Source organism: Scyliorhinus torazame, chromosome 6 (assembly GCF_047496885.1).
Source record: "Scyliorhinus torazame isolate Kashiwa2021f chromosome 6, sScyTor2.1, whole genome shotgun sequence".
Taxonomy (NCBI): Eukaryota; Metazoa; Chordata; class Chondrichthyes; order Carcharhiniformes; family Scyliorhinidae; genus Scyliorhinus; species Scyliorhinus torazame.
In genome coordinates, this window is record NC_092712.1 from 86,714,632 (window position 1) to 86,836,527 (window position 121,896).

General features: G+C 46.7%; 1 protein-coding gene and 1 long non-coding RNA gene across 3 annotated transcripts; one reads left to right on the forward strand and one right to left on the reverse strand.

Annotated features, from left to right (window-relative positions):
- Positions 1-24,778: 24,778 nt before the first annotated feature.
- Positions 24,779-72,447, forward strand: LOC140424878 (uncharacterized). The gene is made up of 3 exons (XR_011947714.1): positions 24,779-24,894; positions 37,886-37,988; positions 72,012-72,447. It is a non-coding gene; the product is annotated as an uncharacterized lncRNA (long non-coding RNA).
- Positions 38,464-121,563, reverse strand: LOC140424876 (ATP-dependent zinc metalloprotease YME1L1-like). Of its 2 annotated transcripts, none has more exons than XM_072508415.1 (19): positions 121,387-121,563; positions 104,098-104,226; positions 87,403-87,574; positions 81,931-82,032; positions 81,732-81,841; positions 81,498-81,648; positions 73,948-74,031; positions 72,622-72,704; positions 72,445-72,535; positions 70,326-70,478; positions 70,096-70,228; positions 69,090-69,152; positions 67,670-67,782; positions 67,426-67,581; positions 58,499-58,650; positions 50,169-50,295; positions 42,817-42,890; positions 40,604-40,690; positions 38,464-38,995 (listed from the first exon to the last, which is right to left on the reverse strand). In XM_072508415.1, the coding sequence occupies exons 1-19, from the start codon at positions 121,414-121,416 to the stop codon at positions 38,852-38,854; spliced, it is 2,154 nt and encodes a 717-aa protein (XP_072364516.1). In that variant the 5' UTR covers positions 121,417-121,563; the 3' UTR covers positions 38,464-38,851. The 2 variants fall into 2 exon arrangements, with proteins under 2 accessions (XP_072364516.1, XP_072364517.1); XM_072508416.1 differs by lacking the exon at positions 121,387-121,563 and adding an exon at positions 87,927-88,020.
- Positions 121,564-121,896: the final 333 nt, after the last annotated feature.

Below are 121,896 nucleotides of genomic sequence, written 5' to 3' on the forward strand. Positions count from 1 at the left end.
TGATATCCACATCAGCATATCATGGTGCAATCACACACACATTGATGGACAGGCAGTTGGACCAACCAGCACACACATAACATCGCAGCCAATCACCAGTGAGAGCACACGCACTACAAAACAGGGAACACCACAGTTCCCGCGCATTCTACCAGGAGCTAGCTCAGAGCACAGAGCTCACAGCGTGCCACTCAGACATAGTCCATGTGCTGAGTGCCTCACTAAGATAGTGATAGGGCTGGGTCCACAGGTTAGCTGGTGAAGCACGTAACCAAACCAGCAGTTAGTTGTAACCATTGTTAAGATAATAAAACAGAGTTGTACCATCTACAGCCGTGTTGGATCATTTGTGCAGCAGAACACCCAACACGACACACCCATGCATGGTTACGTTTTGAAATTGTCAAGCCAGACAGGGCATCCCTACTTGGCGCGCATGCCTGCAAGCAGCTGAACCTCGTGCAGCGGGTTTACACAACGACATCCTCCAATGTGGATCTTCAGGCCGGCATTGACAACATCCTCGCTCAGTATCCGGATGTGTTCGACGGGATGGGCACGCTGCCATATCGATACAAGATTCTGCTACAACCTGATGCCAAGCCAGTGGTCCACGCACCACGCTGGGTCACGGCTCCGCTGAGGGAGCGCCTGAAGGCACAGCTCAAAGATCTTCAGCAACAGGGCATAATTTCCAAGGTAACCGAACCGACTGACTGGGGTCAGCTCGATGGTCTGTGTTAGAAAGCCTTCGGGAGACCTGCGCATCTGCATTGATCCCAAGGATTTCAATAACAATATAATGTGTGAACACTACCCCATCCCGAAGCGGGAGGAACTCACCAGTGAGATGGCTCACGCACGTTTTTTCACCAAGTTAGATGCGTCACGTGGAATTTGGCAAATACAGCTGGATGAGTCCAGCAGAAGGCTCTGCACCTTCAACACACCGTTTGGCAGATACTGCTATAATCGCATGCGTTTGGCATTGTCTCAGCATTGGAGATCTTCCATCGCATCATGGAGCAGATGATGGAGGGCATTGAAGGGGTTTGTGTGTACATGGACGACATCACCATATGGTCCACGACCCCTGAAGAGCACGTTCCCCGTCTCCAGCAGATCTTCCGCTGCGTCCAGGCCAATGGCCTGAAGCTGAACAGGTCCAAATGTTGCTTTGGCATGTCGACAATCAAGTTCCTACGTGACCAGATCTCTCAGCAGGGCGTGCGCCTGGACACAGACAAGGTCAAGGCCATCAAAGCCATGAAGGTCCCTGAAGACAAGAAGGTGGTGTTGTGCTTCCTGGGCATGGTCAATTTTCTGAGCAAGTTCATCCCAAACCTGGCCACACACACCACAGCCCTACGAAACCTGGTGAAAAAGTCCACTGCCTTTGAGTGGAAGGCAGCACATCAGGCAGAGTGGTTGGAGCTGAAAGCCAAGCTCACCACTGCGCCCGTCTTGGCATTTTTCGACCCAGACAGGGAGGCGAAGGTCTCGATAGATGCGAGCCAGGATGGCATCGGTGCGGTGCTGCTTCAACGCGATGACACTTCATCCTGGGCACCGGTAGCCTACGCATCGAGGGCCATGACACCCACTGAAACAAGGTATGTGCAAATAGAGAAGGAAAATGCCTGGGTCTTCTCATTGGCATTCTCAAGTTTCACGACTATGTCTACGGCCTGCCGATATTCACTGTCGAGACGGATCACAGGCCCCTGGTCCACATTATCCACAAGGACCTGAACAACATGACGCCTCAATTGCAGCGCATCCTCCTCAAACTCAGAAGGTACGACTTTGACTTAGCGTACAGCCTAGCAAGGAGCTCATCATCACTGATGCATTGTCCCGCTCCATCACATTGCCTAGTGAACCGCTGGAACTCATCCGGCAGATTGAATCACAGGTGCAGCTGTGTGCTAGCACCCTCCCGGTGTCTGATGAGAAGGTGGTTCGTATCCGCGAGAAGACAGCCAAATACCCCCTCTTGCAGCGTGTCATGCACCACCTTGCGCTGCTTGCGTACAGGGCGACCCCACTGTCCACTGGCATGTCGCCGGCTCAGCTCCTGATGAACAGGGACCTGCGGACGACACTTCCAGCCATACACTTGCCCAACCTGGATCACCTCCCGGTGCTGCAGAAGGTGCAGCAGCTCCGAAACCAGCAAAAGCAGGGCTATGATGCTCATGCCACCGATTTGCCCGTGTTATCCCCGGCAGACACTGTCAGAATCAAGATACCGGATGGTGGCTGGTCTGCTCCAGCTGTCGTTGTTCGACAGGCTGCGCCCCGCTCGTATGTTGTACGTTTGGCTGATGTTTCTGTTGTGCGATGAAGCAGACGGGCACTGCGCAAAGTTGCCTGCCCGCAACAACTTTCTTCTCCGTTTCCGTCCATTGTTTTGCCACGTCCTGATACCTCGAACTACGAGGCCACAAGTCAGGCTTCCATCCCGCCTGTCAAGTCGCCGTCATCCCCATCACCACCTCTCCGGCGGTCGACAAGTACCAGACGCAAGCCCCAGAGACTGGACTTATGAACATTTGTTTTGTTTGCTATGTTCTATTTTCTCACATTAGACAGCTGTCTTCACATGTAAATACGTTCACATATGCCACTGCTTGTAAATATGTTAATATATGCCACCACATGTAAGTATGTTCCCAAGTGCCAACAAAACATTTTTTTAAAAGGGGAGATGTCATGATATGCAGATAATGATATACAGACAGGCACAGACAGGCAGCTAATGAACACAGAGAACAGGACATGACCAATGAGCAGGCAGGACACTCTGGGGCGGTATCTCACTATAAAAGGCACGAGGCACTCACATGCCACCTCTTTCCATTGATGAACATCTATAGATTGAGTCAGGGTGTATGTACAGTATCACACCTCCAGCACTTGGCAAGATCTAGTCTGGTTCAGTCAGACAGAGTAATCACACTTAGGTTAGTGGAGAGTCGAACTCATAGAGAACTGTGCTAACTGGTTCAATAAATCAGATTGAACTAACTTCAAGGTCTGGAATATCTTTTGGTTAAAGTTGCATCCAGTTGCAGCCTGTGTTATCCCAGAGTACATAATACATCACCCACCTGCCTCTCTCTCTGTAAGACCCCCTTCTGTATCCGAGGCGTCACACCACCCCCCCCCCCCCCCCCCCGCCCCCCCATACCCCTGTTATAAGCCTCTCCAGCACCCAGGAAAAGCTTTAGGCAGGTAGACCGGAAGGCACTGAAACAACACCAAGAATCCTGGCAAGATATTCATCTTAATCACCTGCACCCGGCTCGCCAGAGACAATGGAAGGCTGTCCCGCCTCTGCAAATCTGCCTTCACCCTATTCGCCAAACTAGTGTAGTTCAGCTTGTGAGGCCACGCCGAGTCCTGCACCACCTGGACCCCCAGATAGCGAAAGCTAGTCCCAACACAGTGAAAAGGCAACCCCTTCACCTCAGCTCCCCCCTCAAGTGACCAACTACAAAATACTCACTCTTCCCAACATTCAACTTTTACCCCGAAAAAGAACTGAACCTCTCCAATATCCCCATAATATCCCCCATCACTGTTGCCAGGTCCCTTATACACAAGAGACCGTTGGCATACAAAGACACCCTGTGCTCTATTCCCCCCTCACAATCCCACTCCAGTTGTCTGAGGTCCCTCAATGTAATTGCCAATAGCGCAATACCAACACGAACACCAACGGGGACATAGGACAACTCTGCCTCGTCCCTCTCTACAACCTAAAGGGCCCCAAACTCGTGATGTTAGTTCGCACACTAACCAACAGTGCTGCATACAACAGCCGCAACCACGACACAAACCCAGGGCCCAACCCAAACGTTCCCAGAACCGTAAACAAGTAGCCCCATTCAACCCTATCAAAGGCCTATTCTGTGTCCAACGACACAATTATCTCTGGCTCTGGCCCCACCACTGGTGCCAGAACCATGTTGAGTGGCCGCCTCAAATTAGACGACAGCTTCCTTCCCTTTCCAAAGCCCGTCTGGTCCTCGCCTACAATCTTTGGCAGAGACAGCTCCAATGTTAACGCCAAACCTTCACGAGGAGTTTTGCATGCACATTAAGCAGAGAAATTAGACGATGCGGCCTGCACTCCATGGGAACCCTGGGGGGAATTCTCCCCCCCCCCCACGCCGGGTGGGGGAATCGCCCGGGCGCCGCGTGAGTCCCGCCACGCCGCCCCGACGCCCGCACGCGATTCACCCACCCCCCCGCCCAAACCGGCGCGAATTGCGGCTGGCCGCTGGGAGAATCGCCGCTTGCCGTTGGTAATGGGCCTGGATGGGTTCATGACAGGTTCCCGCCGGCGCCATCCACACCTGGTCGCTGCCGACGGGAACAGCGTGGGAACGCTGGGGGGCCGGCCTGTGGGCGGGCGAGGGGGTTTCCTGCACCGGGGGGGAGCTCAAAAGGCACCGATCGTCGGGCCGGCCTCTCAGAAGGATGACCTCCTTTCCTCCGCTGGCCCGCAAGATCCATCTGCCATCTTCTTGCGGGGCAGCCACGGGGAGGACGGCAACCGCGCATGCGCGGGTGACGTCATTTACGCGGCGGCGGTCGCATCATTTACGCGGCGCCACTTTTACGCAGCGCCAAGGCCCGGCACGCGTAAATGACGCGGCGCCGCTCCTAGCCCCCCCCCCCCGGGGGCGGGAGAATAGGGGGCTGGTAATGGCCTCCGACGCCGGAGTGAAACACTCCGGATTTCATTCCGGCGTCGGGACTTAGTCTCCCGATGGGAGAATTGCACCCCTTATCCTTCTTTAGAAGGAGGGAGATAGAAGCCTGGCCCAATGTCTCCAGAAGGGAACCCCATACCAGTGAATCATTAACAACATTGATGCTCGATCAATAACTCCTGAGACGAGATTGGAGACAATTGAAGGCTTTATTGCACTAGATGTTTCCCCCAGCAGCGCATGAACAGAATGCAGCTGCTGGGGAGACTCAGGCTCTTATACTCCACCTTACTGGGCGGAACCAGCAGGCAGGTTTCACCAATGAAAATAGCAGTCTCAGGTACCTCCCACACCAATGGCCTTACAGCATTATTCAGGGTACCATAATACCCCTAATACCGACTACCACATTCACCCCCTGTTAAAAAAAGAGTCCGGCGGGGGTGGTGGTCTCGCGTTATACAGTAGTAGAGGTTGAGGTTATGGTGGTACCCGGTATACATTAGCACAGTGGAAGGGCCGATCCAACTGGGAAGGGGGCGGCTGTGGGGTGCGCCGGTGGGAGGGAGGATGGGGTCGGTAGTGGAGGTGTGGGCGGCGATCCAGCAGGCGCCTGGTCCCGTAGGGAGACAGTATCCTGTCGGCCGTCGGGGTACGCAACGTAGGCATATTGAGGGTTAGCGTGCAGGAGGTGGACCCTCTCGACCAATGGGTCCGACTTGTGTGCCCGCACGTGTTTGTGGAGCAGGATGGGTCCAGGTGCTGCCAGCCAGGTTGGGAGTGAGGTCCCGGAGGAGGACTTCCTAGGGAAGACAAAGAGACGTTCGTGAGGGGTTTGATTGGTCGTGGTACACAGCAGTGATCGTATGGAGTGGAGAGCATTCGGGAGGACCTCCTGCCAGCGGGAGACTGGGAGATTCCTGGACCATGGGGCCAGTAGGATGGTCTTCCAGACCATTCCGTTCTCCCTCTCCACCTGCCCGTTTCCCCGGGGGTTGTAACTGGTTGTCCTGTTCGAGGCAATGCCCTTGCTGAGCAGGAATTGACGCAGTTCGTCGCTCATGAAGGAGGACCCCCTATCGCTGTGTATGTAGGCGGGGAAACCAAACAGCGTGAAGATACTGTGGAGGGCTTTTATGACGGTGGCTGCGGTCATGTCGGGGCAGGGGATGGCGAATGGGAACCGGGAGTACTTGTCAATCACGTTCAGGAAGTACGTGTTGCAGTCGGTGGAGGGGAGGGGCCCTTTGAAGTCCATACTGAGACGTTCAAAGGGACGGGAAGCCTTTACCAGGTGCGCTTTCTCTGGCCTGTAGAAGTGTGACTTGCACTCCGTGCAGATTTGGCAATTCCTGGTGGCGGTCCTGACCTCTTCGATGGAGTAGGCGGTCCACTTGTGCGTCGGCACATGTGCCGCGGGATAGGGCATCAGGAGGCTCGTTTTGCTTCCCGGGACGATACACGATCTCATAGTTGTAGGTGGAGAGCTCGATCCTCCACCGTAAGATCTTATCGTTCTTTATCTTGCCCCGCTGTGCATTATCGAACAATGGGCGCCCATTGGTAGCACATTGCTGGGTCGGGAAAAAATGGCGGTGCGCACGTGGCCGAAGGGGGTCAAGATGGCGGCGCCCATTGGTAGCACATGGACCCGTGAGGAGAAGATGGCGGCTCCCAATGTGCGTCTGGCATGGGGGAGGGGGCGATAACGGGCAGGATTACAGCGACTGCGCGGGCCTGGCACACCGCCGCGAAGTGGCACTTTTTACTGCAGGCTTTACAAACTGCAGTGCGGGCCGGGCAGTGTTGGCGGGGGTGCTTCTGCTGACCGCAGAAGTAGCAGCGAGGACCCCCGGGGTGCGCGGATCGGCGTGCGGCGCAGGCGTTTTGGGAAGGCAGTGCCCTGGCTGAGGAGGTCGTCGGCGGGGTCCAGGAGGGGTAGGAAGGAGTAGAAGGGTGGGCAGCGCGGCGGGAGGGGTACGATTGTACGTTACGGGATGCGACCATCATGGAGAGCACCAAGGTTTTCGTCTTGCCAGTTCGAGCGTGGCCCCTTCCAGTAATCGTTCTCGGATGCGGTCCGACGCAATCCCCGTCACGGAGGCATCGCGCATGAGGAGATTCGCGTGTTCGGCGGCCGTGTCGGCCTGACAGTCACAGTCCCGGACGAGTGGAATTAGGGCCCGCCAGAAGTCTTCGATGGATTTACCAAGTAGTTGCGAGCGGGTGGCGAGCACATGCCTGGTGAAGAGCGTGTTCGCCTTCTGCGCGTAGTGTTCCTTAAGGAGTTCCATTACTTTTGTGTAATTCGTGGTGTCTTGGATCAACGGGAACACGCTGGAGCTCAGTCTGGAGTACAGGACGTTTATCTTCTGAGCCTCCGTTGGTGCGGGGTCCGCCGCGTTGATGTAGGCCTCAAAACATGCTAGCCAGTGAGCAAAGTCTTTCCTGGCGTCGGGCGAGTGCGGATCCAGCTGCAGGTGATCGGGCTTAATTCTGATATCCATTCTGTGGAAAATCTGACTGTAATAAATTGATGCATGATCAATTGCACAAAGACTAAAGTTGGGTACAACTGTGGCTTTATTACAGTCAGATGCGAGGCCTCCTGCTGCAGCTGGCGAAATGGCAGGGCACTGGAGGTCATGCATATTTATACAGTTCTCCCTGTGCGGAGCCAGTCGGCAGGAGCTACCGGAAAACCTGGAGTGCAGGTCCTACCTTACATCTCCAATTACAGTGGATCACCACAGGGTTCTTCTCTATTACGCGCAGTGGGTCCCAAACTATGCAGACAAGGCCTGCCCACTCATACAGTCCACTCATTTCCCCCTGACGGCCAAGGCCCAACAGGCTTTCGCCCGGATCAGAGCTGATATTGCCAAAGCTGTAGACGAAACACTTCCTTTCCAAGTAGAAAGCGACGCAACGGACTTCGCCCTTGCCACCACCCTCAACCAGGCAGGCAGGCCCGTGGCATTCTTTTCCTGCACCCTCCATGCCTCTGACATTCGGCACTCATCCGTCGAAAAAGAGGCCCAGGCTATCGTTGAGGCTGTGCGACATTGGAGGCATTACCTGGCCAGCAGGAGATTCACTCTTCTCACTGACCAACGGTCGGTAGCCTTCATGTTCAACAACACACAGCGGGACAAAATCAAAAATGATAAAATCTTGCGATGGAGAATCGAGCTCTCCACCTATAATTATGAAATTAAGTATCGCCCCGGCAAACTCAACGAGCCTCCAGACGCCCTATCCCGAGGTACATGTGTCAGCGCACAGGTAGACCGACTCCGGGCCCTGCACGACAGCCTTTGTTACCCAGGGGTCACTCGGTTATACCATTTCATTAAGGCGCAAAATTTGCCCTACTCCGTCGAGGAAGTAAGGACAATCACCAAGGACTGCCAGGTCTGTGTGGAATGCAAGCCGCACTTCTACCGACCGGACCGCGTGCCTGGTGAAGGCCTCCCGCCCCTTTGAACGCCTCAGCGTGGATTTCAAAGGCCCCCTCCCCTCCTCCGATCGACACACATATTTCCTCAGTGTGATCGATGAATACTCCCGGTTTCCCTTCGCCATCCCATGCCCCGACATGACGTCTGCCACCATCATTAAAGCCCTTAATTCTATCTTCATTCTGTTCGGCTTCCCCGCCTACATCCACAGTGACAGGGGATCCTCATTCATGAGTGATGAGCTACGTCAGTTCCTGCTCAGCAGGGGTATCGCCTCCAGCAGAACAACGAGCTACAACCCCCGGGGAAACGGACAGGTAGAAAGGGAGAATGGGACGGTATGGAGGGCCGTCCAGCTGGCCCTACGGTCCAGAAATCTCCCAGCCTCCCACTGGCAAGAGGTCCTCCCTGATGCACTGCATTCCATTCGTTCATTACTCTGCACTGCTACTAACAGTACACCACATAAACGCCTTTTTGCCTTCCCCAGGAAGTCCACATCCGGGGTATCGCTCCCAACTTGGCTCACAGCTCCGGGAACCGTGCTTCTCCGTAAACATGTGCGGCTCCACAAGGCGGATCCGTTGGTGGAAAGGGTGCACCTGCTCCACGCAAACCCACAGTACGCCTATGTGGCGTTCCCCGACGGCCGCCAGGATACCGTCTCCCTCAGGGACCTGGCACCAGCAGGTTCCACCCCCACACCACCCCCGGCGCCACCCTCCCCTCCCCCGCCGCCCCCATCACCCCCCCCCCCAGGACAATCCGTCCTCCCCCTGCCCACCCCCATTGATGAAGAGGATTTCGGCATGCTCCCGGAGTCAACTTCGACACGACAGCGCCGACACCGCCATCACCACTTCGTCGATCTCAAAGGACCATCAAGGCGCCGGACCGGCTGAACCTCTGACCGGCCCACCAGATGACCAGATACATTTTTTTTACTGCTCTGTAAATATAAAAAATTGCGAATTGTATATAGTTATCCATCATCCCTGCTGGACTCTATTTTAACGGGGGGTGAATGTGGTAAACCACTGTGTTCTGATATTAGAGGTTGTACGATAGAACCTGCAGTACAGGTTCACCTGTGGCCCTTGCACGCTAGCTCCGCCCAGGAGCTGGGTTATAAATATGCGTGGCCTCCAGCTCGCAGCCATTTCGTCAGCTGCTGTGGGAGGCCACACATCTGATACTAATAAAGCCTCAGTTTGGATTCAACTTCGTCTCCAGTCAAATTGATCGTGCCTCAGAGGGGGAGGGATTCGTCGATTGCGTGCATCGTGGCCTTTGCGATGTCCGCTTTGATGCGGCTGAAGGCCTGGCGAGTCTCTGCTGACAGGGGAAAAACTGTGGATTGAATTAGTGGGCAGGCCTTGTCCGCATAGTTGGGGACCCACTGGGCATAATACGAAAAAAATCCCAGGCAGCGTTTCAGGGCCTTGGAGCAGTGTGGGAGGGGGAACGCCATTAGGGGCGCATGCGTTCGGGATCTGGGCCTATAACTCCATCATGCACTACGTAGCCGAGGATGGCTAGACGGTCGGTGCTGAACATGCATTTGTCCTTGTTATTTGTTAGATTAATGATTTTTGCGGTATGGAGGAATTTCCGGAGATTGGTGTCGTGGTCCTGCTGGTCGTGGCCGCAGATGGTGACGTTATCGAGGTACGGAAACGTGGCCCGCAAACCGTACCGGTCAACTATTCGGTCCATCTCCTGTTGGAAGACCGAGACTCCATTTGTGACACCGAAGGGAATCCTTAGGAAGTGATAGAGCCGCCCATCTGCTTCGAATGCAGTGTATTTGCAGTCGCTAGGGCGGATGGGAAGCTGGTGGTAGGTGGATTTTAGATCCATCGTGGAAAAGGCCTTGTATTATGCAACCTGGTTGACCAGATCAGATATGCAGGGGAGAGGGTATGCATCGAGCTGCGTCTACCTGTTGATGGTCTGACTATAATCGATGACCATCCTATGCTTTTCCCCGGTCTTTACAACCACTACTTGAGCTCTCCAGGGACTGTTGCTAACCTCAATAATATCTTCCTTCAGGAACCGCTGGACTTCCGACCTAATGAAGGTCCGTTACTGGGCACTGTATCGTCTGCTCCTGGTGGCGACGGGTTTGCAATCCGGGGTGAGGTTCGCAAACAGGGAAGGCGGATCGACTTTGAGGGTCGCGAGGCTGCAGACAATAAGGGGTGGTACAGGGCAGCCAAATTTAAAAGTTAAGCTCTGGACGTTACATTGGAACTCTAACCCTAGGAGTGTGGCAGTGCAGAGATGAGGAAGGACGTAGAGCCGGTAATTTTTAACTCCCTTCCCTGGACCGTGAAGTTCGCTATGCAGAACCCTTTGATCTCTACCGAATGAGACCCGGAGGCCAGGGAGATTTTTTGGTTGACTGGGTGGATAGGAAGAGAACATCGCCTTACCGTATTGGGGTGTATGAAGCTCTCTGTGCTCCCGGAGTCGATCAGGCAGGATGTTTTATGCCCGTTGATGAGCACGGTCATCGTCGCAGTCGAGAGTGTTCGGGGCCGAGACTGGTCCAGGGTCACCGAGGCAAGTCGTAGCAAAATTTGGATGTTTTCCTCGGGCAGTGTTTGGTCATCCGAGTCGGGGTCCTGAGAGTCCAGCGAAGATGGCGACGCCCACTGGTCGCACATGGCTGGAGGTGTACAAGATGGCGGCGCCCATCCGTCGCACATTGTCCCCGGGGGACTAGATGGCAGCACTCGGAGGCCGCACGTGGCCCTGGAGAAGGAAGATGGCGGCGCCCGCTGGCCGCACGCAGTTCGTGGAGAGAATTGTGGTGGTGGTCCCGGTTCACCCCCGGAGACCGCGGCGATCGCCCGGGCCTGGCATACTGCCACGAAATGGCCCTTTTTGCCACACCCTTTGCAGATGGATGAGCGGGCCGGGCAGCGCTGCCGGGGGTGCTTGGCTTGCCCGTAAAAATAGCAGCGGGGGCCCCCGGGGTTGCCTGACAGTCTCGCAGCGCAAGCTTGTGGGGGGATGGGGGATGCATCAGAGTCGGCCGCGGGGGGGTTCCACGCTGCCCAAAGGGCTGCCGCGCGGTCAGGGACATAAGCACGAGCGTTTCGGGAGGTCACATCCAGGGAGCTAGCAAGGGCCCGTGCCTCCTTGAGGTCTAGTGTCTCTTTCTCCAGCAATCGCTGGCGGATTTGGGAGGACAGCATACCTGCAACAAAAGCGTCCCGGATCAAATGTTCTGTGTGGTCGCTGGCCGAAACTTGCGGGCAGTCACAGTTCCTCCCTAACACCAGGAGCGCACGGAAGAACTCCATGCAATTCCCCCGGGATTTGTTGCCTCGTCGCTAGCAGATGTCGGGAGTAGACCTGGTTTACTGGGCGAATATAGTGTCCTTTCATCAGGGTCACTGCGGACTCAAAATCGTCCGCATCCTCGATGAGGGTGTAGATCTCTGGGCTCATCCTCGAGTACAGAACTTGCAGTTTCTGGTCCTCCGTAGGTTCAGTCGTGGCCGTCCTGAGGTACCCTTTGAAGCACGCCAGCCAGTGTTTGAAGGTTGCCGCTGAGTTTGCCACGTGGGGGCTGAGTTGCAGACACTCCGGCTTGATTCGGAGCTCCATTCTTTAAAACCTAGTGCAATAAATTGATGCTCGATCAATAACTCCTGAGACGAAATTGGAGACAATTGAAGGCTTTATTGCACTAGATGTTTCCCCCAGCAGCGCAGGTACAGAATGCAGCTGCTGGGAGACACAGGCTCTTATACTCCACCTTACTGGGCGGAACCAGCAGGCAGGCTTCACCAATGAAAATAGCAGTCTCAGGTACCTCCCACACCAATGGTCTTACAGCATTATTCAGGGTGCCGTAATACCCCTAATACCGACTACCACAAACATGCATCATGCAAATGCCTGGAAGTATACCTTTCTGATACAAATAAAATATTACAGGGTAAAGGCAAAAAATGCAGGAAATTTTAGCAGGTCTAGAGGCAACTATGAAGCGAGAAACAGAATTAACATCTCAAGCCGGGATTTTCTGCTCCCATTCTTCTTGGGCGGGTTTGGTGATATGTTTACATTGGTAGGAAGCTTCGTCGCGATTGTCCCCATCCCCCACCAACATTCAATGTGGGAACCCCATTATAATAAATTAGCATGTTTCCCCCCCCATAGATAATCCATTGACGTTGGCATGAGGGCACGCTAGTGTGAATTACAACTGGTCTCCCATGACGTGCACCTGGTGGGCAGACCCACCAGAGGTGCTCAGGTGAGTGCATAAATCAGGGTAAATACCCGGTCACGACCTCCTGCTCCCTGAGTGATGCACTCACCTGAAGCCCTCCGGCAGGTCTGCCTGCCAGGTGCACGGGGCAGTGCACAAGCACTTCCTGAGTACTTCCTGGTCATGACCGTCTGCCCCTTGGGACGGCCCAGGCAGTGCCCAGTCAGTGCCCAGGCACTACCCCCTGGCACTTTTGTGTATTGGGCCAACCATTAAAAAATGATATCCCAATTTTCAAAAAAAGAAGTTGCTGGTGAGGTGGTTTAGTAAGAGCTCGCCCCATCAGCAAGATGTCGTGGGACCCACCCCTTCATGTTTTTTTAACTAAGCTCCGAGCAAAACAGCAGCGCAAGCCGCCCTTGGGGCTGGCGGCTTCAAAACCACATTTCCTGCCCGCTGCCACATTCTGCATGCAAAAGGGAAAATTCCTCCCAATAACCTTGCATCAGAAACATTGCAGAAACTACTCTCAGTTTAACACAACAGATTTTCAGCAAAATACATGTCACAAAAAACTACACCCTGAAAGCATTGATCAAGTCATAGATGCATTTGTTTCATTTCTCTATATTTCTTTCTACGTCTGCTGTACCTGTGGGTAGTTTCAGAAAGCACTTTTCTGCAGTGGGTTAAAAAGGTGGCTCACTACCAGCTTCTCAAGAGCAATTAGTGATGAGCAATAAACGCTGCTTTGCCAGATATGTTCACATCCTGTAAATTAAAAAATATCTTGAAAACAAATGAATCACAGAATCACATAATAATACAGCACAGAAAAGACACATGAAAAGCACCTAACCTGTCTACCTAATCTCATTTGCCAGGACCTGGCCCGTTGCCTTGAACGCTATGATGTACCAAGCCTTCATCCAGGTACTTTTAAAGGATGTGAGGCAGCCCACCTCTACCACCCTCCCAGGCAGTGCATTGCAAACCATCACCACCCTCTGGGTAAAACGTTTTTCCTCAAATCCCCCCTAAACCTCCTGCCCCTCACCTTGAACGTGAGTCCCCTCATGACTGACCCCTCAACAAAAGGGAACAGCTGCTTCCTATTCACCCTGTCCATGTCCCTCATTATCTTGTCACCTCGATCAGGTTGCCCCTCAGTCTTTTCTGCTCCAGCGAAAACAACCCAAGCCTATCCAACCTCTCTTCATATCTTAAATGTTTCATCCCAGACAACATTCTGCTGAATATCCACTACTCCCCCTCCAGCGCAATCACATCCTTCCTATAATGTGGCGATTAGAACCGCACACAGTATTCCATGCAGCCTCACCAAAGTTCTATACATCTTCAACATGACCTCCCTACTTTTTTAATCTATGCCTCGATTGATAAAGGCAAGTGTCCCATATTCCTTTTTCACCACCCTATTAACCTGCCCTCCCGCCTTCAAAGATCCATAGACAAATACGCCAAGGTCCCTTTCTTCCTCGGAACTTCCCAGTGTCATGCCGTAAATTGAATACTCCCTTATCAAATTACTCCTTCCAAAGTGTATCACCTCACACTTTTCAGGGTTAAATTCCATCTGCACTTATCTGCCCATTTGACCATCCCGTCTATATGTTCCTGTAAACCAAGACACTCAATCTATGCAAAAGTGAGACCCTACATTTTCTATGGGGGGATTTTCAGTTTGTCTCTGACCAGAGTTAAGCCAAGAGACCAGTGGAACCCTCGAGGAACTTCACAAACATTGTCTGAAGCCAAAAATTGCAAAAGTAAAACTAATTTAATTTTGCCAAAATCTTTTAAGAGCTCTCCAATCACAGAATTAACATCAGCTCAGTCTACTAGTTAATAAAACTGAACCAGCAAACAATTTAAAACCATTTGAACAATAAAACAGGTGAAAATCTGCTGTACTAATTACTAAACAGTCTTAAAAACAAAGAATGGAGAAAATTCCTGTAATAACCTGCACTGGACAAATCCAGCTGGGGTTGATTGTTCCCCATGCTCAATTGGACTGAATTAACCCAGCACTAGTATCGAAGGGCGGCAGCTGTAGAGCCAGCTAAAAAGGAACAAGGACCCAGTGAAAGGTAATCAGACCCTGTGCATGTATAATGCTGTTGCTGAAATAAAGGACTTTTAAGAAGCTCGTTGGACTCCCCTGGCTTTATCACATTGGCGACGATGATAAATTGGAGCTGTTGGCGTGCTGCTTGTTCGGCAGAGCTACCTCCCCGGAATAGTTTTTTAACATGTGGACCACGGTACAGAGTTTTTTTGTTGTGGCTTTTTTCGGAGCCTGTAATGTCATGGAAGGCGAGCACCAGATCGAGTTTTTGCTGCTGGCTTGTGAAGTGTGTCCGCTGGGAATGATCTGGAGTCTGACGTGTCCCGCAGTACCGAATGCGGTATCTTCTGAGCGACTTCTGGTATTGGTCACGTAGCGTTTCCTCCGTCGCTGTCTTCCGTTGTTTCGCGATGCTGGCAGAGTGGTCCACTGGGGAACCCATTCTCGAGTTGCTGCCGCCCTTTTGGAACGTCATTCTGGCCGTGAGTGCGGAGTTGTGTTTGAAAGACTGTTCTGTGGCTGCTCGGACTGTGGGATTTGCAACAGTGATGTTTTTCCTGCGAGCTGACAATTTTGTATGACTGCAGGTTTTGTGCCTAGAGACTGTTGATGTTGAATTGACTTAGCATTCCATATGTGACTTCTGGTCCTTTGGCAGCTTGCGCGGAGCCCTGCTGTTATTTTTTATTTGTGCTGTGGGTTTATTTGCCTGTGTCGAGGTACTGTAAGAATGTCGGGGCGACAGTTCCCTGGGTATTTTGATAAGTGCTTTAATTTTACGTAGACTTTAGAGTGCCTGATTTTTTTTTAAATTAAGGTGTGTTACGGGACGTTGTCCAATGCCCCCCCCCCCCCCCCCCCCCCCCCCCCCCCACCAGCTCTCTCTGTGGCTGGAAGGCATGCCATGCCGATTGGGCCTTGGGTTGATGGGTCTGATGCCGTGGCGCGCGCCGTGCCTGGGTTCGGCTGTTGGCAGCTTCGCCCCGTGTGACTGGTGAGGGTGTCGGGCCAGACAGCTGGCGATGTGATGCAACCATCAATTCAAACGAGATGATTAGTAGAAGTGAACAGTGGTTTTAATAAGCTAGATCTGTGCCTGCCTGCGACTGCTCTGTACTGAGTGCCGCCTACAGGCTGCAGATCTCTATACCACCCCCGAGGGGGCAGAGCCACAGGCGGAGTACACAAGGGCATCAACATAATACAATCCAATACAGTGGTGAATTGTAGCAGCAATACGTTCACCACATTCACCCCCTGTTAAAAAATTGAAGTCCAGCGGGGGTGATGTGCGCTCACAGATCCAGTCTGTCCGGTGCCTTAATTGTTCTCTGTGATCGCCTCAGCTCCTGCTTCGCTGCGGGCACGGGTGTTGGGCTTGTTTTCTCCAGGAGCGTGTCGTCTGGAGCTTCATCACGGTGGGTCGGCAATGGGGGGAGGGGGGGTGTAGGCCGTGTAGGGGTGAGGACGGTGTTCGGTGTAGGGGGGTGTAGGTGATGATCGCTGGGGAACCGGCAGGTCCCGGAGGGAGACTGTATCTTGTCCGCCGTCACGGTGCGCCACGTAGGTATACTGAGGGTTGGCATGTAGGAGCTGGGCCCTCTCAACCAGGGGGTCGGACTTATATCCTCTGCTTCCTGATTTGTTATGTTCCAGGTGTAACATAAGCGGCTTCCTTGTGGTGCACTTGACAAAGGAAGGTTCAGACGTGGAGATAACTTCAACACGTTTATTAAACTATTTACACTTCTATTACTGGGGTTCGACACTACTGCTAATCCTACTATAGCTACCCAGACTGACTAACCAGTTTGCTACAATCCACATGGTACTTCCGGAGGAGGACAGGCCCCGGTGTTGTCAGCCAGGATGGAAGCGAGACCCCGGAGGTGGATTTTCTGGGGAAGACAAATAGACGGTCGTGAGGGATCTCGTTCATGGCTGTGCAGAGGAGCGACCAAATGGAGTGGAGCGCGTCGGGGAGGACCTCCTGTCAGCGGGAAACCGGGAGACTTCTAGACTGTAAGGCCAGAAGGACGGCCTTCCATACCGTCGCGTTCTCCCTCTCCACCTGTCCGTTTCCCAGGGGGTTGTAACTGGTAATCCTGCTCGAGGCGATGCCCGTACCGAGCAGATACTGACGCAGCTCATCGCTCATAAACGAGGCGACCCGGTCACTGTGGATGTAAGTGGGGAAACTGAACAGGGTGAAGATGCTGTGTAGGGCCTTAATGACAGTGGCCGCGGTCATGTCAGGGCATGGGATGGCAAAGGGGAAACGGGAGTACTCGTCAATGACGTTGAGAAAATACACGTTGCGGTCAGTGAAGGGGAGGGGCCCTTTGAAATCGACGCTGAGGCGCTCAAAGGGGCGGGATGCTTTCACCAGGTGGGCCTTGTCTGGCCGATAGAAGTGCGGCTTGCACTCCGCGCAGACTTGGCAGTCCCTGGTTGAGGCACGATCAATTGGACAAAGACGATAGTTGAATCCAACTGAGGCTTTATTTCTATCAGATGTGTGGCCTCCCACAGCAGCTGGCGAAATGGCTGCTGGCTGGAGGACACGCATATTTATACCCCGCCTCCTGGGCGGAGCCAGCAGGCAGGGACTACTGGCGAACCTGTAGTACAGGTCCTACCGTACATCACCTAATACAGGTGCAACAGTGGTTTACCACATTCACTCCCTGTTAAAAATTGAGTCCGGCGGGGGTGGTGGAAAACTATATACAACAATGAGTTAATATTTACATGATTTGAGCAAACAAGTGTCCTTTGATGTCCGGTGGACCGGTCGGAGGTTTAGCCGGTCCGTGGCCTTAATGTTCCTCTGGTGGTTCCAGTGGTGTCGGCGATGTTGGTGCTGATCTGGTCGATGGTGACTCCGGGAGGGTGCCAAAATCCTCTTCATCGTCGGGCGTGGGCAGGGGGAGGATGGATGGTCCTGAGGGGTGTGCTGTTGGGAGCGATGGGGGAGGGAGGGTGGCGCCGGGGGGGGGGGGGGGGGGGGGGAGGGAACCTGCTGGTGCCAGGTCCCCGAGGGAGACAGTATCCTGGCGGCCGTCGGGGAACGCCACGCAAGCGTACTGGGGGTTTGCGTGGAGCAAGTGCACCCTCTTCACCAACGGGTCCGCCTTGTGGAGTCGGACGTGCTTACGGAGAAGCACTGTTCCCAGAGCTGCGAGCCAGGTCGGGAGCGACACCCCGAATGTGGACTTCCTGGGGAAGGCAAAAAGACGTTCATGGGGTGTTTTGTTAATGGCAGTGCAGAGTAATGAGCGAATGGAGTGGAGTGCATCAGGGAGGACCTCCTGCCAGCGGGAGGCCGAGAGGTTCCTGGACCATAGGGCCAGCTGGACGGCCCACCATACCGTCCCATTCTCCCTTTCTACCTGTCCGTTTCCCCGGGGGTTACAGCTTGTCGTTCTGCTGGAGGCGATACCCCTGCTGAGCAGGAACTGACGCAGCTCATCACTCATGAATGAGGATCCCCTGTCACTGTGGATGTAGGCAGGAAACCGAACAGAGCGAAGATTGTGTTGAGGGCTTTAATGACGATGGCAGACGTCATGTCGGGGCATGGGATGGCAAAGGGGAATCTGGAGTATTCGTCGATCACACTGAGAAAATATGTGTGACGGTCGGTGGAGGGGAGGGGGCCTTTGAAGTCCACGCTGAAACGTTCAAAGGGGCGGGAGGCCTTCACCAGGCGCGCGCGGTCCGGCCGGTAGAAGGGCGGCTTGCACTCCGCACAGACCTGGCAGTCCCTGGTGATTCTCCTTACTTCCTCGACGGAGTAGTGCAGATTTCGTGCCTTAATGAAGTGGTACAACCGTGTGACTCCTGGTCGTGCAGGGCCCGGAGTCGGTCTACCTGTGCGCTGGCACATGTACCTCGTGGTAGGGCGTCTGGGGGCTCGTTGAGTTTGCTGGGGCGATACATAATCTCGTAATTGTAGGTGGAGAGCTCGATCCTCCACCTCAAGATTTTATCGTTCTTGATCTCGCCCCGCTGTGTGTTGTTGAACATGAAGGCTACCGACCATTGGTCAGTGAGGAGAGTGAATCTCCTGCCGGCCAGGTAATGCCTCCAATGCCGCACAGCGATAGCTTGGGCCTCCTTTTCGACGGAATTTCTGAGGCATGGAGGGTGCGGGAAAAGAATGCCACGGGTCTGCCTGCCTGGTTGAGGGTTGCGGCAAGGGCGACGTCTGATGCGTCGCTTTCTACTTGGAAGGGCAGTGTTTCATCTACGGCGTGCATTGTGGCCTTGGCAATATCAGCTCTGATCCGGGTGAAGGCCTGTTGGGCCTCGGCCATCAGGGGAAACTGGGTGGACTGTATGAGTGGGCAGGCCTTGTCCGCATAGTTTGGGACCCACTGAGCGTAGTACAAAAAGAACCCCAGGCAGCGTTTGAGGGCCTTGGGACAGTGGGGGAGGTGGAGCTCCATGAGGGGGCGCATGCGGTCGGGTTCAGGCCCCAGAACTCCGTTCTGGACACATAGCCGAGGTTGGCTAAGCGGTTCATGCGGAACACGCACTTCTCCTTGTTGTAAGTGATGTTTAGGAGAGTAGCGGTGTGGAGAAATTTAGCAAGGTTGGCGTCGTGGTCCTGTTGATCATGGCCGCAGATGGTGACGCTGTCTAGGTACAGAAAGGTGGCCCGCAACCCGTACCGGTCAACCATTCGGTCCATCTCCCTTTGGAAGACCGAGATGGCGTTTGTGACGCCGAAGGGGATCCTAAGGAAGTAGTATAGACGGCCATCTGCCTCAAAGGCGGTGTATGGACGGTCTGATTTACGAATGGCGAGCTGGTGGTAGGCTGATTTCAGGTCGACCATTGAGAAGACCCGGTACTGCACAATCTGGTTAACCATGTCAGATATGCGTGGGGGGGGCGAGGGGGGGTATGCGTCGAGCTGCGTATACCGGTTGATGGTCTGGCTGTAGTCCACGACCATCCTGTGTTTCTCCCCAGTTTTAACTACTACCACTTGGGCTCTCCAGGGGCTGTTGCTGGCCTCGATGATGCCTTCCCGAAGCAGCCGCTGGACTTCGGACCTGATAAAGGTCTTGTCCTGGGTGCTGTACCGTCTGCCCCTGATGGCGATGGGTTTGCAATCTGGAGTTAGATTGGCAAAGAGGGAAGGTGGGTCAACCTTTAGGGTCGCGAGGCCGCACGCAGTAAGGGGTGGTAAGGGCCCGCCGAATTTCAGAGTTAGGCTCTGGAGGTTGCACTGGAAGTCCAGGCCGAGGATTAGTGCAGTGCAGAGGTTAGGGAGGAAGTAGAGGCGGAAGCCGCTGAATTCTACGCTCTGGACCGTGAGTGTGACCGTACAATACCCCCGGATCGCTACGCAATGGGATCCAGAGGCCAGGGAGATTTTTTGGTTGGCGGGGTGTATCGTGAGGGAGCAGCGCCTTACCGTATCCGGGTTTATGAAGCTTTCGGTGCTCCCAGAGTCCAGCAGGCTGGAGGTTACATGTCCGTCGACTTTCACGCTGGTGGATGCGTTGGTCAGGTTATGCGGACGAGACAGGTCGATTGACATGGAGGCGAGTCTTGGTTGGTCGTCGGATAATGGGGCGGCTAGTGAGCCTGGGTCCTGGAACGCTGGTGGTGCCCATGTGCTGAGGGGTAGACAGGATGGCGGCACCCGAAGATCTTGCGGGTTACAAAATGGCAGCGCCCATGGAACGCACGTTGCGGGGGTGGAACAAGATGGCGGCGCCCATGGAACGCACGTGTTGCATGGAGGGGAAGATGGCGTCGCCCACTGGCCGCACGTGGTCTGGGGGGTGGGGGGGCGGCGCCCATTGTCCGTGACCGAGGGGGGTGGGGGCGATAGTGGCCACTGAGTGGGCCTGGCACACCGCGGCGAAGTGGCCCTTCTTCCCCCAGGCTTTATGAAGGGCAGTGCGGGCCGGGCAGCGTTGGCGGGGGTGCTTCTGTTGGCCGCAAAAATGACATCGGGGGCCTCCGGGGTTCGCTGGCTGGCGTGCAACGCAGGCGTATTGGGTGGGCAGCGCCCCCGCTGGGGCAGCTGTCTGTGGGGTCCATGAAGTGTAGAAGGGGTGGGCCGTGTGGCTGGGGGTGTAGGACTGGACGTTGCGCAGGGCGACCGTCATGGAGAGCGCTAGCGTTTTAGTCTCTGCGAGGTCGCGCGTAGCCCTTTCTAGGAGTCGCTGGGGTATGAGATCTGACCCAATTCCAGTCACAAAAGCGTCCCGCATAAGGAGGTCTGAGTGTTCCGTGGCCGTAACGGCCTGACAGTCACAGTCCTGGACTAGTGGGATTAGGGCCCGCCAGAAGTCTTCTATGGACTCCCAGGGAGTTGAGAGCGAGTGGCGAGTGCGTGCCTGGTGAAGAGCCTGTTCACCTTGGTGCGTAGTTGTCCTTGAGTAGACTCATGGCTTCGGCGTAGTTCGGCGCGTCCTGGATTAACGGAAAGACTTTGGAGCTCAACCTGGAATATAAAATCTGAATCTTCTGAGCCTCTGGAACAGGGGTCGGCGCCGCATTGATATACGCCTCGAAGCAAGCTAGCCAGTGCTGGAAGTCCTTTCTGGTGTCGCTTGATTGCGGATCCAGCTGCAGGTGATCCAGTTTGATACGGAGGTCCATTCTTAGAAACTGATAGCAATAAATTGAGGCACGATCAATTGGACAAAGACGATAGTTGAATCCAACTGAGGCTTTATTGCTATCAGATGTGTGGCCTCCCACAGCAGCTGTCAAAATGGCTGCTGGCTGGAGGACATGCATATTTATACCCCACCTCCTGGGTGGAGCTAACAGGCAGGGACTACCGGCGAACCTGTATTACAGGTCCTACCATGCATCACCTAATACAGGTGCAACAGTGGTTTACCACATTGGTCATGGCCCTGACCTCCTCGGTTGTGTAGGGCAGGTTGCGGGCCTTGATGAAGTGGAGAAGCCGGGTGATCCCCAGGTGACAGAGGTCATTGTGGATGGCCCGATGTCGGTCATCTCGCGCCAGCGCGCACGTGCCACGGGACAGGGCATCTGGGGGCTCATTGAGCTTCCCAGGACAATACACAATATCGTTATTATAGGTGGAGAGTTTGATTCTCCACCTCAAGATTTTATGATTCTTGATCTTGCTCCGCTGTGTGTTGTTGAACATAAAGGCTTACCGACCGTTGGTCGGTGACGGGGGTGAATCTCCTACTTACCAGGTAGTGCCTCCAATGCCGCACAGCTTCCACAGTGGCTTGAGCTTCCTTTTCGACAGAGTAGTATCGAATCTCCGAGGCGTTGAGGGTCCGGGAAAAAAAGGCCACGGGCCTGCCTGCCTGGTTAAGGGTAGTGGCCAGGGCGACATCTGACACGTCGCTCTCCACCTGGAAGGGGATGAATTCATCCACCGCGTGCATCGCGGCCTTGGTAATGTCTGCCTTGATGCGGCTGAAGGCCAGGCGGGCCTCACTCGTCAGGGGGAAGATGGTGGCTATGATAAGTGGGCGGGCTTTGTCCGCATAGTTGGGAACCCACTGGGCATAATATGGGAAGAGCCCGAGGCATCTTTTCAGGGCCTTGGAGCAGTGGGGAAGGGGGAGTTGCAGGAGGGGGCGCATGCGGTTGGGGTCGGGCCCTAGGACTCTGTTTTCCACGACATAGCTGGGTTGTGTGGAAAACGCATTTCTCCTTGGTGTAGGTGAGATTGAGGGCTTGGGTTTGGTTTGAAGGGTGGTTTTGAGGAACTTCTGACGGTTAGCGTCGTGGTCCTGCTGATTGTGGCCGCAGATGGTGATGTTATTCAAGTACAGGAACGTGGCCCGCAGCCCGTACTGGTCAACCATTCGGTCCATCGTTCTTTGGAATACCGAGACCCCATTGGTGACGCCGAAGGGGACCCTGAGGAAGTAGAAGAGGTGGCCGTCTGCCTCAAAGGCAGTGTAGTGGCGGTCTTCCGGGCGGATCGGAAGCTGGTGGTATGCGGACTTCAGTTCTACCGTGGAGAAAACCCGGTAGTGTGCAATCTGATTCACCATGTCCGCTATCCGGGGAAGGGAGTTGCGTGTACCGATTTATGGTCTGGCTGTCGTCTACAACCATCCGGTTCTTTTCCCCGGTCCTGGCGACCACCACTTGGGCTCTCCAGGGGCTGTTACTGGCCTCGATGACGTTCGACTTGATAAAAGTCTTGTCCTGGGCAGTGTACCGCCTGCTCCTGGTGGCAACGGATTTACAGTTGGAGATGAGGTTCGCGAAGAGCGAGGGAGGGGCGACCTTAAGTGTCGCTAGGCTACATACGGTGAGAGGGGGTAGGGGTCCGCCGAACTTCAGGGTCAGGCTCCTGAGGTTGCACTGGAAATCCAGTCCTAACAAGAGAGGAGCGCAGAGATGGGGGAGGACATAGAGTTTAAAATCAGCATACTTGGCGCCCTGTATTGCGAGGTTTGTGACAGTGTACTGAATCTGCACTGAATGTGATCCAGAAGCAAGGGCGATTTTTGAAGTGGGGGAAATCTGGAGGGAACGTGTTGGGCGGTGTTGAAGATGGCGGCCAAGATGGCAGCCCCCGTCGGTCGCACGTGTCGGGTGGCGTTGAAGATGGCGGCCAAGATGGCGGCGCACATGAGTCGCCGTGGCCCCCACAGATAGCACGAGGCAGATGACGCATCAGAATGGGGCGTTACCGGCAGGCACGCAGCCACGCTGCGGGGTCTGCGGGCCTGAGTCTGTGAGTCGGGCCTGCGATTTTGGAACTTTGGGTCGGGCCAAGCAGAGTTTGGCAAAATGTCCTTTCTTGCCGCAGTCGCTGAAGGTCGCGTTCCGAGCTGGGCATCGCAGCCTGAGGTGCTGGTTCTGACCGCAGAAATAGCAAGGCGGCCCCCCGGGTTGGGCGGGCAGCCGCGCAGCACAGGCCTGGGACACCCTCGGGTCGGGTGATGGTCGCGCCTCCGCCGCCCACGAGGAAATTGCGTGGTCGGACGGGAAAGCATTTAGGCTCTGTAAGGCTACCTCTAATGAGGTGGATAGTTTTACCGTCTCTTCTAGGTCGAGGGCGCCCTTTTCGAGCAGGCGCTGTCTGGCATAGTTGGACCCGACCCCAGCCACATGGGTGTCCCGGATGGCGAGTTCCATGTGCTGCGAGGCCGTGACGTCCTTGTAATTGCAGTTTCGAGCGAGTATCCTCAGGTCGCGTAGATATTCCTCCAGCGATTACCCGGGGCATTGACGATGTGTGGTGAGGAGATGCCGCGCGAACACTTCGTTCACCGGCCTCACGTAATGTCTTTTCAGGATCGCAACCGCGTCTGCGTACGTGGTCCCGTCTTCGATTAGTACAGAGATTCTGTGGCTCACCCGGCCGTGGAGGAGACTCAGCTTCTGTGCCTCGGTGGAGGCGGGCGAGGTAGGCCTCAAAGCAGTGGAACCAGTGTGGAAAGATTCCTTTTGCTTCAACTGTCTGTGGGTCGAGTTCCAGTCGATCAGGTTTAAGGGCGGCTTCCATTGCGATATCTTAGCTGATTAAATTGATGCGACCATCAATTCACACGAGACGATTAGTAGATGTGAACAGTGGTTTTAATAAGCTAGATCTGTGTCTGCCTGCGACTGCTCTGCACTGAGTGCCGCCTACAGGCTGCAGATTTATATACCACCCCCGAGGGGGCAAAGCCACAGGCGGAGCCCACAAGGGCATCAACATAATACAATACAATACAGTGGTGAATTGTAGCAGCAATACATTCACCACAGGATGATTGTTCCCCTGCTCTATTGGACTGAGTTAACCCAGCAATAGCATAAAAGGCTGGCAGCTGTAGAGCCAGCTAAAAAGGAATGCGGACCCGGTGAAAGGTAACCAGGCCCTATGCTTGTGTGATGCTGTTGCTGAAATAAAGGACTTTTAAGAAGCTCGTTGGACTCCCCTGGCTTTATCACAGTTCGGTTAAATAGCATCTGAAAAGCACATGCTAAACAATCCAAACTCTAACATTTATTCTTCGGCAAATATTAATGAATTCAGAATTTGGACAGAACAAATTGAATCAGGGAATACTGTTACTAATCTTGTTCTGCCATCGTGTGGCCAGACAGGATAACAACAGAGCAAAATCAGAAAAGGCTGGAAATAAAAATCAGTGCGACTCTCTACTTTTGCGTGTTGTTCTCCCCCATTTGTTTGTTTAACCTATAAAGGGGTCACTTACCTTTTGGTTCTGACGACGTGCCGGGGCTTGCCCCCAGGTGTCCACCTCTGGTGATGTTGCTTGCACATAACCTGTTGCCATATAAGGTAACAGCGGGAACTCTGGGTGCCTGAGAGTCTAGCTCGATCTGGGCTACTGACAATAGAGCGGTGCACATTAATCGGGTGCGATGATCTCCTGATGGGTGATTGATGAGGTAAGTCCATGCAGGTTCTGACAGTTTGTCTGTTGGTTGTGTATTTGACTTTGGTCAAGACTGAATTCCCAACCGCTTGCCTGAGGCTTGACAGCAGTTTGATTTAATGTGCTCAATTCTTTAATTTAAAATATTCAATTTAATCGGGCTCAAAACTAGGCTCTGCCAAGTTACCACAGAGTCTGCACCCTCCCTCCAAAACGGCACCCTACCTCAGCCCACTCACCCTCCCTATCCCAGTAACCGCACCTACCATTTGAACACTGAGGAGCAATTTAGCATAGCCATTCCACCTCACTGCGGGAGGAAACCGAGCACCCGGAGGAAACCCACACAGACACAGGGAGAATGTGCAAACTTCACACAGACAGTCGCTGAAGGTCGGAATTGAACCCGGGTCCCTGGAGCTGTGAGGCAGCAGTGCTAAGTACTGTGCCACCCTAAGTATGTAAATAATCTTTATTGTCTCAAGTAGGCTTACATTAACACTGCAATGAAGTTACTGTGAAAAGCCCCTAGTCGCCACATTCCGGCGCCTGTTCAGGTACACAGAGGGAGAATTCAGAATTCTCAGCTGGAACGGGAATTGAACCCGCGCTGCTGGACTTGTTCTGCATTACAAACCAGCTGTCTAGCCCACTGAGCTAAACCAGCATCAAACTCCACACGGACAGTGACCCAGGGCCAGTATGTCCTGAAGACTGGCAGATCATATCAAACAGCATGTTCCAGCCACTGTTCGCAACCGACAAGATACAGACTATACCCAACCTGCCAGTGCTGTCCAACAATTTGATGTGATTCGCAGCATGCTAAGAATTATACTCACAACCGATTTAAGACTGTCACATGGGGTGGCATGGTGGCACAGTGGTTGGCACTGCTGCCACATCAGGCTGTGATGCAGCCAGATAGGATGCTTTCTATGGTGCATCTGTAAAAATTGGTGAGAGCCAGTGAGGACATGCCGAATTTCCTCAGTTTACTGAGGAAGTATAGGCGCTGTTGTGCTTTCTCAGTCGTGATGCGCACTCCTAGGAATTTGAAGCTCTCAACCATCTCCATCTCGGCCCCGTTGATGCTGACAGAGGTGTGTACAGTACTATACTCCCTGAAGTCAATGACCAGCTCTTTAGTTTTGCTGACATTGTGGGAGAGATTGTTATTGTTACATCACTCCGCTAGGTTCTCTATCTCCTTCCTCTATTCTGACTCATCATTGTTTGAGATCTGACCCACTACATTTGTGTCATCAGCAAACTTGTAGATGGAGTTGGAGCCAAATTTTGCCACACAGTCGTGTTTGTATAGGGAGTATAGTAGGGGACTAAGTACACAGCCTTGCAGGGCCCCAGTATTGAGGACTATCGTGAATTTGGATTTTGTTTATTGTCACATGTACTGAGGTGCAGTGAAAAGTATTTTTCTGCGAGCAGGTCATTAAGTACATGAAAAGAAAAGAAAATACATAATAGGGCAACACAAGATAACACAATGTAACTACATAAACACAGGACCCAACCCTGGGCAGCACGGTGGCACAGTGGTTAGCACTGCTGCCTCACCGCTTCAGGTACCTGGGTTCAACTCCAGCCTCGGGTGACTATTTGTGTGGAGTTTGCACTTTCTCTCCGTGTCTGCGTAGGTTCAGGTGCTCTGGTTTCCTCCCACCGTCGAAAGATGTGCGGGTTAGGTAGCCCCTTAGTGTCCAAAGGTGAGTGAGGTTACTGGGTTTATGGAGATAGGGTGGAGGCATGGGCGTGCTCTTTCAAGGGCCGGTGCAGACTCGATGGGCTAAATGGCCTCCTTATGCACTGTAAATTTTATGATTCTATGAACCCCGGTTCCATGGTTCCCTGGTGCACACCGAGATCCCCATGCAACAAAGAAGCAAATCCCAGCCTTTCAGATTGTCCCTAATATGTGCCTTCGAGAAGGGACATCACAAGCCCCCAGGGGCAACAGGATACCAGCCACAGCACTGGACCTGGCCTAGCCCAACACCAGAATCAATACCCCCAGGATCTCCAGCAGACCCAATAAACCTACACCCCTGCTGAACCTACACCTCTCCAACCATACCCAGAACATTGCACTTATACGAAGAAGGAAAAAGGATGATTACACCAACCCCACCCGGAGAGACTCCATCACCAAAGAGAAGAAGAATCGTCAAGACACCCACAATTGGACACCAAAGGGGGGGGGGGGCCGATTCCCTCCTCCGCGATACAATCAACTCCCCTCAGTGGCACCTTTATTCAAATCCTCTCATTCTAACAGCTACATAGAGATAAGAGGCCCAACGGAAAAACTACAACCTCAAGGGATAGTCAGAAGGAACCCAGTCATCTCCAGGATACATAATCTGCCGAGGCCATTGAAAGAAAAAGGCACAGATCTTTAAATTCAAATAGAAAAATAAACAAAATAAAAACCAGATATGGATAGCTCAATCTCAGTGAGGACTGAATTATAATAATAATTTTTATTGTCACAAGTAGGCTTACACGGCAATGAAGTTACTGTGAAAATCCCCTAGTCGCCACATTCCGGCGCCTGTTCGGGTACACCGAGGGAGAATTCAGAATGTCCAATTCACCGAACAAGCGGGTCTTTCGGGACTTTGTAGGAAGAAACTGGAGCACCCGGAGGAAACCCACGCAGACACTCGAAGAATGTGCAAACTCCGCACAGGCAGTGGCCCAAGCCGGGAATCAGACCCTGGTCCCTGGCGCTGTGAAGCAACAATGCTAACTCTACCATCCACCATCACCCGAACCATCCATCCTTTACCCCATCCTGACTCCACTCATCGTCATTACGAACAAGATAAGGCGTGAAAAAAGCACTCCCCTCCCCTAACCACAAGGATTATTACACATGATGTCAAAAAATGGTGGCACGGTGGTTAGCACTGCTGCCTCACAGCACCAAGGACAGGTTCAATTCTGACCTTGGGTGACTATGTGGAGTTTGCACATTCTCCCCGTCTGTGTATGGGCTTCCTCCGGGTGCTCCGTTTTCCTCCCGCAGTCCAAAAATGTGCAGGTTAAGGGGATTGGCCATGCTAAATTGCCCAAATGTTAGGTGGGATTATGGGGATAGGACAGGGGAGTGGGCCCAGGAAGGGTGCTCTTTCAGAGGGTCGGCAATGGGCCGAATGACTTCCTTCTCTACAATAAGGATTCTATGATTCTATAAAAAGGAGTAAAACTGCACAGATCACACTTCAAAGAATAAAGAACAATACAGCACAGGAACAGGCACTTCAGCCCTCCAAGCCTGTACCAGTCATGATACTAACCTTGCCAAAACACTCAGCACTTCCTTGTGCCGTATCCCTCTATACCCATCCGATCCATATATTTGTCAAGATGCCTTTTGAACGCCATTAATGTATCTGCTTCCATAACCTTTCCTGGCAACGCATTCCAGGCACTCACCACCCTCTGTGTAAAAAAGCCTGCCTCACACGTCTCCTCTAAACTTTGCCCCACAGACCTTAAACCTTCGCCCCCTGGTGACTGACCCCTCCACCCTGGGAAAAAGTGCCTGCCCATTCACTCTATCCATGCCCCTCATAATCTTGTAGACCTCTATCAGGTCACCTCTCAACCTCAGTCGTTCTAATGAAAACAGTCAGAGTCTATTCAGCCTCGCCGCATAGCTAAAACCCTCCAGACCAGGCAACATCCTGGTAAACCTCCTCTGTGCCCTCTCCAAAGCCTCCACATCCTTCTGGTAGTGTGGCGACCAGAATTGTGCACAATATTCCAAGTGCAGCCTTACCAAGGTTCTATACAACTGTAGCATGACTTGCCAGTTTTTATGCTCAATGCCCCATCCAATGAAGGCAAGCAATCCATATGCGTTCTTGACTACCTGGTCCACTTGTGTTGCCACCTTCAAAGGTTTGTGGACCTGCACACCCAGAACTCTCTGACTTTCTATATTCCTAAGAGTTTTGCCATTTACAGTATATTTCCCCTCTATGTTAGACCTCCCAAAATGCACTGCCTCACATTTGTCTGGAGCAAACTCCATTTGCCATTTCTCTGCCCGTCTCCAACCTATCTATGTCCTGCTGTATCCTCTGACAATCCTCAACACTATCTGCCACTCCACCAACCTTGGTGTCATCCGCAAACTTACTAATCAGACCAGCTACGTTTTCCTCCAAATTGTTTGGATACTACAAACAACAGAGGCCCCAGCACAGATCCGTGTGGAACAGCACTAGTCACAACCTTCCATTCAGAAAGACACCCTTCTACTGCTACCCTCTGCCTTCTGTGACCGAGTCAGTTCTGTATCCAGCTTACCACCTAACCTCTGATCCCGTGTGACTTCACCTTTTGTACCAGTCTGCCATGAGGCACCTTGTCAAAGTCTTTACTGAAGTCCATGTAAACAACATCCACCTCCTCGCCTCATCAATCACCTTTGTCACCTCCTCAAAAAATTCAATCAAGTTAGTGAGGCACGACCTCCCCTTCACAAAACCATGCTGTCTATCGCTAATGAGTCCATTTGTTTCCAAATGGGTATAAATCCTATCCCTGAGAATTCTCACCAATAATTTACCTACTACCGATGTGAGCCTCACTGGCCTATAGTTTCCAGGATTATCCCTGCTACCATTCTTAAGCAGCGGTACCACATTAGCTATTCTCCAGTCCTCTGGGATCCCACCTGTAGCCAATGAGGATACAAAGATGTCAATCAAGGTCCCAGCAATTTCTTCCCTTGCTGCCCTCAGTATTCTGGGATATATCCCACCTGGCCCAGGAGACTTATCCACCTTAATATATTTTAAAAGACCCAATACCTCCTCCTTTTCGATGTCAACATGATCCAGACTGTTTACACAACCTACCCAAGAATTATCTTCCACAAAAGTTATTTTCTTTGGTGAACACTGATGCAAAGTACTCATTTAGTACCTCACCCATTTCCTCTAGCTCAACTTAAAGATTACCCCACTGTCCTTAAGTGGTCCAATCCTGACAGACTTCCGGTGACAGCGGGCGGGAGGCGGCCGCACAATGGAGAGCCCCCGCTCGGGAACGGCAATTTCGGGCTTTAAGCCCGGTCCCAGGGTCCGCAGAGGCAGCAGAATAAGGGAGAAGGCACGGAGGAGGCACTGAGAAGACACAGGAGGGAAAATATACCCAAAGAAAAATGTCGAAGGTGAGCAGAAAAACGGCCGAAAAAAACCCAGCTGGAGGTCCGTTGAGGAGTGGAAAGGTCACCGCGGGGTCACCAGGAAAAATGGAGGCTGGAGCACCAGGGAAGGCTGCACTGCTTACGGCTGAAGAAATAACCAAGGTGATGGCTGCGGAATTTGAAAAGCAGTTGGCGCAGATTGCGAAATGCATGGAGACGGTGAGGAAGGAGATGAAGGAGGCTTTGTGTGTGCTGGTGGAGGAGGCGGTTTCCCCGGTGAGGACGGAGGTGGCGAGCGCAGTGGCGGAGGTGCGAGAGCAAGGGGAGGCGCTGAAGGAAGTGGAGGAGACGTTATTGCAGCACGGTGATCAACTTGCCTCGATGGGGAAAGAGATGCGGAAGGTGATGGATACTAACAAGGATCTGCGAGGAAAAATGGAAGACCTGGAAAATAGATCCAGGCGACAGAACTTGAGGATTGTGGGGCTGCCCGAAGGAGTTGAAGGACCGAAGCCAACTGAGTATTTTGCCGCGATGCTGGCAAAACTACTGGGGGAGGGGGAGGACCCCTCCCGATATGAACTGGATCGGGCTCATCGGTCGTGGAGGCCTGTACAAAAGGCGAGTGAGCCGCCAAGGGCAGTGACTCTGTGCTTCCGTAGGTACAGGGCGAAGGAGAGGGTCCTGAGCTGGGCCAAGCAGAAGCGGGTGGTGCAGTGGGCTGGAGCTGGTATACGTGTATACCAGGACTTTACGCTGGAGCTGGCAAGGAGGCGGGCTGCCTTCAACCGGGTGAAGAGGGCACTGTACATTAGCAAGGTGCGGTGCGGCATTGTATATCCAGCGAAGCTGAGGGTGACTTACAAGCTCAGGGACTTTTATTTTGGAACGGCGGAAGCAGCGGAGGAGTTTGCGAAAGCAGAAGGACTGTAGCAGAACTGACAAGCCGATGTGACTTCATGACTGTATTTTCTTCTTTTTTGTATCACTGCACGCGGGTGTAGAGATTAAAGGAGCCAAGGTGGCATATATTTGGACGAGGGAAGGGACGGGACTTTCACTCGAAATGAGAGTTCTTTGGGGTGTAGGTGGATAGGCGGGGATTGTGTGCTAAAAGGGGATCTTTGGGCTTTCCTGGGGCCGGGCAAGTGGGATAGGGACCTGGGCAGGGGCCTCCACGCTGGCCGGTGTCTGCCGGCCAGTGAACGGGAGTGACGTGTGGGGGGGGGGGGGGGGGGGGGGGGGGGGGGGGGGGAGGGGCTGCGGCCTTCGGAGCCTGGCAGAACAGGGTCCGAGTGGTCTAGCCGGGGTGGAAAGTTGGGGGGGGGAAGGAACCGAGGGTAGGGGGAGGAGTTTTACAAGAGGCAGTGGATGGGAGGAGCTGGAGACCTGGGGTGGGGGGGTGGGAACATGTTTAAGATTAAGGGTGACTACGGGTAATCCGATTTATTTTTGTCATTTGTTTATGTAAACATGCGGGTTGAGGTTTGGGGGTTGGTAGGTAGATGGGATCGTTGTTGTTAGTATGGGGACTGACATATCTTGCTGATTATTGTTTAGCGTTGATGGATGTAAATGTGGGAGAAAATGTGAAAATGGAGGAGAATTTTTAAAAATATTTCAAAGTGGTCCAATCCTTTCCCCGGTCACCCTCTTGCTTTTTACATATTAATAAAAAGCTTTGGGATTCACTTTAATCCTCCTTGCCAAGGACTTTTCATGACCCCTCCTAATTTCCCACTTAAATACTTTCCTTTCTTTATACTCCTCAAGGGTTTTAACTGCTCCCACCCTTCTAGACCATACAAAAGCCTCCTTTTTCTTTTTCACAAGGTTCACAATATCCCTCGTTATTCAATGCTCCCTAAACTTCCCATACTTATCCTTTGTTCTCTCAGGAACGTGATGTTCCTGAATCCTAATTAACTGTCCCACATGTCTGATGTTGATTTACCCTCCAACAGCCGCACCCAATACAAATTCTTCAATTCCTGTCTAATGTTATCGTAATTTGCCTTTTCTCAGTTTAACACCTTAACACGAGGATTACCCTCATCCCTATCCAAAAGTACCCCAAAACGTACGGAATTGTGGTCACTACTCCCAGCACGGTAGCATAGTGGATAGCACAATTGCTTCACAGCTCCAGGGTCCCAGGTTCGATTCCGGCTTGGGTCACTGTCTGTGCGGAGTCTGCACGTCCTCCCCGTGTGTGCGTGGGTTTCCTCCGGGTGCTCCGGTTTCCTCCCACAGTCCAAAGACGTGCAGGTTAGGTGGATTGGCCATGATAAATTGCCCGTAATGTCCAAAATTGCCCTTAGTGTTGGGTGAGGTTGCTGGGTTATGGGGATAGGGTGTGGAGGTGTTGACCTTGGGTAGGGTGCTCTTCTCCAAGAGCCGGTGCAGACTCGATGGGCCGAATGGCCTCCTTCTGCACTGTAAATTCTATGATACTATGATACTCCCAAAATGTTCCCCTACTGAAACCTCAACCACCTGTTCAGGCCCAATCCCCAATACCAGGTCCAGTACTGCCCCTTCCCTAGTTGGACTATCTACATATTGCATCAAGAAACCTTCCTAGATACACCTTATAAACTCTGCCCCCTGTTACTTATGCATCTATCTGAAATCTCTCTACCTATCTACTCCTCTATCTCTTGCTGTCAATATGATTTTTGCTGGGACAGGATAACAAATTACACTTGCCCTTGTATCTCGCACGCTGTTACAGGAGAAAAGACAACAATAAATAATCAACTACACAATCACAGGGGAGTAACTTCAGGATTATCGAAGAACTGTAGGATAGTAACACCATCTATGCTGTTTGAGAAGGCAGAGGCTAAGACAGGATCAGCGAACACTCCTCAGGATCTCTCAAGGATTGCAATGAACGAAGCACCATCACCGTGCTGTCGCTCCGATGCCCAGATGACCCATAACCTAGGCCCCAGCAGGGCGGTTTGACTCAACCTGCTCTAACCCCTCACACCGAGCATCAAGAATAGGATAATTTAGAGCCAGTGATCGGGGGACCTAACCGACCCTCGGCCTCGAAGACTAGATACATTGTGTTCCATCAAACTTGATGTACCCAGCCTCCAGATCAATACTACTAAAGCCAATCTTCAAACTCAATCAGGAACTTGCCACCCACTTCTTGCCAGGGACCGGTTTCATGATCACACCCTGCTCAACCGCTACCTCCCAAACCCATCCGGATAGATGGCACAACATGCAGCAGGATATCAATGACTCAAAGACAGACCCTTACCAGTAAAAGTTCTCTTTCGAATGCAAGAACTCTCTCATGCACCTCCACCATTCTCCTAAGGATACCTCACAAATCTTGAAAGAGAATTCTAAAGACCTGAACCGCATAGCCGAGATCCTCATACAAAACAACATTTTTAATGGTGGTGTCATCTGGATGCACACAGCACGCAGTCAAATTAAGAATTTTACGATTTATCTTGGCTCTTCTTTGCAAAACACCAATTGGGATCCTCCAGGGATATAGCACAAGCTATGTATCCCAAGAAAAGACAAATATGAAATGTGGACCCGAATAAAAGAAAGGATTAAAAGATGAGCAGAGCGAGAACTCGCAAAAACAAAACTGCTGCCGCATTCACATCACACAACCCCCATAAATACATTTTTTGTCAGGTCATCTGATTATTTTACCAATCACCTCAAATCTGTGCCCTTGATACTCAGTAATTTACTTTGTACAATGCTTGCCAGTTCAAATTTAATGACATTAATAAAACCAGTATTTATATAATTAAGAACATAAAAATAGATCAAGCATCTGGGCCAAGATATCTATCTTTTAAAAAGAAATTCCAATTAAGGGGTAATTTAGCACGGCCAATGCACCTACCTTGCACATCTTTAGGTTGTGAGGGTGAGACCCATGCAGACATTGGGAGAACGTGCAAACTCCACACGGACAGTGACCCGGGGTCGGGATCAAACCTGGATCCGCAGCACCATGAGGCAGCAGTGCTAACCAGTGCAGCACCAAGCCACACAACAATATCTATCGGAGGATTCTCAGGTAAATGGGACACATGCTGGGAAAGCCCTTTTTGTCTGTTTTTAATTGCTCATTGTACTCTGGGACAATTTGCATGAACTGGAAGGTTAACGTAGGTCTTATCATTTAGAGACAAAATAGATCCACGTAATTATGGGACTATTAATTTTACATCTGTACTGGGAAAGATATTTGAGGAAATCATTAGGTATACAATAAGTTATTACTTAAGCAGAATCATAGAATTCCTACAGTGCAGGAGACCATTCGGCCCATTGAGTCTGCATTGATCTCCGAAAGGGCACCCTACACAGGCCCAACCCCTCCGCAACCCCACCTAGGGACGATTTAGCATAGCCAATCCACCTAACCTGCACATCTTTGGACTGTGGGAAGAAACCCACAAAGACACGGGAAGAAAGTGTAAACTCCATACAGTCACTCGAGGTCATAATTGAACCAGTTTCTCTGGCGCTTTGAAGCACAATGCTAACCACTGTGCCACCCAGTAGAGGGACATGGGAGGGATAGAGTCATAGGGTGTTACAGCACAGAAAGAGGCCCTCCAGCCCATCATGCCTGTACCAGCCATCAAGCACCTATCTATTCTTATCCCTCTGGGCAGCACGGTAGCATTGTGGTTAGCACAATTGCTTCACAGCTCCATGGTCCCAGATTAGATTCCTGGCTTGGGTCTGTGCGGAGTCTGCACATTCTCCCCGTGTGCGCGTGGGTTTCCTCCGGGTGCTCCGATTTCCTCCCACAGTCCAAAGATGTGCAGGTTAGGCGGATTGGCCAAGCTAAATTGCCCTTAGTGTCCAAAAAATTGCCCTTAGTGTTGGGTGGGGTTACTGGTTATGGGGATAGGGTGGAAGTGTGGACCTTGGGTAGGGTGCTCTTTCCAAGTGCCGGTGCAGTCTCGATGGGCCGAAAGGCCTTCTTCTGCACTGTAAATTCTATGATTCAATAGCCTTATATGCTACTCTCACAGAACAGAATTTAGTGCAGGCGGCCATTCGAGTCTGCACCGGCCCTTGGAAAGAGCACCCTACTTAAACCCACACCTCCACCCTATCCCCGTAACCCCACCTTTCCTTACCTTTTTTGGACACTAAGGGCAATTTAGCATAGCCAATCCACCTACCCCTGCACATCTTTGGACTGTGGGAGGAAACCGGAGAACCCGGAGGAAATCCACGCAAACACGGAGAGAACGTGCAGACTCCGCAGTGACCCAAGCCGGGAATCGAACCTGGGACCCTGGTGCTGTGAAGCCATTGTGCTAACCACTATGCTACCGTGCTGCCCGTACTGCATTTCAAGTGTTCATCTAAATGTTTCTTAAATGCTGTGACGGTCTCTGTATCTACCACTCTTTCAGGCAGAGCGTTCCAGATTCCCACCACCCCATGGATGAAAAGGTTTTTCCTCAAAACCCTCTAAAACTTCTACCCCTTAAGTCTATGGCCTCTGGTTAATAGCTCCTCTTCTAAAGGGAAATGTTTCTTCCTATCTATCCAATATGTCCCTCATTATTTTGTACACCTCAATCTGGTCCCCTCTCAGCCTTCTCTGTTCTAAGGAAAAGAAGCCCAGCCTAACCAGCCTCTCTTCGTAGCTGAAAAGCTCCTGCCCAGTGAATCTCCTCTGCATCCTTTCTAGCAGTGGTTAGCATTGTTGCTTCACACCGCCAGGGTCCCAGGTTCGTATTCCGCTTGGGTCACTGTCTGCGCAGTCTGCACGTTCTCCCCATGTCTGCGTGGGTTTCCTCCGGATGCTCCCGTTTCATCCCACATCCCGAAAGCTGGTTAGGTGAATTAGACATTTTGAATTCTCCCTCGGTGTACCCAAACAGGCACCTAAATGTGGCGACTAGGGGCTTTTCACAGCAACTTCATTGCAGTGTTAATGTAAGCCTACTTAAAGATTATTATTAGTGCAATCACTTCCTTCCTATAATTTAGAGGCCAGGACTGCTCACAGTACTTGGGAGTTGTATAAAACGTTTGTTACGCCACAGTTCATCACAACCTCCCTGTTCTTATATTCTATGCCTCAGCTAATAAAGGCAAGTATCCCATATACCTTCTTAACCACCTCATCTGCCTGCCCTCAGGGACCTATGGACATGACTACCGTTCATTGTGTATTCCCTTGCCTGGTTAGTCCTTCCAAAATGCATTACCTTACACCCTTTTCAGCGTTAAATTCCATTTGTCACTGTTCTGTCCAGCCAGTCTATATTGTCCTGTAATCTCCTTGCTATTTACACCACCAATTTTCATGTCATCTGCAAACATAATGATTATGCCTCTACATTCATATCTAGATCATTAACATACACTACAAACAGCAAGGGACACAGCACCGATTCCTGGCACTGGACACAGGCTTCCAGTCACAAAAACAACTTTGGATCATCACCCTCTGCCTCCAAGCCAATTTTGGATCCAAATTGTCCTGGATCTCTTCTTGACCTATTTCCCATGCGGGACTTTGTCAAAAGCCTTACCGAAGTTCACGTGGACTACATCAACTGAGCTGCCTTCATCTACACTCCTAGTCATCTATTTAAAAAATTCCAATTTGTTTAACATGATCGCCCCCTGACAAAACCATACTATCCTGGATTAATCCTTACCTCAAGTGGACATTATTGAAAAAACGATTTGAGGGGCAGAATTAATTTCCCACCACTGATGTTGGACTCAATGGCTTGTAATTATGTTTTTTTCCCCTACTTCCCTTCTTGAATAATAGTACCACATTTACTGTCCTCCAGTCTTCTGGCACCTCTCCTGTAGCGAGAGGATTTAAAAATTAGCACCAGAGCCCCTGAAATCTCTCTCCTTGCCACCCGCAGCAGTCTAGGATACATCTCATCTGGACCTGGGGATTTATCCACTTAGAATGCTGAAACCTCCTCCCACTCAATGCAAATCTGTTCAGTCGCCTTCTTCAGCCATAACATAGATTATAAGAGTAGGGAGGTTATGTTGGAGCTGTGCAGGACTCTAGTTAGGTTACAGCTGGTGTACTGTGTGCAGTTCTGGTTGCCTCACACTGTAGGATGTGATTGCACTAGAAAGGGTGCAGAGGAGGTTCACCAGGATGTTTCCTGGGATGGAGCATTTTAGCTATGAAGAGAGGTTGGATAAGCCCAGGGTTTCTTTGGAGCACAGAAGGCGGAGGGGGGACCTGATTGAGGTGTATAAGATTGAGGGGCATGGACAGGGTGGATAAGAAACAGCTGATCCCCTTAGTTGAAGGGTCAATAACAAGGGGGCATCATTTTTAAGATGATAGGTAGGAGGTTTAGAAGGGATTGGAGAAAATGTTTTTCACTCAGAGGGTGGTGGGAATCTGGAATGCACCGCCTGAGAGGGTAGTCGAGGTGGGAAACTTCACAACCTTTAAAAGTACATGGATGAACGCTTGAAATGTCATAACAGTCAAGGCTATGGGCCAAGTGCTAGAAAGTGGGATTAGTTCTATCGGTGCAGACTTGATGGGCGGAAGGGCCTCTTCTGTACTGTATAACTTTATAACAATGTGCCACTATCAGCATCCTTCTTAGTCACTATGCCACCATTCACATTTCCCTGATCTTTTTGTCCACAAAATCTTTGTCAATCTCTCCCTAACCTCCACCTATCGCTGACCCTCTATCCAGCCCTTGTTCTCTCTCCACAGATGCTGGTTAAACCAGAGGTTGTCCTGCATTTTTCTGTTTTTGTTTCAGATGCCAGCATCCACCGTAATTTGCTTTTATTATAGATAGCGAAGTGATAGCTCTTGAAACATGAATTACACCAGAGTGACCCTGGGCAATACATCAGTCAAGACCATCTGCCTTCTTCCAGGAAAACCACAGTAGCAGGTAAAATGTATTTATTTTACATTCTTGACTTCAATAGATCAAATACAATGTAGAGTAAAAGAAATTCAGATACGATCTCTTTATTTTAGGTGTCAATAGAAATCTCAATCTGAGGTACTTTACTGCTAATATTCAAAATAAAAAGTACAACTTTAATAAACTTTCTATACATTCGCTGTTTTCCAATTCCTACAATACACTGTTTATTCTACATAACAGCAAAAAGTATGAGGAAATATTTTGCATACTGTGCAATTATGCCCTCATAGCTACTTAAGGCAAAGCTAGTGGTGACTTAATGAATAACTATTTTTGCAGCTTGTACACTTCAGCATCAGAAGGACTCTTGCTTTACAAGCTCCAGAAACATGGAGTACAGAAAAGATAATGAAAGGTTGGAATGCCTAGTAGCAGTCTAGGGATAAATAGACAAATGAACAAATACCTGAATGACTCAATGATGAAAGCAACCATGCAACATTTCATCAGATTTTAATTTACTGGGAAGCATTCCCCAGAATCTCAAATGTGTACATAAATAGACTTAAAATACAAAGAGGGGAAAAAGAAAACAGTTGAAGGCAACAATGCTCACCTTTAGATCTTACACTACACAAGAGCAAAATGTTCATAAAACTGATCCATTTATTCAATGGGCATGGTTGAGCAGGGATTTAAAATAGCTCCAGAGCACAGAGTTTAGGTAATTTCAGAGTGAATTACCATTTTCCGTGGCTATGAAAATACTAACAATGCCCTCCAGAGTTAAAACTGCCTATAGTATACATTCTGTGGGCTACTGCTCTTCCTCATATATACATCGGAGTAAATAACATGGACCAAGTCTCTATTCCAATGGGAAGTTATTTCAGCTCGAGTCTCTTTCCCTCAAGAACCATTTGTATCTCTTTGGCATCCAGGGTCTCATACTGCAATAACGCTTCTGCAAGAGTTTTGTGTTCCTTTGCACGAGTCTTCAAGATGTGCTTTGCTCGTTCATACGAATCCTGCGTTTAAAAAAAAAAGATTTTAGCCCAACCTCAAAGGAACATAACTGATACATTGCATGCATTTAACACTAGCTCACTAATTTTTTGTCTTATTAACAGTTTAAACAACACATGGAACAATACTAAACCAAACTAAGTGTTTGGGGGGGGGGGAGGGGGGAAATGAGAGAAGAGCCGCTGGGGTAAGGGGGGGAAAGAGACACAGAGTGGGTCAGGGCGCACGAGCACCAAATGTGCAAAACATGTTAAAGTCTTGCAGTCCCTCAGCAACTTTAAGGATATCCGAAAACATCTTAATTTTTAATAATCTTTATTGTCACAAGTAGGCTTACATTAACACTGCAATGAAGTTACTGTGAAAAGCCCCTAGTCACCACATTCTGGCACCTGTTCAGGTACACTGAGGGGGAATTCAGAATGTCCAAATTACCCATGTCTTTCGGGACTTGTGGGAGGAAACCCACGCAAACACGGGAGAACGTCCGGGAATCAAACCTGGGACCCCGGAGCTGTGAAGCAACAGTGCTAACCACTGTGCTACCATGCTGCCCATTTACAGACAATTAAATACTTTTAATCTGTGGTCACTGCTGTCATGCAGGAAAAGCAACACCTAATTTTCACGCATGCTCCCACAACTGCAAGGGGGAGACGGTGGCTTATCATAGAATCCCTATTGTGCAGGAGGCCCATCAAGGCTACATCATCTCATCCGAAAGAGCGCCCTATCTGTGCCCACTCCCTCGCCCTATCCCCGTAACCCCACCTAACCTGCACATCTTTGAACACCAAGGGGCAATTTAGTATGGCAAATCCACCTAATCTGCACATCTTTGGACAGTGAGGAAACTCACTCAGTCACAGGGAGAATGTGCAAACTCCACACAGACAATGGCCAAAATTGAACCTGGGGTCCCTGGTTCTGAGGCAGCAGGGCTAACCACTGTTCCACCATGGTATCGACATTAGTGCTGTAATCCAGAGACCCAGGGTAATGGCTTGGCGACTCAAGTTTGAATCCAGCATAGCAGATGGTGGAATTTGAATTCAATATTAAAGTATCTGGAATGAAAAGTGTAACGATGGCCATCAAACCGTTGTCGATTGTTGTAAAAAAAACAATCTGCCCTTTAGGCAAGGAAATCTCTCCGCCTTTCCTCTTCTGGCCTACATGCGACTCCAGACCCACAGCATCTTAAATTACCTCACAACCTCCGAGCAAGCTGCTTAGTTCAAGGGCAATTAGGGATGGGCAATAAATGCTGGCCCAGTCAGTGACGACCACGTCCCATAAATGAAGTTTAAAAAGTTGATTGACTGTGAACAGATCATTTAGTTTTATTCATGCTGACTATATTAACTAATATTCAATATTGATAACATCTCAACCCCTGGATCCACAATGTGAGAGCAGGCAGAAAGCACGTAGTTCCAGTGACGTATTCCCTCAGTACTGCACTGTCAAACTAGGTCATTTTGCTCAAGACTCTGGAGCTATTACGTTTAGAGTTTTGACTAAATCTAGACATGAGAAATGTCTATCATAAATATGCTCAAATGTTTCAGTATTGCATTAATTAACATGTCTAAAATAAATAATCTTACTCTCAATAATATCCTGACTTCTTGTTCAATAGCAGATTGAGTGTCTGGGCTTGCTCTCTCTGGATCCGAATAAGTCATGACTCCAAGCTACAGGCAAAAACAAAATAGGAACGTGATCACAACATTGCATGACATTTTTCTTCAAGGAGATGTGACCCAACAAGAAACTGTAACCTTCAGGTTAACAGCAAACATGACAACAAAAAAAAGATGGGGAATAGGGTAATGTTAGATGTCAGTCACCCACTTAACCTTGTTAATGAGGTGTTCTATTAAAGTACAACTAGAGGTGTACACAAGAGTTGAAGATGGATTGCAGATGAGGTTGAGGTTAGCTGAATTGTATCTCAAAACTCAGATTGAAGTTATTGGATTCCAAGTGCCAGATTTTCCTGTTGCAAAGCAGATGAACAGAACGGCAACAAAGTAAAATAGCCATCGAGCTGCGCACCGGGGGTGGTGGTAATGATTGGGAAGTTTGCAGATGACACAACAATCGGTCTTATAGTTGATAGTGAAGAGGATAGCAATGGACTCCAGAATGTTTTCAATGGTTCGGTTGAGGGGGCGGAAAGTGGCAAATGGAATTCAATATTGAAAGTGTGAGGTAATGCATTTGGGGCGGGCGAACAAAGCAAGGGAATACTCAATAGACTGGGGATATTGAGAGGGATTGAGAAAGTTAGAGACCTTTGAGTTTCTGTCCACAGGTCCCTGAAAGTTGTAGGACTTTGAGTATGGCAGTAAGGAAAGCATATGGAATATTTTTCTTTATTGCACAAGATATAGAATATTAAAGCAGAAATGCAATGCTGGAACTGTATAAAACACTGGTTGGGCCATGAGTTCTGAGTTCAGCTCTGGTCACCATATTACAGAAGGACATAATTATTCTGGAAAGAGCAGTGAAGAGATTCATAAGAATGTTGCCAGGGCTGGATAATTGCAGCTATAAAGAAAGATTAGTTCGGCTGGAGTTGATTCCTGTAGAAGAGGTAGATGAGAGGTGACTTGATTAAGATGTACAGAATTATTAGGGGCCTAAAGAAGATTGTTTCCCCTAGCAGAGAGGTCAGTTACCAGAGGGCACAGATTTAAGACGATTGTTAGAAGGATTAGAGGGCATAGTAGGAAAACCTTTTCACACAGAAGGTGGTAGGTGTCTGAAATTTGCTGCCCAGATTTGTGGTTGAGGCAGACAACCCCAACTCCTTTAAAAGGCACCTGGACCTACAGTTCAAATACTTAACCCAAAAGGCTGCAGGAAGGTGACAATAGAATAGGTGGCTAGATTTATACCCCAGTTGGCAAAAACATGGGCTGATGGCCTCTTTCTGTGCTGTAACGCTTCTATGGTTCTAACTGTACATGGTAATGAATGGCTGACAAAATGGTTTGAAAGCAGCAATTTGATGGTGTTAGATACAAGACACTTACAGAAGTTTTAAAGATGCCTTTTTCTCCTGCCTCCTCTGGAGGCATTCCACCCACCTGCCTCCTCTCACATATCCTGGCAGCCTAATTATACCATACTCCTATAATAAAGGCACTGACCCAGGGAAAATTGCTGACAGTTCTGGTTTTGCGACAGGTACACGACCCACAATCAAACCCACCTTTTTTTTTTTTTGTTTTGTTCATGGGATGTGGGCATTGCTAACATTTATCCTTAACTGTCCTAGAGAAGGTGGTGGTGAGCTACCTCCAACCAGAAAATCCAACCCCAAGCGTTACCAATCTGGAGTCAAGCGTTAGAAATGGGGTTAGAAACTGGTGAATTGAGTCAAGTCAGGAACTTTTTCTCTATGGTAATGAAACAAGTAACGGCAAATAGGGTCATCAAAGCAAAAGCCAATTCTTTTGGATCAGAAAGCATAAAGGAATGAATGCAACAAAACAAATATTTGAAGAGAAAGGGCAAAATAAATGTGAATTGGTTGTGGTTGACTGGCAAATCTTTGAATTGGGTTGGTATTTTGTTCATAATGTTGGAAGAGAATAAAAAGGGAAGTTAGCAAACAACGCAAACTGGCACACAGTTTAACTGGGAAAGGGTAATGACAAATCACTGCTGAGGTGTGGAGAAGTCAGTCCAGAAGCAACATTGGTAGATATTGGTAGATACTTTGAGCAGATCCAAGCAACTTTTACACTGCAGTTAACTTAAAACATCGGTATGAAAAATGGGACTAGATAAGAATGCAACTCTTTACCTTATCACTCATTCCAAATTTTGTGACCATCAGCTTGGCTATTTTGGTTGCATTATCAAAGTCACTTGAAGCACCTAAGTTTAAAAATTACAGTATTTCGGTTACAAAAAACAGACCAGTGTTTCTATTCTACTTTTACTCTAACAAAAGGGAGTTAAGAGCTACAAAAAGGGAGAATGAAAAGAAATGTGCAAGGGATAAAGAAATAAATATATTTTTTTTTACAATTATTTGGGGAAAAAAAGAGGGCGCTTAGAAGCACTGCAGTCCTCTATAAATCTTCAATGGTGATAAGTCAATACAAAAAAAAGAAATGGCTTACATAATGAATAATTGATGGTAATATTTACTGCCGAGCAAGGAAATGGTATTCTAGACATCCCAGAAAAAAACTAACATTAAACAGGGACATGGCCTCAGCCAAACTGACATGAGCAAAATAACAGTGAATGAAGAAAATCGCAGCACCGAAGAACAACATGTGCCAAGGATCAGATGATTTTCATCCTAGGCTTTGGAAGGAAGTATGTGAGAACATTGCAGATGGTCAAACATTGACCTTCGAAAGAATAGCTGATATTATTCCTATATTTTAAAGAAGGGAGAAAGAACATGCCGAGGCATCTATAGACTATTCTGCTTAACATCAGTGGGAGGAAAAATAATAGAATTCTCACGATGTTAGAGAATTGAAAAACATCTAGAAATTAGAAATATAACAATGAATACTCAGCATAGATTTCAAAACAGCCAATCTTGCTTGACCAACCTATTGGATTTTTTGAGGGGCTAACAGGGTAGACAATGGTAATGCAATAGATATAATTTATCTGAATTTCAAAAGGCCTTCAATAAAGGTGCCCTAATAGACTAAATTTATAACGGTGAGATAATGCTTGTTTCAAGACTGAATGCAAACGGTAGTTATTTGGAGTGGCAGAGGTGGGAAGCGGTGTTCCAACCACTGTTCACAATTTACATTAAGGATTTAAAATCAAAAACAAAATTTTGGGGTTGAGAAAGAGTTAAGTGAATACTGAGCGGTCTGCCACGAATTACTGGAGGACATTCATAAATTTACTGAATGGTTAAATAATTGGCAAAATGAAGTTCAACACAGATAAATAGGAAGTTGCATATTTTGGGAGGAAGACTAAGGAGGTCACTTATTATTTGGAAATGCAAGTCTAAGTAGTGTTGAGGAACAAAGGAATCATGAATACAGATGCGCCAGAGATTAGCAATGCCATGAAGAAAAAGCAAACCAGGTTTTGAGTGTGGAAACGTTTCCACTTTTGAGGAAGGTCTTCAATATAACAGTCACCAAAAATTCCAAGAGGGAATTCAGAGGAAACATCTTTAACCAGAGAGTGCGGAGAATGTGCAACACGTTACCACAGGAGCACTGAAGGGATTCTTTTTTCATTGAATGTGGGCATTGCAGGCAATGTCACCATTTGTTGCCCATCCCTAACTGCCCTTGGGAAGGTGGTGGTGAGCCACCTCTTGAACTGCTGCAGTCCATGTGATGTAGGGAGGGAGTTCCAGTATTTTCTTTATTGGATGGGACGTGGGTGTCACTGACACGGCCAGCATTTGTTGCCCATCCCTAATTTCCCTGAACAGAGTGGCTTGCTGGGCCATTTCAGAGGAGTTAAGAGCCACTTTGTGGGTCCAGAGCCACGTGCAGGACAGACCAGGTACAGTTTGGCAGATTTTATACCCTAACCAGTTGGGTTTTTACGACAATTGAGGATATCTTCATGGTCACCATTATTGAACATAGCTTTGAATGTCAGATTAATTAATTGAATTTAAATTTCACCAGCTGCCTGAATCGGAATTGAACCCATGTCCTCAGGCCATTCTCCCCAGGGATGCTGCCAGATCGGAGGGGTTTTCCAGCATTTGCGGTTTTTATTTCAGAATTCCAGCATCCACAATATTTTGCTTCTATTTAAGCATTTGAGGGAGAAAGGAATAAATTATTAGAATTGTAAATTGAGATAATAAAAGATGGGAGAAAGCTCGAGTGGAGCATAAATACCAACCAAGGACTGATTGAGCCAAATGGCCTGCTTCTGTGCTGTATATTCTAGGTAAAGTTCACAATTCAAAAGCTGTTTCTTTAGGTTGGAAAAGTACACATGTCCTGTTACTTAAAGAAGATGAGGAGGAAACCTGGGAATTACAGTCCAGTTAGCCTAACTGTTGCAAAGAAATTAGGGAGACTGAAATTTTTCAGCTAATCAGAAAGAGCCAGTATGGATTTTTATGGAGGTTATGTCTGGTAAACCGGACTGAATTGACTGAGCGGCAAGAGAGCAAGAGTAGGGATAATGGGCAGATACTCTAATTAACAAAACGCAACTAAGTGGTGTCCCATAAGGAACTATGTGAGGCCTACAACCAATCACTGTATTTATCCCATCACTGAAGTTGCTCATAAAAAAGACACATATCTGAATTGGCCAATGACAAGGTTGGGTAGAATTGTAAGCACTGTAGATGGAAGCGTAAAATTACTAAAAGATATTAACAGGTCAAGTGAAACTACAATAAGCTGATTTCAATGCAGGAATATTTGAGGTTGGCATGGTAGCACAGTGGTTAGCACTGCTGCTTCACAGCTCCAGGGACCTGGGTTTGATTCCCGGCTTGGGTCACTGTCTGTGCAGAGTCTGCATGGGTTTCCTCCGGTGCTCCGGTTTCCTCCCACGGTCCAAAGATGTGCAGGTTAGGTGGACTGGCGATGCTAAATTGCCCCATAGGGTCCAATGGTTAGGCGGGGTTATATGAGTTACAGGGATAGGATGGAGGTGTGGGCTTAAGTAGGGTGCTCTTTCAAGGATCGGTTAAGACTCGATGGACTCGATAGGGGCTGGTTTAGCTCACTGGGCTAAATCGCTGGCTTTTAAAGCAGACCAAGGCAGGCCAGCAGCACGGTTCAATTCCTGTACCAGCCTCCCTGAACAGGCGCCGGAATGTGGCGACTAGGGGCTTTTCACTGTAACTTCATTGAAGCCTACTCGTAACAATAAACGATTTTCATTTTCATTTCATTTCAAATGGCTTCCTTCATAACTGTAAAATCTAGGATTCTATGAATCACCCACACTGGGCCTAAAAGGAGCAGAGTAGAATACTTCCTAAATGAATAAAAGCGAGAAACATTGGAGACCCAAAGTGACTTGGTGGTGTCAAGGGACATAGATTAATAAACCAATACAGAAAATAATCAAAAAGGCTAACTGAAGGCTGGGCTTCCATAGCTAGATTATAAGGATGTGGAGATGCCGGCGTTGGACTGGGGTGAGCACAGTACGAAGTCTTACAACACCAGGTTAAAGTCCAACAGGTTTGTTTCGATGTCACTAGCTTTCAGAGCGCTGCTCCTTACTCAGGTGAATGAAGAGGTATGTTCCAGAAACACATCTATAGAAAATTCAAAGATGCCAAACAATGCTTGGAATGCGACCATTAGCAGGTGATTAAATCTTTACAGATCCAGAGATGGGGTAACCCCAGGTTAAAGAGGTGTGAATTGTATCAAGCCAGGACAGTTGGTAGGATTTCGCAGGCCAGATGGTGGGGGGTGAATGTAATCCCAGCACCCGGTTGAGGCCGCACTCACGTGTGCGGAACTTGGCTATAAGTTTCTGCTCGGCGATTCTGCGTTGTCACGCGTCCTGAAGGCCGCCTTGGAGAACACTTACCCGGAGATCAGAGGCTGAATGCCCTTGACTGCTGAAGTGTTCCCCGACTGGAAGGGAACATTCCTGCCTGGTGATTGTTGCGCGATGTCCGTTCATTCGTTGTTGCAGCGTCTGCACGGTCTCGCCAATGTACCACGCTTCGGGACATCCTTTCCTGCAGCGTATGAGGTAGACAACATTGGCTGAGTCGCACGAGTATGTACCGCGTACCTGGTGGTTGGTGTTCTCATGTGTAATAGTGGTATCCATGTCGATGATCTGGCACGTCTTGCAGAGATTGCCATGGCAGGGTTGTGTAGTGTCGTGGTCACTGTTCTGAAGACTGGGTAGTTTGCTGCAAACAATGGTTTGAGGTTGCGCGGTTGTTTGAAGGCAAGTAGTGGGGGTGTGGGGATGACCTTGGCAAGATGTTCATCGTCATCAATGACGTGTTGAAGGCTGTGAAGAAGATGACGTAGTTTCTCCTCTCCGGGGAAGTACTGGACGACGAAGGGTATTCTGTCGGTTGTGTCCCATGTTTGTCTTCTGAGGAGGTCGGTGCGGTTTTTCGCTGTGGCACCTGAGGAAGGAGCAGCGCTCCGAAAGCTAGTGACATTGAAACAAACCTGTTGGACTTTAACCTGGTGTAGTAAGACTTCGTACTGAAGTAAGAAATCAAAGTCCTCAGCAGAGGGCTCAATTTCTGCACCACCACCAAAATGGACCCCATCAGTCTCGTGGCAGACACGGAGGAATTCATCAGGCGAATGAGGCTCTGGGAATTCTTCCACAGACCCCAAGAGGCCAACAGCGAACCCCAGCAGACTATCAATGAACCGGAACAGCAGACCGAGAGATCTGCGGTGCGGCAACTGAAGAGGAAAGAGTCGAATTGGACCCCTCCGGAAGGCCGCTGCCTTAGACTCGACATGTATGCTCAAGCCGTCAGGAGTCGCGTCAATGCCAGATTCATCAGTCGCATTCACAAGACAGCCCGAACGTCACCCAAGCACAACGCAATGCCATCCGCGCTCTCAAGACCAACCGCAGCATCGTCATCAAACCAGCAGACAAAGGAGGGGCCACTGTCGTACTGAACAGAACGGACTACCGCAAAGAAGTATACCGACAACTGAACAACCAAGAACACTACAGACAGTTACCCGCAGATCCGACCAAGGAACACATCCGCCAACTTAACAGACTGATCAAGACCTTGGATCCAGATCTTCAGAGCACCCTACGTGCTCTCATCCCACGTACTCCCCGCATTGGAGATCTCTACTGCCTCCCGAAAATACACAAGGCCAACACACCAGGCCGCCCTATCGTTTCAGGCAATGGGATCTTGTGTGAGAACCTCTCTGGCTACATCGAGGGCATCTTGAAACCCATCGTACAAGGTATGCCCAGCTTCTGTCGCGACACGACGGACTTCCTACAGAAACTCAGCACCCATGGACCAGTTGAACCAGGAACATTCCTCGTCACAATGGACGTCTCGGCACTCTACACCAGCATCCCCCATGACGACGGCATTGCTGCAACAGCCTCAGTACTCAACACCGACAACTGCCAATCTCCAGACGCAATTCTGCAACTCATCCGCTTCATTCTGGATCACAACGTCTTCACCTTCAACAACAAGTTCTTCAACCAGACGCACGGAACAGCCATGGGGACCAAATTCGCACCCCAATACGCCAACATCTTCATGCACAAGTTTGAACAGGACCTACTCACCGCACAGGACCTTCAACCGACGTTATACACCAGATACATCGATGACATTTTTTTCCTTTGGACCCACGGCGAAGAATCAATGAAACGACTACACGATGACATTAATAAGTTCCATCCAACCATCAGACTCACCATGGACTACTCTCCAAAATCAGTTGCATTCTTGGACATACTCGTCTCCATCAAGGACGGTCACCTCAGCACTTCGCTTTACCGCAAACCCACAGATAACCTCACGATGCTCCACTTCTCCAGCTTCCACCCTAAACATATTAAAGAAGCCATCCCCTATGGACAAGCGCTCTGTATACACAGGATCTGCTCAGACGAGGAGGAGCGTAACAGACATCTACAGACGTTGAAAGATGCCCTCGTACGATCGGGATATGGCACTCGACTCATCGATCGACAGTCCCAACGCGCCACAGCAAAAAACCGCACCGACCTCCTCAGAAGACAAACATGGGACACAACCGACAGAATACCCTTCGTCGTCCAGTACTTCCCCGGAGCGGAGAAACTACGTCATCTTCTTCACAGCCTTCAACACGTCATTGATGACGGTGAACATCTTGCCAAGGTCATCCCCACACCCCCACTACTTACCTTCAAACAACCGCGCAACCGCAAACAAACCATTGTTTGCAGCAAACTACCCAGTCTTCAGAACAGTGACCACGACACCACACAACCCTGCCATGGCAATCTCTGCAAGACGTACCAGTGATACCACTATTACACGTGAGAACACCACCCACCAGGTACGCGGTACATACTCGTGCGACTCGGCCAACGTTGTCTACCTCATACGCTGCAGGAAAGGATGTCCCGAAGCGTGGTACATTGGCGAGACCATGCAGACGCTGCAACAACGAATGAACGGACATCGCGCAACAATCACCAGGCAGGAATGTTCCCTTCCAGTCGGGGAACACTTCAGCAGTCAAGGGAATTCAGCCTCTGATCTCCGGTTAAGCGTTCTCCAAGGCGGCCTTCAGGACGCGCGACAACGCAGAATCGCCGAGCAGAAACCTATAGCCAAGTTCCGCACACATGAGTGCGGCCTCAACCGGGACCTGGGATTCATGTCGCATTATATTCATCCCCCACCATCTGGCCTGCAAAATCCTACCAACTGTCCTGACTTGATACAATTCACACCTCTTTAACCTGGGGTTACCCCATCTTTGGATCTGTAAAGATTTAATCACCTGCTAATGGTCACATTCCAAGCATTGTTTGGCATCTTTGAATTTGTCTATATATGTGTTTCTGGAACATACCTCTTCATTCACCTAAGGAGCAGCGCTCCGAAAGCTAGTGACATCGAAACAAACCTGTTGGACTTTAACCTGGTGTTGTAAGACTTCGTACTGTAGATTATAAGGGGTTAGAAGTCATTCTTCAGCTAAATGAAGTCATGCACCCGGAGTAGTATGAGCAGTTCTGGATACCACACCATATAATGGAAGCATAGACTTTGGAAAGAAAGCAGCATGGATTCAAGAGTTAATTACAATGAGAGATTATACAAACTAGGTCTGTATTTTTTGTAATTTAGAAGATTAAGGGAGAATTTGATAGAAATTGTCAACACATGAAGGGTAACTGATTGGAGATGAACTATTTGAAGTTTATGACAAATCTAAAAATGAGAAACACACCTTTTAGGAATGAAATCAGAAAACATTTCTGCACACAAAAGGTATAAGTTTAGAACTCTTCTGCAAATGGCAATTGATGCTTGATCAATTGCGAAGTTTAAATTGGAGATTGATAGATCTTTGTTAACCAAGGATATTAAGACATATGGGCCAAAGGTAGTTCACCGATCGGTTGCGATTTAACTGAATGACACAATAGGTTTGAGTCGCTAAATGGCGTACTCTTATTCTGGTGTTCCTTAATACAAACCTGTTGTAATCTGTTCTGTTCCAAAGATGAGTTCTTCGGCTACTCTGCCACCCATGCTGACATCCATTTGAGCAAGCAACTGAGCTCGGGTTTCACTCCATCTGTCACTTTCTGGTAACAAAGACACCTGAGAGAGAATTTTGTTGCACAGAAAGCTTAATATAAGCTACTTGGTAAGCCCCTGCAAGGTTTTGTAAAGCACGCAAATACCTGCATTGTATTTTAGAAGCACAATTTACAGTTTATTGTATAGTACGGATTTGAACTTTAGATATATTTTACCTCATGGAATAAAAGAGACAGAAGCAACACGGACACAAAATTGGCTGAGTGACAGCAAACAGTACTGGTTAATGGTTATTTTTCAGACTGGATGAAAGGTTTACAGCAAAGCTCTGAAGGGATCGGTTTTGGGACCCTACTCTCCTGATATATTAATGACCTAGATCTTGGTGAACAGGGAACAATTAAAAAAATTTGTGGACTGACAAAATTTGAAAGCTTGGGTGGCACAGTGGTTAGCACTACTGCTTTACAGTGCCAGGGACCCGGGTTTAATTACAATCTCAGGTGACTGTCTGGGTGAAGTTTGTACATTGCTAAATTGCTCCTTAGTGTCCAAAGGTTAGGTGAGGTTATAGGGATAGGGTGAACGTCGTAATATAACGACCAAGGGATTTTCACAGTAACTTCATTGCAGTGTTAATGTAAGCCCACTTGTAACACTAATAAAGATTATTAAGTAGTAGTTTTGGTAACAAGAAGGCAGAGAAGCAATGTAAAATAATGGGTACAATTGTAAAGATGCTGCAGGAGCAGAGGAATCTGGGGTATGTATATGTGCATACATCATTGAAGTCGCAGACAGGTTTAAAGTGCAGTCATAGAGGTATTCAAAATGACAGGGCTGCAGTAGATGGGGAGAAATTGTTCCCACTCGTGAAAGGGTCAAGAACAAGAGGACACATATTTTAACTATCTGGCAAAAGAAACAAAAAAGCGATCATGAGGAAAAATATTTCCATACAGTAAGTGGTTAAGATTTGGAATGTACATTAGTTGACTTGGTTATTTGCATCCCTGTTGGCTTGTTTTGTGATTGTGTTTGATGTGTAAACATATAGATGCCTCAGTAAAATGTTTTAGAAAAGATTTGGAATGCACTGCATGGGTGTGTGACAGGGGCAGGTTCAATAAAGCATTCAAAGGGAAATTAGATTGCTACCTGAAAAGGAAGAATGTACAGGATTACAGGAAGAAAGCAAGAGAATGGCACTAAGTGAACTGTCATTTGGAGAGCCAGTGCAGAAATGAAGAGCTGAATGGGCTCCTTCTGCGCATAGTGTGTTGTGATTCTGATATTGGCATTTACTTAGTAATTTTTCAGTCAGGTAAGGCACGGAGGTTTTGCACTGAGTGCTGAATTTGGTGCATTTGAGTGCTAAAGTGAGAGTTTGGTGACTGAGGGAGTATAAGGGTTCATTTTTATCTAAAGTCCAGTCTTTCTTTATTTAGTTAATTAACTTAAAAGTTGCTGTTTGGTTCAGAAGAAGGTGAATTTTCAATCAGCTTTAAACAAAGGTTCTACGTGTAGGTACTTGCAGCTGGAGTGGGTTAATTAGTTAATTGGATTAGGCCAGTTTTCAGAGGCTAGATTCACAGTATAAAAGTGATCCACCTACAGTGCAGTCTTTGTTTGCACCGAGTGCTGAATTTGGGTGCATTTGAGTGCTATGGTGAGAGTTTGGTGACTGAGGGAGTTAGGTGACGAGGGAGTAAGGTGCTCCTTTCATTTCATTTCCTACATTTCCACAAAGAGCGTGAAGGGAGCCAGGAGTTTACAGAGAGTGAAACTGACTGGGAGCAGAGTCGGAGGGCGCAGGTCAGTTGGTCCACAGGGCAGTTATATTCTGTAAGGTAAGAGGGGATGGAGGCTAGGCCAGTTGCATGCTCCCCTTGTAGGATGTGGGTGGTGAGGGATACCACCGGTGTCCCCGCTGACTATACCTGCGGGAAGTGCACCCAACTCCAGCTCCTCAGAGACCGTGTTAGGGAACTGGAGCTGAAGCTGGATGAACTTGGGATCATCCGGGAGGCAGAGGGGGTGATAGAGAGGAGTTACAGGGAGGTAACCACACCCAAGGTACAGGACAAGAGTAGCTGGGTTACAGTCAGGGGAAAGAAAACAAACAGGCAGACAGTGCAGGGATCCCTCGTTGCCGTTCCCCTTCAAAACAAGTATACCATTTTGGATGCTGTTGCGGGGGGGGGGGGATGACCTACTGGGGGAAGGACTTGCGGCCAGGTCTCTGGCACTGAGTCTGGCTCTGGGGCTCAGAAGGGAAGGGGGGGGGAGAATATAAAAGCAATAGTAGTAGGAGATTCAATGGTTAGGGGAATAGAAAGGAGATTCTGTGGTCGCGAACGAGACTCCCGGAACGTATGTTGCCTCCCGGGTGCCAGGGATGTCTCGGATCGTGTCTTCAGGATCCTTAAGGGGGAGCAGCCAGAAGTCGTGGTGCACATTGGTACCAACGAGGTAGGTAGGAAAAGGGGTGTGGATGTAATAAACGAGTTTAGGGAGTTAGGGTGGAAGTTAAAAGCCAGGACAGAGTTGTCACCTCTGGTTTCTTGCCGGTGCCACGTGATAGCGAGGCTAGGAATAGGGAGAGAGTGCAGTTGAACACGTGGCTGCAGGAATAGTGTAGGAGGGAGGGCTTCAGGTATTTGGATAATTGGAGCGCATTCTGGAGAAGGTAGGACCTGTACAAGCAGGACGGGTTGCATCTGAACCAGAGAGGCGTTTCCCTGGGAGGGAGGTTTTCTAGGCACGGAGATGGGTTGAAGCGTGTATACTTGAACGCAAGAAGCATCAGGAATAAGGTGGGTGAACTTAAGGCATGGATCGGTACTTGCGACTACAATGTGGTGGCTATCACGGAAACTTGGATAGAAGAGGGGCAGAAATGGTTGTTGGAGGTCCCTGGTTATAGATGTTTCAATAAGATTAGGGAGGGTGGTAAAAGAGGTGGGGGGGGGGGGGGGGTGGCATTGTTAATTAGAGATAGTACAGCAGCTGCAGAAAGGCAGTTCGAGGAGTATCTGCCTACTGAGGTAGTATGGGTTGAAGTCAGAAATAGGAAAGGAGCAGTCACCTTGTTAGGAGTTTTCTATAGGCCCCCCAATAGTAGCAGAGATGTGGAGGAACAGATTGGGAAACAGATTTTGGAAAGGTGCAGAAGTCATAGGGTAGTAGTCATGGTTGACTTCAACTTCCCAAACATTGAGTGGAAACTCTTTAGATCAAATAGTTTGCATGGGGTGGTGTTTGTGCAGTGTGTCCAGGAAGCTTTTCTAACACAGTATGTAGATTGTCCGACCAGAGGGGAGGCCATATTGGATTTGGTAATGAACCAGGGCAAGTGATAGATTTGTTAGTGGGGAAGCATTTTGGAGATAGTGACCACAATTCTGTGACTTTCACTTTAATAATGGAGAGGGATAGGTGCGTGCAACAGGCCAAGGTTTACAATTGGGGGAAGGGTAAATACGATGTCAGACAAGAATTGAAGTGCATAAGTTGGTAACATAGGCTGTCAGGGAAGGACACAAGTGAAATGTGGAACTTGTTCAAGGAACAGGTACTACGTGTCCTTGATATGTATGTCCCTGTCAGGCTGGGAAGAGATGGTCGAGTGAGGGAACTATGGTTGACAAGAGAGGTTGAATGTCTTGTTAAGAGGAAGAAGGAGACTTATGTAAGGCTGAGGACACAAGGTTCAGACAGGGCGCTGGAGGGATACAAGATAGCCAGGAGGGAACTGAAGAAAGGGATTAGGAGAGCTAAGAGGGAGCACGGACAATCTTTGGCGGGTAGGATCAAGAAAAACCCCAAGGCCTTTTACACATGTGAGAATGACTAGAGCGAGGGTAGGTCCGATCAAGGACAGTAGCGGGAGATTGTGTATTGAGTCTGAAGAGATAGGAGAGGTCCTGAATGAGTACTTTTCTTCTGTATTTACAAATGAGAGGGGCCATATTGTTGGAGAGGACATTGTGAAACAGACTGGTAAGCTCGAGGAAATGCTTCTTAGGAAGGAAGATGTGTTGGGCATTTTGAAAAACTTGAGGATAGACAAGTTCCCCGGGCCTAACGGGATATATCCAAGGATTCTATGGGAAGCAAGAGAAGAAATTGCAGAGCCGTTGGCAATGATCTTTTCGTCTTTTTGGGGCTGGTTTAGCACAGGGCTAAATCGCTGACTTTGAAAGCAGACCAAGGCAGGCCAGCAGCACGGTTCGATTCCCGTACCAGCCTCCCCGAACAGGCGCCGGAATGTGGCGACTAGGGGCTTTTCACAGTAACTTCATTTGAAGCCTACTTGTGACAATAAACGATTTTCATTTCATTTCATTTTTCCTCACTGTCAACAGGGGTGGTTCCAGGGGATTGGAGAGTGGCGAATGTCGTGCCCCTGTTCAAAAAAGGGACTAGGGATAACCCTGGGAATTACAGGCCAGTTAGTCTTACTTCGGTGGTAGGCAAAGTAATGGAAAAGATACTGAAGGATAGGATTTCTGAGCATCTGGAAAGACACTGCTTGATTAGGGATAGTCAGCACGGATTTGTGAGGGGTAGGTCTTGCCTTACAAGTCTTATTGAATTCTTTGAGGAGGTGACGAAGCATGTGGATGAAGGTAAAGCAGTGGATTGTAGTGTACATGGATTTTAGTAAGGCATTTGATAAGGTTCCCCATGGTAGGCTTCTGCAGAAAGCAAGGAGGCATGGGATAGTGGGAAATTTGGCCAGTTGGATAACGAACTGGCTAACCGATAGAAGTCAGAGAGTGGTGGTGGATGGCAAATATTCAGCCTGGAGCCCAGTTACCAGTGGCGTACCGCAGGGATCAGTTCTGGGTCCTCTGCTGTTTGTGATTTTCATTAATGACTTGGATGAGGGAGTTGAAGGGTGGGTCAGTAAATTTGCAGACGATACGAAGATTGGTGGAGTTGTGAATAGTGAGGAGGGCAGTTGTCGGCTGCAAAGAGACATAGATAGGATGCAGAGCTGGGCTGAGAAGTGGCAGATGGAGTTTAACCCTGAAAAGTGTGAGGTTGTCCATTTTGGAAGGACAAATATGAATGCGGAATACAGGGTTAACGGTAGAGTTCTTGGCAATGTGGAGGAGCAGAGAGATCTTGGGGTCTATGTTCATACATCTTTGAAAGTTGCCACTCAAATGGATAGAGCTGTGAAGAAGGCCTATGGTGTGCTCGCGTTCATTAACAGAGGGACTGAATTTAAGGGCCATGAGGTGATGATGCAGCTGTACAAAACTTTGGTAAGGCCACATTTGGAGTACTGTGTACAGTTCTGGTCGCCTCATTTTAGGAAGGATGTGGAAGCTTTGGAAAAGGTGCAAAGGAGATTTACCAGGATGTTGCCTGGAATGGAGAGTAAGTCTTACGAGGAAAGGTTGAGGGTGCTAGGCGTTTTCTCATTAGAACGGAGAAGGATGAGGGGCGACTTGACAGAGGTTCAGGGAAATAGATAGAGTAGACAGTCAGAGACTTTTTTCCCCGGTTGGAACAAACTATTACAAGGGGACATGAATTTAAGGTGAATGGTGGAAGATATAGGGGGGGGGGGATGTCAGAGGTAGGTTCTTTACCCAGAGCGTAGTAGGGGCATGGAATGCACTGCCTGTGGAAGTAGTTGAGTCGGAAACATTAGGGACCTTCAAGCAGCTATTGGATAGGTACATGGATTACGGTGGAATGATATAGTGTAGATTTATTTGTTCTAAAGGGCAGCACAGTAGCATTGTGGATAGCACAATTGCTTCACAGCTCCAGGGTCCCAGGTTCGATTCCGGCTTGGGTCACCATCTGTGCGGAGTCTGCACATCCTCCCCATGTGCGCGTGGGTTTCCTCCGGGTGCTCCGGTTTCCTCCCACAGTCCAAAGATGTGCAGGTTAGGTGGACTGGCCGTGATAAATTGCCCTTAGTGTCCAAAATTGCCCTTAGTGTTGGGTGGGGTTGCCGGGTTGTGGGGATAGGGTGGAGGTGTTGACCTTGGGTAGGGTGCTCTTTCCACGAGCCGGTGCAGACTCGATGGGCCGGGTGGCCTCCTTCTGCACTGTAAATTCTATGATAATCTATGATTAATCTAGGACAAAGGTTCGGCACAAATTTGTGGGCTGAAGGGCCTGTTCTGTGCTGTATTTTTCTATGTTCTATGTTAGCAAATGTCATGAATATCTTATTTTATAATTCATGTTTCTGGAAATAGCTTTTGTAGTTTTGGAATTTCGAAAAGCAGATAAATGGAAGCACTTGGATGAGAAACTGGTTAACATAACTGGAGAAATAACAGTTCAAAAGAATAATGTATGTTTATTTTATAAGGTCATATCTTGAACTGAGAAAACTTAAACAATAGAGCACTGTGGCACAGTGGTTAGCATTGCTGCCTCACAGCTCCAGGGCCCTGGGTTCAATTCCGGCCTCGGGTGAGTGTGGAGTAAGATGAGTTTCCTCCGGGTCCTCTCACTGTCCAAAGATGTGGTTAGGTAAATTGGCCATGCTCAATTGCCGCTTAGTGTCCAAAAGATTAGGTGGGTTACGGGGATAGGGTGGAGGCATGGGCTTAAGTCGGGTGTTCTTTCCAAGTGCCGGTGCCGACTTGATGGGTCAAATGACCTCCTTCTGCGTTGTAAATTCTATGATCCACAGGTATTTCAATAAGGGATTTAAATTATTAACGTACTGCCCGGGTCAGAGAAGCTTAAAGCACCTTTGTAAACAAGAGGGTTTCTTGGTGGAACCAGTAAGTCTGGAAAGTATGACGTTAATGCCATTCAAGGTTAATTAATCATGCAAGTCATAGAATCAATCGGTTGTCCGGAAGGTCAAAGATAATTAATTTCCATTTTTCTTTGAAACATTACAAATTATGCCACATTGCCATTGGGGCACAGGGTTCAGAAAAATTCCTTAATTTTATTTATCCATTTCTAATTGCTCACAGAAACAGGTGACCAGCAGTCAGCTTGTTGGTGCTTCGAGAAGGCAGGGGTAGAATCTGCCAGGAGCTGTATAGGGACTGTGGGAGGAGACTGGAAGAAAGCTCTCCGTAAGGGGTGACACTGTGGCTAGCACTACTGCCTCACAGCGCTGAGGACCCAGGTTCGATCACTATCTGTGTGGAGTTTGCACATTCTCTCGTGCCTGCATGGATCCCACCCCCACAACCCAAAGATGTAGGTGGACTGGCCACGTTAAATTGACACTTAATTGGAAAAAAATAATTGGGTATTTTAAATTTTTTTTAAAAAGAAAAAGAAAATCAAAGCTCTGTGCAAATCCAGGACAAGGAACGTAGAAGTCATTAGGATCCATGAGTGTTCCTGATTTTTGAATCACTAAGCAGGAATGCAGTAAGGCCTAAGCTAGAGCTGAGAAGTCCACAATTGTGTGAATTTGACGGAAAGTCGGAGAGTTGCTTAGTCAAAAGCTAATGGAAGGATCCAAATGAAATCTCATTCTTTAGCAATTAGCCAGAACACAGAGAACGAAACAAAGTGAATTCTGAAGCAGCTGGTATATATGGTTTAATCCCAGAAGGAGAAAAGAATTAACCTTCAAGATCTTGCAATGTACGGGGAACTGGATTTATTTCAAGTCTTGACCAATTATATAGTGTTAATTTTGCTTGCTGTATTTTACTTTTTATTCAAAATCTTGTGACATAGTTCTTTCAGTTAGTCACGGGGTGCTCAAATTTCTCTTCAAATGTTAATGGTCTCTACAGAGATCATAACAGATTTTATCTGTAACATAAGCCAAATGACCTTTTAGATGATGTTACATTAATAAAGAAAAAAAATTAGTGGTAGTTCCTCCTGTCAAGTAATGATAATCTATAAAACTAGGGCGGCACAGCGGTTGGTACTGCTGCCTACGGCGCTGAGGACCTGGATTCGAATCCCGGCCCTGGGTCACTGTCAGTGTGGAATTTGCACATTCTCCGTGTCTGCGTGGGTTTTACCCCCACAACCCAAAGGTGTGCAGTGTTGGTGGGTTGACCACGCTAAATTGCCCCTTAATTGGAAGAAGAAAATTGGGTGCTCCAAATTTTTTTTTTTTTTCATCTATAAAAGCAACCACTCTTTTGTCAAATTGCAATACTGCATCAAGCTGCCAGTTAAACTGCATTTAAAAATTCAACATTCCTGGCAATATTTACATTGGTTTTAAAATGGAACTGATCCAAACAAAATGAATGATTAAACTTTTGTCTTGCAAGAAGTGTGATTTTACACTTACATGTCCGAGCGTAGGTCCTCTTGGCATTATTGTAGCTTTGTTAATAGGCATAGCATGTTTTGAAAAATGTGCGACTATCGCATGTCCTGATTCATGGTATGCTGTGATTTTTTTGTTTTTAGCATCAATCTCAATACTCCTGCGTTCTGGACCTGAGGGCAGCAGACAACAGTCATAAGTAAATGAAACCTTAGATTCCGTTTGAACAAATGCCGAACAATATCAGACTTTTTTTTTTTTTTTAAATCAGTATTCAAACCTCTTAATCCATACAAATAATCAGAATACGCAGTTTCACCATTATTACTATTGAATTTAGTGTTACAAATTCACTGTGCAGTTTTTGTTGAAATATATTAAAAGAAACAACTTTAGTGGCTTTTCATTTACTGATTCAGCCTAGAAAAGAAACAGTGAACTTCTGCAAATCACAAATTTTATGATAAAGATTTCCTAACTCTAATTAAAGTCAAACCCCTTTGCTTCACAGCTGCAGCATATAGTCTTGTTTCCAAATATTCCCATATGCTTCAAAAACTACCAAAAAGACTCAGCACAATACAAAGATCAAGATGCAAGCTGACTGCCTACAGGGCGAGTCCTCACACTAAGGATTGCATTTTGCATATTGTCAAGTGTACCGAGGTACAGTGAAAAGTATTTTTCTGCAAGCAGCTCAACAGATCATTAAGTACATAAAAATAAAATCAGAAAAAAAAACATAATAGGGCAACACAAGGTACACAATGTAACGACATAAACACCGGCATCGGGTGAAGCATACAGGGGTGTAGTGTTAATCAGGATAGTCCATAAGTGGGTTGTTTCGGAGTCTGGCAACAGTGGGGAGAATCTGTTTTTGAGTCTGATCGTACATATTCTCAGACTTTTGTATCTCCTACCCGATGGAAGAGTGAGTAAGCTGGGTTGGAGGGGTCTTTGATTATGCTGCCGGCTTTCCCCAGGCAGCGGGAGGTGTAGATGGTGTCAATGTACGGGAGGAAGATTTGTGTGATGGACTGGGCTGTGTTCACGACTCTCTGAAGTTTCTTGCGGTCTTGGGCCGAGCAGTTGCCATACCAGGCTGAGATGCAGCCAGATAGAATGCTTTTTATGGTGCATCTGTAAAAGTTAGAAGAGTTTATGCGGACATGCCAAATTTCCTTTAGTTTCCTGAAGAAGTATAGGTAGGCACTGTTGTGCTTTCTTGGTGATAGCGTTGACGTGGGTGGACCAGGACAAATTTTTGGAGATGTGTACCCCATGGAATTTGAAGCTGCTAACCATCTCCACCTCGGCCCCATTGATGCTGACAGGGATGTGTACAGTACTTTGCTTCCTGAAGACAATGACCAGCTCTTTAGTTTTGCCGGCATTGAGGGAGAGATTGTTGTCGCTGCATCACTCCACTAGGTTCTCTATCACCCTCCTGTATTCTAACTTGTCGCTATTCGAGATCAAGCCCACTATGGTTGTATCGTCAGCAAACTTGTAGATGGACTTGGAACCAAATTTTGCCACGCAGTTGTGGGTGCACAGGGACTATAGTAGGGGGCTACGTAAGCAGCCTTATGGGGCCCCGGCATTTAAGACTATTGTGGAGTAGGTGTTGTTTATTCTTACTGATTGTGGTCTGTGGGTCAGAAAGTCGAGGATCTAGTTGCAGAGTGAGGAGCCAAGTCCTAGATTTTGGAGCTTTGATACGAGTTTGGTTGGGATTATGGTGTTGGAGGCGGAGCTGAAAATAGAAATCTGATGTAGGAGTCCTTGTTTTTTTTTTCCCTAATTTTTATTAAAGGTTTTCATAAAATATCAATAACAAAATGAAAAAGAAAAAAGAACCCAACAGGGTTAAGTACAACACACAATCTAAAAAAGCAACCCCCCAAACCCCTCCCCCCGTACATAAATAATAAATTAACATTAACACCCCGACTTAACACAACAGGTGTATACACCCCCTCAGACCCTCCAGTGTAAATAACATAAACAAAAATAAAGTAACCCCCCCCCCCCCCCACCCCCCACCCCCCGAGCTGCTGCTGCCATTGACCAATGTCTATCGTTCTGCCAGAAAGTCTAAGAACGGTTGCCATCGCCGAAAGAACCCTTGTACCGACCCTCTCAAGGCGAATTTCACCCTCTCCAATTTAATGAACCCTGCCATATCGCTGATCCAGGATTCCACTCTTGGGGGCCTCGCATCTTTTCACTGAAGGAGAATCCTTCGCCGGGCTACCAGGGACGCAAAGGCCAGAATTCCGGCCTCTTTCACCTCCTGCACTCCCGGCTCCTCTGCCACCCCAAATATTGTGAGCCCCCAGCCCGCTCTGACCCTGGATCCTACCACCCTCGACACCGTCCTCGCTACGCCCTTTCAAAATTCCTCCAGCGCTGGGCATGCCCAGAACATATGGGTGTGATTTGCTGGGCTCCCTGAGCACCTAACACACCTGTCCTCACCCCCAAAGAACCGACTCATCCTTGTCCTGGTCATGTGTGCCCTGTGCAGCACCTTAAACTGTACGAGGCTGAGCCTCGCGCACGAAGAGGAAGAACTCACCCTCCCTAGGGCATCTGCCCACGTCCCCTCTTCGATCTCCTCTCCCAACTCCTCCTCCCACTTACCTTTCAACTCCACCAGAGGCCTCCTCCTCCTCCTGCATTTCCGGCAAACGCCCTTACCTGTAAGTACCTGAAGGTGTTCCCCGGGGGGAGCCCGTACTTCTCCTCCAGCTCACCCAAGCTCGCGAACTTCCCGTCCACAAACTGGTCCCCCAACTTTCGTATCCCTGCTCTGTGCCACCCCGAAAACCCTCCACCTGTTCTTTCTGGGGCGAACCGGTGGTTCCCCCGTAATGGGGTCCACGCCGAGGCCCCAACTTCCCCCCCAATGCCGCCTCCACTGCCCCCACATTTTGAGGGCCGCCACCACCGGGCTCGCGGTATACCTCCTTGGAGGGAGCGGCAGCGGCGCCGTTGCCAGCGCCCCCAGATTCGTACCCACACAGGACGCTGTCTCCAGCCTCCTCCCCTTCCATCACCCACTTGCGCACCATCGTCGCATTGGCGGCCCAGTAGTACCCACAGAGGTTGGGCAGGGCCAGCCCCCCCACTATCTCTACTCCGCTCCAGGAACACCCTTCTCACCCTCGGAGTCCCTCGCGCCCACACAAACCCCATTATACTCCTGTTAACCCGCCTGAAAAAAGCCTTCGGGATAAACACGGGGGGGCACTGGAACAGGAACAAAAACCTTGGGAGCACCGTCATTTTGATTGACTGCACCCTACCTGCCAAGGACAGCGGCAACGCGTCCCACCTCTTGAACTCCTCCTCCATTTGCTCCACCAGCCTTGTAAAGTTAAGCCTATGCAGGGACCCCCAGCTCCTGGCCTCCTGGACCCCCAAATATCTGAAGCTCCTCTCCGCCCTTTTTAGTGGGAGCTCGCCAATCCCCCACTCCTGGTCCCCTATCTGAACTACGAACAGCTCGCTCTTCCCCATATTGAGCTTGTACCCCGAAAAGTCCTCGAATTCCCTAAGGATCCTCATTACCTCTGGCATTCCTCCCACCGGGTCCGCCACATACAGCAGCAGGTTGTCCGCATAAAGCGACACCCTATGCTCCTCCCCACCCCGCACCAACCCCCTCCAGTTCCTCGACTCTCTCAGTGCCATAGCCAGGGGTTCAATCACCAGTGCGAAGAGCAGGGGGGACAGGGGACACCCCTCTCGTTCCTCGGTGCAACCAAAAGTACTCGGACCTCCTATTTGTGGCCACACTCTCCATCGGGACCTCATACAACAGCCTAACCCACCTGACAAACCCCTCCCCAAACCCAAACCTCTTCAACACCTCCCACAGGTACCCCACACTCTACCCTATCGAAGGCCTTCTCGGCGTCCATCGCCACCACTATCTCCGCCTCCCCCTCGCTTGCCGGCATCATGATAACGTTCATAAGCCTCCGCACATTCGCGTTCAACTGTCTCCCCTTCACAAACCCCGTCTGGTCTTCATGGATGATCTGCGGCACACAATCCTCAAGGCTAAGACCTTCGCCAGCACCTTGGCATCTACATTTAGCAAGGAAATCGGTCTGTAAGACCCACATTGCAGGGGATCCTTGTCCCGCTTCAGGATCAAGGAGATCAGTGTCCGGGACATCGTCGGGGGTAAAGCCCCCCACTCCCTTGCCTCATTAAAGGTCCTAACTAACAGCGGGCCCAACAGGTCCATATATTTTTTATAGAACTCGACCAGGAAACCGTCTGGCCCCGGTGCCTTCCCCGCCTGCATGCTTCCTATCCCTTTGATCAGCTCCTCCAGCCCAATCGGGGCCCCCAGTCCCGCCACCAGTCCCTCTTCCACATTTGGAAACCTCAATTGGTCCAGGAAACGGCCCATCCCTCCCTCCTCCCGTGGGGGCTCGGATCGGTACAATTCCTCGTAGAAGTCCCTGAAGACCCCATTGATGCCAACCCCACTCCGCACCACGCTCCCTCCCCTGTTCTTAACTCCCCCGATCTCCCTAGCTGCGTCCCACCTCCGAAGCTGATGCGCCAGCATCCGGCTTGCCTTTTCCCCATACTCGTAGACCGCCCCCTAGGCCTTCCTCCACTGCACCTCCGCCTTCCTGGTGGTCACCAGGTCTAATTCGGCCTGGAGGCTGTGCCTCTTCCTCAACAATCCTTCCTCAGGCTCTTCCGCATACCTCCTGTCTACCCTCACCATCTCCCCCACCAGCCTCTCCCTCTCCCCCCGCTCCCTGTGGGCCCTAATGGAGATCAGCTCTCCCCTCACCACCGCCTTCAGTGCCTCCCATACCATCCCCACTCGGACCTCCCCGTTGTCGTTGGTCTCCAATAACCTCTCTATACTTCCTCGGACCCGCTCACTCACCTCCTCGTCCGCCAAGAGCCCCACCTCCAAGCGCCACAGCGGGCGCCGGTCCCTCTCCTCCCCCATCTCCAAGTCCACCCAATGCGGGGCGTGGTCCGAAATGGCTATTGCCGAATACTCGGTATCCTCTACTCTTGCTATCAGTGCCCTACTCAAAATGAAAAAGTCGATTCGACAATAAGCCTTATGGACATGTGAGAAGAATGAAAATGCCCTAGCCCCCGGCCTTGCAAATCTCCAAGGGTCCACCCCTCCCATTTGGTCCATAAATCTCCTCAACACTCCAGCCGCCGCCGGCTTCCTACCCGTCCTAGACCTGGAGCGATCCAGTGCCGGATCCAACACCGCGTTAAAGTCTCCCCCCATTATCAGGCCCCCCACTTCCAAGTCTGGGAACCGACCCAACATACGCCGCATAAAACCTGCATCGTCCCAGTTCGGAGCATACACATCGACCAGTACCACCCTCTCTCCCTGCAACTTACCACTTACCATTATGTACCTACCGCCATTATCTGCCACAATGCTCAACGCCTCGAATGACACCTTCTTTCCCACCAAGATTGCCACCCCTCGATTTTTGGCATCTAGCCCCGAATGAAACACCTGACCTACCCACCCTTTCCTCAGTCTTACCTGGTCTGCCACCTTCAGGTGTGTCTCCTGGAGCATAACCACATCCGCCTCGAGTCCCTTCAGGTGCGCGAACACAGGGGCCCGCTTAACCGGCCCATTCAGTCCCCTTACATTCCAGGTTATCAGCCGGATTAGGGGGCTACCCCCCCCCCCCCCCACCGACTAGCAATGACCCCTCCTCGGCCAGCGACGCGCCCGACACACCCGGCCCGTTCCCCACAGCGGCATACCCCCGTCTCGACCCCCCCCCCCCCCCCCCCCCCCCCCCCCCCCAGACTCGCTCCAGCTCCTCCTTGACCTTAGCAGCAGCAACTCGATTCTTCCTTCCCAACCCACCTAGGACCCATCCTAGCTGGTTTACTCCCCCCCCCCCCCCCCCCCCCCCCCCATTGCACTTCTGCAAGTCAGCTGACTCCTGCTGACCCCGGCCACTCCAGCCTACCCTTCGACTCCTCCCATTTTGTGGCACACCCTCCTCTCCCGCTCTCCATCCACAGGCTCTCCCCCTCCCCCCTCCGTTCTAAGCGCGGGAAACAAATCCTCGCTTCCCCCGCAACCAAAACAGTGCCCAACCCGCCCCATCCACCCTCCCCAACCCGAAAGAGAAAAACACAGAGAAAAAGAAACCCAAAACAATGCAACCCCCCCCCCCCCCCCCCCACCCAAACCAAAAATAGGCATAACATATCCACCGCAGTCCCCAATCGCCCATCCCGACCCTCAGTCTGCGTCCAGCTTCTCAGCCTGAACAAAGGCCCATGCCTCCTCCAGAGACTCAAAATAATGGTGCCGGTCCTTGTAGGTAACCCACAGTCGCGCCGGCTGCAACATGCCAAACTTCACCCCTTTCCTGTGCAGCACCGCCTTCGCTAGATTGTACTCGGCCCTCCTCTTCGCCACCTCCGCACTCCAGTCCTGATATATCCGAACCTCCGCGTTCTCCCACCTGCTGCTCTTCTCCTTCTTGGCCCACCCGAGCACACACTCCCAATCGACGAACCGATGGAACCGCACCAGCACCGCCAGTTAGCCTTGGGCCTCCTCGCCAACACTCTATGGGCCCCTTCCAGCTCCAGGGGCCCCTGGAAGGACCCCGCTCCCATCAGCGACTTCAACATGGTGACCACATAGGCCCCCACGTCCGGCCCCTCCAGGGCCTCCTGGAGGCCCAGAATCCGCAGATTCTTCCGCCTCGACCGATTCTCCATCTCCTCGAAACGCTCCTGCCATTTCTTGTGGAGCGCCTCATGCACCTCCACCTTTACCGCCAGGCCTAAGATCTCGTCCTCATTGTCAGAGATCTTTTGTCAAGCCTCTCGGATCGCCACCCCCTGGGCCGTCTGGGTCTCCAGTGGCTTATCAATAGAAGCCTTCATCAGCTCTAGCAGGTCCGTTTTAATCTCTGAGGCAGCACTGAATACCCTCCTGTTGATCCTCCGCCCACTGCCTGGTCTCCGCCCGCCGCCATTTTGCCCTTCTTCCCTCTCTTCTTCTGGTCCACCACCACCTTTTTTGTCGCCCCGCTCCTAGTTAAAGCCATATACTGATGGGGAGCTTTAATTAACTCCTTCCTACACCAGGAAACGTCGGAAAAGTGCTCATGGGGGCCCTGAAAAGAGCCCAAAAGTCCGTTTTTGCGGGAGCCGCTGAATGTGCGACTTAGCTCCGCGTAGCCACAACCGGAAGTCTCGAGAGGGAATCCTTTTGGCAGTGTTCGCTTCACCAATCTGCCCCAAAAAGTCTGTGGAAACTCCTGAAAAAGGTCCGAGAATCCGTTCCAGACGGGAGCTGCCGAATGCGCGACCTACTCCTCCATGGCCGCCACCGGAAGCCTCGTCCCCGCTTCTTCAATGGCCTTGGTGAGATCTTTACAGTTGTTCCCTCTGCTGCTTGAATTCACCTTTCATAAAGGCCCTCAAGTCAGCTTGCAGCTTTAAGCTTGCCCTTCCCCCGCCTGCATGCTGGAAGAGGCCCCTCTCTCTCCTGCAGTTACAGCCAAATCTTTTACTGTTTCTGCCGGGTCTGGTAACCAATAGACATACCATTCCTGGGGGACACTCAGGGGAATGTTGCAGTCTTCTTCCCATACCGGGAAATGTCAAACAAATGTCGTGGGGGCTCTGTAAAGAGCCCAAAAGTCCGTTCCAAGCGGGACCTAGCTCTGCATAACCGCACCCGGAAGTCCCTTGGAGTCCTTGTTGTTGAGATGCTCTCGGGATTGAGTGTAGGGCCAGGGAGATGGCGTCTGCCATGGACTGGTTGCGGCAGTATGTGAATTGCAGTGGATCAAGGCATTCTGGGAGTATGGAGGTGATGCGTTTCATGACCAACCTCTCGAAGCACTTCATTACGACTGAAGTCAGGGCCATCGGACGGTAGTCATTGAGGCACGTTGCCTGGTTCTTCTTTGGCACCAGTATGATTGGTGGTCATCTTGAAGCAGGTGGGGACCTCTGAGCGGAGTATGGTCAGGTTAAATATGTCCGCGAACACATCTGCCAACTGGTCCGCGCAGGCTCTGAGTGCACGACCAGAGATCCGGTCTGGATCCGTCGCCTTCCGAGGGTTCAATTTCAGGAAGTCCGACCTGACTTCAGAAGCTGCGATGGTGGGTATGGGTGTGTTATGGGCTGCTGGCGCACTCGACAACGGATCGTTGGTTTCCTGCTCGAACGGAGCATAGAATGCATAGGGAGCAGAAGCAAAAGAGCTAAAGAAAATATGATTGACAATAGTTGATGTCTTTAAAGGAATATTCCTATTTTAAAGTATCTGAATAATTTCCTAAAAACGGTGTACAAATGTACATGTCTGACAATTTTTTGGGAGGTACCTCAGAGTGGCTTTTCACTTCAGCACCTAATTAGGAGGAATTTGCTGGAACCTCCAGTTTGTGCTGAAAGCTCCAATATAAATGGGTGACAATGATGATGCATCTCATTGCCTGTACATCTTAAAACATTTCACTAGATAAATGACAATGCATGCATTAAGTGGCTAAGATTATATTACGAACGCTCTTTTATTTTGTTTAAGTGGTTTCTCAAAGAAGCATTATTCTACATAATATTAGGAATTTATGTAAACTGAATTTTTCTATTAATATTCATGAGGAAAAAAACCAGAAGAGTTGCTGGAAATGTAAGTTTGTGCACCTAGTTAAACAAAAAGACACTTATTTGAGCTAATTTTATGAAGCAAAAAGCAGCTCTTAAAGAGATGCAGCCAATTAGCATGAGCTGAAAATTTAAACTATTTCCAAACCTTCACCTTGGATTTTCTTTCCTCTAAAGCAGTAGCTTGGAAGTTCAAAACACAGGAACTTTATAGGAAGAGCTACTAAAGCTTTAAAAAGTCAAAACTCGTACAGCTGGTTAAAACATACCCATAAGGATTTTGTCCTTGGCAAATTCCAAGTCTTTCATTGTAACTTGATCTTTTTCATCCACTGCTGCTTTTAGAGCAGCCTGGTTAACCAAATTCTCCAATTCTGCCCCCGAGAAACCCACTGTGCCTCTGGCTATTATTTCTGCATCAATTGCTATAACAACAACAAAAAAAAGAGAGTCAAATCACACAGAAAATAGGCTTGCAATAGTCATCTTTGTTAAGTAGTAGCTGCAGCTTACCCGGATCAACTTTAACTTTGCCAAGATACCACTTAAGAATTTCTATTCGCCCTCTTATATCCGGTCTTGGAACTGTAACTTGCATGTCAAATCTACCTGGACGGATAAGAGCACTATGGAGGAATAATTCACAAGAAACCAGACATTAACTTAAATGTGTCCAAACTTGGGAGATTTTCCTTACTTCACAACTATTGTACTCATCAATGCTGCTAAACTGCATTACAGTTCAGTTTGTCAAAATCACTGAGTGTTCGATTCAACTGATGAACAATTAAATTGTTGAGGTAGATTTATAAACAGATCACATAAAAAAAGACATGTTGAAGCTTCTCATTTTGCACTTATCAGGACACTTTGCAAGAATTCTAGTATAAGGGGAAAACAACAATTTATATTGCATAAGAGAATGCTGATTTGGTGCCAAGTTGACTCTGCAGATAACATTATCAAACCAAAAAGATCTTCTGCCTATTACAAGTGAATACGGTGATAATTTCATTGCTAGTGTAATACTAGGTTTGTAGGCCGTACGTCCCAGAGATTGGCAGATCGTATCAACCAGCATGTCCCAGCCTCTGCTTGCAACAGGCAAGGTACAGATTGTTCCCTACCAGCTGTGCTTGCAAAATTCAAAACACAGTGCCCAACATTACGTGAATCCTCATTGTGCTAAGAATTACGCTGACAAACAAGTTAAGCCTTGCAATATGGCCCATTTTTGTGTACTCAAAACTACATATATTAATACACAGGGTTCTGTTCTTGGCAGATGAAAGTATATGTATAGTCATCGTGCCTGTCTCAGCAAAAAAATAAGTGACAGCCATTCTCCGGGACAATGCCTTGACCACTCAGGGGCAAGTTGCCTGGTTTATATTTCAAACAATGCTTGGCAGTTATCGGTCAGTAACCATCAACTGGGTCATTATCCATGGCAATGCCTCTACCAACTATAGTCCATTTGTCAACCAATCAGTATTCACTTTTCATACAATACAAATTGTTTTATCACCTTATACTGGTATTCTTGCAAAGTGTTCTGATGTGTGCAAGATGAAAAGTGAAAAGTTCTGACATATCTACTTTTCTTCAGCAATACTCAAGCTCTGTACTACGATGTGACAATTTGCAAACATTTACTGGAAGTGAAGACTGTGTTACTGCAGGATTATTTTGACACTCTTTTGCTGAATATATTAAAAAAGTGAATTAAAAAGGGTCATACGTAAAATGGTGTTACTCCTTTTGCAAGTGAGCTTAACTCAAATAAAATCCTTTTCAAACAATAGTGATGCCCATATTCTAAGATTTTCTTTTAAATGAATCTGCACTAAAGTTATTTTCCTTTTTCCTAGAAACACCTTACAATTTAAATTTAGAAACAACAGATATAAATCAGCGTTCAATTTACACTTACTTGTCCAATGCTTCGGGAAAGTTTGTAGCCCCTATTATAATGACACCCTCATTGGGCTTGAACCTGAAGAGAAAAATAAAGCTTTATACCACTAGCTATTAAATGCTATATTGTAACAAAAAATTACCACCACATTGGTTGAGTAAATTGCTTCAAATTCTTAAAATGCACAAGTTATTTAAGGCTACAAAATGGAGTATCAGGTACCCAATTGCTCAAATGTTGTTGCTTTAAAAAGAATACACTTAAAACAACTTTAGAGAAGCACATTCTATCATCCAGTGGTTGTAAATTTTCCCAAGATTGATATAGTTTATAGTTTACTAACCCAGCCAAGGAATGCTCTACAACATGTCTCTCTGGACTTTCGATACATCATAGAATCCTTACAGTGCAGAAGTAGGCCATTCTGCCCATCAGGTCTACACCGACCCTCCGAAAGAGCACTCTGCCCAGATCCACTCCTCCACCTTATCGCTTTAACCCCAACTAATGTTTTGGACATGAAGGGGCAATTTAGCAAGCATAGTCAATCCACTTAACCTGCACATCTTTGCACTGAGGGGGGAAACCGGAGCACCCGGAGGAAATCCAAGCAGACACGGGATGACTCCACAGTCACCCAAGGTTGGAATCGAATTTGGGTCTTGGCGCTGTGAGGCAGCAGTGCTAACCACTGTGCCACCATGCAGTCCTGTAAAGTGGGAGGAAATAAAACCAAATTTGTTTTTCTAAGATTGTCCATAGTGGTCCCTGCTGGACATAATAATAATCACTTATTGTCACAAGTAGGCTTCAATGAAGTTAGTGAAAAGCCCCTGTGCGCAAGGTCAGGCAAGAATAGGATTTAACTTTGCTGCGATGACCCTAAAAAAGTTGCAAAGCTTGTCCAAATTCATGTGAACAATGGTCACATTGGGTATTCTTTACAGCTACTAATGCCCATTTAAGCACACCATTGCACCTCAAACTTTACTCTTGGTAGTGTGTTGGTCTCTTTTCTTACCCATCCATCTCTGCCAGTAGTTGATTTATAGTCTGTCTAGAATAAGGATGCATGGGTGATTCAATTCTCTTTCCACCAACAGAATCCAGCTCATCAATAAAAATGACACAGGGTGCATTTGCTTTTGCCTCCCCTAAAACACAGACACAAGAGAGTAAATTAAAACAAAAGGGAAATAGAAAAGTATGGCAATTCTGCAACATTTTCACTGTATAGACTGGGAAACATACTAAATAGATTCCTTATCCTACTTGCTCCAACACCAACAAACATTTCGTCAAACTCTGATCCTGATGCATAATAGAATGGTACGTCTGCTTCGCCTGCGACAGCTCTTGCAAGGAGAGTTTTCCCATTTCCAGGGGGACCAACCAAAAGAATGCCTGAAATTAAACAGAATTGGACATTTCAGATTAAATTAAACAGTATATTATACATTAACAGCAAAATCAAACCTTTAAGCATATTGTTCTTGAGCTCACTAGATGATTTAGAATTTTAAAAAACCCTCAAGGACAAACAGCCCAAGGTGCTTATGATCATTAATGAGTAATGAACTATTTGCCTGCAACTCTTATTAAAGTCTTAGCCCAAATACGGAAAAATAGAAGTTTAATTCCAGAAGGTGAGAGTGACTTGATACCATGGCAGCGTTCAATGGCGTGTGGAATTAACCCCTCTAGAAAAGCAGAAGTCAACGGGAATTAGGGGGACGTTTTCACTGAATGGAGCCAGATCCAGCACAAACCAATCATCTCAGCTGCACAAGTTCCTCAGGACAGTATCTCCGCACAACCATCTTCAGCAATGCCCGTTTCCCCACCAATCGGGCCAGAAGTAGAGATGTTCACTACATTGCTCAGTTCCATTCTCAATTCAGATACTGAAGCAGTCAGTGTACACAGCATTCAGGCTTGGTTAACAAATAGCAAGTAACATTCACGCAAGACAAGTGCAAGGGAATAACCATCTCCAACCAAAGAAAATCTACCCCCCCCCCCCTCCTCCCCAATGATATTTAATACCAGAGAATGGCCCCACCAACATCTTAGGGGTCACCATTCACCAGAAATTTTAACCGGACCAGTCACACAAATATCATGGCTACAAGAGACCAGAGGCTCGATATTTTGTGGTAAATGACTGCCCAGGCATGTCCACCATCTACTAAGCACAAGTCAGAGTGTGATGGAATACTCTCCACTTGCCTGGTGCAAATCCAACAACATTCAAGAAACCTGACAAAACAGCCTGCTTGATTAGCACCCCCATCCACCACATGAATCATTAATTCCCTTAATCACTGGTACACCATGTCTGCAGTGTGTGCCAGATACAAAATGCACGGACTTCTGGTTGCGGCTATGCGGAGCTAAGTCGCACGTTTAGCAGCTCACGCTAAAAACGGACTTTTGGGCTCTTTTTAGGGCCCGTAACGGCACATGTGCGACGTTTCCCGGTGTGGGAAGGGGACAGCAACATTCCCCCGATAGTGTATGGATTGGACCAGGAGTGGGGCGATTAAAAGAGTGGCATTGAAGCAAAGAAAGGTGAGAGGGAGGAGGACCAAGATGGCGGCGGGCGGAGACCCGGCAGCGTGGAGGCCTAGATCAACGATATGGCGGGGTTTATTAAATTGGAGAGGGTGAAATTTGCCTTAAGGGGATCGGTGCAAGGGTTCTTCAGGCGGTGGCAACCGTTCATAGACTTCCTGGCAGAACATTAGAAGATGGTCGGGGGGCTCGGTTCGTTTTTCTTGAGTGGGTGTGTATATTTGCCTTTGTGGTGATGAAGGCTGTTAATTTATTATTTATGTATATGTGGGGGGGGGGGGGGGGTTGGTCTTTTCCTTCTGTATTTTGTTGTTGATATTTTGTGTAAATTTGAATACAAATTTTTTATTATTTTTTTTAAAGATACAAAATGCACTTCAACAACTCATCGAGGCTTCTTCAAAGCACCTTCCAATCCCATAATATCCATGCTAAGGGCAGGAGTCACAGGAAACACCAGTATTTGCAAGCTACTCTTCAAACACACCATCCTGACTTGGAAATATATCACCATTCTTTCATGGACACCATCAAAATCCTGGATTTCCCTTCCTACAGCACCGTGGCAATTGTTGCAACATACTGACTGCAGTAGTTCAAAAGGGTGCCTCATGCTATATTCTAAAGGGTTATTAGGGGTGGGTAATAAACCTTGGCCATACCAGTATGATCTACATCCCATGAATTGATTTTTTTTTTAAATTCCAGTAGAAATTTCACAAAGCAGAATTTTTTGGAATCATTATAAAGGAAGTGTTAAAATGCATTAATTAAGTTATAATTCCAAGCTCCATACCTTTAGGCAGTTTGCCTCCTAATACAGTGAACTTCTGAGGATTTTTCAAAAATTCCACCACTTCCTGTAACTCGTGTTTTGCTTCCTCCACCTGAGATGAAGTTATAAAAGCAATATTTGCAAATGAATCTTTTAAAATTCAATGCACTTACAGAGGGCAAGGTAAATGTTACATACCCCTTTCACGTGCTCAAAGGTCACATTTTTCATCTGAATTGGGTCCACCGCTGCATCCAGTCCTGAGGTAGTACGAAATCGCACTGTTGGAAAGGTAGATGTACACTGAAATAATTGATTTCTATAAGCTTTCCACTACTGAACCGAAAGAGTGGTGCTTGAAGTCTAACCACGTGGTTGTTTTACCCATCACTCACAAAAATGAACTGAACTGTGCAAATGCAATTACATGTTTTGTGTCAAATACAAAGCTAACTCTACACAGTAAATAGCTTTACAATACATCATTGATACAAATGCACACGTTGATATGATAGAAAGGATTACAGTGGGGTCACTATGAGACTAAGCCTTCTAATATAGAAATTAAAGTCCATTCTAATTACAAATGACAGCCTAACTGACTTGCACATGATTTCATTGAACAAAATACTGCACCAATTTGAAGTTTTCAACAGAAAAGATTTACGGGTCAACATGCTTGGAGTTGGCTTTTAATCTCTCAGAGAAATTCTGCAAAGATTTAATTAACTTAACTAAGTTTATTCACTTAAGGAGAAATTTCTTCACCCAGAGTGTGGTGAGCCTGTGGAATTTATTACAACAGGAAGTAGCTGAGGCCAAAACATTGTATGTTTTCAAGAAGCAGTTAGATTATAGTACCGCGGGTGAAGGGGATCAAAGGAAAAGGGAGGGGAAAGTGGGATTAGGCTATTGAGTTAGACGATCAGCCATGATCATAATGAATAGTGGATCAGGCTCAAAATTCCGAATGGCCTCCTCCTGCTCCTATTTTCCAAATTCCTATGTTTACTGATGAACGCTGTAGTTCAAACATAGAAATTATTTAGTTTAGATTTTTTTCCTGAATTTTTGATTGCAATATTTATTTTCAAATCCAACAAATGATAAAGTTCTTCAATTGCATACTTGATGCTGAGAGAGAAGTGATTCACTTTAAACGGCCAAACAGATTTTTGAAGTACACAGGAAATTTGAGTTCCTCCTGATGCAATGAATTAAATATTAAATACCAACACTATGTTTTCACCAAGAAAGTAGGCAGGGCATTTGAAGATAGAGGCAATACCATGCAAACCATACTAAGAATATTTTCACCTTACAAAAGCACAAAAAATATGCATCCACACATCTAAATGCAGACATTAACTTGAAATGTTTAAAATGTTTTACAGTAAGTGGTCAGTTACAATAAGTGGCCAGTCAGTTGAAATGATGGGGTGAGTAACATAGAAATTGTTGGTCCTTTCAACTGCATATGGTTCAAAATTACAAGAGCAAAAATGTGAGTCACAGAAAATTTACCAGATAAGAACGGGGTTCTAGATAGGCCATAAATCCCAAGTAAGAGGAGGAACAGAAGAACTAGTCTTGTTCTTCTTAAAGAGTCTGGAGAAACAAAAGAGTGGTGTTAATCATTCAATAGGAGATTTTCCTTAAAAGTACTAGACAGTAAGACAGCACAGAGCATTTGAGAACACCATCATACATTTATGCCATAATGTTTTACGCCTGCCGTTACCAACATAAACTCTTTAATCCTCGGTTTTATCCACTGTATAGGTTTCTGCCATTCATTTTCTTTTAAAAAGAGCTACCAATCTGAATGCAAGTTGCAAAATCTTATTTTAATTTATTCCACCTTTTAAATCAGCTTAACGTTTTCTTTGTTGGCTTTTTTTCTGTTTTTACTATGCTTATTTTGGTAAATCCATTTTTTCAGTTTACTGTTCAAATTTACTCCATTTTTATTTCCCAGTCCTGGTTTCACTACTCCATTCAAAAGGAAGTGGAGATACGAGTAAAGTCAGGTTTAGCAGTGAAGAGCTTACGTGGTCATGAACTTGGCGCCAAATTGTGCTTAGAAGCAATTGTGCTTAGAGAAAATGTTCATCAAGTGCAAAAAGCTCATGGACTTAGCACAAAGATTTCCTATCTGTTCAGCTGCTTCTGTTACTTTCCACTTTTCTTCTAACCTGCTGAACCAAATGTTTCCCAAGAATCACTCCCACTGCTGCCTTAACATCTTTCTCGCATTGCAAGAGCCTTGGGTTAGGCCACATTTGGGATATTGCGTACAATTCTGGTTGCCACAATACCAGAAGTCTCCAGGGGGCAGTCTCGGGGCTTCGCGGCCTAATCTCCAGGGGGTAGTAGTCTCGGGGATTCGCGGCCTAATCTGCAGGGAGCAGTCTCGGGGATTCGCGGCCTAGTCTTCCAGTGGGCAGTCTCGGGGTCTAGACTCCAGGGGGCACTCTCGGGGATTCGCGGCCTAGTCTTCCAGTGGACAATTTCAGGGATTCGCGGCCTAGTCTTCCAGTGGGCAATTTCAGGGATTCTCGGCCTAGTCTTCCAGTGGGCAATCTCAGGGATTTGGGGCCTAGACTCCAGGGGGCAGTGTCAGGAATTTGGGGCCTAGACTCCAGGGGGCAGTGTCAGAGATTCGGGGCCTAGTCTCCAGGGGGCAGTCTCGGGAATTCGGGGCCTAGTCTCCAGTGGGCAATCTCGGGGATTCGGGGCCTAGACTCCATGGGGCAGTGTCAGGGATTCGGGGCCTAGTCTCCTGGGGGCAGTCTCAAGGATTCGGGGCCTAGTCTCCAGGGGGCAGTCTCGGGACATAGTCTCCAGGGGGCAGTCTCAAGAGGGCGGAGCATCGGAACGGTGTGTCTGGGGTTCCACTGAAACTGAAAATCTGATGTCACAGGAAAACTGTCACCTGATTGGCTGGTAGGGAACCCGTGTTAAAATTGAAACAAAAACTGCAAAACTAATTAATTAGCTAAGTGGAGATGGTTGGGCAGGCAATGTGCTATAGCTGCATGATGTGGGAGCTGCCACATCCCACTACGAGCTGCAGTGACCACATCTGCAGCAAGTGTTAGTTGCTCGAGGAATGCCAGCACAAAATTGATGAGCTGGAGTCTGAGCTCCATGCCAGCCCGTGGACAACCAGGTGCCCTTTCTAATCCCACCTTCCTGCCCCGGTCCCTAGCCCTGTGGATTTGAGCACTTCCGGTGCAGATCCAGGTACCTTTCAAGAGAGTTCAAAGTCTCTGCCTCCACCACAAACTTGGGCAGTGAATTCGACTCCCACCCTTTGGGTAAAAATATTTAATGTCTTCCCTCTGCCATTTACCTTGAATCTATATCCCCTGGTTCTAGAATTCCCCACCAACGGAAACAATTTTATTCTGTCTACTCTATCTCTTCCCCTCATAATTTTGTACACCTCAACTAAGTCACTCCTCAGCCTTCTTCATTCCAAGGAAAATAACCACAACCTATCCAATCTCCCCTCATAGCCATACTTTTCTAGCCCTGGCAACATTCTTGTAAACCTCCTCCGCACACTCTCCAGAACAATAATCCAATTGTAATCCAATATTCCAGTTCTGGCCTCAATTCTAACATTATATCCTTCTTTTTATATTCTATAACTCTGCCAATGAAGAAGAGCATTCCGTATGCTTTCTTAACCTCGTCTACTCGAATTCTGCCTTTAGGGACTGTGTATCTGTACACAAAGATCTGTCACTTCATCTACTCCTTACTAAATTTCCATTTATTGTGCACTCCCTACAGCTGTTTGACCTCCCTAAATGCATGACCTCACACTTCTCCATGTTAAATTCCATCGGCCACGTTCTCTCCCACTCCACTGACCCATCTGGATCGTTTTGGAGATTATAGCTATCCTCTACACTGTCCATCACTTGGTCAATCTTTGTGTCATCTGCAAATTTCCCAATCATGCTTCCCACGTTCACGTCCAAATCGTTAATATATAACCAAACAGTAAGGTTCCCAACACAGAGCCCTGTGGAACACCCCACTTGAAACAACTTTCCAATTGCAAGGGCAGCCACCGACAATTACCCTTTGCTTCCTGTTACTTATCCAGTTTGACACATTGCCCTGAATTCCATGGGCTTTCACTTTCTTGACCAATCTGCCATGTGGACTTTGTCAAACGCCATGCTAAAATCCATGTGCACCACATTCACTGCACTACCTTCATCAACCCTTCTTGTCACTTCCTCAAAGAATCCAATCAAATTTGCGAGGCAAGATTTTCCTTTAACAAATCCAAGCTGACGATTGCTGACTAGTCCATGCCTTTCTATGTGACAATTAATCCCATCTCCCAGGATTGATGCTACTAATTTGTCCACCACTGACCTAAGACAACTGGCCAGGAATTCCCATGCCTGCCCGGCCCACTTCACATTTTGCATAAGTTTGAGCTCATCCAAAGTTCTGCCTCCTGTATTCTAACTCACCATATTCCTTTCGCCCAATTGCTCCACTACTGGCAGCTTCAACTGCCTAGGTCCAAAGCTTTGGAAATTCCTTCCTCAATAGGACCACATGTTTAACTAAATTCTTTAAAAAAAGACTGCTGCCCTAATATTTTCATACATGTCTCCATGTCAACCTTTGTTTAATAATATTACTATGCGCATATTGGGACATTTTACTACCTTAACCGGGCATGGCAAAACCGGTGACAAGTATGAGAAGGGAGGTGGTCAATGCAGGACTGAGGGCGTTGTACTTAAATACATGCAGCAAACGGAACACGGTAAACAAGCTTCTTGCACACATTGAAACTGGCCGCTACGATGTTGTCGGCATCACATAGGCATGGCTGCAAGGGGATCAGGGCTGGGATCTGAAGGGTATGTCCTATCGAAAGGACAGGCAGATGGGCAAATGGAGCAGGGGTTCATTGTTAGTAAGGAATTAAATTAAATCGATAGCAAGATGCGATATAGGATCAGAAGGCATTGAATCTCTGTGGGTAGAGTTGAGGAATCACAAAGGTAAAAAGACCCTGATGGGACAGAAAATAAATCAGGAGATAAAAAAGGCATATAAAATGGCAATATTAAAATAATCATGGGGGACTTGAATATGTGGGTGGACTGGGAAAATCAGGTTGGTAGTGGATGCCAAGAAAAGGAATTTGTGGAATGACTAAGAGATGATTTTTTGGAGCAGCTTGTGATCGGAGCCAACTTGGGAACAGGCAATTCTGGATTTGGTGAATGAGGCAGACTTGCTTAGGAAACTTCCAGTCAAGGAACCCCTAGGGGGCAGTGACCACAATACGATAGAATTTACCCTGCAGTTTGAGGAAGAAGCTGGAATCAGATATAACGGTATTACAATTAAATAAAGGTAACTACAAAGACATGAGGGAGGAGCTGGTCAGAGTTGATTGGGAAGGGAAGCCTAGCAGGGAAGACTGTGGAACAGCAATGGCAGGGGTTTTTGAGGGGTTATTTGGGAAGCACAGCAAAAATTCATCCCAAGGAGGAAACATCCATCAACATCCATGGCTGATGAGGGGAGTCAAGGACAGCATAAAAGCCAAAGAAAAAGCATACAAAGTGGCAAGAATTAGTGGGAAGCCAGAGGATTGGGAAGCCTTCAAAGGCGAGCAGAGGACAACTAAAAAAGCGATAAGGGGGGAGAAGACGAAATAGGAGTGTAAGCGAGCTAGTAATATAAAAGAAGATAGGGAGGTTGGAGAAGAAGTAACAGGAAACAAAGAAATGGCAGAGGAACTGAATTGTTACTTTGCATCAGTCTTCACGGTGAAAGACACCAGTGGGATACCAGAGCTCCAGGAGAATCTGGGAGCAGAGATGAGTGTAGTGGCCATCATGAAGGAGAAGGTTCTGGAGAAACTGAAAGGTCTGAAGGTGGATAAATCACGAAACCCAGGGTTCTAAAGGAGGTAGCTGAGGAGATTGTGGAGGCATTGGTGGTGATCTTTCAGAATTCACTGGAGGCAGGGAGGGTCTCAGAGGACTGGAAAATGGCTAATGTAACACCCCTGTTTAAGATGGGAGGGGGGGGCAGAAGACGGGAAATGATAGGCCTGTTAGCCTGACTTCGGTCATTGGTAAGATTTCAGAGTCCATTATTAAAGATGAGATTGCGGAGTACTTGGAAGTGCATAATAAAATAGGACTGAGTGAGCACGGCTTCATCAAGGGGAGGTCATGTCTGTTAGAATTCTTTGAGAAGTCTGCCTCACAGCATCAAGGTCCCAGGTTCAATTACAGCTCTGGGTCACTGTCCGTGTGGAGTTTGCACATTTTCCTCGTGTCTGCATGGGTCTCACTCCCACAACCCAAAAGATGTGCAAGTTAGGTGGATTGGCCACACTAAACTGCCCCTTAATTGGAAAAAAGAAATAATTGGATACTTTAAATTTTAAAGAACAAGAATTCTTTGAGGAGGTAACAAGGAAATTAGACAAAGGAGAACCAGTGGACATGATTTATTTTGATTTCCAGAAGGCCTTTGACAAGGTGCCACATAGGAGACTGTTAAATAAGTTAAGAGCCCATGGTGTTAAGGGTCAGATCCTGGTATGGATAGAGAATTGGCTGACTGGCAGAAGGCAGAGGATGGGGATAAAGGACCTTTTTCAGGATGGCAGCTGATGACTAGGGCTTGAATACAAGAGCAGAGATGTACTTCTGAGGCTGTAGATGGCTCTGGTCAGACCCCATTTGGAGTATTGAGAACAGTTTTGGACCCCATATCTAAGGAAGGAAATGCTGGCCTTGGACAGAGCCCGGAGGATGATCCCTGAAATGAAGAGCTTGTCATACAAGGAGTGGTTGAGGACTCTGGGTCTGTACTCGTTGGGAGTATAGAAGGATGAGGGTGTTATTATTGAAACTTGTAGAATACCGCGAGGTCTGGATAGAGTAGACGTGGAGCGAATGTTTTCACTGGTAGGAAAAAATAGAACCAGAGGGCACAACCTTAGACTAAAGGAACGATCCTTTAAAACAGAGATGGAGGAGGAATTTCTTCAGCCAGAGGGTGGTGAATCTGTGGAACTCTTTGCCGCAGAAGGCTGTGGAGGCCAAATCACAGAGTGTCTTCAAGACAGAGATAGATAGGTTCTTGATTAATAAGGGGATCAGGGGTTATGGGGAGAAGGCAGAAAAATGGCGACGAGAAAAATGTCAGCCATAAATGAATGGCGGAGCAGACTTGATGGGCCGAGTGGCCTAATTCTGCTCCTATGTCTTATGGTCTTAACGGTGCTATATAAAGGCAAAAATAAGCAAAATATTGAAATCTGAAACAGTGCATATACTGAACATTAGTGGAAAACTCAACTTGTCTGGTAGACGCTTGATTTTCCTGTCTTCTCTGTCTATATAATTGCAAGCATGGTTGCTTGGATAGCAGTGGTCTCTAGTATTACCACATGGCTAGCATGATCCAACCAGTAATGGTTAGAATAAACCAGACAGTAACAATATGAAAACTCTTGTACCTCAGCAGATTTATGGTCTATTGTTCTCAAGATAACATTTTTAATGGTAAATAAAGTTTTTCTTAAGCATAGAGATACATTTGAAAAGCTGCAGTAACATTCAATATATACAAATTCAAAATGTACATTAAACATGCACAAATTAATGTTATCCTCGTTTTCTTCCTATACCCAGTCATTCCTCATCTGTATGCGACTCCTAATACCTTTTGTTATCAATGAATTCAGATTCTGGGCTCTCAACTGACAACTTTTCACCAGGCACATTCAGTTGCTCGGCAACTTTATCTCACTAAAATGCTCAGCAAAGGAATCTCCATCCGCCCTTTTTCATCTGGTTAAACCTGTTCTTACCTTGAATAATTTTTCGCAATTCCATTTACATTCTCAAAATAATTAGTACCACAATGGGAACCTGCATGGCTTCACATCATATCTTTCAGTAAGATATAAACATCTTTGTTCCGGTAATACTCAGGCTCTCAGTCTCCTCGTCCATACATTGATGGCTGTGAACCCTATGCTATGTGCTCCAATCCTGAAAATGTTATTAATTATGCTTCCACAATTCAGCCACTCCTCACCTACAGAGTCCATTTCACATTCCTCACTCCCATCCTGGAGTTTTCCCTCTAGTAATAGACTTTTCATGAACATCTCTAACAAGCTCACCACCAGGACAGGCAGTGGCATAGTGGTGCTGTCACTAGACTAGTAATCAGAGACCTAGGGTATTGCTCTGGAGAGCCAGGGTAATGCCCTGGAGATCCGGGTTCAGATTCCATTGTGACAGGTGATGAAATTTGAAATGAATGATGACCATTAAACTACTGCCAATTGTTGTAAAAACCCATCTGGTTCACTAATGTCCTTTTGGGAAGGAAATCTGCCATCCTTACCCAGTCTGGCCTACATGTGACTCCATCCACAGTAATGGGACAAAGAGTCATCCAGACTCAAAACGATAGCTCCTTTCTCTCTCCACAGATCATAGATGCTGTCAGACCTGGTGAGATTGTTCAGTATTTTTTGTTTTGTTTCAGATTCCAGCATCCGCAGTAATTTGCTTTCACCCACAGTAATGTGGTTGACCCTTAAATGCCCCCTCAAAGACAATTAGGGACAAGCAAGCAAACACCCCTTTAAAGAATTTTTAAAACTCCCATGATTACAAATGGAACTCTAAAGACTTCATCCTGATCTCAATTTCTTGGTCAGATTCACCCTGATGACTATTTCAATCACCAGAGCTTCCGAAATGTAATTTTTCTCAGCCAAGAATTTTACTTTGTTGCGATCAACAGGTTCTTGATCACATTTGGCTTGGGCATGGGGAGGTCATGGTCAAATAACATGCACTACACTCACACATGAAGAATGTCAACTAAATGTCTTTTAAAAAATATAGCCTCAGCCAACATCCAACAGTACCAAGGATGAGATATTAGCATGAAAGCAGGAGTGAGAGAAATCGTTGCAAGCAGTGAAAAAAAAAGAAACCCTTATTGCAACATGATAAAAACTATCTCGTTTTGTGCTGACTTACCATTGGTCCTTTGTGTAAGAGCTTGTGCTTTTAGGAAGCCCTCTGCAAAACCAGTTTTAAATGCATCTTGATGCGCCTCAGGAATATTTTTTGTTTTGATCAAGCTGTCCAAATTTTCAACCTCTCGGCCTCGGTCCCTCAACAGAAGCCCCTACAAGAAAAAAAGTCAACTGTACTAAAGCTTTTTCTAAGAGGAGGTTATGCTAAAATTGACAGATTAATATCATTGCTTACCTTAATAAATGAAGGAGGAGCAATATTTTCTGATTCAACTAAATGCTCAGATGCTGCTAGTCTCCTTGCTCTTGACCTCAGCGTTTTAAATCCACGTATTTGTTCTTGGACTTAAAAAGATTAGCATTTCTTAATACTACTTCACGTGTCATTGATCATTTGAATGCAAGAATTAACAGTTAATATCTCAAATACATACTTGGGGACAGATGGAGATTGGAACAGAGAGTCTGTAGTGGCCTGGCATGCTGTCGAGAAAGCGGAGACGCACGTAGCACATTGAAGAAATTACTTGAAAACCCTAGAAACAGAACTGATGCTTAAATGTCCATAGTGGTAAACTAACAACACATTTATATTAAAACCTTGTTGTTAGAAGTCAGAGCACAGTTGATCATTACAATTTTTTGAGGATAAAAGATTTGTCCAACATGTCATTCTGTAACCAAGTTGTAATGTTTAGGAGCAGTTTCTATGTGACCCATTTCTTTCATTCTGCAAACAGAGATTAGCTACTGCAGCAGCTCTGCCTAAAGAAAATAATTCTGCAAATACCCACATGAATCTATTCTCTCATTTGTTCTTCAACCTCATCCCTCTGATCGCCTCTTGTGCAAGCCGTCCTACCTTTACTCCATTAATGTTGACTGTGCCTGCAGTCACCTGGACCCAACTCTCCAGATCATTTACCTGTTTTCCTTGGTTAAGGACCTTGCTAAAAATCCACCCATGACAAAGTTTTCAATTGCTTTCCTCGTACCATTTTTTGGGCTCAGCATCCATTTCTTTTAATCATTTTCTGTGAAGTGCTTTGGGATGTTTACCTACATTAATTGGACTAGTTAAATCAAAGTGATTGCAATGCAAAAATGTGAGGCTATTAACACAAAATATGGAGTATATGAAATCTGTAAATAAAAACACGGTAATAAAATTTCAGAGTCAAAGATTTTGGTCAAAATCTCCACCCGGACAGTGACCCAGAGCCGGGATCGAACCTGGGACCTCGGCGCCGGGAGACAGCAGGGCTAACGACTGCGCCACCGTGCTGCCCGGTCAAAATTGGACTTGATGGTATTTTCAACTTTCTTTTCGAGCAAGGCTAGAAAACAATTATACCCACACTGAATTCCTTATCTCATACCTTCACTTAAAATATAGATTTCCAAGCATCATATACAAAACAAAATTTATTACATTCACATAATAGCCATTAAGTTGGCGAGAAACATAAAACTTAAAGTAAAACTATTAAAGAATAATAACATGTAAATATTCTTGAATGCAAAGCTCGTCAAAAGTGAATGTTTGTTTTTGCTGATCATACAGTCAGAGGCTACTGTCATCCTGCTGCTAAGTGGGTGAATCAAATTCAATGATGCTTTGACCCAAGTTTACCGATGGCCTGAACACAGATATACTAGTATGTACTTCATAGAATCATAGATTCCCTGCATTGCAGGAGGCTATTTGGCCCATTAAGTCTGCACCAACCAAAAAGCAACCTACCCAGTCCCACTACCCTGTAATCCCACCTAACCGTTGGACACTAAGGGATAATTTAGAACATAGAACATACAGTGCAGAAGGAGGCCATTCGGCCCATCGAGTCTGCACCGATCCACTTAAGCCCTCACTTCCACCCAACCCCGTACCCAATAACCCCTCCTAAACTTTTTGGACACTAAGGGCAATTTAGCATGGCCAATCCACCTAATCTGCACGTGTTTGGACTGTGGGAGGGAACCGGAGCACCCGGAGGAAACTCACGCAGGCACGGGGAGAACGTGCAGACTCCGCACAGTGACCAAGCAGGGAATTGAACCTGGGACCCTGGCGCTGTGAAGCCACAGTGATAACCACTTGTGCTACCATACTGCCCTTACTTGGCCAATCCACCTAACCTGCATATCTTTGGACTGTGGGAGGAAACTGGAGCACCCGGAAGAAACCCAAGCAGACAGGGGGAGAATGTGCAAACTCAAGGTTGCAATCGAGCCTCGGTGCGTGGCGCTGTGGGGCAGCAGTGCTAATCATTGCACTATCTTGGCTTATATAGGGCGGCACGGTAGCACAGTGGTTAGCACCGTTGCTTCACAGCGCCCGGGTCCCAAGTTCGATATCCGGCTTGGGTCACTGTCTGTGCGGAGTCTGCACTTTCTCCCGGTGTCTGCTTGGGTTTCCTCTGGGTGCTCCGGTTTCCTCCCACAAGTCCGAAAGACTTGCTTGTTAGGTGATTTGGACATTCTGAATTCTTCCTCAGCGTACCCGAACAGGCGCTGTAATGTGGCGACTAGGAGATTTTCACAGTAACTTCAGTGCAGTGTTAGCCTACTTGTGATAGTAATAAAGATCATCAAACCTACAAAATGGCATGGGAAATTGGTGGAATGGGCAACAGATGGCAGGTGAATCACAATGTGCAGAAATGTAAAGTCATTCATTTTGGTAGAAAGACCATGGGTACAAAAGGGTACAAATCGGAAGGAGGTGCAGGAACAGAGAGACCGAGGTGCATATGTGTATAAGTCACTGCAGGTAGCAGGACAGTCTGAGAGTGGTGAATAAAGCATACAGTACTCCAGAATTCATTAATAGGGTAATTGGGTTCAAGAGCAAGGAGGTTATATTGAACTTGTGCAAGACACTAGCTCGGCCTCAGATGTAGCATTGAGTCCAATTATGAGAACTTTACTTCAAGAAGAATGGGAAGGCATTGAAGAGAGTGAAGAATAGATTTAAGAGAATGGTTCCAGGGATGAGGAACTTCAGTTATGAAGAGAAAAGGTGGCTGAGAGGAGATTTGATAAAGGTATTCGAAATCATGAGGCGCCTGAGAGTAGATAGGGAGAAACTGTACCCCTTCATAAAAGAATCAAGAACAAGAAGGTACTTAAGTAATTGGGAAAAGAAGCATCAGCAATATTTTTAAAAAATGTTTTCACAAAGCGAGTGATTAAGGTCTGGAATGCATTGCCTCAGAATGTGATGAAGGCAGATTCAATCAAAACATTCAAAAGGAATTAGATAGTTATCTGAAAAGGAACAACGTGCAGGGTTACAGGGAGAAGGCAGGAAAATGGCACTGAATTGCTCATTCGGACAGCCGGTGCAGGCATGGTGGGCTAAATGACCCCCTTCGGGTTGTAACAATTTTGTGATTCTATGTTAACTGAATAGTTATTACAGAACAACAACGGGGCGGCACGGTAGCACAGTGGTTTGATTCCCAGCTTGGGTCACTGTCTGTGCAGAGTCTGCACCTTCTCCCAGTGTCTGCGTGGGTTTCCTCCGGGGGCTCCAGTTTCCCTCCACATTCTGAATTCTCCCTCAGCGTACCCGAACAGGATATGGAATGTGGCAACTAGGGGCTTTTCACAGTAACTTCATTGCGGTGTTAATGTAAGCCAACTTGTGATACTAATAAAGATTATTATTACTACAAGATTCTTTCACGTGCTGATGACGACCTTTACAGAGGATACAAGCTCTTTTACGCTTCTCTAGCATTTCTAGTTTTTGTTTCCAGCATTTTTTAAAAAAATCTTTAAACCCCTTTCCTGCTGTCCAAACTGTGCTGACAATAAAAAAACCTGGAAAGCAGTTAGTGCATTGAATTTACCCTGTAATCTTACAAAGTTGTTGCCCTGGTGATTTCTCACCCAATGGTAATTTAGGTTGGTGAACTCAGCCAGCTGTTTTGTCCATTAGTTTTAATGGATAGAAAAGCTATTGAGCCCAGACCACTGCCACCAACTTCCCAATGTGAGTTCTCAATGAGGTGGAGCTCCAAGCTATTTCATGATGTTTAGCTTTCATTATCCATTGTGTTCTAGCTGATCCTATAAAAACGACTACCTCATCCAGCTCCCCCAATTTCAATCTGAACACAGTCCCATTCAAGATTAAGCTAGTATTTTTTCAGATGCTTGTTCAACTGTTAACAGCACTTCTTAAAAATCTAGATCACCAACTCTTTTAAAAAAACGTTTACAATAAAATTTAACTTGAATAATTGAGGCACTCATTCACAAACAAGGAGCCAAGTTAACACAATATTCGATACACAAATAATATGTAAAATGCATGGGGGCATTACTTATTCATGCTGTGACCCATATTCAGTTTTCAGTTAATTAACACAGGAAACAAAGCTGCATGTTTTTGGTGTCAATAGCATAATCCATCTGCTGGCAAGTTTAACTTGCCCTGTGGTAGCTGATAAATGGATTTACTGGCTATCAGCAGACCAGTCTCTGTTTGCACCCTTCTTAAAAGGGAATGTTGCTTTCTTGTGGCCTGTTTCCAGGGTGACACATTCCCAACTGCTACACAGCTGTGCACTTTAGAAAGAACATGGGGTATCACCTACTGAAGTTACAGATATTAAAGGCTCTGGAAATAGTGTGGGAAGATGGGAGTGGAGGTAGAGGGTTTGCTGTAATGGTCACCCCATTATAAGAAGGATATCTGGTCACCGTATTATAGGAAGGATATTGTTAAACTAGAAAGAATGCAGAAGAGAATTACGAAGATGCTACCAGGACTTAATCGTCTGAGCTACAAGGAGAGGCTGGAACATTTTTCTCTGGAGCGTAGGAGGATTAGGGATGATCTTATAGAGGTTTATAAAATAATGAGGGGCATAGATCAGGTAGATAGTCAACATCAACATCTTTTCCCAAAGGTAGAGAAGTCTAGAACTAGAGGACATAGGTTTAAGGTGAGGGATACATAAGGGACCAGAAGGGAAATTTCTTCAAACAGAGGGTAGTGAGCATCTGGAATCAGCTGCCAGAGGCAGTGGAAGAGGTGGGTACAATCTTTTCATTTAAAAAACAGTTAGATAGTTACATGGGCAGGGTGGACATAGAGGGATATGGGCCAAATGCAGACAAGTGGGACTAGCTTAGTGATAGAAATGGGCGGCATGGACAAGCTGGGCCGAAGGGCCTGTTTCCATGCTGTAAACATCTATGACTTGAATCTTGTTGGGTGGTGGAGCAAGCAGAAAGGACCGACTGGCTCTGCCAGCTCTTTTATATGTCAGAGTCAGAAGCTTACAATAATTCAGAGATTCTATTATCTCTTATTTCTATTTTCCTTTAGGGCAACCGTCTCTATTATGAAGGATAGCCAAGGTCCACTGTATTTTGTTAGAACGTGATTAAGATTTAAAATTTTATACTAAATGGAAACGGCATCAATACAGATGTTTGACCCAACTTCAATACTAAGAATCAGCAAGACATTACTTTGCACTACAAAGCTACTGCTGACTTCTGAATATTTCCCATCACTAGTCACACGTACATGGTGTGAAATACAGCGCCTGCCTCATATGAACACCACTCCCAATCCCATGCCTAATGAAACCTATGCACTATCTCTAGTAGGAATCCACTCCAACAGAGGGTCTGTTTTTTTTTACGCCCCAGTTATTGCACAGCCAAGATTGACTCGGGACACATTGACAATCAAATCTAGCTGCAGAGTCTCCAAGTCGGTCAATTGTCACCCGTTTTCCAGTGATCAGTAAAAGAAATGCTCGTTCTCATGTCTAGGCTTCAAGATTACTGGTAAGATGAAAGGTGGCTCTAAAGTAAGGTGCTCTGCATTTAAAGGGTAGAATTTGAACAAGACTACAAAAGGAAAAAAAATTGTTCCTCACCATGTTTATTTTCAAAGAAGGACTGTGATGAAACATGGGACATTTGCCACTGTGATGGCTGTTCAGCATTTGAGTCACTTGGAGATAAACATGGGAGTAATCTGTCTGCCAATTCAGCGAGCTGGCTGGTTTTCAAATCAGAAAGTCCAAATTCCCTTAGGTTAAGCACAGGCTGCAAAAAAAATGTTCAAAGAAATTAATAAATGTAAATGCTAAATACATTTCATATTGCTTAATAAATATATATATATTGTAACATCAACATCACTGTTAAAACTGCTGCCAAATTATCTTTTAAACCATTCCTCCTTAATATTCAACCAACTTCCAAAAACTCAACATTTAAAATATTAAGACAAATTTTAGTAAACAAGACTACTTTGGCTTTACACAATCATAAAACAGATCTGGGTAGCTAGAATGGACCACATTGTGATTAGTTTGGAGTGCTGAGTTCAAAGCCAAGAAACCAATGGAGACGGGTGAAAAGAGAAAATATTTGTGGGAATGGGTTAAAGGCTTACTGTGAATAGAAACTTTAAGGTTGCATCTTGCTGAATGGAAGGGCAAGAAGCCGCGCACTCCTGGAGAATAAATGGTGCCGTAGAACAGAGAGATCTGGGGGTGCAAATACACAAACCACAAGTACCAACACAGGTTAATAAGACAATGTAAAAAAAAAAACAAGAGTGTGGTTCATTTCTAGAGAGAAATAGAATAAAAAGCAGATATGTTATGCTAAACTAGTCTAAAATGTTGGTTAAACAACATTCATGAGCACACTGAACAGGATAGAGACATTGAAGAACGAGCAAAACAATACTACCATAATAATAAAAATCAGATTGTGCCCACTAGGAAAGATTGAACAGATTGGTGTTCTTTAAAAATAAATCCGATAAAGGTCTTTTACACCACGGTTGCACAGTGGTTAGTACTGCTGCCTCACAACGCCAGAGACCCGGGTTTAGCCTTGGGTCATCATCTATGTGGAATTTGTACGTTCTCCCAGTGTCTGCGTGGATTTCCACCAGGTGCTCCGGTTTCCTCCCATAGCCCAAAGATATGCAGGCTAGGTGGATTGCCCATGTTAAAATGCCCCTTAGGTGTCCAGGGGTGTGCAGGTTGGGTTATGGGTTTAAAAGGATAGGGCAGAGTGGACATGGGTAGACTACTCTTTCGAAGGGTCGATGTAGACTCAATGGGTCGAATGGCCGCCTTCTGCGCCGTAGGGATTCTATGATTCGACAAGGATTTGATAGGGTAGAGATCAAAATTATGTTTACACTTGCAAGAGAGATGAGAACTGTGTCCATAAATATAAAATAAGACATATGAGCAGGCTACGCCAACTGACAGCAAGTCTGGATACCTTTTTTAATAATCTAATTTAATAATCTTAATTGTCACAAGTAGGCTTACATTAACACTGCAATGAAGTTACTATGAAAAGTCCCTAGTCGCCACATTCCGGTGCCTGTCCGGGTACACTGAGGGGGAATTCAGAATGTCCAAATTACCTAACAGCACTTGGGACTTGTGGGAGGAAACCGGAGCACCGGGAGGAAACCCACGCAGACACAGGGAGAACATGCAGACTTCGCACAGATAGTGACCCAAGCCGGGAATCGACCTGGATCCCTGCCACCGTGAAGCAACAGTGCTAACCACTGTGGTACCATGCCGTCCATATGCCACCGTGCCACGCTTCAGGCCCAGGCCAAGTGGCAAATCACATTCACACCACATAAGTGTCAGACAATGACTGTAGCATAACGGGTTAGTCGCTATCATGATAAAAAGTAACAAATAGCATTGGCGATGTCAGATCACTGTGTTCTGGAAGGAGTTTTGTGTTGATGTATCCGTCTGCATAGTTGATGAGTGTTTAGAAGTTCTTTGAGACCTTGTTTCCAGTAGTCTATGTTAAATGCACCTTGGGACCATTTATGATACTTCGATGACCATCTCCAACAAAAGAGACTCGAAGCATCTCCCTCTCGGCATTCAATGGCAATATCATTGCCGAATCTTCCTCTAATAATATCCTGGGAGTGACCATTGATCACCGATCATAAACTCAGCTGGACCAGCCATATAAATATTGTCACTACAAGCGCAGTACAGACAGTGTGAATTCTGCAGCGTGTAACCCATCTCCAAAAGCCTGCCCACCATCTACAAGCTCAAGCCAGGAACGTGATAGAATACTACCCATTAGTGTTCAATTCTGGTCGCTAGTGTTCAATTCTGGTCGCCACACTATCAGAAGGATGTGGAGGCTTTAGAGAGGGTGCAGAAGAGATTTACCAGAATGTTGCCTGGTATGGAGGGCATTAGCTATGAGGAGCGGTTGAATAAACTCGGTTTGTTCTCACTGGAACGAAGGAGGTTGAGGGGCGACCTGATAGAGGTCTACAAAATTATGAGGGGCATAGGCAGAGTGGATAGTCAGAGGTTTTTCCCCAAGGTAGAGAGGTCAATTACTAGGGGGCATAGGTTTCAGGTGCGAGGGGCAAGGTTCAGAGTAGATGTACGAAGCAAGTTTTTTACACCGAGGGTAGTGGGTGCGTGGAACTCGCTACCGGAGGAGGTGGTGGAAGCAGGGACGATAGTGACATTTAAGGGGCATCTTGACAATACATGAATAGGATGGGAATAAAGGGATACGGACCCAGGAAGTGTAGAAGATTGTAGTTTAGTCGGGCAGCATGGTCGGCACGGGCTTGGAGGGCCGAAGGGCCTGTTCCTGTGCTGTACATTTCTTTGTTCTTCGTTCTTTATTTGCCAGGGTGAGTGCAGCTCCAACAACACTCAAGGACCAATTAAGAAAAAGCAGCCACTATCATCCACTACCTTAAACATTCACTCACTCCACCAGTAATGCACACGGTGTACAAGATGCACTGCTGAAACTCACCAAGGCTTCTTTGCCAGCGCCTTCCTAACCTGCAACTTCTACCACCGAGAAGGTCAAGACAGCAGATGCATGGGAACACTGTCTTCAAGTTCTCCTCCAAGTCACTCACCATCCTGACTTGGAAATACATTTCGATTTCTTCACTGTCACTGGTGAACTCCCTTCCTAACAGCACACGAAGTGCGGCTACATTACATGGTCTGCAACAGTTCATGTAGGCAGCCCACCACCACCATCTCAAGGACAAGTAGGGATGAACATTAAATGATTCCCTTGCCCTCTTTTTTTTTTTAAAGTAATCTGTAGCCAGTTTCAAATATTTTCCCAATCTTCTGGCCTACCAATCTTTGCAGCATTGTACATCTCTTTCAATTTGACACCAATCTCAATGTCCTTCAGCATGGATGGTGCATAATCTTCGTCGAGTCTCTGGGCAGCTCGGTGGCACAGTGGTTAGCACTGCTGCCTCACAGCACCAATGTCCTAGGTTCGATCCCGGCAGTGGATCACTGTCCATGTGGAGTTTGCACATTCTCCCCGTGTTTGCTTGGGTTTCACCCCCACAACCCAAAGATGTGCGCATTAGGTGGATTGGCCACACTAAATTGCCTCTTAATTGGAAAAAAAATGAATTGGGTACCCTAAATTTATTTATTTTTTAAAATCTTTGCTTCACAGCTCCAGGGTCCCAGGTTCGATTCCCCGCTGGGTCACTGTCTGTGCGGAGCCTGCACGTTTTCCCCGTGTCTGCGTGGGTTTCCTCCGGGTGCTCCGGTTTCCTCCCACAGTCCAAAGATGTGCATGTTAGGTGGATTGGCCAAGCTAAATTGCCCTTAGTGTCCAAAATTGCCCTTAGTGCTGGGTGGGGTTACTGGGTTATGGGGATAGGGTGGAGGGGTGGACTTGGATAGGATGCTCTTCCCAAGAGCCGGTGCAGACTCGATGGGCCGAATGGCCTCCTTCTGCACTGTAAATTCTATGTAATTCTTTGTAGAGTCTCTCTTTCTCAATGGAATAGATCTTTGTTGAGAGTTATGAAATATCTTAAATGTCTGCCACTGCTTCTCGACTGTTTTACTTTATACGCTATTTTCTCAGTTCACTTTAACCATCTCCATCTTCATATCTTTGCAATTACCTTTATTTAATTTTAAGATGCTAATTTCAGACACAAATTTATCACGCTCAAACTGAATGTGAAATTCCAGCACGTTATGATCACTCTTTCCAAGAGGACCCTTTAGAGTACTATAGCTCAAGATTAAAACCACCTACAATCATTGCAATCTCTTTCTTACAAGCCCCCATTATTTCTTGATTTATACTCCCTGCAGTGTAGCAACTGTCAGCGGACCTCTTTGCTATTTCTTATCTCCACCCGAATAATTCTGCATTTTGATATTCCAAACCAAGGCAATTTCTCACCACTCTACTGATCTCTGATCCTTAACAGACATACCACATCTCCTTTTCCTTTCTTCCTTCCCTTCCAAAATGTCAAATACCCTTCAATATTCAGATCCCAGTTGGTCACCTTGCTATCATGTTCTGTAACAGTTACCATATCACTAATTTATTTAAATTTGTTCTATCAATTCAACCATGGTGCTATGAATGTTGCATTCATTTGGAAGAAGAGCTTTTAATTTGGTCTTTTGGCTATTTTTCACTACTCTGAGCTTACTTGCCAATGCACTCTTATGTTTGTATGCTCTGTCCCTTCCTGTCACACTCTGGCTATTACCGTAACGTTATCCTGCATTATTGCCTTGTTTTCTTTCTCTAACTTTCCCAATCTTCAATCACGTGAACCCTCCCCCTACTATTTAGCTCAAAGCCATCTCTGCAGCCCTAATTATATGATTCACCTGTACAACGATGAAGTGAGATTCAAGTGAAGGCTTCCCAATGGTATAACCCCACTTTCACCAGTACAGTGACAGTGTCCCGAAAGTGAAACAAAACTCATTTCTCTCACACCAATCTTTGAGCGAGGTATTCAAGCCATTTACACTCTGCAAATTTGTTCATGGCATTGTTAATAATCTAAACATTTGTGACTTTTTTAAATTTAGTTCCTGACAGAACCGTTTTCCTCATCCTACCTATGCCATTGTACCCAGGTGCACTGGGACAACTGGATCCTTCCTCTCCCACTCCAAGTTTCTCTCTCAACACTAAGGGATATTCTTAACCCTGGCAGACAACGCAGAGAACAACTCTATATCTCTCGAAATACATTTCCCCCAACTACAACTAGATTCCTTGTTGCTCCCCCCAACTGAATGGCTTCCTGCACCATGGTCAGTTTGTTCATCCTCCCCACAGTCCCTGCTCTCATGCACATAGGCTGTACAAACTCAAAGCTGTTCAACAATTGCAGCAGCTAAGGCTCCTCCGTTGTTATCTTCTGGATCCCCACAGCTGCCAGAGTCATAACCTCCTGTCCCTGACCACAGTCCAAATCTAAAATACGTAGCCTAAGGGATGGTCTGCCTCCTTAAACAAGGTTTTTTAAAATGTTATTCTTGGGGGTCAGTGATCGGAGCATGGGGGCAGCTGCATTTATGAGAACTCCTGCTCTGCTTGACTTTTAACCCGTTTTGATTGTCCGTTTACACATTTCTTTTCTGTCTTTTCTTTGTTTTCTTGGCATAGATAGTTTGTACTGTGTCCCGAGATTTGTTGGTCAATATTTCAGCACCATTTGAGTCGCGACAAAATGCTTATATCCTTGCTGATTCATGTGGCTAGGAGTGGGGTGGAGACTTCTCATTGGTGGCGCACCTGCATTTGGGAGGCTACCTATGCTGATAGTGCAGCGTGTTCCGACGGATAATGTCTGCTAGTGATGATGTTGATACGTCCGAATGTCTTAGCTCTGCGGTGCAGGTTGTCATGCCCAATTTCAAGAGATGCGAGGCTTTGGAAGTGCATGAGGAGATTCGAGTAATGGAGAGAGCACTGCCCTTGGTGGATCAAAGGAGCACATTTAATTCTGTTTCCGAGACCTGGGACTGGGTGGGCTTTCCTACCCCTGCTCCTATGCTGTCCTGTTGCTGATGTCAGTCGGTCGGGGTCCGGGATGGCCGAGACTGCCGGGTCACTCTCTCTCCCTCTCTTTCTTCCCCCCCCCCCCCCCCCCCCCCCCCACACGCACACACACACCCACCCCCACCCCCCACCCCCGAGCCTGGGTTGATGGCCACAGGTTCAAGTGACACAGCATGTTGGAAGCAATGAGGTATCATTGGTGAGCAATTTTGGGCCCCACACCTCAGGAAGGACATACTGGCACTGGAGCAGGTCCAGCGGAGATTCACACGGATGATCCCAGGAATGGTAGGCCTAACATACGATGAACGTCTGAGGATCCTGGGATTATATTCATTGGAGTTTAGGAGGTTGAGGGGAGATCATATAGAAACTTACAAGATAATGAATGGTTTAGATAGGGTGGATGTAGGGAAGTTGTTTCCATTAACAGGGGAGACTAGGACCCGGGGGCACAGCCTTAGAATAAAAGGGAGTCACTTTAGAACAGAGATGAGGAGAAATTTCTTCAGCCAGAGAGTGGTGGGTCTGTGGAATTCATTGCCACAGAGGGCGGTGGAGGCCGGGACGTTGAGTGTCTTTAAGACAGAAGTTGATAAATTCTTGATTTCTCGAGGAATTAAGGGCTATGGAGAGAGAGCGGGTAAATGGAGTTGAAATCAGCCATGATTGAATGGTGGAGTGGACTCGATGGGCCGAATGGCCTTACTTCCACTCCTATGTCTTATGGTCTTATCATGCTTCGATTGTTAGAACTCACCAATTACCTACCTGTACCCCTAATGAATGCCTCCAGGCCTCAGCTCTCTAGTCTTGTCATCTCCAGGTCTTTTTCTTGGACCGCTCCTTTTTGTAAAAAGCCACAACGGCACCTTCTCCCACCTCACCAAATTTACAAATTTAAGCACTCGGTCTCCAGCTGCACCTTCATCTGACTTACTTGGTGCATGTCACTAATAAATCTAATAGGGAATTCAAAAGAAATGCCTGTTCTTAGAGTGTGGTTAGAATATGAAATCTGCTACCAGTAGGAATAGCTACTCCCAATTTGGTCTCCTCTACATTGGGGAGACCAAACGCAGACTGGGTGACTGTTCTGCAGAACACCTTCATTCAGTCCGCAAGCATGACCCCAAGCTTCTAGTCGTTTGTCATTTCAACATGGTATCTTGCTCTCAAGCCCACATATCTGGCCTCGGACTGCTCCAATGAAGCCCAATGCAAACACAACAACGCCTTATCTTCCAATTAGGCACATCACAGCCTTCTGGATTCGGAATTCAACAAAGTTAGACTGTAAGCCTTCCTTTCCATCTTGACTCGACTCTTCTCTTTCTCTACCCCCCCCCCCCCCCTGTTTTTGTTATTCAATTCACTTGGCTTGCCCTACACAATACCACCCTTCCCCCAAATGACCACTGCCGCTTGTTGTTCAGTTTTGCTCTCACGGAGCACTAACCTGTTCTCCAATTAACACATTCTGCTATCCTACCTTTGCCACTACTAAAATTCTTGGTCCCGAATGTTACCATTAACAACCCCATTGTCTCATGGTCACAACATCTTTGTCAATCCCTCTTTAACTGACTTTCCATTCTGCTCCACCCCTCTCTCCAAGAATATAATTCATCACATTTCTATCTCTTTCCAATTTAAAAGGGTCATATAGGAATTGAAACATTAACTTCACTTCTCTCTCCACTGATACTGCCAGACGTAGAGTTGATCCAGCATTTTCTTTTTATTTCAGATTTTCAGAATCTGCAGTATTTTCCTTTTATCTGGTTTATTTCTACCCTGCCCAACATTTAAGTTCTCTGTTTAGACTGTTTCTCTTCTCCTTCACATGCCACAAAGTAATACCTTTTATCCTTAGATCGCCATGCTTTTGGCATTCATCAAACATAAGGTAATGTTGTTTATTTCTCTGGAAACATGTGAAATACAGTTGCCCTACAGCACTAATTGTCCATTGCGGTCCCTTGGCGGCACGGTAGCACAGTGGATGGCACTGTTATTTCACAGCACCAGGGATCCGGATTCGATTCCCAGCTTAGGTCACTGCCTTCTGTGGAGTCTACCCGTGCTCCCCGTGTCTATGTGGGTTTCTTCCGGGTGCCCCAGTTTCCTCCCACAAGTCCTGAAAGACGTGCTTGATTGGTGAATTGGACATTCTGAATTCTCCCTCAGTGTACCCGAGTAGGCGCCGTAGTGTGGCGACTACGGGATTTTCACAGTAACTTCATTGCAGTGTTAACGTAAGCCTACTTGTGACACTGATAAAAATTATTATTGATGCACTGGACCGCTCTACAAAAGTTTGGACAACTAGTTGCAAAGAACCACACCTCCAGATTTGCTGAAGGCACAAAGATTGGCCGTATTGTAAGCAATCTAGATGAAGAATTACATTTTGAAGAGGTATTGAAAGCTTAAGAGAATGGGAAAATGCATTTCAATGTAGACACTGCAGATTGACCAGACAGGTATCTGGACTCCAAGGCTTAAATTGCAACAAAATAACTCACAAATTAGGGTTATATTATCTGGAATTTAGATAGTTACGGAATGATTTGATCCAAGTTTTCAAGATATTAGGGCTAGTTGAAACGATTGCTGTTGGCTGGGGATTGGAGGACATGGGATCATTCAAGATCATATTTAAAATTGAGAGCAGTAGATCTTTGTCAATCAAAGATATTTGGATATGGCCAAAGCCAGGTATAGAGATTTGGGTCACAATGACAGAATAGGGCTACTCCTGTCATTTCACAGATTTCATAGAATTTACAGTGCAGAAGGAGGCCATTCGGCCCATCGAGTCTGCACCGGCTCTTGGAAAGAGCACCCTACCGGGGCCCACACCTCCACCCTATCCCCATAACCCCTTAACCCAGTAACCACACACAACACTAAGCGCAATTTTGGACACTAAGGACAATTTAACATGGCCAATCCACCTAACCTGCACATCTTTGGACTGTGGGAGGAAACCGGAGCACCCGGAGGAAACCCACGCACACACGGGGAGGACGTGCAGACTCCACACAGACAGTGACCCAAGCCAGGAATCGAACCTGGGACCCTGGAGCTGTGAAGCAATTGTGCTATCCACAATGCTACCGTGCTGCCCTTATGTTCCGAAGAACCAAAGCAATGCAGTTAGCCCAGCGACTTGCATGAATTTGAAGGGTAGGCAGCTTGCCATGACTCATCTTAAATATTGCCATTTAAGAACAGATAATATTTACTTACTGGACATGGTGCAATTTTTTTTGTTACAAGCAACTACAAAACCTTTTGGCATATAAAGTTATTCTGCACCTAATGCCCATACCTCATGTATAAGATTAGACAGATGGTTATTACAAAAGCTTTACAGGCAGAAGGAGGCCATTTGGCCCATCGAGTTTGCACCAGATCTCTGAAAGAGCATTCTACCAAGCCCCACTCCCGTAACCTTGCAGATTTCTTTCAGGTGTCAATTAAATTAATTCCCTTTTGAATACCTTGATTGAACCTGTGTCCACCACCCTCTCGGGAAATTCGCTCCAGACTCCAATCAGCCTCTGGGTGAAAACTTATTACCTTTAAGTTTGCCCTGCACTATTGCCAGACATCATTTTTACATCTTTATCCCATTATGTTGAATCTATGTCCTCCAGTTCTTGATGCTCTCAAGTGGGAACAGCTTCCCACTGTCTGGTCTGTCTATACCCCTTAGGATCTTGGCTACCTCTATCAAGTCTCCTCTTACACATCTTTCCTGCAAGGAAAACAGCCCCAACCTCTCCAAAGTATCCTCATAGTTACAGCTCTTCATTCCTGGAATCATTCTTGTGAATCTCCTCTGTATTCTTTCCAATACCTTCACATCCTTCAAGTATTGCTCCCAGCTGGATGCAATACTCCAGACGAGACCTAACTAGTGTCTTGTACAAGTTCAACATGACCTCTTTATTCTTGTACTCAATGCCACTATTGACAAGGGCTAAAATACTATGCATTTTGGGCAGCACGGTAGCACAGTCGATAGCACTGTTGCTTTACAGCTCCAATGTCCCAGGTTCGATTCCCGGCTTGGGTCATTGTCTGCGTGGAGTCTGCACGTTCTCCACATGTCTGCGTGGGTTTCCTCCGGGTGCTCTGGTTTCCTCCCACAAGTTCCGAAAGACGGGCTGTTAGGTAATTTGGACATTCTGAATTCTCCCTGTGTACCCGAACATGTGGGGACTAGGGGATTTTCACAGTAGCTTCACTGCAGTGTTAATGCAAGCCTACATGTGACAATAATTATTGTATTTTAATGACTTATGTACAAATACACCAAGGTCCCTCTGTTCCTGCACCTCCTTTAGAGTTTCTCCCTTCATTAAATTCTGTCCCTCCATATACTTCCTGCCAAAATGAATCACCTCACACTTGTCTGTAGTGAACTTCATCTGCCATTTGTCTGCCCAATCCAATACATGTCTACGGGTCTGGTTTGGCCATTTGTCTGCCCAATCCAATACATGTCTACAGGGCTAAATAACTGGCTTTGAAAGCAGACCAAGGCAGGCCAGCAGCACAGTTCAATTCCTGTACCAGCCTCCCCGAACAGGCGCCAGAATGTTGCGACTAGGGGCTTTTCACAGTAACTTCATTTGAAGCCTACTTGTGACAATAAGCGATTTTCATTTCATTTCATGTCCTTTGGAAGTTCAGGACTATCATCATCGCAGATGACAACAATTTTTTTTAAAGCGGAAAGAAATTGATTCCCTTGCCTAACAAGAATCTATGGTTTTCAGGGGTAGATGGGAGTGTAGAACATTGAATGTGAAACAAAACAGATCAGCCAAGATCTTATCGAATGACAGAGCAGACTTGAGGGGCTGAATGCCTACTTCTGCTCTGATTTCATACGTTCCTACGTATGTTATTAATCTTCATGTCATCTACAAATATTGAAATCATGCCCGGAACACCATAGTGCAGCATTAGGAAGAGCAACACTTCCAACACTGACCTACTAGGGATCTTCACTGCAAATCTTTCTCATCTGAAAAACATCCACTAACCACTATTCTCTGTTTCCTGCCACTCAAGACTTTTTCTTAGCCAAGTGCCTATTTTCCCTTTCATCCCATGTGCTAGATCTTTGCTCGCAAGTCTGTTGTGTTGCACTGTATCAAATGCCTTTTGAAAATTCATATGCACCACATCAGCAGAGTTGCCCTTCTCTTGTTCTTGCATCAAAATACTCCAGCAAGTTAGTTAAACATTATTTTCCTTTAATGAATCCATGTTGGCTTTACTTATTTATCCTACACTTGTCTGACTATTGATTGTATCCCTTCCACTGAAGTCAAACTGACTGCTCTGCAGTTGCCAGCTTTATTTTTTCACCCCTTTTTGAAGAAGGGTGTAACATTCTCAATCCTCCGGCTGTGTGAAAGGAAAGCTGGCAGATTATCACCAGTGCCTCTGCAATTTCCACTCTCACTTCCCTCAGTATCCTTGGCTACATCTTTTCCAGTCCTGGTACTTTATCAATTTTCAGTAAAAATAGCCGAACACCTTCCAGTTCGCGGTCCCTAACCGCATTCTATTCACCATGGATGTGCAATCTCTCTACACCTCCATCCCACACCAGGATGGCCTGAGAGCTCTTCACTTCTTTCTCGGAAAGAGGCCCGGACAATTCCCATCCACCACCACTCTCCTCCGCCTGGCTGAACGTGTTATATCTCTCAACAACTTCTCCTTTAACTCATCCTACTTTCTCCAAATCAAAGGTGTAGCAATGGGAACCCGCTAGGGTCCTAGCTACGCTTGCCTTTTTATGGGGTATGTGGAATATTCCTTGTTCCAGGCCTATCCGATCCCCCTCCCACAACTCCTTTACCAATACATTGATGACTATTTTGGTGCAACGTCATGCTCTCGTCCGGACCTGGACAAATTCATCAACTTCACTTCCAGTTTCCACCCCTCCATCACTTTCACCTGGTCCATCTCAGACACTTCCCTTCCCTTCCTTGATCTTTCTGTCTCCATTTCCAGCAATAGGCTATCCACTAATATACACTACAAGCCCACTGACTCCCACAGCTATCTGGACTACAGCTCTTCGCACCCTACACCCTGTAAGGACTCCATCCCTTTCTCTCAACTAGTTTGCCTCCGTCGCATTTGTTCCGATGATGCCAAATTCGAAAAGGTGTTACTTCTTCCTCAACCGTTATTTCCCACCTGCAGTTGTTGACAGGGCCCTGAACAGTGTGCAGTCCATCTCCCGCGCCACTACTCTCGCCCCCTCCACTCCCTCCCAGAACAAGTAAAGAGTCCCCCTTGTTCTCACATTTCACCCCACCAGCCTCAGTATGCAAAACATAATCCTCTGCCATTTTCACAAACTCCAGCGTGATACCACCACCAAACACATCTTCCCTTCAGTAGATGTTGAGTCTGGAGAAGGGTGTGTAGATATCCTGGGTCACATTGAGATCCAAAAAGACGAGGTGTTGGGCGTCTTCAAAAATATTAAGATAGATAAGTCCCCAGGGCCTGATGGGATCTACCCCAGAATACTGAAGGAGGCTGGAGAGGAAATTGCTGAGGCCTTGACAGAAATCTTTGGATCCTCACTGTCTTCAGGTGATGTCCCGGAGGACTGGAAAATAGCCAATGTTGTTCCTCTATTTAAGAAGGGTAGCAAGGATAATCCAGGGAACTACAGGCCGGTGAGCCTTACTTCAGTGGTAGGGAAATTACTGGAGAGAATTCTTCGAGACAGGATCTACTCCCATTTGGAAGCAAATGGACGCATTAGTGAGAGGCAGCATGGTTTTGTGAAGGGGAGGTCATGTCTCACTAACTTGATAGAGTTTTTCGAGGAGGTCACAAAGATGATTGATGCAGGTAGGGCAGTGGATGTTGTCTCTTTGGACTTCAGTAAGGCCTTTGACAAGGTCCGTCATGGTAGACTAGTACAAAAGGTGAAGTCACACGGGATCAGGGGTGAGCTGGCAAGGTGGATACAGAACTGGCTAGGTCATAGAAGGCAGAGAGTAGCAATGGAAGGATGCTTTTCTAATTGGATGGCTGTGACCAGTGGTGTTCCGCAGGGATCATTGCTGGGACCTTTGCTGTTTGTAGTATATATAAATGATTTGGAGGAAAATGTAACTGGTCTGATTAGTAAATTTGCAGATGACACAAAGGTTGGTGGAATTGCGGATAGCGATGAGGACTGTCAGAGGATACAGCAGGATTTAGATTGTTTGGAGACTTGGGCGGAGAGATGGCAGATGGAGTTTAATCCGGACAAATGTGAGGTAATGCATTTTGGAAGGTCTAATACAGGTAGGGGATATACAGTGAATGGTAGAACCCTCAAGAGTATTGAAAGTCAGAGAGATCGAGGTGTACAGGTCCACAGGTCACCGAAAGGGGCATCACAGGTGGAGAAGGTAGTCAAGAAGGCATATGGCATGCTTGGCTTCATTGGTCGGGGCATTGAGTATACGAATTAGCAAGTCATGTTGCAGCTGTATAGAACCTTAGTTAGGCCACACTTGGAGTATTGTGTTAAATTCTGGTCGCCACACTACCAGAAGGATGTGGAGGCTTTAGAGAGGGTGCAGAAGAGATTTACCAGAATGTGGCCTGGTATGGAGGGCATCAGCGGTGGAATAAACTCAGTTTGTTCTCACTGGAACGACGGAGGTTGAGGGGCGACCTGATAGAGGTCTACAAAATTATGAGGGGCATAGACAGAGTGGATAGTCAGAGGCTTTTCCCCAGGGTAGAGGGGTCAATTACTAGGTGGCATAGGTTTAAGGTGAGTGGGGCAAGGTTTAGAGTAGATATACGAGGCAGGTTTTTTTTACACAGAGGGTAGTGGGTGCCTGGAACCCGCTACCGGAAGAGGTGGTGGAAGCAGGGACGATAGTGACATTTAAGGGGCATCTTGACAAATACATGAATATGATGGGAATAGAGGGATACGGACCCAGGAAGTGTGGAAGATTGTAGTTTAGTCGGGCAGCATGGTTGGCATGGGCTTGGAGGGCCGAAGGGCCTGTTCCTGAGCTGTACATTTCTTTGTTCTTGTCACCATACCCAGTACCTCTCCCATCACCCATGGCACCTTCCCATTCAATCGCAGAAGGTGTAACACCTGCTCCTTTACCTCTTCCATGCTCAACATCCCAGGTCTAAAACACTCATTCCAGGTTAAGCAGCGTTTCACTTGCACCTCTTCCAATTTGGTCTACTGCATTCACTGCTCCCAATGTGGTCTCCCTATATCGGAGAGACCAATCGCAGACTGGATGATCGCTTTGCTGAGCATCTTCGCTCTGTGCGCATTCAGGACCCTGACCTTCCCGTTGCTTGCCATTTTAACAAAAGACCCTGCTCCCATGCCCACATGTCTGTTCTTCGCCTGCTGAAATGTTCCAGTGAAGCGTAACGCAAACTGGAGGAACAACATCTCATCTTCCGGTTAGACATGCGACAGCCTTCCGGTCTCAACATCGAATTCAGCAACTTCAGGTGATCAGCTCTACCCCACCTCGACCCATTTGTTTTCATCCCATTTAATTTAAACTGTCTTTTATCATTTCTTTCTTAATATATATTTCACCACCCCCCCCCTCCCCCAATCTTATCCACCTTTCCTTAACCTTTCTCCTCTTTGCTTCCCCCTTCCCCTACATCTACAGTTCATCCTCTGATGCTAGTTTCTCTGCTGTTGGCCTTTCACATCTTTTGTCCTCTCTGGGGACTGCCATTAGCACTCTTTCCCCTTGGTTTCTGTGGCCATTAGCACCCGGTTTCCCTGGGTTTCTGTGGCTATGACTCATCTTTCATTCTCACTCCACAGTATGAATATTTTCCACTTTCTCTGTTAGCTTTGACGAAGAGTCATCAGACTCGAAACGTTAGCTCTTTTCTCTCCCTACAGATGCTGCCAGACCTGCTGCGAGTTCCCAGCATTTACTCTTTCGTTTCAGATTCCAGCATCTGCAGTAATTTGCTTTTAGCCTAACACCTTCTCCCGTTTGGTTGCGAATTCCTCCTGTGTACCAATTACCTCCTCTCAGACCTCAACCTGGGTCGCAAAAGTACTTGTTTGATACTTCCGCTATTTCTTCTGCCTTCACATCCCTTTTCTAACGCCTAAACGGCCCTACTCTTTCTTTTACCACCATTTTATTATTTAAATGCTTATAAAAGAACTTGGAATTCCTTTTTATATTAGCTGCCAATTTAATGTATTGCTTCCCTTATGAGTTTTTTAATTCCCCCTTGCTTCTATTATCAGTTTTTTTAACTCCCCCCTCAGGTCCTTCAATATTCAGCCAGATTTACAAGATATTGGGGAGTTTCACAGCAAAGTTGAATCCTGGCCTTTTCCAACATTCATGTATTCATTATTTCAATTTGTCTGTATGGAAATTTATTTTAGGTATATTGCATGTTCTTTAAAAAAATATAGAAATGAATAATAACAAGAAGCAAGAAAATTAGCCAATCCCACAAGTCTAACTAACTAAAATGTATATTAAAACTATTCCACTGCATAAACATAATCAGTGAGCCCCCAATATTTTTTTTATTTAGAGTACACAATTTTTTTTTTTTCCAATTAAGAGGCAATTTTGCGTGGCCAATTCACCTAACCTGTACATCTTTGGGTCGAGGGGGTGAAACCCACGCAGACACGGGGAGAACGTGCAAACTCCACACGGACAGTGACCCAGGGCCGGGATTCGAACCCGGGTCCTCAGCGCCGTAGGCAGCAATGCGAACCACTGGGCCACGTGCCACATCTCAGTGAGCCCCAATATGAGCGCATATAGTCATCAATTCATCAAACTCCTGTTAAAAGCTCCATTAGAAAAGGCTACAAACATGATCAAGAACTGATTTGTCCTACACATAAGGGATTGTAGCCTTTTCCCTGAACGCATCCAGCAATAACGCTGAGATAAAGGGTGGTTCCCACTGTTCGAAACACTTTACTTCAATCAGGATTCTTCAAGAACAGATTTTGTCAAGAAAATTCTGCTCATCTGGTACCCATCCTGCCTTCAAGTCTCTACTTTCCCAAGGCAACAAACAGGAGAGAAATCCAAAATGGAGAGCACTCTGAACTACAGCTATATAGAAGAGTTTCATGATTCTGGGATCTACTCAAAACGGTTTTAACTTTGAGGTAACATAATCGTGTACATCTCTTGGCCACCACATTGTGCCCAATTCAGCTCATCATCTACTGTGATACCTAGAATCTGGTAGCTGGTAACTATTTCCAGCACAGTGTTGGAAATTATTAACAACAGGAATCCTTCACTGACTATGGAGGAAATAGAAGAATTATATAACATTTGAATATTTTTATATTGCATCTTATTTTGAATTAGATTTTCTTCTTGTGGAATCATTTTACCTACAACTGTTCAAAAACTAGTTTGATCTCTAGTTAACAGAGCAAACTATAACATCTTCATGTACAATAAAGACTATTTTATCCAATGCTTGATATGGTATTAAAATCTCAAGTTCAAATCATTCCGATATTCTTGTTGCTATAGGGCACCCTCAAACAAATACACCATTATTTTTAAAAGAGCAGCAATATTTTTTTTAAATTATAGAAAGCTTGGTATTTTAGATCTTAGTTTACCAATTCCTCTTTCAAGAATGATAATTTAACCAAAAATTACCTCATTAACTTGATCGCGTTCTTGGTGTGTTTCTCGTTGCAGACACTGTATAGATGCAGAACTGACTGAGCTTGCAGAATTTTTAAGCGAATGGAAAGTGCTGATCAGCTGACTTAGAGGGACAGTTACCTACAAAAGTCATACAATAATTGTTAAAATCAACATTTAAAATAGCTTTCATTTTTCTTAAAGTTTGGTTAAAAACATTAAAACAGCTAAACATGAATAACAATGCAAAGATTGGGGTTTACCTATAAAATTAATAAAATGTTACTTTAAGACATTTAATATTGATTTCATGGTCATTATACAACTGCTCATGTACTTAACCGATACCAATTCATGCTGGAAACAGTAGTATCTCCCATCAGAAACTGACGTTTTCAGAAGGCAGAAGCAAACACGTTCAAATTTCACTGGAAAGTATCTGCATGTCTACTTCAGACACAAAGATACCCAGCCTGCATCAATCTGTCACCCAGCACCTTGAAGCTCGAATCAGCCCGACAACAAATTGGTAATTTTTCCAAACTGAGTATCCACAACATCAAAAAATCTTATATTTATAATAGCTCCTTCCTGACGTCAAGACATCCCAAAGCACTTTACACCCACTCAAGTACTTTTGGTATAGTCACTGCCTTAAATGCAAGAATCAAAGTTGTAATGGAGGAAATTAAGACAAAGTGGAGGAGTTCCCGAAATCTGCTATGAAAGTGTGCTCGAATTTCTAATGACCAACAAATGATGGGTACCATCTGGGGGAGCAGAGTAGGGAGGGGTGCAAATGTTAAGATATGGGGAAGTAAACAGTACTATTTGAAACTGCATTATGCAGTTTATATTACATTTTCTATTCATGTATTACAAATAAGTGTAACATGGCTTGGCCAATAAACCTCAATGTTAGCACCTAACCAAAACCAGTGGGCAGCATATCCAGTGATTCCGTGAAGATGTACTAAAGCTAAACAATGTCCTTTTGATCAAAGAGAATACAAGATGATTTTTACCTGCCATTAATTACTGAACTGTTCAGCACACTAAACGCATTGAAGTTAGAAGTACAAAGTTGTGATAAACACCACATTGAACAAGACTAGGCAAACCATTCTTGTAGCAAAATTATTAAGGGCTATGGTAGTTGTGTATAAACAGTTTTCAATCAGCTGGATGTCTGAAATGCTCATTATACCAAAATGAACTGCAGATGAATTTATACAAATAGACCTGGTTTGTCTGATATGCAATGCACACGATTACTCCATAGGGATCAAATGCATGCATGCCACGACAGCTTAGCAGCAGATCGAAAACAACAAAGGCTGAAGATGGTGTCCCCCAACCAAGTGTGCAAATACTACGAGAGAATAACCAGCTAAAATTGTAATTACTGGAGTTAAACAAGAATACATATCTATAGCTAACCCAGCTGGACAAGTGTAATCATTAATTTGCAAGGTTACTGGAGTTAAATGAGAATAGTACTAGCCCTTGTCATATATCTAATCTAGGTTTTTAATCAGAATCCCTACAGTGCAGAAGGAGGCCATTCAACCCATTGAGTCTGCACCAATCCATATCCCATTCTAACCATGCAACCCCATAACCTAACCTTCACATCCCTGGACACTATTTAGCATGGCCCTGGAGAACATTTAGCATGGCCAATCCACCTACCCGTATACCTTTGGACTGTGGAAGGAAACCATAGCTCCCGGAGGAAACCCAGACAGACACGGGGAGAATGTACAAACTCCACACAGACAGTGACCCAAGCCCAGAATTGAACCCGGGTCCCTGGTGCTGTGATGCAGCAGTGCAAACCATTGTGCTACCGTCCCGTCCTATGGAATTAAGGAATAGAAGAAAGAAACGTACAGCACAGGAACAGGCCCTCCAACCCTGTGCTAATCATGATGCCCCAACTAAAAACCGTCTGCCCGTACTCGGTCCATATCTCTCTATTCATGTACCCATCCAGATGCCCCTCAAATGTTGCTAATGTACCTGCTTCTACCACACCCTGGCAGCACATTCCAGGCACCCACCACTCTCTGCATGAAAACCTACCCACACATCTCCCTTAAACTTTCCCCCTCTCACCTTGAACCTGTACCCCCTTGTAATTGACACTTCCACCATTGGAAAAAGCCTCTGACTATCCGCCCTGTCTATGCCTCTCAATTTTGTAGGCTTCTATCAGTTCTCCCCTCAGCCTCCGTCTTTCCAGTGGAAATAATCCTAGTTTATTCAACCTCTCACCATAGCCAACACCCTCGAGACCAGGTAACACCTGGTGAACCTTCTTTGCACTCTCTCCAAAACTTCCACGTCCTTCTGATAATGTGGTGACCAGAATTGCACGCAATACTCCCAAATGCTGCCTAACCAAGATTGTATATAGCTGCAACATGCCCAACTGTACTCAATGCCCCGGCTGATGAAGCCAAGCATGCCATATGCCTTGTTAATCACCTTGGCCACCTGTCTCCCCACTTTTAGGGAACTGTGGACATGCATGCCCAGATCCCTCTGTTTGTTAATGTTCTTAAAGGTTCTGCCATTTGCAGTATAATTCATAGCTAGATTTGATCCTCCAAAATGCATCACCTCACATTTATCCAGATTAAACTCCATCTGCCATTTCTGTGCCCAAATCTCCAATCTTTCTATATCCTGTTGCATCCTCTGACAATCTTCGGCACTATCAGCAACTCCACCAATCTTCATGTCATCCGCAACTTTACTCATCAGACCATCCACATTTTCCTCCAGATCATTTATATATACTACCGAGGTCCCAACGCTGATCCCTGCAGAACACCACTAGCTACAGATCTCCATTCTGAAAAACACCCTTTCACTGTTACTCTGTCTTCTATAACTAAGCCAGTTTTGTATCCATCTAGCCAGCCCACCCCAAGTCCCATGAGATTTTAGTTTTTATACCACTCTGCCATGTGGGACCTTGTCAAAGGCCTTACTAAGGCCATATAAACTATATCCACAGCCCTTCTTCCCTCATTAATTTTCTTTGTCACGTCTTCAAAAAACTCAATCAAGTTGGTGAGACATGACCTCCCCGTACAAAACAATGCTGCCTGTCACTAACTAGTCCATTTTCCTCCAAATGTGAATATATCCTGTCCCTCAGTATCTTTTCCAAAATCTTCCCCAACACTGACGTCAGGCTCACCAGCCTATAATTTGCTGGACTATCCCTGCTTTCTTTCTTAAGCAAGGGAACAATATTGGCTACTCTCCACTGCTTTGGAACCTCGCCTGTGGTCAAAGAGGATGTGAAGATATCTGTTAAGGTCTCAGCTATTTCTCCCCTCGCCTAAAAGCAGTAACCTGGGATATATCCCATCTGGCCCCAGGAACTTGTCTACCTTAATGCAATTTTGGATACTCAACAGTTCCTCCTTTGATATATTGACATTTTTCAAGAGCGTTCACACACCTATATTATTATTATGCCTGACCCCAACATCCGTCATCTGGATTAGTTGTTCAGCAAAAGTATTCTGGACCATCCATGCACAGGTTTTGGGTTATTGAAAAGTCAAGTTTTAGAGGCACAATCTTATATCACCACATTTCAATGTTAAAACTAATGTTTCATTTTAAAATCACAATCTGAGTACATACATGTAAACTTTATGATTAAAAATATAATAATGTGTAACAAAACTTAGAAAAATCAGCAAAATGAGCACACCAAAAACTTTCAGGTATTTCCCAGAAATGCCATCTTTGTTCTGCTGGGACATTTTCTTCTGTATTAACAGTTAAGTCTTGTCTTACTCAAAGAAACCATAAATAGCTACAGTAACAAAGCTCTGCAAATACCCATTAATTGATGGTGCAAGCAAAAACCTTCACCTGATTAATTATTAAAAGCCATTGCAGAGTTCTGGAACCACAAGTGACCCTTCAGTGGCTTTGATGCAGTCACAATCCAGTTGTGGACCGTTAACGTTTAAAGGGAAATGCAAACACCTGGTTTTAAGGAATAGAACTATGCCACAAGATTTCAAGTTTTTTTCCTTAACAGAATCTTGATTGTATATAAAATATTTGAGATCCAACGTAGATTTCCCCACTAGCTTCAAACTAGGCAATCTTCCAGCTTCTCGCACAAGACTGCGATTAAGCCTCATCCACATGGTCAATGAAGTTAAGGTTTCATTCGGCTTCTGGTGCAGGTCTATCTAACTGTCATTTATTTTGGCCATCTTCTCTCAATGAGCTGCAAACCACACAAGGTCCAACCTGCAACTAAAAATCTCTCCTAAACACACAGATAAATTGAAACCAGATAACCACTGTCCCTCACTCCCACTCCAAAGCTCTACCCACCTCCATCATTGGCATCATGCTCTGGGCTGCCTTCAAACTGATCCTTAGATTAATTATCCCTCAATTACAATTTCTTCTTTGATCTAATTAAATAAATGGGTTTTACAACCCTTTAGGTTTACTGAATGCTTGTAAAGTAATTTCAGTTCCAACTCCACAAACAAAACATCTCTCTCGACTGCCAGTGTTTGCAGCATGGCAAACATTATGTCTCAGAGCTAAACCACATGCTGCTTTGTAACTCTCTCTCTTCTACAGGGGGTATTGTGACTTTATTAAACAAACATGCGTCACTTTTTGAACTGCCATTTCTTGAGATATTCTGGCACTGTCTGCAGCCCAGCATTTTAATTATCTTATCTTTCTAGCTTTTAAGCTAAAAATAAAAATGGCCCCAACCTTTTAAATGTCATCGACTCCAAGCTTGCTTTAATTGCTTTTATCCTATTTTCTACAGTTAGACTTTAATTCCTAACACCAAATGCTATATTCTAACACACATGAACCATGAACTAGATATTTGCAATAACGCTTCCCACCCAGCCTTTTCTATTATATGTTTATCTGTCCAAAACGGAAACAGATGTAAACTTATAATTCTGCAATTACTCTGTTGCCACTGATAGCATTGCAATACCCTGCTTTTACCTCTCCTGGGTATTGCTGTTTAGCAAAGAAGTCCCTTTACACCCGTCAACTCTACTTAATTTCCAAAATACCATTAGTTACTCCATATCAACTGCAGCAAATTCTGTTCTTTCAAATGGGGATTTGATTCTATTCTGACACTTCACTGATGTGTAATTAAAAAAAAAATGGTGTCAAACTAAAGAAGGAGGTATTGGGAGGAATGGCCAAAGCTTTGGTCAAACACGAGTTTAAGGAGGGTGTTAAAGTGGACAAAAAAGAGCTGCCGAAGTTTAAGGATCGATACAAGTTTGTACACCAAGATACAAAAGTGTAATTTTAAGACTTCCAGCTATTGGTATTGTCATTTCCCTGAGTATTTTCCTATAATCTTCCAAGTATTTATAAAGTACAAGCTTATGGCCACATAACCACTTGATTTATGGACAAAGATGCAAACATTGGAAATCGGAAATGCAAACAGAAAAGATCAGTCATTACCTGTAAAGACAAAAGTTATACATTTTTCAGTGTAACCCTTCTTGTATATTTCATGTTCTCATTATTTGCCCTCGATAAAATTTGTACTCTGGACATTTGACCTTGATTGATTAAATTTAACTAAGTGATATCCCTCAGTCAGAGTCTGAAATAAATGACTCCTGTCCTGAATATTTTGCCAGAACATCAGCAATGTTACTTAATCAGAGCTCCTAGAATCCCAAATTGATTTTAACTCTATCTGCACAGAAAGAAATTAGACATCGTTGGCCTTAAATCACATTGCAACACATTCCTCCCCATTCTCACTCCAATCCTGTCTGCTGCTATTTTAACCATTTTGAACGATATTTCCAAGAGCAGGCCAAGTGCCCACTTAAAGCATGCTGACACAAGGAAACCTTGATGCAATTTTGAGGGAGAAGTGGGAAGAAATTTGCTGTGCATCAAACAGTGAAGCAGGAGGACCCAAAACACAAAATTGGAATTCATTTGTGTAGCCACAAAGAATGAGAATGTTCAAGCATACTGCGGGTAGGTACAAACCCAAGTTCCACCCATTACAAATAGTTTCTCCTTCCAGGCTAGGTGCCTACTGTTATTCAGGCACCATTTCCCTGGCCCTACACTCATCCCTAGAGCATCTTGAAAACAAGGACTCCTACATTAGACTCCTATTTATTGACTACAGCTCCGCCTTCAACACCATAATCCCAGCCAAGCTCATATCAAAGCTCCAAAACCTACGACTTGGCTCCCCACTCTGCAACTGGATCCTCGATTTTCTGACCAACAGACCACAATCAGTAAGAATGAACAACAACACCTCCTCCACAATAGTCCTCAACACCGGCGCCCCGCAAGGCTGCGTACTTAGCCCCCTACTCTACTCCCTGTACACACACGACTGCGTGGCAAAACTTGGTTCCAACTCCACCTACAAGTTTGCTGACGGTACGACCATAGTGGGCCAGATCTCGAATAACGATGAGTCCGAATACAGGAGGGAGATAGAGAACCTAGTGGAGTGGTGTAGCGACAACAATCTCTCCCTCAATGCCAGCAAAACTAAAGAGCTGGTAATTGACTTCAGGAAGCAAAGTACTGTACACACCCCTGTCAGCATCAACTGGGCCGAGGTGGAGATGGTTAGCAGTTTCAAATTCCTAGGTGTGCACATCTCCAAACATCTGTCCTGGTCCACCCACGTCGACGCTACCACCAAGAAAGCACAACAGCACCTATACTTCCTCAGGAAACTAAGGAAATTCAGCATGTCCACATTGACTCTTACCAGCTTTTACAGATGCACCATAGAAAGCATCCCATCAGGCTGCATCACAGCCTGGTATGGCAACTGCTCGGCCCAGGACCGCAAGAAACTTCAGAGAGTCGTGAACACCGCCCAGTCCATCACACAAACCTGCCTCCCATCCATTGACTCCATCTACACCTCCCGCTGCCTGGGGAAAGCGGGCAGCATAATCAAAGATCCCTCCCACCCGGCTTACTCACTCTTCCAACTTCTTCCATCGGGCAGGAGATACAGAAGCCTGAGAACACGCACTAACAGACTCAAAAACAGCTTCTTCCCCACTGTCACCAGACTCCTAAATGATCCTCTTATGGACTGATTTCATTAACACTACACCCTGTATGCTTCATCCGATGCCAGTGCTTTTGTAGTTACATTGTATATGTTGTGTTGCCCTATTATGTATTTTCTTTTATTCCCATGTACTTAATGATCTGTTGAGCTGCTCGCAGAAAAATACTTTTCACTGTACCTCGGTACACGTGACAATAAACTAAACAAATCCAATCCAATCCAAGACCATTATGGTATACCACAACTTCAGAGTTGGAAAATCTGCAGTGAGACAATCGTTCATGGCATTCAGCTCACTGGTAACATTGAACCAAGACCTGGTCCTCACAATGAATCAGGCCTCTCACTGACAGAAGCATTACTCTTGTAAAATTCTGTGGCCATGCGCAGTTTTCTTTCATTGCACCATGCCATTAAATGTTTCTTGCTTGGCATTAATGCAGAACAAAGTCTGCATGATGCTATGCCACCTGGCCTACCACAAGAACAATTTGAACAAATTTAGGATATTGTAATATATGAACCCAGAGTTTTGTAAATTGAGTCAAATAAAGCCATTTATTACTGTAGTTGTAATGGAGTCGCGATTCAATGGAGCCTCCTGATGAAGTCTTTGATAAACCGTAATGCAATAGTTGGGCCAGATAGGACGCATGGACCAATTCACTTTGAGACAAAGCATATTATTTTGTTCTTGTACTAAAACTTGGAATAGCGTGTCTAGTTTTGGTCTCCCCACATGAAGGACAATATTGAAGTAATCAGAAGGGTACAGAAGACAGCCAGAAGTTTAAGTCTCAGTTTGAATCATTTTAGCTCCCAAGATAGGCGCAAAGTGCATGGATTTTACTCTTTAGAGAAACATGAATCGAGGGGCTACTTGAAGGGGGTTCAAATATGGTGACAGGAATAGATTGGGTTTGAATCAATAGATTGTACATGAATCATATAAAGTTAGAATGCAGGTACAGCAAGTATTTAGAAGTGCAAATGAAATGTTAGCTTTTATTGCAAGGGGGATGGAGTATAAAAGTAGGAAATCTTGCTAGAACCGTAAAAGGCATTAGTGAGACTGTACATGGGGTATTGTGCGCAGTTCTGGTCATCTTATGCAAGGAGGGACATACTTGCATTGGAAGCAGTTCAAAGAGGGCCCAACTATTGGCTGATTATTGGGATGAGGGGTATGTCTCATAAGGAAAGGTTGGGCCTGAAAGGTCCATATTGAAACATACAAGATTCTCAGGGGACTGACAGGATTGATGTTGAGATGTTGAGAATGGGCAAAATTGTGACAGATGGAATTCAATTGGTGACAGTGGTCAGCACTGCTGCCTCACAGCACCAGGGAGCCGGGTTCGATTCCGACCTCGGGTGTTTGTCTATGTAGAGTTTGCGCATTCTCTCAGTGTCCGCGTGGGTTTCCAGATTACCGTTATCTGCTTTCCCCTTTAAGGGGGGGGGGAAGAAAGAGAGAGCGAGAGAGAGAGAGAGAGCGAGAGAGAGAGAAAGAGAGAGCGAGAGCGAGAGCGAGAGCGAGAGAGCGAGAGCGAGAGCGAGAGCGAGAGAGCGAGAGCGAGAGCGAGAGAGCGAGAGCGAGAGCGAGAGAGCGAGCGAGAGAGAGAGAGAGAGAGCGAGAGAGAGAGAGAGAGAGAGAGAGAGAGAGAGAGAGAGAGAGAGCGAGAGAGAGAAAGAGAGAGCGCGAGAGAGAGCGCGAGAGAGAGAGCGCGAGAGAGAGAGCGCGAGAGAGAGAGCGCGAGAGAGAGCGCGAGAGAGAGCGAGAGAGAGAGCGAGAGAGAGAGAAAGAGAGAGCGCGAGAGAGAGCGCGAGAGAGAGAGCGCGAGAGAGAGAGCGCGAGAGAGAGAGCGCGAGAGAGAGAGCGCGAGAGAGAGCGAGAGAGAGAGCGAGAGAGAGAGCGAGAGAGAGAGCGAGAGAGAGAGCGAGAGAGAGAGCGAGAGAGAGAGCGAGAGAGAGAGCGAGAGAGAGAGCGAGAGAGAGAGCGAGAGAGAGAGCGAGAGAGAGAGCGAGAGAGAGAGCGAGAGAGAGAGCGAGAGAGAGAGCGAGAGAGAGAGCGAGAGAGAGAGCGAGAGAGCGAGAGAGAGAGCGAGAGAGAGAGAGAGCGAGAGAGAGAGCGAGAGAGAGAGAGAGAGAGAGAGCGAGAGAGAGAGCGAGAGAGAGAGCGAGAGAGAGAGCGAGAGAGAGAGCGAGAGAGAGAGCGAGAGAGAGAGCGAGAGAGAGCTGACTGGTTGTGATTTAACCTGAGGGGCAAGGTTGAGAAGGCTGGTCATGAATAACCTCAGCTGGTATAGGAATTGAACCTGCGCTGTTGGCCTTGCTGTTCATCACGAACAAGCTTTCTAGCCAAGTGACCTAAACCAGCTCCCAAATGTTAGGAAGCACTTCTTCACTCAAAAGGTGGTAAAGGTTTGGAACTTTCTCCCACAAACAGCAGTCGAAGCCACAAAATTGTTCATTTTAAACCTGAAATAGATAAGATTTTTGTTAAGCAAATATATTAAGGGCCAAAAGCAGGTATATGGAGTTAGGCCACAAATCAGCCATGATCTCATTAAATAGTTAAGACAGGCTTGAGGGGCTGAATGGCCTACTCATGTTCCCATGATGTTTCCCCTTGTGGGGGAATCTAGAACCAATCTATGACAGCCAACATGTGCCTTAGACCTTCAGAGTCTCCTTTGTTTGGATTTAAGACCCTAGTTTCAGATTAATGCACCCTGATGGAGAGTGTATTCTTTTTTTCATCCCAATAGGCAGTCTTACCAAAAAACACACATTAAATTATCTGCATAGGCAGACAACTGAACAAATGTCTTCAAGAAAGGAGCCACTGGGGATGCAGCTAATATTTATACACCTTAATACACTAATATAATCGCTGGGTCGGCCATGTGCCTGGATACCAGAGTCCTGATTGCCAAAGCAAATCTTCTTCGCCCAGCTCAAGAAAGGCACCGAACAAGAGGAGAACGAAAGAAGATCTTCAAAAACACGCGTGGCTTATCACAAAAAGTGCAACAGACATCAATGCCTGAGAGACCTTTCTCAGAACACAATTCTTCAAGGACACCCATCGGCAAGAGACCCAGAAAAGGAGTCAGAGGACCGATCCCGTAACACCACAAGATACAGGAGCAGAATTAGGCCATTCGGCCCATCGGGTCTGCTCCTCCGTTTAATCATGGCTGATATGCTCCTCACCCCTATTCTGCTGCCTTCTCCCCATAGCACCTGATCCCCTTATTAATTAAGAGATCCCACTATTAATCAAGGACACCAGATTTGTGCTTGAGGTGCTGTTACCTACAGGGCTCCAGACCAAGATCTGGAAGGTGGAATTAGATAGAATAGTTCTTTCTTAGAACTCAAGAACTAGGAAAAGGAGGCAATTTAGCCTCTTGAGCCTGTTCCGCCGTTCAATAGGATCATGGCTGATCTCATCATGGCCTCATCTCCACCATCCTGCCCGTTCTCTGTAACCCTTCACCCCGTTACCAATTAAAAACTTGTTTAATTCCTCCTTAAATTTACTCACTGTCACAGCATCCACTGCACTCTGGGATAGCGAGTTCCACAGATTCACGACCCTGTGGGAGAAGTAGTTTCTCCTCATCTGTTTTAAATTTGCTACCCCTTATCCTGAGGCTATGACCTCTCATTCTAGAATGTCCCACAAGAGGAAGCATCCGCTCCACATCTACTTTATCCATACTATTTTAACATCTTATATTTTCAATTTGATCGCCTCATTCTTCTAAGCTCTAGCGAGTATAGACCTAAACTGCTCAATCTCTCTTCATAAGACAAACCCTCATCTCTGGAATCAATCTAGTGAACCTCCTCTGAACTGCCTCCAATACCACTACATCTTTCCTCAAAACAATGGACCAAAACAGTGCACAATACTCAAGCTGCGGTCTCACCATTACAACAACGCTTCCTTACCTTTATATTTTACTCCTTTAGCTATAAATGGCAACCATTCCATTCGCTTTCTTTATTACCTGCTGGACCTGTATGCTAGTTTTCTGCAACTCATGCACAAGGACAACTGGATCCCTCTGCACCGGGACTCTCCCCATTTAGATAGTAAGTTGCCTTTCCACTTTTCTGACCAAAGTGGATTACCTCACACTTATCCACGTTGAACTCCATCTGCCACATTTTGGCCCATTCACCTAACCCATCTATAGCTATTTGTAACTTACTGTCCCACCTATTTTAGGGTCATCTGCGAATTTGGCAACAGAACCTTCCATCCGTGTGTCCAAGTCTTTAATATGGATTGTAAATAGTTGGGGCCCCAAGGACCGAGAACCCTGTGGCACCCCACTAGTTATATTTTGCCATCCAGAAAAATACCCATTTATCCCGACTCTTTGTCTTCTGTCCGTCAGCCAGTCTTCTAGCCAAGCTGATAAATTACCCCTAATCCCATGTGATCTAATCTTGTGCATTAACCTTCTGTGCGGCACCTTGTCAGAAATCCAGATATACTACATCTACAGGATGCCCATTATCCACTTGGCTTGTACATCTTCGAAGAACTCTAACAAATTAGACAAACGTGATTTACCCTTCATAATACCATGCTGACTTTGATGAATTACGTTTTGACTTTCTAAATGTCCTGACATTACTTCCTTAATAATGGATTCTAAAAATTTCCCAACAACACATGTTAAACTAACTGGTCTGTAAATTCCTCCCTTTTCCAATCCACCGGAACCTTTCCCGTGTGCAGGAAATTTTGCAATATTATAACCCATGGATCCACTATCTCCACTGCCACTTCTTTTAACATGCTAGGATGTAGGCCATCAGGCCCTGGGGATTTGTCTGCCTTCAATCCCAATAGTTTGTTGAATACGGTTTCCCCATTGATACTGTTTGTTCTAAGTTCCACCCTCCACTGTGGAAACTGAGGCAAAATATTGATTTAACATCTCCGCTATTTCTGTGTTCCCCATTATCAACTCTCCGGTTTCATCTTCCAACGGACCAACATTGACTTTAGCGACTCTTTTCCCTTTTATGCACTTGTAGAAGCTTTCGCTATCCTTTTTGATATTTTGCGTTAGCTTTCTTTTGTAATTTACCTTAGCTCTTTTTATTAGTTTTTTAGTGACCCTTTGCTTATGTTTGAAAGTTTCCCAATCTTCCAATCTGCCACTCGCCTTTGCAACACGGTATACCTAAGTTTTGTCTTTATATTGTCCTCTGGAATTTGCACATTCTCCCAGTGTTTGCGTAGGTCTCACACCCATAACCCAAAGATGCGCAGGCTTGGTGGATTGGCCACACTAAATTGCCCCTTCATTGAAAAAAAGAATCAGGTACTCTAAATTTATTTTGAATTTTATCATACTATGATCACTATTCCCGAGAGGATCCTTAACTATGAAGTCATCAATTAATACCTCATCATTACACAATACCAAATCGAGAGTAGTCTACTCCCTGATTGGTGTCACAACATATTGTTCCAAGAAACAATCTCGAAAACATTCAATGAACTCTCCCTCGAGGTTACCCTTGCCAATTTGATTAATCCAGTTTATATGCATTTTAAAATCACCCATAATTATTGCCTTATCATTCTTACAAGCCCCAAGTATTTTTTGGTTTATACTGTGCCCCACTGCGCAATTACTGTTTCGGGACCTATAGATTACACCTACCAGGGGACTTCTGCCCGTTGCAATTTCTTATTTCTACCCAGACTGATTCCCCATCTTGATCATCAGTGCTTATTTCATTTCTCATTACGAACTGATCGCTTTCTCCACCAGCAAAGTTATACCACTTCCTTTTCCTTTCAGTCTATTTTTCCGAAATACTGAGTACCCTTGGATATTCAATTCCCAAACTTGGTCTCCTTGTAACCATGCCTCAATAACCATGCCTCAATAATCGCCAATAAATCAAACCCTTTTGTCTCTATTTGCACTGTTAACTCATTGATTTTGCTCTGACTGTTTTGTGCATTCAGATACAAAGTTTTTAAATTTATTCTATTACCACATCCATGTACAGACAAACAATGCGAGTGAGGAGGGGGATGAACACAAAATGAACACAAAAGAAATAAGGTGGGTGAACTTAAGGCATGGATCGGTACTTGGGACTACGATGTGGTGGCCATCACAGAAACTTGGATAGAAGAGGGGCAGAAATGGTTGTTGGAGGTCCCTGGTTATAGATGTTTCAATAAGATTAGGGAGGGTGGTAAAAGAGGTGGGGGGGTGGCATTGTTAATTAGAGATAGTATAACAGCTGCAGAAAGGCAGTTCGAGGAGTATCAGCCTACTTAGGTAGTATGGGTTGAAGTCAGAAATAGGAAAGGAGCAGTCACCTTGTTAGGAGTTTTCTATAGGCCCCCCAATAATAGCAGAGATGTGGAGGAACAGATTGGGAAACAGATTTTGGAAAGGTGCAGAAGTCATAGGGTAGTAGTCATGGGCGACTTTAACTTCCCAAATATTGAGTGGAAACTCTTTAGATCAAATAGTTTGGATGGGGTGGTGTTTGTGCAGTGTGTCCAGGAAGCTTTTCTAACACCGTATGGAGATTGTCCAACCAGAGGAGGGGCAATATTGGATTTAGTACATGGTAATGAACCAGGGCAAGTGATAGATTTGTCAGTGGGGGAGCATTTTGGAGATAGTGACCACAATTCTGTGACTTTCACTTTAGTAATGGAGAGGGATAGGTGCGTGCAACAGGGCAAGGTTTACAATTGGGGGAAGGGTAAATACGATGTTGTCAGACAAGAATTTAAGTGCATAAGTTGGGAACATAGGCTGTCAGGGAAGGACACAAGTGAAATGTGGAACTTATTCAAGGAACAGGTACTACGGGCCCTTGATATGTAAGGCCCTGTCAGGCAGGGGGAAAATGGTCGAGTGAGGGAACCATGGTTGACAAGAGAGGTTGAATGTCTCCTTAAGAGGAAAAAGGAGACTTATGTTAGGTTGAGGAAACAAGGTTCAGACAGGGCATTGGAGGAATACAAGATAGTCAGGAGGGAACTGAAGAAAGGGATTAGGAGAGGTAAGAGAGGGCATGAACAATCTTTGGCGGGTAGGATCAAGGAAAACCCCAAGGCCTTTTACACATATGTGAGAAATATGAGAATGACTAGAGCGAGGGTAGGTCCGATCAAGGACAGTAGCGGGAGATTGTGTATTGAGTCTGAAGAGATAGGAGAGGTCTTGAACGAGTACTTTTCTTCTGTATTTACAAATGAGAGGGGCCATATTGTTGGAGAGGACAGTGTGAAACAGACTGGTAAGCTCGAGGAAATGCTCGTTAGGAAGGAAGATGTGTTGGGCATTTTGAAAAACTTGAGGATAGACAAGTCCCCCGGGCCTGACGGGATATATCCAAGGATTCTATGGGAAGCAAGAGATGAAATTGCAGTGCCGTTGGCAATGATCTTTTAGTCCTCACTGTCAACAGGGGTGGTACCAGGGGATTGGAGAGTGGCGAATGTCGTGCCCCTGTTCAAAAAAGGGACTAGGGATAACCCTGGGAATTACAAGCCAGTTAGTCTTACTTCGGTGGTAGGCAAAGTCATAGAAAGGGTACTGAAGGATAGGATTTCTGAGCATCTGGAAAGACACTGCTTGATTAGGGATAGTCAGCTTGGATGTGTGAGGGATAGGTCTTGCCTTCCAAGTCTTACTGAATTCTTTGAGGAGATCACCAAGCATGTGGGTGAAGGTAAAGCAGTGGATGTAGTGTACATGGATTTTAGTAAGGCATTTGATAAGGTTCCCCATGGTAGGCTTCTGCAGAAAGTAAGGAGGCATGGGATAGTGGGAAATTTGGCCAGTTGGATAACGAACTGGCTAACCGATAGAAGTCAGAGTGGTGGTGGATGGCAAATATTCAGCCTGGATCCCAGTTACCAGTGGCGTACCGCAGGGATCAGTTCTGGGTCCTCTGCTGTTTGTGATTTTCATTAATGACTTGGATGAGGGAGTTGAAGGGTGGGTCAGTAAATTTGCAGACGATACGAAGATTGGTGGAGTTGTTGATAGTGAGGAGGGCTGTTGTCGGCTGCAAAGAGACATAGATAGGATGCACAGCTGGGCTGAGAATTGGCAGATGGAGTTTAACCCTGAAAAGTGTGAGGTTGTCCATTTTGGAAGGACAAATATGAATGCGGAATACAGGGTTAACGGTAGAGTTCTTGGCAATGTGAAGGAGCAGAGAGATCTTGGGGTCTATGTTCATACATCTTTGAAAGTTGCCACTCAAGTGGATAGAGCTGTGAAGAAGGCCTATGGTGTGCTAGCGTTCATTAACAGAGGGATTGAATTTAAGAGCCGTGAGGTGATGATGCAGCTGTACAAAACTTTGGTAAGGCCACATTTGGAGTACTGTGTACAGTTCTGGTTGCCTCATTTTAGGAAGGATGTGGAAGCTTTGGAAAAGGTGCAAAGGAGATTTACCAGGATGTTGCCTGGAATGGAGAGTAGGTCTTACGAGGAAAGGTTGAGGGTGCTAGGCCTTTTCGCATTAGAACGGAGAAGGATGAGGGGCCACTTGATAGACGTTTATAAGATGATCAGGGGAATAGATAGAGTAGACAGAGACTTTTTCCCCAGGTGGAACAAACCATTACAAGGGGACATAAATTTAAGGTGAATGGTGGAAGATATAGGGGGGAATGTCAGAGGTAGGTTCTTTACCCAGAGAGTAGTGGGGGCATGGAATGCACTGCCTGTGGAAGTAGTTGAGACGGAAACATTAGGGACCTTCAAGCAGCTATTGGATAGGTACATGGATTACGGTAAAATGATATAGTGTAGATTTATTTGTTCTTAAGAGCAGCACGGTAGCATTGTGGATAGCACAATTGCTTCACAGCTCCAGGGTCCCAGGTTCGATTCCTGGCTTGGGTCTCTGTCTGTGCGGAGTCTGCACATCCTCCCCGTGTGTGCGTGGGTTTCCTCCGGGTGATCCGGTTTCCTCCCACAGTCCAAAGATGTGCAGGTTAGGTGGATTGGCCATGATAAATTGCCCTTAGTGTCCAAAATTGCTCTTAGTGTTGGGTGGTGGTGTTGACTTTGGGTAGGGTGCTCTTTCCAAGAGCCGGTGCAGACTCAATGGGCCGAATGGCCTCCTTCTGCACTGTAAATGCAATGATAATCTATGGTTAATCTAGGACAAAGGTTTGGCACAACATCATGGGCCGAAAGGACTGTTCTGTGCTGTATTTTTCTATGTTCTAAAATGCGAGTGAGGAGGGGGTTGAACCCAAACAATGCGAGTGAGGAGGGGGTTGAACCCAAACAATGCGAGTGAGGAGGGGGTTGAACCCAAACAATGCGAGTGAGGAGGGGGTTGAACCCAAACAATGCGAGTGAGGAGGGCGTTGAACCCAAACAATGCAAGTGAGGAGGGGGTTGAACACATACAATGCAAGTCAGGAGGGGGTTAAACAAACAATCCGAACAAGCAGAGGGTTAAACAAAAAAAAAATGCGAGTCAGGAGGGGGTGAAACACTGAAAATTTAAGTATGAAGGGGGTGAAATACAAACAATCCGAGTAATTAGAGGGTTAGACACAAACAATCCGAGTAATTAGGGGGTTAAACACAAACAATGCGAGTCAGGAGAGAGTTAAATACAAATCATGTGAGACAGGAGAGGATTAACACAAACAAACCAAGCAAGGAGGGGCTTAAACACAAACAATGCGAGTCAGGAGGAGCTTAAACACAAACAATGCGAGTGAGGGGAGAGTTAAATACAAATAATGCGAATCAGGAGGAGCTTAAACACTAATAATCTGAGCAAGGAGGGGGTGAAATACAAACAATCCGAGTAATTAGAGGGTTAAACACAAACAATCCGAGTAAGGAGTGGCTTAAACATAAAATGTGAGTAACGGGAGGGGCTTAAACACAAATAATGCGAGTAAGGAGGGTGCGGATCATGGACGTGGCATAGGCCATTTAAGGAAACGAGAGGAAGTTCTAACTGGCTGAAACAAGCCATTTAATCAGTGTCTAACTAAGCAGACAGCAGTATGATCGGTACCCGGCTGTAACAATGTCCCAGTGATCGCCTTGGATTTTCGCCTGGGCCCCAACTTCAAACACTCAACATGTCGGCCTATCAGACACACGCACCAAGCCCTATGGCCGGCTCCTTACCTGAGGCTGAAACGTGGACAGGGAAAACATTTCACCCGCCGGCTTGGCCTGGATGGACCGAGAAGCGGTGTAAAGTCCGGAAGCTCGGCTCTATCCACACCGACAGGATCCAGGCAGGCAACCGCTGACTGTCCGGAAAATGGCTTCCTCTCTGTGACGTTTCCGGATCACAAGAATGACTACTTCCGGGTTACGTTTTGCTGTCGTCTGTTCGCTGGAGTGGGGATCTGGCAGTACAATAACTCACTGAGCAAACAACAGTCACTCCATCCATAATTAATAAGGCACCAGAGGGACTGCAACGGGTTGTTAATACAGATATTATCTTCTGATTAATTCAATAACTGTCCGTTGCTTTAGTTATAATTTGTTCATCAAACGATTATTATGGCACAGAGAGGCCATTTGGCCCATCGTGTCTGCACTGGCTCTCCAGACGAGTGTCATGACTTAATGCCATTCCTCTGTACATTTTTTTCTATTCAAGTAATCATTAAATGTCCTTTTGAG

Coding starts and splice junctions, on each gene's coding strand:
- LOC140424876 (XM_072508415.1), bottom strand. CDS start 121,416: ATGTTTTCCCTGTCCACGTTTCAGCCTCAG. Junction 70,229..70,325: donor TAGGATAAGGAATCTATTTA/GTATGTTTCCCA, acceptor TCTGTGTTTTAG/GGGAGGCAAAAGCAAATGCA. Junction 58,651..67,425: donor CAAGGACAAAATCCTTATGG/GTATGTTTTAAC, acceptor TGCTGCCCTCAG/GTCCAGAACGCAGGAGTATT.